The 144,179-nt window shown below is 39.9% G+C and overlaps 5 protein-coding genes across 21 annotated transcripts; all 5 read right to left on the bottom strand.

The window, feature by feature from the left end:
* Positions 1 to 12,803: 12,803 nt before the first annotated feature.
* Positions 12,804 to 18,823, bottom strand: LOC127372105 (ADP-ribosylation factor-like protein 8B). Its single transcript, XM_051415493.1, has 7 exons — positions 18,612 to 18,823; positions 17,069 to 17,149; positions 16,851 to 16,924; positions 16,481 to 16,574; positions 15,951 to 16,018; positions 14,832 to 14,902; positions 12,804 to 14,721 (listed from the first exon to the last, which is right to left on the bottom strand). The coding sequence occupies exons 1-7, from the start codon at positions 18,732 to 18,734 to the stop codon at positions 14,672 to 14,674; spliced, it is 561 nt and encodes a 186-aa protein (XP_051271453.1). The 5' UTR covers positions 18,735 to 18,823; the 3' UTR covers positions 12,804 to 14,671.
* Positions 18,824 to 23,572: 4,749 nt separating this feature from the next.
* On the bottom strand, positions 23,573 to 30,679 carry LOC127371364 (N-acylethanolamine-hydrolyzing acid amidase). Its single transcript, XM_051414147.1, has 12 exons — positions 30,634 to 30,679; positions 26,403 to 26,671; positions 25,817 to 25,981; positions 25,555 to 25,678; positions 25,277 to 25,367; positions 25,092 to 25,177; positions 24,836 to 25,008; positions 24,680 to 24,742; positions 24,482 to 24,548; positions 24,324 to 24,352; positions 23,921 to 23,990; positions 23,573 to 23,797 (listed from the first exon to the last, which is right to left on the bottom strand). Exons 1-12 carry the CDS (start codon positions 30,664 to 30,666, stop codon positions 23,780 to 23,782), a joined length of 1,188 nt encoding a protein of 395 aa, XP_051270107.1. The 5' UTR covers positions 30,667 to 30,679; the 3' UTR covers positions 23,573 to 23,779.
* A 1,952-nt stretch (positions 30,680 to 32,631) lies between these two features.
* Positions 32,632 to 36,319, bottom strand: bhlhe40 (basic helix-loop-helix family, member e40). The gene is made up of 5 exons (XM_051414146.1): positions 35,843 to 36,319; positions 35,642 to 35,705; positions 35,439 to 35,546; positions 34,935 to 35,058; positions 32,632 to 34,768 (listed from the first exon to the last, which is right to left on the bottom strand). The coding sequence occupies exons 1-5, from the start codon at positions 35,917 to 35,919 to the stop codon at positions 33,906 to 33,908; spliced, it is 1,236 nt and encodes a 411-aa protein (XP_051270106.1). The 5' UTR covers positions 35,920 to 36,319; the 3' UTR covers positions 32,632 to 33,905.
* Positions 36,320 to 39,000: 2,681 nt separating this feature from the next.
* On the bottom strand, positions 39,001 to 123,780 carry itpr1b (inositol 1,4,5-trisphosphate receptor, type 1b). 17 transcript variants are annotated; one of them, XM_051414096.1, is made up of 64 exons: positions 123,598 to 123,780; positions 122,267 to 122,380; positions 118,777 to 118,847; positions 110,094 to 110,209; positions 109,817 to 109,903; positions 107,996 to 108,154; positions 106,624 to 106,722; positions 106,372 to 106,455; positions 106,011 to 106,157; positions 105,646 to 105,750; positions 105,391 to 105,435; positions 105,254 to 105,283; positions 104,563 to 104,717; positions 100,770 to 100,869; positions 100,522 to 100,682; positions 100,213 to 100,354; positions 99,962 to 100,120; positions 99,702 to 99,874; positions 99,201 to 99,320; positions 98,926 to 99,117; positions 98,381 to 98,632; positions 98,144 to 98,285; positions 97,901 to 98,054; positions 97,283 to 97,476; positions 97,060 to 97,198; positions 96,675 to 96,729; positions 96,415 to 96,580; positions 96,107 to 96,274; positions 95,931 to 96,002; positions 95,708 to 95,845; positions 95,451 to 95,576; positions 95,083 to 95,283; positions 94,626 to 94,877; positions 93,057 to 93,182; positions 92,747 to 92,875; positions 92,600 to 92,617; positions 92,074 to 92,100; positions 91,599 to 91,719; positions 91,301 to 91,485; positions 88,744 to 88,892; positions 87,775 to 87,886; positions 85,825 to 85,860; positions 80,406 to 80,441; positions 79,327 to 79,374; positions 78,395 to 78,524; positions 76,213 to 76,397; positions 68,753 to 68,936; positions 68,153 to 68,415; positions 67,203 to 67,403; positions 65,703 to 65,813; positions 64,996 to 65,091; positions 64,789 to 64,923; positions 64,145 to 64,252; positions 63,355 to 63,586; positions 60,121 to 60,243; positions 53,285 to 53,460; positions 52,691 to 52,855; positions 52,172 to 52,361; positions 51,727 to 51,819; positions 50,515 to 50,663; positions 49,232 to 49,397; positions 48,167 to 48,327; positions 41,786 to 41,947; positions 39,001 to 40,353 (listed from the first exon to the last, which is right to left on the bottom strand). In XM_051414096.1, the coding sequence occupies exons 2-64, from the start codon at positions 122,356 to 122,358 to the stop codon at positions 40,267 to 40,269; spliced, it is 8,400 nt and encodes a 2,799-aa protein (XP_051270056.1). In that variant the 5' UTR covers positions 122,359 to 122,380; positions 123,598 to 123,780; the 3' UTR covers positions 39,001 to 40,266. The 17 variants fall into 17 exon arrangements, with proteins under 17 accessions (XP_051270056.1, XP_051270057.1, XP_051270062.1 ...); XM_051414097.1 differs by having other exon boundaries at positions 63,376 to 63,586; XM_051414102.1 differs by having other exon boundaries at positions 63,394 to 63,586.
* An 8,879-nt stretch (positions 123,781 to 132,659) lies between these two features.
* On the bottom strand, positions 132,660 to 137,631 carry setmar (SET domain and mariner transposase fusion gene). The gene is made up of 2 exons (XM_051414150.1): positions 137,486 to 137,631; positions 132,660 to 134,762 (listed from the first exon to the last, which is right to left on the bottom strand). Exons 1-2 carry the CDS (start codon positions 137,582 to 137,584, stop codon positions 133,965 to 133,967), a joined length of 897 nt encoding a protein of 298 aa, XP_051270110.1. The 5' UTR covers positions 137,585 to 137,631; the 3' UTR covers positions 132,660 to 133,964.
* Between the last annotated feature and the right edge of the window lie 6,548 nt (positions 137,632 to 144,179).

Here is a 144,179-nt window from a genome sequence, read left to right as displayed (position 1 = left end):
CCGGCTCCTTCTTCATTGATTGAAACAAGCTTTCGTCCTGCTGTCTTATTTCCCCAAGTCCAGTCTCTCCAACCATTTCTGTCACACCGCTTCCTCTTACCATGCTGCGAGTGAATGCCTTTAAACTCCCCTGATCACCAAATTTGCTTCACCTGGTGCACTCAGTCTGCTGCCTTCAGCTGGGAGACACACCTACACCTAAAGTACTCAGGCAGAGAGGTGCGCGGCCTGCAGCTCAACTTAACAGACACTTTGGTCCTGAATGAAATATTTCAACAACTATTGAACAAATTGTGGATGAATGAAATTTAGTATAGACATTCCTGCCCCCCTCAGGATGATTTGTAATTATTGCCTAGGACCATCGTCAATTCAACATTTTAATTGGTCCAGTACTTTGGTTTAAGGCCAATGGCCTTCACAACTAATGACATTCCCATCAACCTGCAGCTTTAAACGAGGTAAACATTTGACCTCTTAAACATCAGCATGTTAGCATTGTGAGCATGTAAGTATTGCAGACATTAGCACTGCTGTGCCTGTACAGCCTCACGTAACTGCTAGCAAGGCTGGAAGCTTTTTAATAATAGTAATAATAATAATACATTTTATTTATAAGCGCTTTTCTAAATACTCAAAGACACTTTACATAAAAACATAAAAGCAGCAAAACAACATCAAATAGTAAAACACTAAAAACACATCAGACTAAGCTAAACAATAAAATGTTTGTCTCGTTCTTATGTGAGTTACATTTTTCAAAAATGTATTTAACTATAACTGTATTTTAAGTAATGTGACAAGTGCAATTTTTTAAGGTACATTAATTCCGCATGTCTCATATCAATAAGACAGATATTAAAGGATTTTTTACTCCTTGCTTGGTTTACATTTGGTCTTGATTTCCCAGAGCTAATATGTCCTGTACACCCCAGGGCGGCCATGACACAGCAGCTTATTGAGAAACTAGCCAGTCTATCAAAATTATGAGCAATATCGACCCGCCGAAGAGAGATATCATACATCAACGGGTGTATTGCTTTTTCATAAGTTCAACAAATGTGTATTGTCTCCAAACAAATTCCATCATCTAACACAATACCAAGTTTCACAGAACCATCACCTTAACAATTACAAGGAACAAACCGGTACAATACAGCTATTGAGAATGGTTACATAAGCTGCAGGCTCATGGCCAAGCTGTCCACATCTGGTATCTTTTTACCTGCACAGTGATATTTAGAATCTGAAGGCCTTGGGTCATACAAAAAATAGGAAAGAAACAATGAAAAATGAGTTAACTTTAGAACCTTTCCTAAATATAGTATTTTTGTATAGAGGTCATGCAGGACTAATAGATGCCTTGTGTTCCTCACACAAATTTACGCAAGGTCAATCATTTCTTCCCCCAAGAGCCTTTGCTCTCGCTTCCCAAATATCCCTGGCCCCAACTCTAGAGGGAGAGGACATAAATCTCACCCCTTAAGAGATTACGCACTATTAAAGGCACATGATCCAGGTTGGATGGAAAGCAGAGCTGTGGATGGGGCTACAGGAAAGACTCCAGCTTGCCTGGAATGACTCTGGCTGACACACTGGCCCCATTCTGTGCCCCATTCTCAGCCCTACAAGCAGGTTTATTACTGGAGTCATGCCTGGATATTTGATTGCTGATGGGCAAAATCCAATCTAGTGTTGTAAATCAAATTTAAGGGAAGGGTCACAGTCTATCTATAAAAGTATGATAATGTAATGCCCGCTGTCTCACATAGTCAAACAGGACTGGACATGAGAAATATTTTTTGTATTTGTGTCCACACGTCACGTTAGATATATGATACATCATTGTGCCATGGGATAAAGCAGCAACTCAATGACAGATTAACACACCTGTGACAGTGACCATGAATACAGAATGAGTGGACGGATAGCTGGAAGGTTAAGGTAACAAATAGCCATCGATACATTAAAATAAAGCACTAAAGGTCTGTGTTCCTGATCTTGGAAATGAGGCTTACAGTGGTAAGGAAACACAGTTTACTAAAGACAAGTGGCTGAGTAAAACAGATCAACTTCCAGTCTGTTACACTGACACACACCAGGAGCAACATACTGCTTTATATTTAACATGTAAGAGCATCAGTAAAGCTGAGATTTAAACAGACTGTATTTTACCTGTGTAGTAGACCTGTGAGTGATCAACTCTTCATGGTGCATAGAGGATAAAGAATGGCCAAAAGCTTTGGCTTGAGCTGTACGTGCAGCTGTTGTGTTCACTCTTACTGGCTGACCTGTACAGTTATGATCCAGAGGAAAAAAATAGCTTTCTTTTAGCTTTTAGAGGCATTTGATGAATAGTCTTCACAATTATTGGGGAGTGTGCACTTGACACAATCTATAGCAGAAAAATAGCTTTGTTTTTGCAATTACACTTCACCAGCCACAACCACTCATACAACCTGCAGCCATTTGCACTCTCAACATGGAAGCCTCTTGGGGAAATTATTCTGAATACACTCTGATGAGCTGACATCTGGATGAAAAATGCTGAGTGGTCTTAACGAGTCTCTGTTGTCTCACTTTTGATGGTCACAATCAGCATTAATGCCAAGTACTGATGATTACTGGGCTGCTGTCCCCTAAGAGGAGAACACTATGAATGACAAAACTGTATGTTTAATTGTTTATTGTATCTGCACATGTCAAAAAAGACCAGTGCTCTGTCCAAAATCACTCTCTTGTTCATTCATTCACAACTCCTCATACAGTAGACAATCAACAATAAGTATCTAAAAAAAAAAGGAGAGTGAGATTTCAGACCCTTAACAATCATCATATGCACAACTGTAATTTCCACATCTTCAAAATAAATAAAATGCGTCAGCATTCAAAAATTGTCGGCACTAATACAAAATGGGGAGTGATTTTAGACACAGCCATGAATGTGTGCAGCTACCAGATTTCACAACAATCCAGCCAATAGACATTTCAAATAAAACCACAAATATCAACCTCATGATGGCACTAGAGGAAAAGTCAAGAGATTGTCAAAGTCATTCATCATCCAGAGACAATGACAGTCTATACAACATTTCATGGCAATCCATCTAATTGGTGTTGAGCTATTTCAGTCTGAATCAAAGTGGTGAGAAACTGATCAATTATGACTATGAAAACAATTTATATACATTTAATTTAATTACATGGCTATACCTGGTCTAGCTCTGGGAAATATGCAACAGAGAGAATAGATTTATTTATTTCATAGGTCCATTCTAAAAGTGTCCTATTTAGTTGATTGAGAGAGGAGTCAAAGGTGAGATTTGTGGATGATAATTTCTATCTGATCTTTCAACCTATGGGACCTCCTAAAAGCCACACTGATGTTAACCCTTAACCTTAATGATACTTAGACTAGATACAGACTGACACATACACACTCAAAATCACATGATTTCTGGGTTGATGATAACCACAGTACATGTCTAATGGTGTCTATGTAACCTTAAATAAAAAATAACTCTAATGGCGTGTGTATGTGGTTACTGAAAACACACACACTGTGGATCGCTCAGTTTCTGACAGTTGAACAAAAGCTGCTCTGTTTGAAGCAAAACATCACAATGTGCAAGAGGCCTCAGACTTTACTTGGCTTCTCCCCAAGCTCTCCAATGGCTCATCAAAGTGAGAATAAGGAAGGAACTCCGCTGTGGTTTCATGGCAGGCTCAAACATGGGCTCAGCCTTTGAGAAGATGTTTGAAAAATTGCCATCGTTTTCCTTTTTTTCCCATTCAGGGTTTTGTAGTGTGAACATTAGAGAAAGAGACATATCAGTGCTATTAAAAAGTGCTTGAAACTCATGTCTTTTGAGAAGACAAGGAAGATACGACATGAGTGGACATCTTGTGAAAATCACATTAGAGCCGTCTTTTATTCACACTCAAAGCCTATCTATATCTAAAAATAAGAATGTCCACGCCTCATCTGGAGTTAATACCACTTGGCAAAAGAGAGGCTCTTACAACAGGCTGCCTAACACCCAAGGGTGGAGCTGATGAATCTAGACAAGTTTGTTAATGTATCTGTCCCTGGGTGGGTGGGAGGCAGGCGTCAGGCCAGTGAAGCATGCAAGCAAGCCAAGGTCCCTGGATGGCAGCATGACAGACAGGAGGGGGGAATGGCTGGACGAGGTGCCTGGGAACCTTGCTCTAAGAGGATGACAGCTCTATAAGTCAGGCTCTGATAAAGCAGTCAGGAGTGACAATCTCTGGGCCCCAGCCAACGCAGCGTCCGTCCTGCTCAGATAAAGTCAGACAGGCCATCCATCAGTCCGGAGACAGAGAGCTGGACCCATGTTCTCCCGCCTCAATGGAAACGACTCAATGACCAGCCGCTGCTGGAATGCACAGAGCCTCTTGCTCTCGAGAGTCAGCGGTGGGAGGAACAAAGATAGCTGTGAACCCTCTCTGGAGGAATCATGCATAGAGATTAGTGGGAGTGTGTGACGCGTAGCCTGTTAAGAGGTAGAGGTGCTACGTCTCTGGGTGAAAGGGAGGAGACAGTGGTTGACAATAGCAGGGACACGATACGTCTCTCGCCAAGTGGACCACCATGGCTGCAGACAGCAGGCCAGCACTAGAGAACGTTCATACCATAATGAGAAAGCAATAAGCCATGGAAAACTGCAAATGTCACACAATACATTCCACATGTCAAGCCTTCGCAGAGGCAGACAAAGCCAGTGTCACGAGGAAATGAAAGAAAATACCATCTCCAAGTCTCTTTTAAAAAGAAGGTGTGGATACAACATGTAACACAATTTCACACAGAAGAAGAGATGCGATTTTAGATAAAAGCCACAGGATTGGATGCACACAAAAACAACTATTGCCAGGAATAAATGTGAATAAACAGTAAATGTAATTATTCAGTACAAACATCCTCACCTGGAAATGCCTCTTCACTACCTCCAGTATGGAAAACCTCTCTCTTTTTGCTCTGTCTGTACTCACACAGCTTTGTATCATGGTCTCAAGCCAGGAACTTGTCTGTGTATCACTCCAAAGAAAATATCACCAATTTCACATGAACAAACAATAATTTCCCTCTCCTGTTTACTCAGAATTAGCCTCTTGAAGTTGCAAGTGACAGGAGTGGAGCAAGAGGTGGGCATTAACTAAGGACACAGCTAAATGTGGTTGGATTTTGTTGAAATATATTATTAATATTTTCCAAGCATGAAATTAATTTGCATGCCTAAAGATTATTAAAATATACAAAAAGAAATGCATTTTGTGTTATTTGAGCCAGAGAGGAACCCTTCCAAGAAATGAGCTCATTGTTTGCCTCAGTGTGTACAGTGGCTGGTTAATGTTTCTGATAACTTATGGAACTGGAAGTGTGTGGCTGTTTAAATGTCATTGGGGCTGTTATTGAATAATGCTATTACACTGTTTTTGTACCAGTTTTAACATATTAAAATAATGGACATTTTAATATGTTAATCACTTCATAATCACAATACCACCACTCTCATGTCTGTCCGTTAAAACTTGTAAGCTAAATATGGAGCTACAGCTAGCAGCTGGTTAGCTTAGCTTATCATAAAGACTAGAAAGAGTATATAATCTGTATAAAAAGTGAAAAATGATAAGTTGTGGTTGAAATGTGGGGGTTGAGTGCAGAACTATTTCTCCGCCAGGTGCATTGGTTTCCTCACTCCTATCATTGTAAAACCCCATATTATCTTGTTTTATGCACTTTGGTTTTCCGTATGGAACCTGGATATAACTTTTTAGTGAGCTTCCATGGTGCAAGTAGGCACCTTTGGATAGAGTCAGACTAGCTTTTTCTAGTCTGAATGCTAATCGGTTGTAGCTTCAACAAATATCACAAAGGTATCCAGCTTCTCATCTACCTCCTGGCAAGACAGCGCCCAAAATGTCAAACTATTCCTTTAACAATGACATCAGGAGGTATCAACCAGTGTGAGAAGTTCTCTGTTAGAACTGACATCAAGACTTTTTATTGAGTCCCTGCCTTGGGTATCCTAGGACACCAGCTTATTGTTTGCCACCAACCTCTATGAAGAGTCACCTTCAGAGGGGACTGTGCTCATTGTAGCCTGGCACAATAACTTGGAGTCATACCCCACCAGAAATAGCAACTTGTCCTCATTTCGGAGTCAAATGCCAACAGCAAGGAAACAGCATTCCTTAAAACAATAGCATTCCAGTCCTGCTTCATCATGCTGCTTTACGGAAGGACTCTCGGCTCAAAGACATGCATATGCTGTGCTCAAATGTTGTTCTATAAGCAACCTTTAATCATGCCCCTCAGAAATGCTTTTAACTTGGCAGCAGAGTGAGTGTGAAGGACATGATAACTATGTCAAAGAATGTAATTCTTTCTGCAGCTGAGATTGCCATGCCTCATCTCCTTTCCTCTGTATCCAAACACTTTTCTTCATCAGATCGTGTTGAAACACTTCTTTAATTACACCATAACACATAGAGGTGGTTGGATTGGCAATCCTTCACACAAAACATGGCAATGGAATTAATGACTGGAAAGTTTGCTTTGGAAATGTCTCAACGACAACATGCTAAAGCAAAACTGCCACTTGGAAACCATTGCAGGCAAGTCAGTGAAATTGAAATGGACAATCCATTAAACTCACACAGAATACCGTGTGGAAAACATGAACTTGTGATAGGAAGGAAAAAGGACGTCATTCTGAAATTCAGTATCTAGTATGTATTAGTAAGACTTCACTGTCATACAGCACACTTCTCTGTGTTTCTCTCTGCGGGCTGCTTGTAGCTGAAAAGGGTGTATGTTCAGGCAGGTGGTTTAAAGTTGCCAAAGCGCTATTTTTCCTATTCCTGTGACTGAGGTAGCTTAGGCTACAGCTGTTTCTCATCTGCAAAACTTCAGTCTACTCACAATTTATAATGGAGCGCAAACCTACAGGGAAAACTGTTGCTTCTATATGTATGAGTAAAAGTAAATCATGTTGCTCAAGAGACAGTTCTGGGGATATTTCCCTTGTGTAATATAAAAAAATAAAAATGAATGAATTCAAACAAATGTAGTGAAGAGGATTAAGCCAGAAGAAGAGCAGCAGATCACACCCGGTCACTCAAAATGACATCACATAGGCCTACTGGAGGCCTCTTTACAAATCACTTGTCATCTGGAGCTATACTAACTCCATCATTACTGAGCATGCAATGTGATGCACAGAGAGGGTGAATGTATAATCACCTTGTGTCTGCTCTGACTCTGGGAAAGCTGCAGGAAGTGTCCTGGCAAGGGATCAGACCAAGGTAAAGGCTGTTCTTCCATCTGATTGGCCTTGTGTCTGCCAAGGCCAGCTACCTGCAGAGGAAAGGTTCTGCTAATATCAAAGGCAGGTTACTTGGTCTGAATCCAGCTGTCACCGGGTTTGCAGTCCATCTGGCCCGGGGGAACATCTGTCTCTCTCATTGAACTGAATCTAAAGTCTCATCAAGGCCTTGTTTAGAGGAGCAGGGGTGGTGGGAATGATGCTTAACTCTTTCTGACAGTCAGGCGTATCACTCTCTGTCGGACAAACAGTGCAAAACAGACCCTACACCTATAGGTTTAGTCATGCAATACCGAAACTGTACACTCCGAGAATGGCATTCAAAAGTGAGCCTTTAGGTTGCTACACTGTTGGCACAACATTATTTTGCCCTTATTGTTACTAATTTTTTCCCAACATTCCAGCCTGTAATGCACCATTTGTCCTGTCAGCCTCTCTATTCAAAGCTTACAGGGTTTTCAGCCATTGTCAATCTGAAGCCAGGGTGACTAGAGGATAAAGGACTTGCACGGCCCTGGCAAAGTCTTCTGAACACACTCATACCTGATGCTGCATGCAAACAAAGAGCAGCAGATTCCACAAGCCTCCAGCCAGGAAGGCTGCGAGCGCACAGTGAGGACATCCTTTGTAGGGATTTGGACAACATTTATCAGAAAAGACACATTTTAGTCACATGTTGTTTTTTTTCTCTTTTTGCAATTGTCTTGTGTAGTTTAGAGACCTCCCATGGTCCTGTATGTTAATGGATAATCCAGTCTAATTACATGAGTTTGAGGCTCAGTTTTAGGGAATAGTGACAGAGTTACAGTGATAAATCAAGTCACTTTACGCAACATAAGGAGTGGAAAACTTATATGAACAATACTGTCATGTTTCTGGATGCATGTAATCTGTGTAGTGGACAAAAAAGTCTTAGTTTATCCGACTCTACATTACATAATAGTGCAACATTTTGGGAAATACACTTATTTGCACTTTTGCTGATAGTTAGATGAGAAGATAACACATTATATCTCATTTGTTTATCTCAACCAGTGAAGATTCCACGGAATGATGTCGTTTATGCGCCAGCAGGTTTTGTTACCTCTAGACAGGGCCAGGATAGCTGTTCCCTCATATTCATAGTCTTTATGCTAAAGCTAAGCGAACCACCTCTTGGCTGTAGCTTCATACAGTACTTAAGTACTTAAGTGTGTTTCCCTGCGCTAATGATAAGAATTGTTTCTCTGGCCCTCTAGCTGTGGTTGGCATCCCAGTGGAAGAGAGATGGCAGGCAACGTCAGGGAATACAGATCGTATTAAACCTGCTCTACCCTGTATGTGGGGTGTGGTTAATGACCCATCTAATTTCCATCTGCATAGAGCAGGATAAAAAAATTCAAGATTGATATTTCGTATTCTTAATCACATGATGTTGGTGGAGCGAGGTTCGTGTGTAACTCTTGAGAGCAGAGGTGCAGAGGACACTATACCATAAGAAACGGACCAAACCACACCAAAGACAGTTCAGTTGTTCACAGCCCCTGCATTACTATTCACCCCACATACCAAGTATACTCCCTTGTTCAAAGAATTACACTCCCTACATCAACTTTTCATTAAATATACATAAATCCAACATGGTTTAATAAAGTGGACTACAGTGAATCTGCCTTAAAATGCAGACTGATAAATACTCAATCTATATGTAAATATGAGGTACATTGGGAAAAAAAAATCAAAATGTAGGAAAATGCATTAGCCGCCCTATTTGATCAGAGCCCCAGGAGCTGAAGTTACGCTTTTTAATGGAATCTGAGGAGGGGAGAGTGTCGGAGCCGAGGCAGGGAGGTGAGAGTATGAAAGCGTTCACAGGAGAGCTGGCTATCTGAGAGGACGCCGGATAACAGAACGGACCTGAAAGATTACTCACACTGAGTGGAAATGGAATTATTGCATTTGGAGGTCTCAGCAGCTTTTCTGCACTCCCACAATCACAAAAAAAGAAGAGAAAGTCATGGTTTACGTCAAATAAAAAGTAACTTTTCGTTTGACGCTCAACGTTTTTCTGTTGCAGCTCGCAGTCACTCAAACGGAAGCAATGCCTCCCGAAAACCTCAGTGTCCGAGTATAAAACATGAAACATGGTTAAGTTTGAGTATGTTTCAACCATTTTAGAATATTTTGTTTGATTAATTGATCAAAAAACCTACTAGCTTCACCAAATGTTTAACAGGTAAGTTAGCATCCCAAGATTTGCTTATTATTATATTAAAGTATTTGATCATAAAGGCTGGCTGAGGTTATCAATCGCTCCCTATTTATATTACACACAACTATTATTTGGCTGAAAGTGTGAGAACTATTTCCACTATACTGAGCATTCAAAAATTCCAGAATGAAACAAAAAAAGTAGTGTCCATCAAAGGAGTGTGATCCACTTTCTGCTGGCAATCACATAATGCAATGCTCTGCATTTTATAGATAAGAAAATAACGGCGACTCTACACCATGTAAACAAAAAGTGATTAGTAAGTGTCCAAACATTACAGTATATGGAGAGTAATGAAAGAGTGAACAAAGGGAGCAAACAACAGACCAACGCTGGCATCAACAATACCATGCACCTGGCAGGGCTACTAATTATCTGCTGACCCTCTAAGCAAGAGTTCAAATTGTTCCTTGTCTTAAACAGAAATCCACACATGTAAAGAAATATGCATCAATCCAATCAGATTGTTTAACTCTGTATCTGCACAAATGAATGTCAACAAATGGCCGGGGACAACCAGCTACATTGAGAAAAATATTTGTCTGTGGAGTCTTATTAAGATGGGCTATGACAGGGTGTGTGTGCGTGTAACCATCTGTCTTTTACAGGGTGTAGAGCAGTAAAGGATGGTGATATGTGCCATACAGCTCTGCATGAATCATGTGACATTCCACACATAGTGATTAGTGCCAAATTATGGTCCACATGGAGACCTGAATGAAGTGTTTGCAGATGCCTGCCGATGCCGGGGCTTCAGACCTGTAATCCCCGAACTACAGTTTAACAACTTTGGAACAACTTATTGACGTCTCATAAAACAGAGGCTTTAAGATCCCGGGACAAATTACCCCACAGTTAGCTCAGCTAAAGACAGTGGTGCTCTGATGTCATCGCTGTCATATGAACAAAGAAGACTTATTGGCAAATTTAATTATTGAAACGCTAAGCAAAACACATTGTAGAAAGAGTAACTCAACCCATGCTTCATTTGACATTCCACCAAGTCAGGTTATATCCGCTCTTTTTATTTCTCTGCTAAATGTTAGATTTAATATCTTGCTGTTTAAAACTCAAACCAATACAGGTGCTGTAAATCAGATCATGAAATGACCTTCACCTTTAGAGCCACACAAACGCAGCTTGGGGATTTAGTGAGATGCTCTGTAGATGCACTGTGAATGCTGTATATCATAAATATTAGGACTTTGAAGTCTAATTGCTGGAAGTGAACTAAATATTATTACAGGCCTGTCTGGAAGATACAGAAACAGTTTATAATGATGACACAGGGAAATGAGAAAGAAAATGGGGATGCTTCAACCTTGATATGGATACTACAGACGTTACTAATGCTTTCATGTGCATGCTAAATAAACCCAGATGCACACACACACACACGACCATATGCCAGAAGAAAGAAAACTCCAAGATGGTCTTTGATTGGACAGACATTGAACATTTTCTCACTGGTGACTGTCACAGATAACACAGAACCCTTCCCTTTTCCCAGTTTCACACTACATGTGTATTAGAAATGATTATGAGGCTGCACAAACTAGGTGTGATCTGTTTGCTTGTTACAGCACTGTCAGGCAATTGAGTGAAAGTAAAGCGCAGGCTTCCTACACTGAGTGTCGAGAGAGATTATCCAGGGCTGTTTGCTGGAAAGACAGAAGTGAACCAGTCAATGTAAGTGACAACAGCTTCAATCTGGAACCGTTTCTGTGCATTAGACAGCCAGGCATTTTATAGGCAGGAAGCTGAAAAGATGCTTGCCATGTCAAACAGTTATTTGATGTTGCTAAGATACAATATCAGTTCAGAGTAAGCTCAAACTTTGACATTATTTGCACCGCAGTGATTATGATACAGCAGGCTATCCATAGTGCTGTATAGATGCGTTCCAAATAATATCAGTATGTGCAGCCCTGCTGAATGTTGAGTTACATCCTCATAATTTAAGACATCAATCATGGTTTTACAGAGGATTTACTAAGCTCAGGGTTGTTGGAGTTAAGTGGAGTGAAAGCTATGAGGAAGTGACTCATGTCTGGAGGAATATTCCATAATTCAGTTTAGAGCAGCCCTTGTAATTTTTCTGATGAATGGTCATTCATAGGACTGGCCGACGAGTTTGGACACTTAAAAAATGCAGACAGCACTTGTGACAGGTGATAGGTGCAAAACATTGTTGTGTTACATACTGAGCCTATTGGTAATTAATAAAAACATTAACAGTATATCACGCCTTCAGGTCTTCTCCGTGACCTCCGCACATAAATCCTTGTGGCACATTTGTAACCACTACTTAATCCCCTGCGGTCATTGCGATTGTAAACCACACACACACGTATATAAAGTTCCCATACAGACACCACAGTCTCCACTGACCCATGGAATTCATCGGATAACACCTACATCTGTCCACACGTCCCAACTACTGCCCTGGCATACAATAAATGCCAGCAGCTGTTCATTAAACGCTGCGTTTAAGAAATGAGATTAATTAAGGTGTTCCTGCTTTAACAGCACAGGCCTGGTCTCCGACGGCTCTGTGCAGCTCCAGCTGTGAGAACACGGCTCGCTTTATGGCCCCCTAGTTTGTGACACACTCCCTGCGCTTGTCTTAACATTCTGCTTAGCAGAGTGTTACATTTCTATGCATAATAGCCATTTTTCTCCCAAGAAACACAGAGAGGTGCTAATCATCCATGATGGGATTTGTATGTAACAATAGCTGCTTAATGAAAAAAACAGAACCATATATTTTTACAAAGATAGGAACATTGTCTGCATATGGAAATGATTGAGGGAATTGTGGGTGCAGGTGGTTTCCCTGAACTCACTATGAAATCCTTTGTGGATGAAAGTGCTGTGAAGTTTCAAGACCTAGTGCGAAAATAGCAGAAAACTGAGCTGGAATAAGACATCCCACTCATGCACGTTCAGTGTAATTATAAATCTCTTGAAGATTGAGTTTGCCAGGCCTGCACGAAACCACAGCCCTACAGTCAGTGTATGAGAGCAAAAGCAGGTTCATGATGCACCAAAAGAAAACCTCTGGTAAAACTTGGATGTCTACATTCTGTAGAGAATTTAAAGCTCCCAGCCTTCACTGTTATCTTTCCAAGGTCCTCTGCTTCCACCTAGTGGTGACAAACTAAACTGACTGCTTTGCAAGGAATTTGGGACTCCACGCTTCCTTAAAAATAAAAACAATTTTATTAGCAATCACAGGGAAAGAATGCATGACATCTACAGGAGCATTTGTGGGAATAAAAATGCTAACTTCTTATTTACAAAGTCTGCAATTGAATGTGAATAAGTTCAGCACATGCACATACAAATTGCAAATAGGCTATATTATTACACGGGTTACAAAGCTTTCCCCAAATTACCCACACAGTCACCCAAATTTCACAGCCCCTCACTGCTGCTGTGGTCCCAACAATTGACATTTAGGATTACGACGATCACCAACAGACACAGAACAACATGAGATAACAGAGCGTGTGATGGATTTTTAGACATTACAGTGAAATGCAGAAACCATGTAGGCCTACATACAGTGTTGTAGCAGAAGGGATAAGTCATTCTGATCCAGCGACACACACAGAAAAAAACTTAAACTGAATCAATATGCACTGGCCAAGTAAGGGGCAGATTAATATACAGTGGTCAAACCTCATCATTGTCTGGTCGCTGAAAGGAGAAGACGTGTCAATCAATACGTCACTTTTAGAGGAAACAGTGTTGTCCTTGGACTGCTAAGGCTTCTACAAAAAGACATCAGGATTCAGACAAGGGTGTGGCACTGCATGGATGACATCAAGCGTCCAATGCTTTGAACTAATGGACTGGCTCCCGTTCTCCGCAAGCTCAGTCATCATGACTAACACTGGCTTTCTGTTATCCAACCCGGACAAAGTAGGGATTATGAAACAGATATGTGGGCACACCCATACGGTGATCAGACAATTTTTTTTAAAAATCCTTTAACAACCTGAGAACTGCAAGCAGAAGTTAGCCCACATTTCAAGCTACATAAAAGTCACAGGTGAAACAGCATTCAAATCACCCATCAACCAAAAGGAAAAAAAATATATATTGTAACAGTTTTCTCATTCACCTCGCATCCTCATCATCCATTACTTCATTCCTCATTTTTCATCTTTATTACAGTACTGTCTTTTCTCAGACATCATAATGTGTTTATGTGATTACAAAACATAAATTGAGATTGTCGAGGGGTGGTGTTAAGTGTAATCAAGGGATTTATGCTGTGTCTGTACCAAGTGTTTATTTATAATAGTGGGTTAGAAGTTGCATTGGGCAATAACTGTCTCATTGGGACACTCACTCAGCCAAAGGCACTTAAAACTCTGCTGACCTATCTTAAGATTTTGCCCTCAGACACAACAACCACTCAGTCTTACCTTCTATTCATCTTTAGGTTATGTGTAAACTTTGATTTAAGTCACTTAATAAAATAGATACTTCCATATGCCAGCAAATAAAATGCAGGCTACATTGCTAAGAGTTTATCAGGAATTGAAGGCATTAGCGCAAGCAAACATCATCGTTTGGCAAACAACTGTTTAAAAACTACAATCACAACCTCGTGACGTAAACATCGAATGTTGACAGGCAACAGAACGGATGTCGGATTACAGCAGCTCCATCCTAGTGTAGCCGAGGAACTGCACATTGCAACATCATTAGATTCTTGTGACGAAAGGAACAGAGGCCATTAATTAAAAAAAAAAGAAGGAAAATAAATGTACTCAGACACAGAGCATGTCCGCTATGATGGGCGATAAGGCATGATGGGTATGGACAATCCACCTTCAAGCACAGTACTGAAACAACTTTTCAAGACTCCAGATAGTTGGGGTGGCGGTAGTGCTGTACAGGGGCTACACATCTATGGTAGTGTACTGGGTGGTGCAGGTGGTGACGGTAGTGAGCAGAGAGCTGGATTACTTCACAGAGGCAGTGGAAGGGATGGCTGTCAAGGACCCATGACCATTAGGGGGCTGAGGCCAGAGCTGCGACTGGGGAGGCTTCACTTTCAGCTTCTCCGCGACTTTGAATGCTGGATGAGCCACTGCAGTGTGATATCTGCAGGGGTGAAAACATGAAGACATTTTAATGACCTCAGCACGCCCAAATACTATTATTAAACACTGGAACAGGATGTAGAATGATTTAAACTCTGATCGGCTCGTTACCTATATTGTCTTTCTCTTTGCAGGAGACAGAGTAGCAGCAGATCTCTCGGTCCTGAATGGCAGATAGATTCCTGAAGAAGTACGAATAAGAGTCTTGTGGTTAGGAGCATGTTTTTTGGCCAATCCAAGACTAATAATGATTATATAAAATATTAAATATGTGCCAGACTCATTGAAGTAACAGCTGTAGACTACTACAACTGGCACACAAGCTTCTACTCAATAAAATATTTGAATGATATATTAATCACCTTAAATTATTAATACGATATGAAAGAAAGCTTAATTGTTAGACCTATCGCTCTATTAGGAGTTATTAGAATTACAAAAACACTTGTGATTGTACGGTGGTGTTACACTGCGGAGGTTCTTCCCTCACTAAGGATCTTTGGATGAGTACATATACTTGCAGAGAGCACAGAAAACAGAAGTTAGTCACATTTTACAGTTACAGCATTTATCATTCTAACTGGCGGAAGTGAGAAGCTGCTACCTGAATGTTTTGTACAATGCTCTTTGCTAATAAAACAAAGAGTGGGAAGAAGATGAATTTGTTAGCATCTAAGCTTCCTCAGTGTCAGGACTCAAAGTAAGTTTTGCAGTACTAGCAAGCTGAAGTAGGCAAAACGTATCGGCCAGAGACAGATTCTTAGGATTGCTTCGGGACACCTCTACCTATCAGTAATTGCAGTATTCCTTGTGTGTCCAGTTGTATTTTAAGAACTTCCAAATTACAACTATTCCCCTGATACAGTCAATAATTCACATTCACTATATGGTCATTCACTCCTGTCATTACATGTGACTGTTGAACATCTCTAAAACTATGGGCATTAATATGCTGCTACCAACACTGCTGAGAAGGCTTTTCCCAATATTTATGAATTATTTAAGTATTTTAAATGTAACACCGGTGTAGGGATACCCATGTTCTCATCCTGTTGGCCATACAGTGGATCATTTGACGTACTGGAAATGTCTGATATCATAACTTTTGGATCACCACAGGGAAAGAGTCACATAATACTCCTGACATTGATTTATCATGCACTAGTTATGTTACTAATCTTGCACAACCGAATCATATATTCACAAGTACAGTATTCTTGAGTCCCTCACATTTTTTCAATGAGCTGTTTCTCATCAAGTGCGTTGGGTAGGTCTCGTTTGTTGCCCAGTACTAGAACCTGAAACGTGAGAAAAAGAGAAAAAGGGCTGATTAATATCCGGCGCAGCAATGTATCAGCATTATCGCACAGTGTGAACAGACAATTTAAAGGATGTCTCTTAACGATGTGCTTCACTCATCACAGAATCCTTACTGTTAGGACAAAATAACTGTCTGTGTGTTTGGTGTCGAGTCACAGCAGCTGGAAGTCTATCGATTTAGCACATCAAACCCTGTCAAATCAATTATGCTGTCAGCTTAGATATTGAAAACTCATTAAAGCATACTAGATAGGGTTCAAATGACCACTTAGTGCGATGTCATCAAGCCTGAGTCACCATTACCCATTAGCTGCAGTGATTGACTAATTATGACTGCATGTGTACTGAAGTCACTGGACCCTCAGAAATAAATGTGATGAATGTAGTTGAAGCTGTAATATCATGAGCTTTTGGGCCAAAGATCACAAGCGGCCTCTTACAGGAATTCCTTGTAGCTGTGGTTTGTCTAAAAGGTTGTGCAGTTCATTTCTGGAAGCTTCTATCTTCTCTCTGTCTGCTGCATCCACCATGTAACTGCAAGGGGAAAAAAGTACTACTTAGAGTTTGGTAGCACTAAAATACCTGTTTTACTAAACCAAAATGTAATCCTTTTGGAAAAATGTTAAAATATTTAAACATGACATGCTAACTATATATATTATATTATATAATTCTGTAATGACACATGTATATGGAGAAATACCAAGATACAAACATATTGAATAAACATTGTCTTTCATTTGAATGTATAATTTCAACCCTGTTTTCCAGGTTTCCAGCAACCTTACAGAGGTCACCAGCTGTACTTACACAATAGCATTGACCCCTCTACAGTAGCGCTCCCACATGCTTCTGAAGCGGGGCTGTCCACCTATGTCCCATATCTGAGGTGAGAAAGCACAATATAGAATAGTCATAAGCCAAACAACTCCAGTGAATACACAGATCCAGGCTGGCACTGGTCCAGTGTAACATTTCTATTTGAACAGTAAAAGCATCCAGCTGTATACTGTTGCTCATCAGCCTACCTTTATTGTCACATTGCCTTTAGTGACCTTTCGCATGTTGAAACCGACTGTGGGAATCATGTCTTCACTGAACTGGCCGGACTGTACAAGACAAATGCAAAAAGGTGGCATGCTGGTGAATACGTAATGTACTATTGTTAAAAAGACACACATCAAGAGAAATGATAAGCATTGAAATAGTATTACAAATGACATTCACTTAAAACATTGCTTTCATCTGATTCAGAACTAAGTCACATGAAAAGCCTGGTGGATGTGAATCATTTCTGTGCATGGGGTCAGAAAATGATTATATGATTAAAACCTAATTTGGGCTGCTTGAAGCCTCTAGCTGGATATTTGACTTTTCACTCCATGAATCATGTTAAGATGATGCAATCTACGCATCAGCACACATTAGCTTTCTGCAACCAACCAGTACTTTGTAACCAAACATTCCACGAGCTTAAAGTGCCGTACAAGCCAGTGTAAACTGCTTTAATAGGCATTATTAGTCTTACCCCCATAAGGACCATGATAAAATGATTCCAATGTGCTGTATAACTTTAATGATTGTGGCTCTGTGGCTCATATGCAGCCTGGGCCCAGTGTAACTGCCTGACAATGACTGTGTAAGGGAGAAGGCAGCTGCGTTCAAACCTAATTACAGATCACCAGGCATGACTACAACAGAGCCAAAGCAAAATGTGTATTCATGTGATGAATCCAGGAAAGGCCTACAAGACTGTGGCCTATGACTTGCTTTCTTAAGACTACAATGTAGTCTTTCACCTAGAAACACAGACAAGGCTGGACTACAGAATATAACCCAACCCATAAACCCATACCCAGCCTGTGGCAGGATAAACAAGCCAGTCCTAACAACAAAGAGGACAATTAGCATAAACCCTTTAAACGTTTGAATAACATTCACATTAACAGCTATATGATATGATGTAAGTGTCATAAATGTAGACCTAACAGCAGAGGGACATTTCTTCTGTAGGGAGCATAAACAGGAGCCGATGACAATACTGAACTCACACAACAGGTTATTAGAGACAAATACATGTGGCTCTATAAGCTGTAGTGGTAATCCCGCCGGCTGGCAGACCGCCTGTGGCCATGATGGATCCAGGCCTCATCGCTTCACTTCACTCAGGCTAGATAACGTACACAAGACAGACTGTTTACAAAGCTACCTTGTGGCCCCATGTTGTCAACATATCCTTGATGTTGACACACTGGCAGCTATTACAAAGCACTGACTGGTCCGTTCACATGACCGGTTTCATAAGGAAGCGCACAGTCATACCAACAACTTCGTCATTCTAGCTAGCCAAACAACAACTGAGTGAAACCGTAAGCAGCGTCGCTACCGCAGGATAGTGAGTTATGTGTACCAACACTATCTGCCATGCCGCCATGTGTCTGCATTCTTGTAACAATGACATGGCAATGCTGCAGCCCTTTAATTTAATTTATAACATATTCAAAGAAACCTTCGTCCACAACCTCTCCCAGGTAGTAGCCTGGGCCCACACTGACAGCTAACGTTACTCACTGCAATCACGTTGACGAATGTGGTTTTTCCAGAGTACTGAAGCCCCACCAATGTCAGCTCCATCTCTTCTTTCCAAAAGAGGGACCTGAACCAGTCCAAAAGCCTGTTTATGAGGGCCAGCATCTTGGATGACACAGTAGTCGCAGTCGCTGCAGCCGTCTGGATGTGAATTGGCTAACAGTTTACACAGGAAGTAGCTAGCTGCTTTGTCATATCATGTGATCCACTGACGGGCTCTGCGCGTGCCTGTCGAAAAGTACGTGAACCTCACGGGAGCGCGCACAATGAAAGTGGAGCCTGACTGTGAGAGAGTTTAATGTTAATGTTAAAAACCTTTACAAACACAATCATTTACCAACTTGGGATAAATGAAGTACCTATATCTATCTATCTATCTATCTATCTATCTATCTATCTATCTATCTATCTATCTATCTATCTATCTATCTATCATCTATCTATCTATCTATCTATCTATCTATCTATCTATCTATCTATCTATTCAATTCAATTCAATTCAATCTAAATTTCTATTTGTATAGCGCCAATTCATAACAGAAGTTATCTCAGGACACTTTTCAAATAGAGCAGGTCACGGTGCTAGTCTCCTATGTTTTAATAATTTCCTTTTATAGGAGCGATAGAGTCTAATGCTGATCGTAGTGAGCCTGTAGCACTATCGACAATCATCTATCTATCATCTATCTATCTATCTATCTATTTATCATCTATCTATCTATCTATCTATCTATTCAATTAAATTAAATTAAATTAAATTTTATTTGTATAGAGCCAATTCATAACAGAAGTTATCTCAGGACACTTTTCAAATAGAGCAGGTCTAGACCGAACTCTTTAACATTAATTACAGAGACCCAACAGTACCACCATGAGCAAGCACTCGGAGACAAGGGCAAGGAAAACTGCCTGTTAAAAGGCAGAAACCTAGGACAGATCCTTTGGCTCTAGGTGGGTGGTCGTCTGTCTCGACCAGTTGGGGTGAGAGAGAGAGGAGAGACAGACAGACAGACAGGTGCACAGCAACAACAGTACTGGCAATGGCAATCTAGCAGGACCATGGCAGGAGGCTCCACCAGGATCGACAAGAACCTGCGAGACGAGAAAGCACAAGAACTCCGGGGAAGAAGTGGAGTTAGTAACATGCATTAATGGAACATGAATGAGTGCAGAAAGAAAGGAAGGAGGAGCTCAGTGCACCATGGGAAATCCCCCGATAGTCTAGGCCTATAGCAGCATAACTAAGGGATGGTTCAGGACTCACCTGATCCAGCCCTAACTATAAGCTTTATCAAAGAGGAATGTCTTAAGCCTACTCTTAAATGTGGAGAGGGTGTCTGCCTCCCGAACCACAACTGGAAGCTGGTTCCACAGGAGAGGAGCTTGGTAACCGAAGGCTCTGGCTCCTGTTCTACTTTTAGAGACTATAGGAACCACAAGTAGCCCAGCATTCAGAGAACGTAGTGTTCTAGTGGGGTAATAGGATACTATGAGCTCTTTAAGATATGAAGGGGCCTGACCATGAAGAGCTTTATAGGTGAGGAGGAGGATTTTAAATTCTATTCTACATTTTACAGGGAGCCAATGCAGAGAAGCTAGTACAGGAGAGATGTGATCTCTTTTTCTAGTTCCTGTCAGTACTCGTGCTGCAGCGTTCTGAATTAATTGGAGCGTCTTAATGGACTTATTGGGGCAACCTGATAATAAAGAGTTGCAGTAATCCAGCCTTGAAGTAACAAATGCATGGATTAGTTTTTCTGCATCTGTCTGTGATAGTATGTGTCTAATTTTTCTAATATTACGTAAATGAAAGAAGGCAGTCCTAGAGGTCTGCTTTATGTGGGAGTTAAATGATCAATCCTGATCAAAGATAACTCCAAGATTCCTGACAGTGGTGCTAGAGGCCAAGTTAATGCCATCTAGAGTAACTATATCTTTAGACAGTGAGTCTCTAAGGTTTTTGGGGCCAATAACAAGAATTTTCGTTTTTTTCTTTAACAGTTTAACAGTTTAACATCAGAAAATTGCAGGTCATCCAGGATTTTATGTCCTTAAGACATGTTTGTAATTTAGATAATTGATTAATTTCATCTGGCTTGATTGATAGATATAACTGCGTATCATCTGCATAACAGTGAAAGTTAATGGAGTGATTCCTAATAATGTTGCCTAAAGGGAGCATATATAAAGTAAATAGTATTGGTCCAAGTACAGAACTTTGTGGAACTCCATGACTAACTGTAGTATTTATTGAAGATTCATCGTTAACATGTACAAACTGAGAACAATCTGATAAGTATGACTTAAACCAACTTAGTGCGGTTCCTTTAATGCCAATTTGATGCTCAAGTCTCCCAAAAGAATATTATGGTCAATGGTGTGAAATGCAGCACTAAGATATAATAATACAAGTACAGAGACAAGTCCACTGTCAGAAGCAATCAGAAGGTCATTATTAACTTTAACCAGAACTGTCTCTGTGCTGTGATGAACTCTAAATCCTGACTGAAAATCCTCAAATAAACTATTGTTATGTAGAAATTCACACGACTCTTTGGCGACTACTTTTTCCAGAATCTTAAAGAGGAAGGGGAGGTTAGAAATCGGTCTATAGTTGGCTAAAACCCCTGGGTCAAGAGTGGGCTTTTAAGAAAGGGTTAAATTACAGCTACTTTAAAGGACTGTGGTACATATCCTGATAATAAAGAAAGATTAATCATATCCAGTAAAGAAGTGCCAATTAAGGGAACAACTTCTTTAAGCAGCCTAGTTGGGATGGGGTCTAATAGACAGGTTGATGGCTTCGATGAAGAAATGATTGAAGTTAACTGATGAAGATCGATAGCAGAAAAACAGTCTAAATATATATCTAAGTTTACATTGGCAGAAGTCCCTGAACTTGAGAGCCCCTGATAACTGTTGATGGCAGTTGGTGATTAATTTTCTCTTAATAGTAATAATTTTATTATAGAAGAAGCTCATGAAGTCATTGCTACTTAAGTTTATGGGGATATGTGGCTCAATAGAGCTGTGACTCTCTGTCAGCCTGGCTACAGTGCTGAAGAGGAACCTAGGTTTATTCTTATTTTCTTCTATTAGTGCTGAGTAATAGACTCCTCTGGCATTACGGAGGGCCTTTCTATAAGTTTTAAGATTATCTTGCCAATTTGAGCGATATTCTGATAATTTGGAAGAGCGCCATTTCCTTTCAGATTCCCTAGCTATTTGGTTTAACTGGCAGGTTTGGTGGTTGTACCACGGTGCTAGTCTCCTATGTTTTAATAATTTCCTTTTTATAGGAGCGATAGAGTCTAATGCTGATCGTAGTGAGCCTGTAGCACTATCGACAATCATCTATCTATCTATCATCTATCTATCTATCTATCTATCTATCTATCTATCTATCTATCTATCTATCTATCTATCTATCTATCTATCTATCTATCTATCTATCTATCTATCTATCTATCTATCATCTATCTATCTATCTATCTATCTATCTATCTATCTATCTATCATCTATCTATCTATCTATCTATCTATCTATCTATCTATCTATCTATCTATCTATCTATCATCTATCTATCTATCTATCTATCTATCTGTCTATCTATCTATCATCTGTCTATCTTCAGTTGGCTAGACCCTGGAGTATCTCGCCTTTTTGTAAATATTGACTGTTTTATGTTTTCAAACAGGAAAATACGCGCTACTACTGGGCAAGAAAACAGCAATGTGTATTGTAACTGTATTAACAGCAACACGTTTGAAATGAATAACCATATAATCATTATAAACTGCCTATTACACAGCACCTGTCAAAACGAAGTAACAAACGCTTGGGAGAAATGGGAAAAACAACATTCCAGCACAATGATAAAAGATTTTTTTTCTAAATTAAAGTGCATTATATCGAATACAATACAATAAAAAATCTAAAATGCAAAAGAAGTACTACATCAATATGTAACTATTATGTACAATTAGACTTAGACTTAGACAGACTTTATTTGTCATTTGGATTTGCATCAAACTGAAATTACGTTGCAATGGCACATAGCACAGCAGGATTAAAGGGAGGCAGTATGTACAAAATGAATGCCGACCAGACTGAGATGCAGCTGGTCAGGATGCTCTCTATAGTTCCTCTGTAGAAGGTGGTGAGAATGGGAGCGGGTAGGTGCACTCTCCTCATCCGGCGCAGAAAGTGCATACGCTGCTGGGCCCTCTTTACAAGGGTGCCAGTGTGGTTTGACCAGGTCAGAGTCCATTATCTGTACCCCCAGGAACCTGGTCCTGCTGACGATTTCCACTGCTGAGTTGTTGATGATAAGAGGAGTGTGGCTGCGCTGGTTCTTCCTGAAGGCCACAATGATACTGCATGTACTGTATGTTTTTCATGAAGCCTGCTGAAGTTTGGAGGTCTTATTTGCTCAGGGATGAGACTGGATTTTGTCATTGAGAATGTGAGTTTTGTTTTAAGACGTACTTGACAAACAAAGGTTTAAGTGTTTAGATATGGTCTGACAGTTTTCCCAAAGACTTGATTGAATAAAATTGCAATATATCACAATATATTGAACAGTAGCCTCTGTATCGTGTTACGTACCACCATCACCAGATTCTTGCCAAAACACAGCACTATAATATGGTATAATTCAATACAATGGATAAGCAAATGTACATACATATACCATGGTATACTATACAAACAGTATACTGTTGCAGCCCTGCATTGTGTCAAGGTGAATTATCTTTATAGATGGCAATCTTGGTCAGAGGCCCATCTCTCAAAAAAAGCTGTTATTAGTTGCCACAAACAAAAGTCTAACTGGTTGGATTACAGGGATGAAACAGTTTATTCACAGACTCAGTTTACCCCATTCTGCGTTATTTTATCAGTGTCATTTCCATACTCCACAATGTCACTCCACTCAAGACGATCACAATCGTAACCAAATTTTTATTAAGCTTGACATTCATATTGCAGGTACATAAGGTGACAAAAATGTTCATAACAAATTTTCTTTCATTAGAGGCAGCACTGTCACCCTCAAAATGCTGGATTCCAATTCCCTTCCATACTCATTGATTCTACAATCGCCACATACTCAGACACACAGGGACACTTGTTGACTGTTCAATGCCGGTCAGTTCGGTCGGCAGCCCTTGAAAGAGATAAAGAGAGAAAAGTATGAGGAAGTGATGGTATCAGATTTTCAGGGACATATCACCACTTCCTTGCTTATTTTTCTAGTACAAACAGATATATGTATTTGAGGTGTAATTACCTGTGGCCTGACAAGTGTATTGTACTTCTCAGGGGTAGCTGCACTCATTGTTGTCGTGTAAACAGTAATTCTGGAGGATTATACAGTAGACAATAGATACTATCAAATCTCAAGCAAAACAACAACTTTATTAAAACAAGCTATGTAAAGTTTCCTTAAACATAGAAGTGTAAATAATAAGCCTGTAGGACTGTAAATCAGCTTTTGCTGTTCTATATGCTACTATGCTATGTGCTGACACACACACACACTCAAACAAAGCCCTATTGACATTATTGCTGAGATGGGGTAAAGGGAACGGAAACTGGTATGCACACAGCTGCCCCATCTCAGCAACATGGACAGTCATGTGATTCCTTGAAACGAAACTGAGAGAATATTGAATGGATAACGTTCTCCTTACCCATTACACACTGGATACAGCGACAAAACCTAGAATGCAAAGACTCTGTTACAAATCCATGCATTGTCTCTGACTTTCAAAATGTGCAGTATACAATGTCTCTCAGTATCAGGCATACTTTGGATCCCTGATATATTGATTTATTGATCCACACTTGCCTGATAAAGTGTCTCCATGTTGATGTGATCTTGGCCAGTAGCATTTAGTGCTTTGGCGGCTGCCTTTCTACAAAATGAACACATAATAACAGTGTAATATTAATGATAATAATAATAATAATAATAATAATATACAACAGTAACATAATAATACTAACTACAAAATTGTGAAATTGTTCATCATGTGAGATGACTCACTTTCGATGATCCCTGGCTGGGGGAGGGAGCCAGTGGTCATAGTTCGTCTCCACTCTGAACCATCTAAAACAGGAACACACAGTTTTGTGTTTGGCTTCAGTTGTGCAACACACACCTTGATACACAGTTTCTTCACGGATACTTCATTTTGCCTACCCTCCATTCACGGGATCCAGTGGCCAGATATCAGCGGGGCCCTTCCGGTCTCTGGTGATGACCACCCCTTCTCCTGCTCGCACCCCTCCCACAATATAATACACTCCAGTGATGATGGGGATTTTGGAAAGGCGCATCACTGCATCTTGAAAGTTCTCCGCTTCCTCTAGCGTCTGCATAAGTTGCATGTTATTAGTCAAAGTTTCATTTCCTCATACAGTAAACATCCTCTTTATACTAACTTATTTTTCCTCACCTCTCTGACCAGCCAGCTCACTGGGGACCTCCGATAGAGGAAAGCAGACACCCAATTCTTCCACCAGTTCCACCAGTGTTCACTGCCTGATGATCATAAACAAATAAATAAACAAGAAGCAATAAAATCTGACTATTGTAACATTTATGGGCAAACATAGCTTCTGAGAGGAAGTGTGGTCTTACCTCGCTGATCACCAGAGACAGTAAACTTCTTAGGACTCTGTCCTGTCCACAGGCCAACGTAGCCAGCAAATGAAGTTCCACGGTACGCCTCCTGAATGGTTGTGTCAGCAAACAACAACAGTTTTGTATCCTTGGCCACATTATCATTATGCAAGGACCTGTTAAAATCAACTGACTGAATGGCTATTCCCCATAAATGATTATCAGATATTTCTTGTGTTTTTAAATTTGAGGAGGTACATTATTTGGTTTTTATATGCTATGAATACATACTGTACCTCTCCGTTCTTGAGGAAAACTACGTTGACAGTCAGATTCGTCAGAACAGGATGTGGGTAATCAAGGTTCCTGCCGTGGTACACGTGCCCATTTTTGTCCTGAGCTACGATGCTAGTGCAAAATCTAGGAATGCATAAAGTTTGTTTGCACACATGAGATGGCTTTCACCTTAATCCTGCACACTTGTTAGACAGTCTGTGCCTCTGTATCGTGCACACGCTTGTACTATAAATGTGTACTTATGTTTAAAACCATACGTACGCAGAAACTTCATAGGCAAAGTTGAGTAGGATGACATCTGAAAGGCTTCCTCCCAAGTGTGAGGCCATGCCACGGATCTCCCCGGCGTAAGGCTGAGGAATGTACTTTTCCAAGGCCATCACAATAGGTGTAATTGCTTCATGCACCCATTTTGGAATTGTGGTGCTGACAAAAAACAAACAGAGATTAAGGAAACATGTGAATCACTGTAATCGCTGTCAGCACTACTACTGGAAGACAGACACAATAACACAGTGCTCATTAACCCAGAAGTTAGTTTACCTGCTGATTAAGATAACATTATGTAAGCAAGTAAGCTTTCACACTAGTTCACCCTGATAATGCAGCCTAATGGAAACTGAAACAGTGCAATCTGCGGGCTGTTTGTTACCACATAATGTTTATATTTCGATCCTGACAATCTGATTCTCAGTAGCCTATAATGAAAGACTCAACTATTAAACATGTTCTAGCTCCACTACTCATATGACAAATGGCTATCTTCTCCAACATAAAACTTTAAAACATGAATAATTCATTGTTATCATACCGTTATGGAAAAAGACTGGAAGTCTGGAAAACTTACTCAATGACCTCTGCACCGGCTTTGTTCAGGAAGTCTACATCAAACACTTTCAGTAGAGGAGCCCACCGCACTTCTGGATCTTCATCCAGGCTGATATTCACGGTGGGGGGAGCGAACTCTGCCCGGCACACCGCGAGTCCGAGGAGCAGCACCGCAGCCGGCCACATCATGACCCGTCCACTCCGAGACAGCCGTGGGCTGACACTGACTACAAACGGCGAAGCACCGCTGGCTGGCTGCAGCACGCAAAAACAGGAAGGAACCTCCGACTTTTCAGAGTAAAAGCTGGTCAATACAAAGATAGGTCTTCCGCAAACTAACAGTATTATTTAATATAATAATAATATTATTAGTATTAATGATAATAATAACAATAATAATAAAACGTGTATAATTACGTAATAATAACAACAAACAGAAAATACAGAATTATAACTACAGAACTATAATTTTACCCAAACTACGAAAAGTAAAAGTATGCATTATGCATAATGGACACTGTCAGTGTTATATTATCTGATCATTATAATTAATGCATATCCATATGAACAGTACTGTATTGTTGTAGATGGTCGACGTTAATTTAGTTTAATTTTGTCTGATCTATAACAAAACGGATGTCTAGTGGATGTAAAATCTTATTGTGAAAATGAACTCGTAAATATAGCTGTTACAGGACCGGTGTGTATCAGTGGCATCTAGCGGTGAAGTTGCAGATTACAGCTAATTGAACGCCACTCGTGTCTTGATTTGACGACCTGGGAATGGGAACGGTAGAGTAGAAGTGTGTAGGAGAAACTATGGTGGCGTGAAACTTTGAAAAAAACACAAAAGAACCAATCTACAGCCAGTGTTTGGTTTGTCCGCTCTGGGCTACTGTAGGAATATGGCTGTTCAACAAGGCGGACTCCATGGAAGGCGACCTGCGGCATCTGTTGATAAAAACAGCTCATTCTATGTTAATGTAACACAACAACTCCTTCATTTAGGTGATTATACACTAATGTAAACATATGGATGAATATTCTATTTCTCCCAATAGATCCTCCTAACTGTGACATACTGGAGCTTTACAAAAATGTACTACTGGAGAAAACAGTGTAATATTCACCTTAAAATGAGGTAGAATATCAGTATAAAGTGGAATGAAATTGAAATACTCAAGTAAAGTGCATGAAAAACCTAAAATGTTTATTTTACAATACTTGAGTAAATGTCACTTCCAACCATTAAATAATTACTACTACTACTACTACTACTACTAATAATAATAATAATAATAATAATAATAATAATAACAACAACAATAATAATAAGTATTGTCAAGTAAGTATCAAAGTATCATCAGTTTTTTTTTATCTTGTTTTTTTGCTTCACTTGAGGATGTATATGGGTAAGTGAATAAAAACAGTTTTTGGATGATTGTCAGTTAAGCCACAATGTTAGAGGAAGTAAATTTAGAGGAACCAGGGAAACTCAGGACAAAAGAGGAACAGTTGCCATGATTTCTCAGGTGAGGTCTCACTATTATATGGCATGATATGGGCTGTTTATTGATGGAGCAATGCAAAGGCAAATATGCTGCATTTGCGTTTCAATGTGTCACAACTGTACAGTTCAACTAAAATGAAGGACATGTCATTTAATAGGTTGGATTATGGTAGAAGGACAGATTAACATTAGATTAATTACGGCTATGTTTGCATTTTACTCCGTACTACTATTACTGTTATTGTAAGCTTTCTATATAGACAGTGGCCTGTAATTTGTAGAAAATACGCTTTTATTTTGAAAAGATTTGACCAGAAATCATATTATTGTTCTTGCCAGTGGAATGCAGTAAAGCCTGGCAACTCTAATCTCATCAAACAGTTTGAGTTTTTGTCTTCACTAAGTGAGCTTCATAGATCTTTGAACATACTGTTCTTCACAATTTCAGATAACAGAAAAATTTAAGGCAGCAGAGAAAACACATTTCTAGGCTGATGTGCTTTAATATTATGGCACTGCACTATCAACATAGCCTAACTGATTAACAACATTACAGAATGGGTGGCATCATTTTACAGTGTTGTTTCGGGACGCAATCTAAAAACTGCTTGACAACTTAATCATCTCTTCTTTGTAATTTGGCTTTATGGTCATTAGTCACATATTGCAACTGAACAAACACCGTGGCGTCTGTATTTGATGAGCTGGGAATGTGAACAGGCTGTGAAGTGGGTAGGAGAAACTACGATGGTGGCAAAAACACGAAAGGCCCTATCTAGAGCCAGTGTTTGGTTTGTCCCTTCTGGGCTACTGTGGTAGTTCAACATGGTGGACTCTATGGAAGGCGACCCACGACATCTGTTACTCAAAATGACTCATCCTAAGGTAACGAGAACGCAATTCCTATTTTTAGGTTATTATACGCTAATAAAAAAATGTCCCTATGAATATTATATTAAATTATTTCTGCCAATAGATCCTAAATGTTACACACTGGACCTTTAAACCCAATACAAAAAACACTACATATACAGAGTACAGGGGTCTTAGATTCTCACTCAGTCGAGAGTCAAATATTTAATGCTTTCAAAAAAAGAATAAAATCTTTATTTCTATGTAATCCAGGAATACATACATGTTCTAAGCTTTGTCAGTAAACGTTGCTCTATGATTTCTGTGTGTGGAAGGTAAAATTATAATCTCGAAGTTTTTGCCCCCTGTAATTGTGAGAGTAAGGGGTTGTATGTTGTTGTATTCAGCTTCCATAGTAGCACACAAAGGTAAGTAAGAGGATGATTTTGCATTAAGACTGCATAAGGCTGGTATAAACATGGATAAGTGACCATCATGCCTCTCTTGGAAGATTGCCCAGAGTGTACCTGCCCACCCCACCCTCCGAGGAACTGTGAACACCACCAGCAAACTGAATTAAACGCAGTTGAGCCCATTCTAGATAGTTATTTGTCTTAAATTTCCACAGGCTGTTGAGAGTGTATGTACAGTATATAACTGTACATTTGCCAGAAGCTCCTCTACATGATGCTATACGTTATGTTACTAAATAACGCCTTTTTGGCCAGGAGGACCTTACTGTTCAGCTGCTGCTCATCGAGGATGAAGATGATACACACACACACACACACACACACACACACACACACACACACACACACACAGCTGAAAGTGGGATGTCGCATGATGCTGAAAATAGTCATTTTGTCTTAAATTATATAGAATTGAAGAATTGAAAAGAATTCAAAAATGTTGATATTTTTCACTGTTCAAATGTGCTTGTCGATGGAAATAACTGATGCAGAGGAATACATTTGACGCTACTTGCCGCAATCATTTCATTCTTTTTCAAATCAATAAATTCCAGAAAAAAATCTGCCGGTAGCACAAGCTGTTGTTTTACATCATGTATGAAGTCACATTGCATGTAAACCTTTAACAAAAATACAGCAAGCTACTGTGAGCAAAAGGTCCCCATATATTTAGATAACAAAAAGTCATATGTAAAACCTATTTGCAATCAGTTTTATTTTTGGAAGCAGTTGACAAGCCATACATTTAATATGCTGAAAGTTTTGACTAAGCTTACATCAGTAACATATTGTTTATGTACAATTTGATATAGTTGTCAAGCGTCTGCCTCAGGTTCTTCTGATGGCTCTTGTCCTCAGCTACTCTTCTATATAGCTGGATGAATGCCTGTTTTTGGACCTTCTCTTTAAGGTCATACTTCTCTTTGATGAGACTTATGAGAAATTAGCCTCACAGCCATGACAATTCTCACTGGTGCATCATTCACAGTGCACACACTGTTCTCAGCAACAGTAACCATGGAGGCAATATCCATACACATAAGCTCCACAGTCTCAGCTGTTATGTCCTTTGTGACACCAAGTTTCAAAGTTAGACATTTATCAGCCAGTATCTCAATAACAAGGTCATTCTTTTCATGCTATCACATTTGTGTGGTTCTTGGAAGCCAGTCTTTATCTCTTCACTGCCTCTTTTACACTGGTGTCAGTGTTTTCTGCATTAGCCATCAGGGTTGCCACTTCAGGCAGTGAGGCTCCGGAGAGGTCACATCCGTCCTCGGTTCAATTATAAATTCCCTTCCAGTCAGTGAAGGATACATTCAGATAAGACTGTGAACTAATTGAGGACAGGAAACAAACAAGCTCAATAAAGGGATGATGGTTCCCACTCAAATGTTATGTATACTGAGACTCACCACTGTGACTTTGCATCCCGAGAAGCTATCCATGCTCTTCTGTGGATGTAGCTTCCTCATCCATTGGGACAGTTAACTTTGTGCTCCTGTGGGATTTTAAACCTACATGAACCTATTTCTAACCACTTGGTGGCAGCAGAAACAAGCAGTAAACCTTACATTGTCATGCTTTTACCATGCATACTGTAAAGTTGATAGAGTGACCTTGCTTGTGAACAGTTGTTTGTAATTTATACATCTGGCCGGTACGAGCAGCATTAGCATTCATTTGGAACTGTGTCTCTGTCCAGCTGCCAAAAGCAATTCCAATATTCATTCTGCTTTTAGCTCCAGTCTGGTTCCATCAACTCCTGAGGGAAATATCTGGCTCTTTAGCTACCAAATAGACCTTTTTTAGAAGCCATTTTGACATGAAGTACACACAGGTGTCACCGATGATACTAATTAAGGTTCCATTCCATTCAGGTCAGGGTGCTGCTATTGTGCATGTTGGCTCAATGCAAAGGCTCTGCGACACTAAATGGAACGGAACCTTAATTAGTGTCATTGGTAACACCTGTGTTTAACTATTACATGTTAAAATGGCTACTGTGGAAAAAGTCTATGCCCCACCATGTTAACCAGCTCTGCTGATGTTGTGTTTTTGCGGTTTAGTTCTGGGAGGGTTGCACACAGCAGGTTGGGACAAAACATTCCTGCTGTGGCTGGAAACGAGACCGGTGAGAGTAGTGAGAGTGAACCAAAACAATGAAGTTGCGGGCAGTAAAACCAAAACAATAAACTGAAAGAGGCTTCGATAATTCTCTGTGGGTCACTACTAGAAACTCCTTTCACATTCCATGGAGTCATTTTATGCATTGATAATACCCAAATATTGATTAGAGTGGAAAGTATTTATTACACAGGACAATGCAAAATGATGATATTTGATGAGGGGTTTTCACACTGACAGTTATATGCTTCTACTACATTGTTACTGACATATTCTGAGTTGGTGTTTTCTTTAAGGTGGTCTAATGAAAATTTAAACCTTGGTGTGAAAATGGTAGCCAATATGGTGTAAAGCACTAATTCCACAAGGTGGCGGTGGTACTGCATTCATGAGCACATCAGGACAGTCAACAGGCCTGAGGGGAGTAAATCTCAAAATGTGCTGCTGGATTATTTCACTGATCAGCAGACCAAATTACAAAATACTGTTGTGATTACAAGAAAAGAAAAGTGCCATTTCCACATTTCTCAGGGAGGCATGGTGGGTGGTAAGCAAATGACGGGTCTTTTTATTTTCAGTATCACTACATATATAGCAGTGTTACCACCCAGGAAACAGTCAGCAAGCAGCAGGAGGTTGGTGGAGACTGCTCTTCCATATTGTTAAATGTGAAAGTAAATCAAAGATATAGAAGTCCTTTCCCCCGCAACCTCAAATACCATTTCCATCTACTGTGGTGTTCTCAAGTTGCCAGACACATTTTGTTCTCCTACTCAGCACACTTTCAGTATTGTTACAGTGGCTGCCATACAGTATATACACCATATAAACTGTATGGAAGAGAAATGACTAAGTAAAATTCAGTGACTTTGTAGTGCGTCTCTGTTTTTAAAGAAAACCAAAAGGTTATCTCTAGTTTCTAAACTAATATTGTGGATTGCAGGACCAGTTTTTATTAGTGTATAATATTTAGTATAATATAGTGCATAAGCAAAATCTTGTCCATGATTATCCCAGTTGAGAGGAGCAAAAAGTTTCACTGTTAAAAAACAGTAAAATAAAGTTGTTGTTTTTATTTCTAAAATTCACTAACACCCCACTAATCATTCCTTTGAAAGACTTTATAATTTAATGTTTACAGCCTGTAATCTTAGACACGCTATTGATTTACACAGGCTCTGCTGCTCTATAGGTTATGTAAGTGTTATGTAAGTGTGTGTTGTTATGAGGAGCTGTCAGGTTGGCTGCCTACAACACGTTTAGGCCATCAGGCAGTGAAACACAAATTCCACGGGGGAGAAAAAGCTTTATTAATATTTTAATATATATCAATAATACTTTATATACAAAATATGTACAACAAACGACATTTTGTTACATTTCAAAATAAAAATCCCAAGTACCTTTTTCTATACAAAACTATTATTTTGTTTGAACTTTACATTCACCCTCTTTGCCACAGACACATTTAAAGAAAATACATTTAAACACCTGCCATCGCTGTGTCTGCATTAAATGAGCAAAGGCAACAGCATAAGCAAAGGTCAAGCCTTAACTCGACGGGGAATTTGTGGGCAAGATGCAAATCTGGTTGAGCACAGTGCTATATACTGTACACGTTCGCTTGGCATACAGCAAATGACTACCTCAACCTTCCTCTGGTAGCGATGCAGATACACTCAGTGGGTCACGTATCAAAAATAGAGATGTACGGTAGTATAAACAAAAATAATCACATGACGAGACTTCACAGGAACTCCATCTAGATGCACAAATAGGCATGAGTCAAAAAAAAAATCATAAAAGCACGTATGGCCACATCACTCTTCAGCAGACATGAGTGACACACCTCGTACAGTGACAACGCCCTGAATTCTTGGAACACTCGTGTTCAGTTCGCTCCCAGGTAATCGTAGGGTCAAAAGAGCAATGTCTTTTGTGACGTAACTGGTCAACATGAACCAGTCCTATTTTTTTTGGTAACATTCTAGTCTAAACAATAGTTTGTTGCAGTTACAGGCGCGACAAACACTGAAGGTAGATCCTCCAGTCACAGATCTACAGCGGGTAATAATAATTCAAGCAGCATCTACAAGGGGCTTTTGTCTTTACATTCATTACAGACTGGTGTGTGTGCAAAAAGTAGGTCCAAATAATTTTGGGGTGGGGGCCTATCTGTGCCTTACATTCTGGATTTTACTTCTGACATTCAACAATGAGCACGGTGAGGACGAAATTTGCTAAAAAAAAAAACAATCCGCCATCTTTCGTTCGCACTCATCGTTTCTAAACTGACCATCTTCACAGTGTTTCAGGTGATCTATGAGCCTTCACTGGGGCACTCGAGGTTGCCCAAAAAAAGTCCAGTTTCAGTGTGTGAGGAGCTGATGATAGACGGTGGAGGCCATTTGGGGCTCTTTGCTGGGGTCAATGTTCTGACGGGCCAAGCAGCGGCTGTGGTTTGAAGGGATACCAGCGCGTTTGTTTACCCTCTTTTCAGTGGGCCAACCATTCAACCCCATCAACATTCGGAGGGCAAGATTCCAACAGGAACGTCAGTTCAGTCTTTGGTTTCCAAGTTCAATGGAGGGGCCTGCTTTAAAGCTTTGTGACGAGCAGGGGAGTCCATGGAGTTCTGGTGGGGAACTGGAGACCCTGCCCGCGGGGACATCACCAGAGCTGAGGGGAGAGTCTCTGGGGCCAAGCTGGATGCAGAGCCGCTCATGCCTGGGTACATAACTGACATTCCCCCGGGGTACCAGCATTTCTCCAGCATGGGCAGATAGGCAGCCACTGGTGCAGCTGCAGGGGGGATGAGGTAGAAGGGGAGACAAAACGGGGGCTGGTTGGGGGAGAAGCTCATGTAGCTGCCAGGGCCTCCTGCCGTGTGACCAGAGAGAATCTCGTCCTCTGCCGAGTCAGACCTCCGCTTCTTGGCCTGAGGCTCATCGCCCTCCTGCTTGATGGCTCCAGCCGTCCTCTCAGACACGGCATGCTTGAGCTCCCCCTCTTTCGCGTGGCTCTCTGTCCACCGGGTTTTGGGGTCACGCTTGTCATGTTCTCCCCCGTAACCGCTGTCAGTGTCTGTGTCACTGCCGCTCTGCTCTCCCATGCCATGGGGGTTAGTCCTTTGAATGACGGGAACACAGTTCTTAGCTGGGCCCTCAAACGCCCTCTGGGGCTGTCCGGCAGGTTTCTTCAGTTTCTCTGAAGCTTGGGGGATGGACTCGTTTTGGTGTAGGCCGCTCCGATGGTGCAGGACTTCAGCTGCTACCTTTTGAATGTGGCTGATGACATGGGAAGGAGTAAGGTCCCTGCTGCTTTCTTGGCTGGCCACATAGTGGAGGACCTCTTTTGCGCACAGGTGAAAGCCGGAGCGGAACATCTCCTCACTGCTTTCTGCACTGTCACCTCCATGATCACCTGGTTAAGAAGAATCACAAGGTTAAAAATCATCTTCACCGCAAGGTTTACCTTAAAGTAGTTCCGTTAGATTCAGACAAATCCCAGAGCGCTCAGGCTGTTGATGCCTTACGGGAAACAACTTTTTGTACTTTGCGTCTACACGATATCACGGCATCAGACTTACTAATTTGCAGGTCCTTCTGTAGCGCTATGATTTTCTGCTGCTGCTGCTCCAGGAGGGTACTCAGGGCTTTCACATGCTTGAGAGTGAGTTCCAGCACCACAGCTTTCTCCAAATGACCCAGCGTCTAAAACAGGAAGACCTTCAATGAGCATGTTGATCTTTCTTATGTAACACATTCTGCAGCTGAACAGAGGACAAGCCTCGAACACCAGGGAAGTCATGCAATCCACGTACACACACCAAATTCTCTACAACAAATTAAAATCCCAAAAAACTTACTAGAATTTACACAAAAAAATTAATAAAATTACTAAATAAAATTTTAAAAATCTGTATTTATCCAACTTTACTCTTAAAATCCCAAACTTGTATTTTTCTTTTTTTTTTGAGACTCGAAAACTGAATCCAAAGGCTTGGAGCAAACAAAGTGCTCAGCAGAACCATGTGGCGTCTCAGATTCCCAGGCTGTTAGCAGACATGCCATATGTAGAAGATAATACTCACTGTAAGCTTAAGATGTTCTGGCAACAAATCCTTGAGCTGGGCGATGCATTCGTTGATTCTGTCACGTCGTTTCTTTTCGATCAGTCGGTGTGGCAACTTGTATGTCTCCTGGAGAGGATAGAAACGCTGTCAGTGAGATCCAGGCTGCTCGGTTTTAACTGATAAATGGAAAAATAATATTTTGCATTTTTGCTTGAATTTACCTTGCTCTCATCCACACGTTTCATGCTCCTCCTGGGTTTGTACATGTAAATGGGGAAATCCATCCTTTGGAGACAAGAGAAAATTAGTTAGTCTTTTGTTTGGTGGCAGGTTAGGGTTCAGAAGCCTATGAAGTGTTTTATATAGGCTAGCTGGTAGAATAAAATTATAATAATTTAAAAAAAAGAATGTATTTATCTTACCCTTGCATGTCAGCTATATCCAGTGATGCGTGTTTTGGCACACAGGGAGGTGGTTGCGCACTGGTAATCCTCTCCATGTCGCTTAGCTGTAAAACCCGAATAAATTACTTCAAAAAGCCTTCAAAACGTCCCAAATGCGTCTCTGCAGTCGCACTTCAAACCGAGAGAGAAATCGTACAAAAAAATGAAAAGAAAGGAAAAAAAAGTATCTCCTGTTATCCAGTGTGTGTGTGTGGCGTGTGCGTTCCCGCTTCGAGCTGGAGCTGAGCACGGCGCAGTTGTTGTCACCCAGAGGTCCGGACTCAGTAGTATGTCTAGGGAGGCTCCACGCACGGCTGAATGTGTGAGAGCTGGGTGGGTTTCTGACTACGTGTTAAATAAACCCTGTGACTGCAGGCACGTCTCTCGGCTAGAGACACAGACTCGACACCGTCACATGAGCCTCACGTGTTGGACGGCGCTTTCAACTCCTCACCCTCCCCGTACACACACACACACACACACACACACACACACCCTCCTCCTCCTCCTCCTCCTCCCCTCGCCCTGCTGCTAGAGTACAACCCCTTTCTGTAGTACTCCTCCACTGGGGCCGAGTCCCGTGTACCACCATGCTCCGGCTCTCGAGGCAAACCGTGTTTGCAGAGCCGACCGTGTTTACAAAGACAGGCGGAAAGTGGAGCAACAGTTCCCCCGCCAACAGTTATGAAGCGGCGGAATTTTATTGAGCGAATGTGGCAGCATTTAATATGACATTGTAACTGTAAAGAGCCGGAGACGTTGTGGTATATGGAGTTACGTGTGACAAACGCTGAAAACATTGTTGGCTCATTGGTCATTAGCTGGAGGCCTGTGTGCTTATTAACAGCAATTAAACACGAGAAGTCACAACACTGTGAATCCTGTGTCACATGCTCGGTCTCTGGGGTAATAATATGGGAATAGACACACTGTACACGATGTTTTATTATATTAACATTTACATTATTATTATGATACTACTACCACAGCTACTACTTAATAATAATAATAATAATACATGCTATAAACATTTAAAACTCAAAATAGTTTTGACACGTTTTCAATAATCTTTTATATATATATATATATATATATATATATATATATATATATATATATTCCATAGATTGAGTGCTTTAATACAGCCAATAGCATTCCCGATTTAATGATACCAGCAATTATAGCATGATAAAATGAGTCATCCGATCCTTAATAAACGGTGTTTGATCGCAGCCAACGGGGCAGTCATTCTGCAGCCTGGCATGTGACACGCGCTCAGTAGGGACACCGTGTAATTTCATACTGTACCCATTTGCTGCGCGGCACGTGCACCTGCAGCGGACTACACTGTAGCGGAGCGATTTGTTGTGTGTGTGTGTGTGTGTGTGTGTGTGTGTGTGTTTTCCACAGGCCTACCGGCTGCCGCGCTGATACTATGCCTGTACCGAGCGCGCTGTCACGTTGAGCTCCTCATGGCCGCGAGAGAAGCGGGGAGCGAATCCCTGTCGGTGACGTCACGTGCGGAGACAACAGAGAGTGGCCGACTGGTCGGTCGGTTCCACCCGCCGACGTCCCGAAGCAGCCAGACTATAGATAGAAACAGTGCCAGAGGAACGGCGGAAACCAGGGAGCGGGAAACAAGTCTCTGTCAACACTCGTTGTAAACGCAGATAACATCCTAGAGGAAAATGAAACTCTCTGCTTTTGTTGTTCTGTGGAAAGAAGCCATGGGAAAAATAAGCAGCAGTGGTCACACTGAGGGGTCTTGAATGTAACTCTTTTTTAACCTGAATCAGTGTCCGTCAGTCTCAGTGGCGGGAGAAGTATTTAAGTCATTAAAGGCAAGCTACTAAATAGTAATAGTAAGCCCTATCTACTTATATATAATGGCAATGGCCCTAGCACACTATAACAAGACTCCATTACAAGTAAAAGTTCTGCTTTTGGGAAAATGCATTAGCAACAAAATGGCGAAATATTTTAGATGCTTATATTTTTTGGTATGTAAAATCTTTATCTGACACATAACTTGAAATGAATAGTTGGTAAACAAATGTAGTGGAGAAAAAAGTAGAATAATTTCCCCTAAAATGTAGTGGAGTGGAAATATGAAGTAACATAAAATAGTAAAAGTACCTTAAAACTGCACCTAAGCACGGCAGTAAACATAGCTACTTTCCATTACCGCCCATATTCACCCATGTTAGCAATGCCCTGCAGCATGACAGTATTTCCCCAGCCCTGCAACAAAAATATAAATAGGGACAGTTAGCTCTATGGAATGGTCCCTATGTACTCATATGAAGAATGAATGGTGTTGGCCCATTGGTAATTCTGCTGAAGCTGAACTCTACATTTAAAGCTGCAGTAAGTTTGTAAAGGACATTATGGCACCATTATGAGCAGAGCCGATCTGATTCGGTGTTTTTTGATGTTTAAATGTATAATAAAATATAAATTTGAATTAAGTCACAGATTGTGAACTGATCTTCAGTGACACACAGATTAGCAGCGTAGGCCTACTATTATCAGTTGTCTTGAGTCAGTGTATGAAGAATCATTTATGAGGCCGATCAGCTCAACTGAAGACATGTAGAGCTTGATAAATACTTGGCATGCAGGGAATCTTTTAAGAAAGCCCCCTGATTAATGAGGATACATGCAGTTTTAGATCTACTCAATTACACACATTCCACACATAGTGCCGACATTTGCTGGTTTCAGACATGCAAGTTTCCAGTTAACAGAGGTAGTTTCTCTGAAAGCCAAATGAATCCGGGACATGGCCTAGTTTAATTTCTGTATTGGAAAAGACTGCACCTGATTTATGGAATATATTGTATATGTAATTAAGAGGTGGCATTTGTAGTTGTGACTAAAACAATCATGAGCGTTACGTGTACTGCTCTTCCCTTATGTGTTTTCATTTCTTATGTTCCTGTCAGTGATATCTACATGCTATAGGTCTTTATTTAATAATGTCTTATTAGCTACTGGACAGAAAATGCACCAGTACTAACCGAAAAGAGTTGATGGTTGAGGCAAACTCATTGTTGAACATTTTTAAACAATAATGGTTTACTTTATATTCCTAATCCTATAATATCACCTCAACAATAAAGAAACACAACATGAAGTAAAGGATAATTACATCAATTTTAATAAATAATTCTACTTTAATATACAAATTGACAGTGGTTTTGAGTTAATCTTAACATTCATGAGCAACAGTTTTCTTTTCTCATTTTCTATACAAAAGCAAAGATAAGCAACAAACTTTATATACATAAAGTAGTCCAAAAAAGAGAGATCATTCTAACAGTAGCATGAAAACCAACTAATACATTTTAGTGAACATGAACATAAAAGTTAGTGACTCTGCACATGCAGCAAACTTGTATAAGACTTTTAAATGAGGACCAAAACAGGCACAAATGGAACAAGTTTGCTGCAGAACAGGAAATTATGCTAATGATGATTCTTACAGTAACAGTTACACAACTCCTGAGCAAATTGTAATAGCATGAGTGATCCCAAATAAATTATACAGTACATATTTGGCCAACAAGTCAAACATTCTAAATGTCCTTTAGATCCAAATTAAATAAGAAAGCAAATTTATCATAAAATAAGTTAGCACTGAGAAATGACACCATTGGATTTACAGGTGAAAGAAAAACTATCCGTATATATTGCTCTCACACAATATACTATCTCTACTGAGTGCAGATGACACTCAATAAGTATGCACATTTTCAAGAAATAAAGTAAAATTGAGAAGGCCAGCTTATTAAATATTATCTCTATATTTGCGCAAGTAAAGACGACAAACTACTCCCTATTTTATCCAGTGGCAGTAAAGTACAAACAAAAACATTGGCCCACGCTTTTAAATAAGACATGGTTGATGGAACTTAAATCCACACACCAATGAGGTTGCATATTTAAGTTATTATATATTGCACAACATACAAAAATAAGACATTTAATACTGCTCATTATGCCAGAAGTATAAATAGAAAACATTAAAATAAAATAAAAAATGAAAAACAAATGGGACTAATACCTCCTGTCCAGTCAGCTATACATCATGTTTCAAGTTCAACCAGTAAAGGCCATGTGTTTAGAAAATCCAATTTATTTCTACATAGAAAACATTTGGCACCAATTCCAACTGGACTGAACAGAACGAGGTGGGTGAGTGTTACTGTTAGGAGTAACACGTGCGTGGGTTAGCTACACATCGCCTTATGACTACCTATGTTACAGTGTTTCCCTACGGTTATTAGTTACACTCACACTCAGTGCAGTATACATTATGTGCAACCTCTGAGTGAGGGCGGCACACTCCGTCCAGACACAAAGCTGATGCCGAGCTGCTTCGGGCCTGTGTCGGTTGAATCTTATGCAGGCTGCTGAGGGTTGACGTTCATGTGCTGAGGGTGTCCCAGCAGACCAATCCGCTGCTTCTGCTTCCTCTGTTCTGTCATCTGAAGAACACAAAAAAAAGACGATGATTTTTAAAGCTCTGTACCTTTGCCGAATATGCCGGCAGCCTGTCTGGTCTACTGTCTTCATTGATTCATTCTTTCGTGTCACTTTACAGAAACTAACAAATGCTGCACAAACTCTGCACACTGCTGAACTGAAACGGATGCTTTTGAAATCCTGCCGGCTCTGTCATCCACATTGCCGTGTCTTCTGACGAAAGCAGTGGAATACAAACTACTAATACTGAAACTCAGTCAAAGAAATCAGAGATCAGGCAAAGCACATGAGTCATAACACAGATGTTAACCTTTATACCAGAAGGAATAAGAATAGGTTTTCTGCTAAGAGTTCACTTTAAGTAACGTAAGGTATTGATTTTCACCACGACACTGAAACACAACAATATTAAAAGTGAGAAAACAGAGTGGTCTTGTAATGAGTGTTCGTGGAGAAATAGTTCTGTGAGGATGGGTGTGAGAGAAAAATATCATTAAAACATCTCAATGAGAGAGTTTAAACTCAGTTAGCAGTAGAATGCCGGACCTTTTTTACACTATCATTTTCTAAATAAGCCAATTTTCTTTGGAATGAAATACAGAAAACGCTTGTACCATCATTTTTTTGTGTTCTACTCTGAATGAATGCCAATTTCTTCCTGAAAAGAAGGAGAATTTAAATGTATGAACATGGCACTTTCACATTGTTTTTTAATAAAACAAGTCAAAACAGGCCTTGCGAATGTTGACTTTGGACTGAAATGTGACCGATGCCCCTGTGCCCTTCACAGCTTTTAGCAGCACAATAATCATTTCCCCCTGTCTGGGTCAAAATGTCTCTGTAACATTCACTTCCTCACAGATAGTTCTCATTTCAAGGGTAAAGGCATTTTTACAATTCTGTTTACTAGAATCCGTGGATTGCGGCAATTGTGCAATTCAAGCCTCATTTGCCTTTATACGCAAAATCAGCAGAAATGTCTTTCACAACTTAGCAGTTAGATCTCAGTGTTTATTTATTCCAAAAACAGTATAACTAACTAACTAATAATGAAAAGCCATTAAAAAAAAAATCACTTTTTTTAAAATAATTTTGTGTTATTCTAATTAGGGACCCAGGCTTTATGCAGTAAATAAATCAATAAATAGATAAATAAAAACTCTCAACAATCTTAGCCAACAGGTCAATAATTAAATCCATAGACACAGATCGTTGAGATGGGTGCCTCATGAGCTGTGTTGTGAACTATGACTCATCACCTTTTTTAGTAAGCTCTGCATCTAAAGGGCAATGAGCGGCAAACAAACAAACCTCGAGCAACGTGAGCTGTCCACATATTTAGAATAACTCACATGTTCATGTTTTCTCCATGATGAAATCGGAGAAATAAAAAGTTGTTGTTTCTGTCAGTATTTCAACTTCAGTTCAACCAACCTGCTCTTTGAGCTCCGTCAGCTGGCCTGACAGGTTAGACACCAGTTTCATGGTGGACTCCAGCTTCTCCTGCAGATTTCTGATCTCATTCTGCTCCCCATCTGCATCGCTGCTGACCAAGGACATGGCCCGCATCCGTGGGAACCAGTCCAAGTTGTGGTCCTGGTAAACAGAAATCTGAATGGTTATGGCCATCACATCAACACATCATTAAACTGTATTTTAAAATATCACAAAATATCTAAAATGTATCACATTCTTTATGGTACTGTCTTAAATCTGTTGTAAGCAGCTGGAAGTTTTGCCATTTTCAAAGAAGAGATTACTGTTTGTTCCACATTTAATTCCTCAAATAAGCTGATTTAACTTTTAAGTTGAAAATGCTTCACACATTACACAACAAATGGCATCAAGTGTGTACAACTGCCAGGCCCTACATGATTTGTGTTTTTCACCATAGGTCCTGTTTTGTCTCTGGCTGTGTGCAGTGATTTGAAGCTGACTCTAAAAGCGGAATCAAATTAATCATGAGGGACTTTCCATATTAGAATCACATGGGATAAGAGGGCATTCTTGAAATCACTCATAACAGGCAGTTCATTTATCGGTGACATATTTCCTTCACGTCTAGTCTTACCATACACACAACAAAAGTGGCAAACTTACAAAAATCTGTAGACGGAGAAACACACTTCCTCATTTGATGATATACACATCGCCTCACATGCGGCGCTGAGATAAACACACAGCTCTTGAATTCTCCTGCGAGTCGCAGGCAAGAGCTGTAATAAGCCGTTTCACCGTGCACTGAAATTAAGTATATGAGCCATAGTAGCTGGAACTGAGCTGGTGTGAGCTTTTTTAGTTGGAGCTGTTGCAGTTAATGTGTGATATTGTTTATTTTTAAGTGTGGGTTTGATTTTGTTTGTGAGAGAAGTTGCAGTATAAAGTCTGTCCTGGCATGAGTGAGACCTTTGACACTTGTGTCAGCAGCAACCAAGAAACATCAAGGTCAAACATGTTCATTTTATCAGACCTTTCAGAACTCTGACATAACTGTTGCAAATTCAGGATTTCAGGAGTTGTAGGTATTTCAAAAGCACAGTCTTTTAATACATTATTCAATTGTTTGAACCCCCAATGACAAATGTCTGACAAACCGTTGAGATGTTGAACTTGGCAAGCTGTGAGTACAAAAGTTTAAATGTGGCTGATGGTGTAAAGTGATGGGCCAGCAATATCAGATAAGAATGAAGAGGTAGTTTTACATCGTGGGAGGTGTGGGTTTATTCAAAAACATTTACTTACTACTTCAGAATTTTTATGTGTATGTTTTATGTACGATAAAATATCTAAGGAAAAACTAAGCTGTTTTGGGTGCTGTAAATTTTTTTCAGCATTTTATCAGCAATAGCCATTCGATGTGTTTACATTCACTAATTACACCTCTTTTAGTAGTTAGTAGTTCTCATTGTTTGTGGCCACCATTCCTGCACTGGATTCAAATTACCTTTGATCCCTTGTTCAAAGGATTCACAAGAAGCATGAATGCATAAATGTAATCCATCATTACATTGATATGTTGAACTGTTTACTGTATGAAGTTATGTAAACCCCACAGTTTTCACTGCAGCTCCTACACATTAAAGCATTCAACTGGCCAAACACAGCGAGGCTGATATCGTGACACAGTCAGAGGAAATGCAACGTATTTGTCATAGAGATTAGCATGAATTCAGAAGTGTTCAACAAGTGTTTTCTGCTGCCAGAACTCTGGGTCCTGTAGTATTAAACCGCACTTATTGATACCCCCAGTAACCACGTGTTTCACCAAATCAGTCAGGACTGAAATCTTAAGCATTATAACTTTAGGAAAAGTACTAGCATTTCTTTTTTTTAATATTTAAAAATAAAACTAACACTAACACTTTATTTGGAAAGTCCGCCAACAGGTTTGTAATATTGTAATATTGTAATAATACGGTTTCCCTTTGTTTAAAGATGTTACCAGATTATCTATACAGTATATGTGACAATTCATGAACATTCCCTAACTAATATGTTTTTTGTGCCTAAACCTTACCAATATCAGAAAACAGTTTTGGTTGTGAAACAGTTGAATTCTTAAATCTCAACAAATAAGCTGTTTAAATGTTACAAATACCCTATACTATAAACTACCTGTAGGCTGATTATACAAATCAAGTGTTACCTAAAGTAGTTATAAAGATATGTATTATGATATGGAAATATATACTTTTTATTGTAACTTTAATGCACTTTACTTGTACATGTATATACAAAAGTGGCATTGGACAAGAAACCCAGCTGCTACCTCAGGGGTCGTTGCGTTCAAACAGGGCCGAGGGCCACTCGGCTGCATTCTTTCACGCTTCTATCCTCCTCTGGCACTTGACCACCACATGCCATTGTTATTGTGCACGAACATAAACACGCATCCCACATACCCATGTCAATGTCATGTGCCCTCAATCAGCATAACCATAAGTCCTAATACAGCATGAATGAAAAGAGAGGATGCTGCGTAGCCACTGAGGTCACTGGCTAAAAACAGCGCAGTGCCGATGAACTAGTCTGGAAAAGTCCCTTGATTTCAGTGGTTGGTTTGGAGACGTAGAGGTGAGTAAGGTGGCCATCTGAACCACAAATGAGTCCTGGGTCAGACGACAGCCCGAGGGGAATCACACAACACTAAGATAATGAGCAGCACACACTCATTCTGAAAGGAGGGGACGTCTGCTGTGAGCAAGTTCCACTTCCGGAATGCAAAGAGACAGAGGCTGTGTTTACCTAGTTCACCCCCCCTCCCCCCTCCACATTTTTTTCTGCCACCAGTGTTTCCCACACTCAGTTCTACTCATATGCTGTCAAAAAAAAAAAAAAAAAAAATGAACTAAACATGACAGAGGTCATTTCCCCATTTTGGATTCTGCCAGCCACAAACACACGTGTGTTTGACGACTCTGTCACCAGCAGCCCGGCTCTCTTTCCATCCCCAGTGTTTACATATGAAAGTGCTTCCAGTAAACTGAGAAGAACAGCCCTAACTTAAGGCTCTGCATCACGCTGGTTCAATGGAAATGACGGAAGTACATTTTTCATTATTAAAACCGCGTGGCCATGACAGAGAAACAGGATGCTGTGTGGTTAAAACAGCAACAGAAAACGTCACAGTCATGCCACAAGCCACCTGATGAGCTGACAGCCCACTCAGTCAACAAATATGCAAATAAATGCCACACATTTATATCACACATCCACAGATATGGTTTAAGCATATTTTACTATACTTAGGTAATAACTGTTTTGAATCTTTGTGGCTACGGATGTTTCAAATCGACTCATGGAGCTTGGGCATCCTGCAATGCTGAACGCAGTAAGAATGAGGGCAATGAGTCTGAGCCAAGCATCATCTTTTTACACCTTAGATGTGACACTTCACTCAGAGTCCTCCACCATTGACGTCAGTCCTAGTCATTGTCAGAGTAGTCTGGCTTCTACACCCCCCCATTCTGTCCTGTTGCTTCTTCCACGTTACTGCACCATCAGATAGATTGAAACACGGTGGGAAACAGGCAGAACAGATTGAAGAAATTGGGCATACAAATCATGTCTCTGATGCTAGTCTTTAGTAAATAAGTAATAATAAGTTAGATATGAACTGCATAAAATATACCAGCAAAAATGTTAAAAGGGAATATAACCAAGAATTCAAAATTAATTATACCGAAATTATTTTTGGGGTATTTGGCTGTTTAATTTCTACATCTATGAACCTTTTTAGGATTTTATAATAATACTGTGTCAAATAACATGTAAATACATAGATGTTCAATAAGTGAAAAACAACCAAAACTAGGTCGCTTGAGATTTACAATGGAATTTTCTCACTACAGATCAAGCATACCGGTAAGCCAGAAGCATTGGTGCCGAAAGCAAACAAATCTGCACTGGAATTAAATTCTCTATTTTCCTCAGAGACTAGCCTAGCTATTAAGGAGGGTCTGCAAAATATAGAGGAAAAGGCGCCAGTTAGAGGACATAATGAATGACGCAAATTTTAGTTGACAAAATGTTGAAAAATTGGTCTGGTGTGCAATGGATACATTTTTATCATGAGAAAATGTGAAAATGAAAAATCACTATGCCTATAACAATTAATTTAAATTTGAATTTAATTAATTCCATATATTTTTTGTTACATGCGTCTCTGGAGGTACAGGTTGCCTACCCCTGAAATAGGGCAATAGAAACACAGCATATAACACAGTACCTAAACTTGAAAGTAAGTTAGACAAAGTTTATTGTCTGGTAACACAAACAGCACTGATTAACTTAGTCCCAAATGCTACTGCTTAATTAGTCTAGAAATGTGTCTTGATAGACAGCAAGATAGGTAAATAGAGCATTTTCATCCATCCATCACTGTGATGTGTTTTAATGTACCAAATGTTCTTTCATGGTACGAAGAAAACTTACATATGTACACTGCATGAACTTATTGCTTACTTTTGCATGTCGTCCCTCTCTCTCTCCGTGCATTTATTGTGTGTATCTCTACTCTCACCATTAAATAAAACCAAAAAGTAACCTTAAAAAAGTTGAATTAAATCAACAAAAACAAACAAAATTCCAAAAGTATTCCTTGCATGTAACATGACTTAAGGACATAACATAATCTCCACGAATGATGCAATAAATGTGATATATGAGGGAAGCTCTGTGAACACAGACATCTTTGTAGACAAGTCAGACAACAAGACATGGAGGCCGTGCATCAAAACACTCGCATGTAAAGCTGAGAGTCAATGTTAAGGATGACTGGGTCAGCTGATGGGTCATCGGGGTCTTTTTGCACTATGTGTGCCTTCTCTGCTCAGCCTCCCCCTTCAACCTGCACCCTTGACAAACTCATTTTGGCTCAGCGGGGTGCAAGGTTAATGGAAGAGAGGATGGGGGTTAATCCCGAATCAGGTGGTTCCTCACAAGACTGAGCATAGCAGATCAAGGCAGAAGGCAGCGAAGTGGGCTAAATGGCATCTAATGAGAAACCGTGTCAGAAACTGACGGCAGCACAAGTGCGTCAGGGAAGCAACCACTTCAGAAGAAGGGGCTTTCCTTTGGCAGTTAAAAATGCTTTCTAATTGCTCACAGGCTATGAGTATGATGCAACAATCAAAACAATCAAACAATCAATTTTCTTTCTGGTTTTCATTGCTCTAATAGCAAATTTCCAGTTAGTTTGAATCGATTTTGAGACATCAAGGCAGATTGGATGTGCGTGTGTGCATCGGAAGTGAGGCTCTTGTTTATTATGTGTAATGCTAAACACAAACACTTACACGTTGAGATTCGTATGAACATTTAGAAAATTTCTAAACGTTGCTGCAATTCACATTTGACTGCATTTTATTTTTCTTTATCAGTTATAATAAACGTATGATACACATATCACAATATATATCACAGTAGAATAAATATATGAAATGTAAGACAACAAATAGTTTTAAATGTTTGTGTTCAATAAACTTGTTCTAAATCTTATTTTTAAAAAGGAGATATTCTCACACTGCCGCTTAATAATCATGAGGCAATGTTCTGGTCTGCCTAAGTGCCTAACATGAGGTGATATGCAGGGTGAGACCTGTGTGTGTGTGTGTGTGTATATGTGTGTGTGTGTGTGTGTGTGTGTGTGTGTGTGTGTGTGTGTGTGTGTGTGTGTGTGTGTGTGTGTGTGTGTGTGTGTGTGTGTGTGTTTAGCAAGGCATGGCTGCTTTGGGGGATTAACACATTTTATGCCAATGGCAGACTCTGTCGGAAAGTTAATTCTCCATTCACAAAGCTGACTGATGTGATAATACTTTAGAAGGATTCAAGGTCATGGAGTCAGAGATTACATAATGCAGTCCTTATAATCGGGGGCAGAGGAGGTAAAAAAAGAAAATACTGCCCATCACCATTGCAGAGAAACAAAATAGCTGCAGTAATCAACTCTGTCCAACTCATGTAAACCTGCTCGCTGGAGTAACAGCGCCCATGATGTTTAGGAGTGAAGGTTAACCACAGTAAAGACCACAGCAGCAGCTGATATATAGTGTTGCACGATACTTCTGCATGTGCAGGCTCTGAGGCACATGAATTATTACCTGCAGTAGCGAACAAGGTTGGGGTGTAATTTGAAAGTAAGGGAGTTTGAAGAATTGAGGATTAGTTCACACAAAGTGTATCTTCCTATATTCCAAACTTGACTCTCTCTCAGTTTACCTAAAATAGGCTGTGTGCTGCAGATTTGATGAATTTAATGATTTTATGTCAGCAATTATAAAAAGCAAAATGCTTTATGCATGACAACATCCTTACCCTGATCATTTCGGCCACATAGCTCTCCGGGCCGGTGTACTCTGTTGAATCCTTGACCTTCACCAGGACGATGAAGAACAAGTAGTGCCACATGTTGTGCTCAACTTTGATGTGCTCTTCGAAGGTAACTGTCTTATTGTCAAACTTGTCTCTCTCCAAACCTAAAAATGAAAGCACACAACCCCATGTACAGAAGCACGCAAACACACACACACACACAAACAAACACATACACACACCAAATAAACAGTTCTCTCATTTCTTTGGAAGAGTGAAGAAATATACATTATGTGGCAAGATGACATAATCACTCTTGACCACTCGTGACCTAAATGATGACTGAAAAAACCAAGAGGAAATGGGGTCACAAGGGAATGGGCAGGCAAGATGTGAGAGGTGAGAGCTGCTAAAAATGTTCACATATTGTCACGCCAAACCCTGTAATCCATATACATTCTTCTATTGCATTTGCAACAGAGAAATGGTAGTAATAGTGTTGCCCAACAGAAAACAGAATGACCGTAACTGACCAATGGCTGTTCAGATGTAACACCGATAAGAGACTGTTTACTGTTGGATGGGGCCAGCGTGTGAGTGAGTGTACAGTCTAACATGGTCAAGACCCATATGGCAACAGGAAGAAACACTCCTCCTCCACAGCAGCACCTGCCATGACTAACCATTCATTCTGGGAAGAGGAGGCGTTTGGTTGTTTATACTACCAAGAAAAACAGCCCCCATTTTGCACAGAGCCCTGATGAGAAGCTGCAACACAGCAGTGGCACGCCCATACAAGAACAGGCTCAGAGCAGACCACTTGTTTTGATTACTCTTGATTTTTTCATCATCTGCATCACGCCTGCTGATCGGCAGTAGTCAAGTATTGACTGAAGCTTCGACTTGAATTGAACTGCTAGGCATTTCCGCTTTATTCAGTTCTAAGAAGGGAGTACGACTACTATGCAGTGATGATGGGAAAAAGACAGGAAACAATGTGTCTTTAACTGCTAAGTAGGCAGAATGGCTATGATGCAGAAAAAAATGCATCTTTGTTTATTTTCTCACCACAAATAAAACATGTTGTCTTCAATATTTCCTCTTTTTTCTGCTTCTCACTCCTCAGGTCGGCAAATGTATCGATGATGACACCAAAGATGAGGTTGAGGACAATGATGATGACCATGAAGAAGAAGAGCAGGTCGTAGATCACCCTGGCTGCGAACAGGGGCTCCTGTTGAAACAAAACAGGAGAAAACTCGTAAGAACAAGCTATATCAGATGGTGTCATACAGGGAATGAATATGGGCCCAGTTTAGAAATTCAATATAAAGTAGGTAGCAGAGAGTTGTGTATGTGCAAAACTGTACTTGACTCATTTGCAGATATACTGTTTACTACTTGACAACAGATTGGAATGCTGATGTCATTTTAGGCGAGCAGAGGGACATCCACTAAATAAATGTTAAGTTAGTAATATTAGTAATATTTATTTACTAGTAATTTATATATGGACATTATACAGACAATGTTCTGTTGAGTAATTTTGAAAACCGAGAACAGAATCTTAGAAACTATCCTAAGTCATTTGAGCTGTGAGATGTCAAGTTCAGTTCAGTCAAAGATGATGTCAAGTTTTATTTAAGATTGAGGGGTGTTGGTGGGGGTCGGGGTGGGGATGGGGGTGAGGGTGGGGGTGGGGGTTACTGGAGTGACTAATGGTGCCATCTTTGCATACACAGTACTATTCAGTTGTATATAAGCAGCTGTGCGTCAAACGCAACCTGACAACTGAAAACAGTACAGAGAATACACATGAATGTTAGGCAAACTGAGTTTTATATAAGTATGCATGAGTCATGCCCTCATTTTATGGGTCAAGCTGCAGGCCTAACACAGTCACAGTGTAGAAACTTGTCTTCATCCTGGATAAGTACTATTAATGCTTTTTCTGGCACGTTATGAAAGTCCCCAAAATATTCTATTTTTTGCTTATTGGGTCAAATATGTTATGTTCTTTTAGAGACAAGCTAGAGTTAATTAAATAAAATCATGGCCTCATTAAAACCTAAATTCCCTTATCAGTTTTATCCATCCGCTTTTAACCACTTTAATTTAATTCAACTTAATTGAATCTTTGTGTGTGTGGTAGATTGTGCAAGCATGTTTGATGCGTCATATATTTTGTTATCAAGAGTGGTAAAATGTCCAAGTTTACTATAATCCAATAGACTGTAGACAGTGATTTTTATTTCACTTTGGAAATTCAGTAATACAGTTTTTTACACTTGTAATCTAAAACTGACTTGGGTGTGACTTTTTCCCTGTTGTCGCGTTCCTGTGCTCTGTACCTCTTTGGATGGCTTCCGTAGGACGTCTCCCACACCTCCTCCACTCCTGAGGCCGTGACTCAATACTGTGACAATGCACATGAGCAAGGAGTCACACGCTCGCTCCTTGTCCTCAATCACCACTGCTGACGGCTGGACAGCAAGCGAAGCTATGGAGATACACCAATACGGTCATTTCTTGTACAGCCTGAAAGCAAAACTTTGTGCTCCCTGTCAACTGCATTGCTTCTGCCAGTCAACAAGGCCTTTAAACCTAATTCCATAAAGGAGAGACGCCAATAAAGGCTACACCAAAAATAGAAAACCTTAAGACACCAACAGACACTATGCATTTGAACCCTAATTTCATGCTTTATTACATACTTCTTATTGGTTTATTGAATTGGCCACATCAGGGCTCTGAAAGGACATAACAAGACTGGGAATTTTCTCAACTATCCAGACAAAAACAAGTCACCAGACTACCATCATTAGCCAGCCTACGATGGATAAGGAAGCCGAGTCCAGGTCAGGCCCCAGGCTGTTTGAGGACATGGTTGGCGGATCAATTTTAAGGTGGTGCACATGTTCATATTTGATTGGAGGCTTTTCCCACCAAGGTCAGTAGGTTTGCATGAACTTGTTGCTTGAAGTGAAAAGCTCTCTGTGCCATCACTGAGTGGACCCATCGACCTGCTTGTACCTGATGGTATTTAATCCTTGACCTTTCAACCCTGGGCCCCTACATCAGGTCTTAGGCTCCGTCCCCTGAGATGCACAATGAGTCTAAACCCCAAGTGTTTCACCCAGCTCCTTAAAGCCCCTAGTTGACCCAACCAGATTTAATCGGCTCAGTGGGACGAATCTCCTCTGGCTTTTATAGATGTGTGCAAGGACACAGGGACCTACTCATTCATACAAGGCTGCACTTACACAGACAGACCGACATAAGCACAAAGTCACACACAAATGAGAGACATGCATGCACAAACATGTGGATTCGAACTTAAAAGAACCCTTCGACCCTTGTGCATTCAAACCTAAAAGAACCCTTTGACCCTGTGGCCCACCCTAGTCTCACACACACACACACACACACACACACACACACACACACACACACACACACACACACACACACACACACACACACACACACACACACACACACACACACACACACACACACACACACACACACACACACACACACACAGACTTTTGTCAACCTACCATCCATCACAGCCTCTGCTGAACAGTTCTCCCCATTTTCTTTCTGGCACACTCCACCAGAGAAGAACTCTCCCACCATACTGGCTCCATGCTCTGTTCAAGAACACAAGACAATTTTAATAATTATTTTTTCACAATGAATTTTAATGGTGACATCCTTTATATATACAGATTGTTGGTGATGCTAAAAGCAAGGTAAGCACAGTCAAAAGTAAATGCATGTACATTAATTTGGACACTACACGTGGTTTCCCAGACACCCAGTGTGTGCGTGTGCGTGTGCGTGTGTGTGTGTGTGTATGTATGTATGTATGTATGTGTGTGTGTGTTTGTGCTGCAGAAAAACATTCCATGTTTCAGTCTGTTGACTGTCTGGGTCAGGGAGGGCAAGTTATTTATGTCCGTGCCGGGAGGGGAATGAGAAGAAATCTGTATTTCAACGTACCTAGTGTTTTGTTGGGTATCCTGTCGACAGCCAAAATGAAATCGTCTTTGAAGAAGATATAGCCCACAATGGAGAAGAGGTAGACGAGGATAAGAGCCAGCACAGCTGTCAGAACAATGGAGCGGCCATTGCGGGTCACACTCTTTATCACGTTCAGCAACGTCTCTTCTCGGTACACCAGATCAAAGAGCTGGAAAGAGGAAGGAGTTTGGTGTGTGTATAGTATTTGTGTGGAAAATGTGCAAGAAAAAGACAGAACTGAGTATAAATGTGAGCATGTGGGCTAATAAAGGCCACAGTGGACAAAGGACATATGTACTGCTTGGATCATTGCCTTTTATTTAAATCTCCTTGCCAACAGCTCATGGTTAAATGATGTCGTTAGGGAATATGTGCAACTTTATGACCAATCAAATGGCATCAAATCACACTTTTATCTCATGTTTCTCTGTGTTACACTTTCCTTGCCCATATATGGTTGTGTATATGAATAAGATTATATGTTTTGTGTGTCCTTACAAGCAAGCTGTAAAAGAAGACATGGACGAAGACCCCCAGGCTGCAGATAATCAGGTAGAGAAGGTGGTACAGGAACTCCACATCCATGATCATGGCTTTGTAGCCACGTGTGAAGGTTCCACGGTTCCCAACGAAGCTCATTAGGAAGATGACCTTATTACATAACTGAAGAACAATAGACAACACAGAGACAACATGACAGCAGCCATGGATTATTTGTATTAGTATAAGTATCTTTGGGTAGAATTTTCAAATGCTTATTAACACCTAACAGCTATGACTGACATTTCTATTAGCAGTTGTAATGTCACCTCAGCTGTTAACCAGTGTGTCTACACAAGCACTTGAATATGAAATCTGGCTGAATGCATTATGTTACGCTACTGGGAGATGCTGTGTTCCTGCACTATGTACATGCAAGTCCTGTATCAAAAATGTATGTTTAGTTAATGTTTTGCATGTGACTGCGCCTTCATTCAAGGCAAATTCCAGTCAACCATCTACTGGGCAATAAAGCCTATCAAAATCTGAAACTGCATGTGAGATCTGTACCCGCTGCTCATCGCCTTTCTGAACACATAGATCCACACTTACATTGAAACCCCCCAGCAGGAGCAATGTGGGCTCCAGGCCTACAGAGAAGATCAGGCGCAGGATTGTGGAAGCGATAAGTGCCCGGATGCCGTGAGGCTGAGGCAAGACGATGACTATAGCCAGAGAAACCAGCATGGCCATCCACAGCAGGGCAGACAGATGGGGCTCCAGGGTACCTGAGGATGAAGGAGGCCACATTAGGGAGAGGAGTGTAAGCCTTTCTATCCATCCATTACACGTTATCATGAAGTAAAATGAAGAAACTGAAGCAGACTTATCTACCATTTGTGAATAATATTTTATTGATTGGCTCCATGTGTTATCAGTACAAAGATATCCTAGTGGTTTCATTCATATACCTAACAGTTTTTGAATTGTATATTACATGCAGAGCTCTGTGCCTGTGTGTGTGTATGAGTTAGTTTGTAACTGACTGTAGGTCAGCAAAGCAGTATCATGATCTCACCAGGTTCTTCCTCAGTGCCAGATCCTGACCAGCATGTCATGAAAAGGCTGCATCACATTTTTTAAATGTTAATCTAATTCCTCAGTCAGGTTTTCTATTCACAAAGGGACCAAGAAAACGTCTCCCTCATCCACCCTTACCCCCTCCCTCCCCAGCCCCCCTTCTGGGGCCTCCTTCTTCTCGCCTCTCTATGTACAGATCACATGACAGGTACTCGTTACATAACCTCCGGTTGGCTAAAAATACACTTGGCTCCAGCTAAATTCATCAGGGATGGTCCTGGGTACTGCATCGTAACAGGCCGCCCGGGCGCTTGGACTTGGCAGCCAACCCAGACAGAGCAGCTTGTACGTCACACACCTACAGTCTCAGACCATTCATCTCTCTTACTTGCTTACTCTGCAGCAATTAGAAGATAGGCAGACTGACCTTTACACTAAACCACTTACACTTCACCAAAGTAAATTCTACACACAGCCTGATGCTTGGTACAGGATGAAAATTTGAAATGATTTTACTTTACAAACTGCTTTTATGTCTGTTTGAGCTATAGCTCTGATGTCTGCCTCTACTTGCATGGTCTTATTTGAGCAGCGTCTGTGACAGGGTGGAGGCTCTGGCACTTTGACTACTGTTTATCAAGGCTCACCTGATCCCATACAGACACCCATCCGACTTGAACAGAAGGTGTACAGCCTGAACTTATTTTACCTAACTTTGTTTAGGACTTCAACTCATCTGGACACTACTGGGAAAAGTTCCCTACCACAGTTTCTCTTCCAACAAACCACCATCAATTGATGGTCATGTGAGTGAGGAGTGTAGCTGATACAATAATGTTTAAAAAGGATTTTATGGTGTTTAAGTTGTCTATGGAATATGTGAATTAACCATGTCTTCAAAGCAAAGAAGTGCCTCAATGTCAAGCTTGCAGTAAATGCTTATCATGGCCAAGGAAGTTCACTGGAGTAGTTTGGTTCATTTAAGGTTTACAAGCAGTCGGCTTGAATATTAAACGAGACATGTCTGAGGTCATATGAATCCAGGACACAGTGTGTATGTGTGTGAATGTATGCATCCGTGTAGACATTAAATATTCCCCACTGGGCAACTTAACTGTGGCTCAGATATTTTTTTCACTTGATAACTGGCCTCAGGTTGAAGCTAAAATTGGCATGTCCTGGAATGAACTGCTAAGCTCTCAGAAGACCTTTGACACTGAAAACCACATGGGGTTTCTAGAGCTAAGCTAACAACCTCTTTTTTTGTCTCTTCTATACTGTTGTGAGGAAGTTCAAACAAAAGGGACCTCGCCGTTTGACCCCAGACAGAACAATTGAAAGTTTATGTGAATCACAATGTGTGTCTTCTCTCTGCTACTCTGCACTGGAACAATGCAGGCCTTAACGGCTGCGGCTTTTCACATCCCCACAAATACTGCCCTCAAGGAGAACTGAGAAAAAAAGAGAAAAGAATAACAGACAACCAAACAAACAGAAAATTGAAACTGCGTGTAAAAACATGCTTAGGTCTGTCACTCATTCCTTTGATTTGTGAAAGACCTCCTGTCATGCAGGAATTAGTAAAACCAGATTTTCCAAACCATAAATCTTTATATATAGTCCACATGACATAACCTGACAGACCAGTGGTTAATACAACGTGGGGAACGAGGACAAATAGGTAAATCACACAAAGGAAATTAATTACGAGTTTTTTTTCGTAGCTCTTTGTTATTGATACATATCCTCCATTTGAGATTACATTGACTAAAATGAGTCAGGGCTTGCAAACTATTGAAAATGTTTTTTGCTTAAAAATGTATGATACAATCATGAATCAATATATTGATATTCAAAAAAAAACCCACATACACATAATATATACATATACATATATATACACAATATATATATATATATATATATATATACACAAAAAAAAAAAAAAAAAAAAAAAAAAAAAAAAAAATATATATGTATATATACACATATATATACACACACACACACACACACACACATATATATACACACATATATACATATACACACATACATATACATATATACACACATACACACACACACACACACATATATATATACATACATACATATATATACACACACACATAACACAGTGGGAACGCACGGAAAGTATTCAGACCCCTTTAAATTTTTTCACTCTGTTTCATTGCAGCCATTTGCTAAAATCACAAAAAGTTCATTTTATTTCTCATTAAAGTACACTCAGCACCCCATCTTGACAGAAAAAAAACAGAAATGTAGAATTTTTTGCAAATTTATTAAAAAAAAAAACCTGAAATATCACATGGTCATAAGTATTCAGACCCTTTGCTCAGTATTGAGTAGAAGCACCCTTTTGAGCTACTACAGCCATGAGTCTTCTTGGGAATGATGCAACAGGTTTTTCACACCTGGATTTGGGGATCCTCTGCCATTCTTCCTTGCAGATCCTCTCCAGTTCTGTCAGGTTGGATGGTGAACGTTGGTGGACAGCCATTTTCAGATCTCTCCAGAGATGCTCAATTGGGTTTAGGTCAGGGCTCTGGCTGGGCCAGTCAAGAATGGTCACAGAGTTGTTCCGAAGCCACTCCTTTGTTATTTTAGCTGTGTGCTTAGGGTTATTGTCTTGTTGGAAGGTGAACCTTCGGCCCAGTCTGAGGTCCTGAGCACTCTGGAAGAGGTTTTCTTCCAGGATATCTCTGTACTTGGCCGCATTCATCTTTCCTTCAATTGCAACCAGTCGTCCTGTCCCTGCAGCTGAAAAACACCACCATAGCATGATGCTGCCACCACCATGTTTCACTGTTGGGATTGTATTGGGCAGGTGATGAGCAGTGCCTGGTTTTCTCCACACATACCGCTTAGAATTAACGCCAAAAAGTTCAATCTTGGTCTCATCAGACCAGAGAATCTTCTTTCTCATAGTCTGGGAGTCCTTCATGTGTTTTTTGGCAAACTCTATGCGGGCTTTCATATTTCTTGCACTGAGGAGAGGCTTCCGTCGGGCCACTCTGCCATAAAGCCCCGACTGGTGCAGGGCTGCAGTGATAGTTGACTTTGTGGAACTTTCTCCCATCTCCCTACTGCATCTCTGGAGCTCAGCCACAGTGATCTTTGGGTTCTTCTTTACCTCTCTCACCAAGGCTCTTCTCCCACGATTGCTCAGTTTGGCTGGACGGCCAGGTCTAGGAAGAGTTCTGGTCGTCCCAAACTTCTTCCATTTAAGGATTATGGAGGCCACTGTGCTCTTAGGAACCTTGAGTGCTGCAGAAATTCTTTCGTAACCTTGGTCAGATCTGTGCCTTGCAACAATTCTGTCTCTGAGCTCCTTGGGCAGTTCCTTCGACCTCATAATTCTTATTTGCTCTGACATGCACTGTGAGCTGTAAGGTCTTATATAGACAGGTGTGTGCCTTTCCTAATCAAGTCCAATCAGTTTAATTAAACACAGCTGGACTCCAATGAAGGAGCAGAACCATCTCAAGGAGGATCAGAAGAAATGGACAGCATGTGAGTTAAATATGAGTGTCACAGCAAAGGGTCTGAATACTTATGACCATGTGATATTTCAGTTTTTCTTTTTCTTTTTTAATAAACTTGCAAAAATTTCTACATTTCTGTTTTTTTCTGTCAAGATGGGGTGCTGAGTGTACATTAATGAGAAATAAAATGAACTTTTTTGATTTTAGCAAATGGCTGCAATGAAACAAAGAGTGAAAAATTTAAAGGGGTCTGAATACTTTCCGTACCCACTGTACATACATACATACATACATACATACATACACACATACACACACACACACACACACACACACACACACACACACACACACACACACACACACACACACACACACACACACACACACACACACACACACACAGATTTGATGTACTCTAGGTTTTCTCAGAGTAGTATTTTTAGTTATGTAAGTCATGTAGTCTGATACTGCGCACACATCATGTGGGACAGATGGTAGAAGATTTCCATGATTTCAACTTACAGGCTCATCAACTCAAGACGGCTGTATCAGAAATGTATTGAAAATATAGTGCTAAATCCATTCAATTTGCTCTCAAGTACTTACTACCGAACGATGGATTTTGGCCGATGAGTTGGGTTTCCAGGCACTTTCTTATTATCAAGTGCTAATTTGGATATATCCAAGCTTTTCCCAGTCATAACTATGACTTAAACGTTGACGGCATTTACAAGTCTGAAAGTGGTCATTTTAAAATGCCATTTAAATGCTTGTAAAATGACACTGACCTATCCTTCTCCTGTGCCAATACATTAAGAAACTTTAAATTTGAATTTGTGACATGATCTACAGCAGCTTTGACACATTAATTAAAGGATGCAATGTTGTGGACTACAGTCAGTAGATCTGACATCTGACATTTTGCTGTATTAGGTTTTTTTTATCTGCTTCTTATCAGGTAAGTGTCACTTTAAATGGTATCTCAAACTCTGGAATTATGGGGAGACCACAGTATCAAGTCTGTATACACACAAACACACACAGACACACACCTAATTACCTGAAGTGATACATTTGGAAAAGAAGACTACTCAAACCAAGACTAGTGTGAGAATAAGACTAGAAATCTGATAACACAAAGTCATCTGTCAAGCTCAGGAAAGGCACAGTATCAATAAACAGGTCAGGACCGAACTGAGAACAAATCCATCTTGGTCTTTTGTGACATCATGGTATGTAAAGATCCAAATCTTCAGCTAGGATTACATTCTCATCACACCCCCACTTGTGGTGAAACTCACTTTGGTTAGGGAGGTGTGAGGCTACACCCAAACCACAAGCACGAGAGTACAGAGTGTTCTATAAAGTCCTTTACACACTAAATACTAATAAAGCATCTTTCCATACGTGATCTGGTCAAATGCCAACTGCTATAAATACATGAATGTTGGGATGTGAGTGCTCAAGCCACATCAGGAGCTATTCAATGAACTGTGTGTCCAGTGGGAAAGCAAATGTTCTCCTGACTGAATTTCTGAAGTCACTTCTTCAACTGAAAAAGCTTGTGTTATCCATGATTACTTGGAATTTTCAGTTGTTTTTTGTTTTTTTTTTTCAAAGATGGCTTACAGCTGATCTGAACTCTGATCTTATCTTGTTGTCAGAGCAGAGTTCTTAAAAGGTCCAATGTGTAACATTTAGGATGATCTATTGGCAGAAATTTCATATAATAGTCGTACATGTTTTCATTAGTGTATAATCACCTGAATATGGTAATCATTGTGTTTTCGTAACCTACACACTTCAAAGCCCGTTCTCATTCCCTGATTGTCAAATATAGATGCAGGATGGCTACATCCCACTAAAAAACAATTTAGCATTGCGTTCTTGTAACATTGTTGGAGAGTCAGAAACAACAATATTGTCTTTTTTATTAGATACATTCTTCTTTCTTGTCAAAACCTGTCACCTATATTACCATAATGCAACTCGGCTGCCAACAGTTCGGTCAGATATTCTGATGTGTTGTGCTAGTAGCGGCTAAAATAGCCCTGAGCCACTAGAGAACAGAGATGAGGAGCGGGCTGAAGAAGTTTGGTAAACTAATTTCTTTCTAACTCCACAACTACATTTTTTTCCTTTTCAAACTTCATCACAAAAGGATTTATACAAATATATATTATACATATTTCACATATGCAGTAGTACTCCCCGTGACCAGTAAACAGACAGACTTACAGAGAAGTGTAAGATAGATGGAGTTTCTGCTCATTTTCACACCTGGCATTTACTATGGTAAGTGGGTGTGTCTGTCAATTTGTTGGTTTCAGAAACTTTAAAAAAGTGTCACACAATGCCCCTTCCTCTCTAAATATCAGAAAGAAGCTTTTCACTGTTTTCGGACGAATCCGAAACAAACTTTAAACAGTTCAAATAACTTAACTCCACTGTTGGGGTAGTCGAGGACAACCTTCTCCTATACACCCCAAACAACAGGATGTTTCCTTTTAAACTGGCAACAAAGAGTTGCACATGGAGGGTGTAATGGGACCCTAAAATAAAGATGTTAACAAGTGATGGTCCATTTTTCTTTCCTGTTCATCTTTGCCATACAGGTTTCTAGTCAAGCACAATATGTACTATATGTCTCCTGCTGCAACCCTGGCTTTGCCCGAGCAGTTGTGTCTGTGCCACTCACTCCCATTTCCTGTGTTGTATTAGTCATGCTCATTGTGTTAACCACAGTGCATACACACAAAAACACAAGATCATAATCAGCGCCCCAATAAAAAAATCTGTTGATCTATGTTAAAGGAATAAAGGGAAGAGAAAGAGACATGACTTTAGCACACTAACCTCCACGGACACCCTCCAGAGGGTAGAAGAAGGCCACAAGCAGGTTCATGAGTACAGCCAGGTTGAAAGAGATGCTGCTCCAGAATGACATGTTCCTGGAGCACCAGTACAGGATGGGCTGAGCTGGAGGACAGTGTATTGAAGCAAATGAACACAGGTCATTGTACTGCAGAGAGAAAACTGCAGCATCCAAACAATAACATAAATGCAATACACCAAGCACAATTTATCTAATTACATTACAGAACACTAGTTCCTACTAACAGTAAAATACACAATGACTGATTGGTGTTTCACACCAAGGAAGAGCAAAATTCATCAAATTTGGGCCATTAATCTTATTTCCAATTAATTGTAACCAAAGCTAAGACAAAGATGGGGATGATTTCCTATGTAATGTAGATACCCAATGTTGATTAATTTTCTTAGTGTGGAATAAATTATCTTAGTGGCAAACATCAGTAATTCTCCTCCACAGCAAAATAACATTTTTGCCGTGTTATATTAACTAGACTTGAATTTAGTTTAATCACTCCAAAGTTGAGTGGGAAGTCACTTTGGTGATTTGAGAAATGTACTCAGTTTGGGGTGAAACACATTAATCAAACAGAATCAGAAGGGGTCTGTGTGGTATTAAGTGCCATCATAAGCACCACAACTGCAAGCAAAGGATTCACTCTGAAGGGTAAAATCAGGCCAAACGTAAAGTACATTAAATTAATTGTCATACTCATTTCACATACACTACATGATTTCCTACTTGTAGGAAATAAAAAAAAACAACTTGAATGCATACACTGCTCCGCAAACAGACAGACACACACACACACACACACACACACACAAAACTCAGACCTCGGTCAGGAGATCAGTATCATGGCCAGCTCTATTTTGAGCCCGGCTGCTCATCAGAAAAGAAGAACTGCAGGCAGGGACTTTTAGCTACAGAAGTCATGATATTCATGACGAGTGGTTAGCACCAGGGGAACAATACGGCCTCCAGTTGTGCTGATTCATTCAGATATGAGAGAGGTGGTTGTCGTCACGTGTTACCACATTATAGTCAAACCATCTTCCCTCAGGCCTGACAATGGACAGGCTACAACATGCTCCTAAACCAGTCACTTCACTGCAGTAGCTGACAGAATCAGCCAGGGTGTCAACAGAGACCTGCCCTGCTGAAAGGGAAACTCTAAGTAGTGTTCAAGTCTGCACGACTATGGTATTTAGATTAGTGAAACACAAATGTTTAAAATCAAGAGGATTCCTCTTGAAATGTTCACACATTTCTTCTGGAACGTTCCTGATATCCCACCTGCTGATGCAGGAGTTGTTCTGCATCCACTACCCTGCCTTGATGTTTCTCAGTAAGGTTATGCCATATCAGAAGTAAAGAATGTGTGACTGAGCATTACCTCAAATTGGCAGGTAGATGAAGCGGGTTGACCCATTAATCCTATTAAGATGGGACGGACTTGGAGCATCCTGCTAACTCAGTTGGCTAAGATGTAACATGTAAGAACAACATCCTGTGTGTGAATCCAGCTAAGGATTTTTATCACATATCACATCCATTTTTCTGCCATCTTTCCGGTCCCTGTTTACTTACTTTTGGTTAGAATATGTACTAAAAGGTAACTTATTAAATTAAAGACTCAGGACAGGCTTCACACTGTATCCATAGCTCTTTCCTCCCAGACAAAACAACACTCCACACTTGATGGACCTTTCAAACACCAACTGATCAGTTGTTTACACTGGCAAGTTCACTGTTTTAGCTCTACTGTAAACTCACTATTCTTGGTAGCACAATATTAAAAAGAAGGGATGATGTAAAGGTTAATACTCTGTGACCGCCCGCTTCCTGAGTTAAATCTTGCCAGAAAAAAAATATTTTCCCTTAGCCTCTCCATTTTATGATTCTAGAAAGACAAAAGGAAACACAGTAATCTCTGAAATATACAGACAAACAGAATACTAGAACTGTGCGTAAATTCCAAAGTAAAGGCATTTTTGCAAATGGGCTTTCAATGTGGAATAGTTTGTGTTCTGACCACAACGTGTTAATCATTCACTACATCACACTCACAGAGCTTACAGCACTCTCTCCTGCCAGGAAAACAACAACTTACATCTTTATAGAACATATCTTGTTATTCCATCTTGTTGAATTAACTTATACAATATGGTAACTTAAATGAGCTGATAAGTTGCTTATCAAGGTTTACATGCTCTCCGCTTCCATCCATCCAGGGTTAAGAGTTAAGGGAGCAGGGTGCAACCTCCTTTCACACATGGAATTATCAGGGTGGTCTTTGGTTACAATTTGCCATGGTGTAGAAAAAGAATATGGCCTGTTTTCAGATGTATGACCATTACGGATAGATTAGATTTTTTTTTTCTACTTGCCAAGGAAAACACCAAAAGTGGCAGGGCTGTCCCACAATCCTACAAGTTATATTATTATTATTTAAATATGTTTAAAGTTTAATTTTTGTGAATCAAACCAGTGATGCACAAACAGTTTATAGTTACTTAAGAAACACAAGACATACAAGTCAAGTTTTGTCTCTTTCAATGCTATTGTGCTCACCTGCTGAGAAAAAACCAGAGAGTTTTGTGGTTGGCACAACTGAAACTTTAAGACCTGTCTGAGGGTCTAACATCCGTGTGTTTTTCTTTGTGTTGTCATATTTGGAGTTCCTGGAGTGCCAAGAATTGTGTGGCTGTGGTTGCACTCATTGCTCTCAGTGTGTTTTTTTTAAATCACACCTATCCATGGTGCTTTCAGTGTTGCAAATATGTTAGAGTCTACAGAAATACCTTCAGAAGGAGTGCAATGGTTTATTTTTCCTGCCATACCATTTTTAATAATGACGTCAATTGTAACACTAGAAAATAGATTGAGAAGGCTTTCTTTGGTGGCTGAGGTCTTTTTGTCCTTTACTGTGCTGCATGTTACAGCTTTTGATCCCAACAGAGGTATAGGGGAAGAGTTTGGGAAATTGCCAGAATGGTGTGCATGAGGAATTTCATTTCCAGATTCTGCTCACACATAATGCCAACATGTTGAATTGACCTAAGATTCATGATTTATATGTGTGAAAGAGGCTTTAGTATCTGTTTCCCTTTTTAGTAGGGGTAGGGGGGGGGTCCTCAGGGGCCTGGAGGGATGCAAGAAGACAGCGTGTAAACCAGGAACTAAGAGATAAAGAGTTGAGTAGGAAGACGCACAGGGAACGGTGTTTGTGTTACCAGTAGCCTCTTGAGTACCTCGCAGCTTCTTCTGCCAGTTCATCTCATTGAAGAGGTCTTCAGAGCGCAGGAAGAAATCATTGATCTTGCTGCCTTGCTCATCCCGCTCTGTGGTGTAGTAGACACGCAACTTGGACTCTTGCGTGAGAAACTCGCAGATGTTGGGCACAGGAAAGACTATCTGCTCCATGGTGCGATCCAACCGTACAATCTGGACACAACCAAAAAAGCAGCCACCTATCACACACTCTCTGTCACTGTGGTGGGCAAATAAATCTTGAGCCTAGACTGTCTTCTTTAAAGCCAGGTGTTTATAGATCATTCTGTCTGTCCAGTCTGACTGGTTTGACTGGTTATTGTCACTGTACTTTGCAATGCAAATAAGAAGGTTGTTTTGTTTACAAAAGTGTTTGGTAAAACTGAACCAACAACTTCAGTTCAGAGCACTGTTAACAACCAGCATTCCTTCTTTTCATTAGTCTCATAAGTGTGCAGAGGTGCTTTGCCGTTCTGCCAAGGCATACGATGAAACTCAAAAGCAAGCCAAGAAAAACACCATCACATGCCTCAAGGAAATTGTGATGCCAAAACATGTCGCAATCCTCTGCAGCTGACACAGACGTCTTACAATAGGTGCCAGATAGTGGCCATAAAACAGAGAAACTGTGGGAAAGTTTCAAAGTAAAACTTTAAAGTTAAAAATAAAATAGAAAAAATGACAGTAGCAGAACCAAAACAGTCTGGTTTCGACATGGATCTAACAACTGACCTCAATCTGGGCTGTGTGTTTGGCATAGAACTCCAGGGCCTCGTCACCCTCTCCATATGTCCCCCCTGGCTTCAACATAGCCTGCAGTTCCTTGTTGTGACGGGCTAACTGAAATAACAACAAACCATCAAATCAATGACAAACAAATCAATGACAAATATTCATTACAATGATTGTTTCTATTATTATCAGAAAGGTTAAATGTGTACACATGTTAACTTAGCATGTGCTGTAATACTGAGCCAACATTGCTGGTATTTACCAGCTGGGTACAGCACATGCTATTTATTCTTTCTTTGAATGCAAGATGTTCTGTTCATTCAACCACAAGGCTGCAGGGTGTGCATTGACCGTGGGCGTTTCATAACTATAATTGTTGTCGTTAAACTAAATCATGGTTTGAACAGACACTCTGCTATTGAGCAGCGCTCAGCCTGAGGGCTGAAAAGGAGGAGATGAATGTAGAATGGCAGATATCACATGTCATTAGCAGCAAGGACAAAATCACACAGACGTACAGTAACAATAAGGCCATTGAAAACCTGCCGGCTGTGTACTATATTATGTGGCCATGCATGTGCTGCAGCATTTACTTGTGGGTGCATTTGTCTCCATGATGATTTTACAGATAGTTGGTGGCTTACTTGATGTGCCAAGATGTAGATATTATGACCAACATTGCGTGGAGACGCAGAGTGCTCCTCCTCTCCGTCCTCACCCTCCTGCGGCTCCTCAACCTCTATCTCACCCTGCATGTAGGCCTTCTTGATCACTTCCACCTGCAAAAATATAGACTGTCAAAATAACATCCAATTCACATCGTGTGATGGTTTGTGTGGTATCATACGCACCAGCTCTTTAGGCCTCATGTTGTACAGTATCCTTTCAGCGTTCTCGCTGTCATGGCGACTCTCCATAATTGCAAGAAGAAGCTTTGAGGCGTTATTCTACGAAAAGATGAGAGTACAGATAAAAGAAAACAAACTAAAAAAAACACCTGGTGTTTCCCAATTGTAAATCTTCTTACTTTGCCATGTGTCATTATTTTGTAATTTGTGATAGAGCACTTTATAATGAGGTGTAGTAATCACATATTTTGGCATGGTGAAATTGAGCCAACACTGTTTCAAAATTTTCTACAGTCAGTGGTATTTCCTGTAGTGATTTGATAATCTCAAGAGAGGTGTGTCTTAACTTCAGCAAGCCAAGTAATTAATAACACAGGGGTGTGACTGTTATTACATCTGTTGCTACATTGCATTATGATTATTTATTTTGTTTTAGAGCTACTGTTAGTGATGTAATTCATACAGTAACTCTGCAATTCAGTGATTCATCTCTCCCTTATAACGTCACGTCTGATGTTTATGTTTTAAAACTTTCACAAATTTTAATTCAAATCTCTAGTGCTATTACCAGAAATATCTACGTGTGACATCATGTCTAGATGAGAATGGGTTTCCAAAGGAATTAGAAAAGTTACATGTTATGTAACACTAAAAGTGTTCTGAAGTGTTGTTTCCACTTCAAAACCACCAAACTAACAATAATGACTCACTTTGAGTTCCAGCACCAGGTCCATCCTCTTCTTGCCAAGTGGGTTGATGTCGTTTAGGATGAGAGCGATGATGATGTCAATACCATTGCATTCATGAGTGGCAATGCAGTTCTGTGGAACAAACGAAATGAAAGTAAATGTAAAAAATAGATTGTAAAATGAAAGTAAATGTAAAATATAGTCTGGACCAAGACAGTTACCAATTTTAACCAGTAGCAGCATTGTTTTTGAAAAAGGAATCGCGATTGACAGGATTTTTATTTGAACAAGAATTTAATACAGTATTTAATGTTTTCTGATGCTGCTGGAGTTTTGTTGACATCCTCTGTAAACAAAGCAGTGCAGCAGACCAGTATGTTCAGTCTAGAGGCCAAACTCTTCAAGCCACGCATGCGTCATCAAAGTCCCAAATTCTGCACAACGAATCTGAGAAAGATTGGATCTTCATTTTAAGAAGACATTGCAATAATCTAAATTGCGTAATACGATATCTAATTAAGCATTGAATGGAAAAACATGCCTTCAAGAATTGTCCTTTCAACAGTCAAGGATTCAAAAAGGCCTTATGTTAGTCAGTTATCATACAAATCTCAAATTGGTCCGTGGACAGCATACATAGATAAGCTGATTTTAAGAAGTTGTTTAACAGTAGATAAAATGTGATTGGTTTACAGCAACCTTGATCAAGCTGACTTATGAACTTCCGAGACAGCATTACAGATTTGAATATTATCTGTCAAACAATTGAATATTTAATAAACAGGCCCTTTTGGGTTCCCCATATTGTTCAAGTTCCCTTCAGTTACCAATCCCACAGTCACGTGCTGATTGAGGTGGGTCACATTTCATAACTATTTGCAAGGTTAGGAGTAAATATCTTGACACTATCAAACAAAGACACTTAATACCACACAAACAAAAATAATTCTAGCAGTTGTCCCTCCCTTTTGTGTCTCAGTAAATATGAACAAAGAGCTTTGTTTAGTCTGGCAGTCCTAGCACTGTTTGAGGGAACTGAAATCAGTTCAAACAGCAACTGCATTTAGCCAGTTGCTTGTTTAGTCATGCCAGTTTCACACTTGCCATGAAATGACCCGACAGCGGCTCGAACAGAGGATGCCACCATCATGTGAGAAGACCAAGCAATGCTAATCCATACCCAAGAACAAACACGGGCACGCTGCCCAGAGTAGGCTGGTGTCACACTGTTGGAGAAAGACAAGCGACTGCATAGCTTCATTGCAGCAGCTGAGTGCTGAGCATGAAAATACTATTTTCTCAGGACTAATTACAGCACTACCCACACAAAACCACCAGTATGATTGCTAAAATGAAGATAATTTAAGTGTTCGAAAAAAACTAATTTTAACGTCCAAATAAAAGAAGCTCTATACAGTTACGTAAATGACAACGCAGACGAACAGCAGACTAAACATACAATTGAAAGTACATCTTTAGTGTGAGCTTGGACACTCATGTTTCTGTGTGTACGTGCATCACCTGGTTCTCATGACAGGGGCCTTGGCAATACTCTGTCAGGCTCTCCACAGTCTGGTTGATGAGTCCCACGTTCTTCTCATTGATGTAGAGTCCCAGCAGCCCCAGTCCCCCGGTGGTGCTGCCACAGATACAGTCCAGGAACTGAAGCGTCTCACACACAAGATTATAGTTGTTCTTGTTATTCTGGTTGCGCAGAAAGTTCTGGAGATGGATGGAGATAAAATATACACTTAAATGCATGTGCTGTTTTTTGGACTCATGTTATTCCTATGGTTTTGGGAAGTGTAATATACCTTTGTCATCAAGATAGTGTCTCAATTAAAACTACAAATAAGAAAGCCAAAATTGTCAGACTTGATGTTGAGCAAAGGCTGGACAAGCAGATTTGTCGTGGTCTCAGGGTCTGGTGGAAACACTCCTTTAACCTTCTACTCAGAAAATACGTTTTTCAACTTTTCGTTTCTTTCTTTTTAAGCATGTAAGCCTATACAGCAGCCAGACAATTACTGCATGTCTTTGGAAGGAACACAAACATCTCAATGAATTGATCATCTGTGCTGCATGGCGAGCAGTAAATCAATATCTTGCACCCACGCTGGGTCAGGCTAGACGAGAGTGATTCAGCACCAAGCCAGCTATCATTTAATGAAGGCCTGCCCTGGTTTGGGGTGAACAGTGCAAGAAGAAAGTCTTCTGTCCGGGCTGCTGGAGCTAGCCATTACTAAACAACAACACACTCCTCATAGTGAAACCAGACCAAGACATACCACATATGGAAACAGCTGCATCAGGAAGTTCTGCAAATGGTGCCTATTTTCTACATGGTTTCGTTTCTGTATAACTGAGAGGGGTGATAGAAATTCAGAACACAGGTCAGGAAATGTTAGCACATCATGGGCCGGGTCGAGTTAACAAAAGCACTACTGCGATAACTTGCTGTAATGGCTGACCTGCAGATCTCTGTTGTGGTTCTCACAAAGCAGCTGCATGAGGCGCAAGATGGGCTGCATGATGGTGATGATGACGCTCATCTCGCCTTCCTCCTGGCCCTTATCAGCGGTTGGGACGGGAGAGCCATCAGCGGCCGCTTGGTGTTCTTCGGCTTCAGCCTCGCGGCGGTAGGTCGTGAAGGCCTTCTTGGTGACAACGGAGGCTTCTACCAGCTGCTCCTTCACTTCCTCGGTCACCACGGCCACCACGGGCACATCTTTGACTAACCACAGGTAGAGGAGAGTTGAGTCAAACACAGAGCATTGGAGATAAGACACAGTGTTATAAAGAATGTTCATTTGACAAGTCACGTATCCATGTACCGATTTGTATCATGTACATGCTTAGTCTTTTTTTGTGAAATACTATCATGTTAAAAAAATAAAAAAAATAAACTAAAAAAAATGATGATTTTGATTTTTAGAGACTGGGTATTCAAACAGACCAAATTCCATGTACACACAGGTCAACAGAGGTTTATTTTGCCAGTTTGATGGTCTTATTCCCTTAAAAATCTGATTGAATATTTCCTGTTTGTGACCTAACTCCTGACCCCTCACCTTTCTTGCGTGCTGGTGTGTCTTTGTCTGGTGGCTCTTCATCCTTCTTCTTGCTGCCCAGGTCACTTGTATTGACTGTCACGGTGGCTTTGATCTCCTGTTGGGCCAGCTTCATGCGCTCATAAAACACCTTGAAGAATTTTTCTGACTTGTTGTCCCCTGTTAAACGTTGGAAGAATGACCGCTGGAGAGAAATAAGAAAGAGTCATTCATTTTAGTTGGCTGCTCCAGATGGAGATGTTTACACACCACTTTCTGCACTCTTACTTTATTTATGAACTAATGTTATGCCAAGGTGTCAAGGTGGTTGACTTTCATCATCAACATGTTACCAGTGATGTTCTATTCAAAATTCACCTTGATCAGAGAAGGAGGTTTACAAGGTCGGAGGACATTTTTTATTTAGTAAGATCTTGCCGCCACTTCTTATCATTGTCTGTGTTACATTTTTGACACGAGAGAGGCAGAGGTTCTGTTAGGAGCAGTTACATAAGCCTTCTCTCACAGTGCCAGAAAAGGATGCTGCAAGGCCTCACCATGCTCACCTGATTTTACACCATCTGTTCTCTGCTCCCTGGGCATAACACGGTTCTGGCATCCTGTGGACTATGCTGGGTGTTAACGCTTACAAACAGGCAAGCAACAGCAAAAAGATTTTGGGATTTACATGCAGCACACGCAAAGACACAGCTAGACACCCTGCTGAGGACACACTACTGTACATGCACCCACTTTCCAAGTATGCTTGTGCATACACACAAACAAAGGCATTCCAACACAACACATTCACACATACAGTTGTAGAGACATGTTCACAGAATTGGCCTCACTTGCAATAAAAAACGCATTTGTGTGACTGCACTTGACCTCAAATGTCTGCTTTTATAAGCTTTTCAGGTATGCAACAGTAAAAGTTTGATCCAGCATGAGTAATAGGTTTGCAAAGTCAAGTTGAGGAAGGAAATGTTCTGCTCATAGCTGAACCACACAAAGGGCTATCTTGTTTAAAAGCCTTGTATGCACGGAGCCGTTGTTTTTCTGCAACAGGCTCATATGTTCTGTCCCATTTTCCTCTCGACAATCCCTCCTTACATAAGACCTGTAATCAGCTGAGTGGTTACAGTGAGGGCACACAGCGCCTCAGCTCTAACACTGTTACATCAGCCCACGGAGGGCGAGCATTGGAGAGAGGGAGAGAGGAAAACCCTGCCCTACTTTTTCAGTGCCAGAACGGCACGGAGTGAGCGTGTGGTGTGAGAGAGAGGAGGGAGGGTCCCAAAGTGCGTTTGATGCAAGCAGGAGTTATCACATACATAGATTCTGGGGCAGTTCTGAAAGCCCATTACACAAGACTCTTTCCAGGTTTAACTCAACTCAGTTAAGTTTCGAAACAACATGCAAGTGCAGTGCACAGCACTAGAGTGACGTATGAAACTTATTTAGTGAGAATCTCACTCTAATCATCACCTGACTCAAGTCCCAAGGGATGCAGAACACTTAATGCATTAAGCAAATCTGAGTTGTTTTCATCCTGTCTTTTATGCAACAGTTTCCTCTTGCTTGTTTTTCAAGCTGTTAACATCATGTTGTTGACAAGATAGGGCCATTCATTGATAGTGATCTGATTAAAAGTCAGCAGAAGACTTATGTAAGCAGGCCGATTTCTCCAGACAACAGCTCCAGGATAGCAGCTTTATAAGGTTACCATATTAAACAGACCTCATGACTACAGGCATAAAAACCTCTTCCCTGATACAACACTTGCCTGATATATATACACCAGAGGCAAAAGCAGTCAGTTAGACTAGAGGTGGGTATCAAACTTCAGTTAGGTACCAATCAAAGAGCAAACACAAAACGCTGGAATAAAATGCTTGCTCTCCTCTTCACCCATTCTTTGACCACATAGTTTCTTTGATCACTCTCTTGTCAATTTCAGTCTGTAATACATTTAGGAGTTTTGCATTACCTTTTAAACCTTTTAGTTGTAGTTTTACTTCTTTTATTAAATGTAAAAAAAATAATTTATATGTCTATGCTGAATAATAGGTATTGTATCAGCACCAGTACAAAATAATGTAAATGTTAGCCGGCTCTATGGTTGTCAAAAATCAGCTTTTGGCCTATACATGAATCAAGAGAACATGGTTTATTAGGGATTTTACTCAGTTGGCTGAATAATTTCCTAAAACATATTTTGATCCAAGGCCTGAATCGTGTAAATTAATAAATACTTATAAATATATATAAATAATTACTTAGTCAATGACTAAGAGATACAGATCCAGGGAGATTTTCCATGCTGTACTTCAGCAGCCAACTGCCACATTGTTGCTTTTGTGTTTGTTTAAAATATGATTGCACTGTTTAGCAGAGCTGACGAGAGATCACGAAGCATTCAATGATGCACTATTGTACATACGGAAACAGGTTCAGATAATAACTTTGATAACAAACATTTTGAATAATGTGTACAACATTTAGCCTCCACTTGAATGCTGAGTCATTCTTTAAAGAAAATGGTCAGTCAGCCAGTAAGCCTTAGCTTTTCCCCCTGAGGCAGTTTAACCCTTTATGTGTCCCACTACAGAGCCATTAAGCCCCCTGAGAGCTCTGTTGATCCTGCGGCTGTCATTCATCTTCAGCACAGCAGGTTTAGGTCTGCTCATAATTCACCATCCTATTTGAAGGCTTCAACATGGTGGCACAGCGGGGCCTCCTTTCTGATTATTCTGCGCTTCCACTTCTCTCTCCATTCACTGTCAGCTGCCACCCCGGCTCTTGGCATCAACACGGGCCAGTTATGTAAGGCCTGTTTATACCACCAGCTCTCTCTTTCTTTTTATCCGTCTCCCGCCTTTCTAGTCTGACACCTTGGTGAGTGACAAAGCCATCTCTGTGCTTATTGGAGGGCTTCAGTGGCGTATTCTGCCACACCCAGTTGGTAACCACGGAGATCTGCTCTTTGACGCTACAACAAGGTTGACAAATAGGAGGTTTAAATTAAAGAAAGAAATACGCATGAGTGTGTGTTCTCAAGATTCTGTACAGGCAAAAAGTCAAACAAAGTCTAGAATGTGTCCAGTGACTTCACCAACCACAACAAAATCGCACTGATCTGACTAAAAAGCAGAGGGTTGAATTAAACATCTATAAACAGGGTTTTAAAAGGAGAATCCCTGCCCACTCTGTAGTTAGATTAGAGTTGGTATGTTGATGACACTCATGCCTGGAAACTCACTTTGCAGAATCTTTTTAAAGCTTTCCAAGAGGTAGCTGTAAAGGAAACTTGAACCAAGGAAGGGGGGGGGGTTAATCATGTTTGGAAGGGGATGAGGGCAGCGGCGTGCCACAACAAGCCTATTGACTAAGAGTGGTGGCACCTGTTTGCTCCTGTGACAGTTAAAGATCTGAGGTCAGGAAGACAGCGTTGAGTAGATGGATAGTGGGCTGGGAGGAGCAGAGCTTCTACACTTCTTCTCTTACATAACACACAAACACACACACACACACACACACACACTCTCTCTCTCAAAGGGCTGTTTTTGGTGTGAGCTTTCTAGCCTCTAAGTATATCCAGGCGTGCGTGTGTGTGCATGTGCTAATGGGGTGTACAGATGAGTATGCAAGAGTGTAGTTTTATGCTATGATACAGTACGTGTGCTACATGTCTGCTTAAGTTACACCAGTAGTGTCAGAGTATTTGCTGCTCATCACTGAATAACAAGCTGTAAGGTGTGAGCATACGTGTCAGACAACATGTTATCTTGTCCATGACGATCTACGTAGGCCCAAATTATTTATGGAAAGTTATGTAGGCCAATAATTAATGTTTGACATATGTGTGCGCAGTTTGCCATTTATTGCCAGATTTCTTCAAAACCAAAATGTTGGTGCCATTTGTGGGTTTTTTCGTCTGTCAGCATAATTACAGGGAAAACTTCTAGCCCAATTTTCATCAAACTTGGTGCAATGGTGTAGCATGGGCCAGGGAAGAACCCATTAAGTTTTAGAGTAGATATGAATCACGGGGCAGGGCAAAGGGCAAAATTAACTGAATTTGTTGCATACCGTTGTAATGAAAGTGAATGGTGTGCCATGACTAAACACACAAAAGAACACTACAGCGATCTCAAAAATCACTGTAGAAACAAATGCAGTAAACAATCAGGGATGTTATATTTACAGATTTTCAGACCTGCACAAACTCTGCACAGTTAAAGTAAACTTTGTGCAGATTTACACTCTTAGTGCCCTTGTAGTTACTTTATGCATTTCAAGTGAAGACATATAATTCTCAGTTAGACTAAGCGCAAAGAGCAAATTGCAGGTAGGAGGGGTTGATTTCCACTGGTGATAGCTGTACACTTTTAAACAGTCCTTGAGTTATGACGTGTTAAGGGATCCACCAAAGAATCATTTTCAGTGTATTGGCTGATGGCCAGATAAGGAATAACAAAGAAAAAATGTTAGAAGCCTATAGTTAAAGCAAGTATTGAGATTGCATCAAAAACATTTCTTGTTCACACAAAATTGTGTATTAATGAGATGCTTCAGTGACATCAACAAATCTTTTTACTGTGAAAGTTATGATATATCTGCAGGGATAGAGAGGCTCTCGTGATTAGAGTCCTAGGGGAGATTTCCAACTTCTGAGACTCACTTTTTGGCCTGTACTTGCATAAACTGTATTTAACCCAGCAGGTATAACTGTGAACATTACTGTTTACGAAATTTAGGGCATTGCACGTGTAAATAGACAAACAAGTGCAATTTGTTGTTGTTTCAGTACAATAAGTAAATGTGTGAAGCCAGCAGATAAACGTCTCTGTGGTATCAAGTGTGTTACTTTTACACATCATGTAGTGAGCAAGCCAGAAAAAGGCTGGTAGGATTGTGTCCCAACCCATTTCTTTTTGTATTCACTAACACACTTACCCTGTCACTCAGGGCTGCCATATCAAGTCCAGCTAGTACCAAGCTCTGGCCCTTGGATGAATTCATTCTGAAGTCAACTAAGAGCTCTCCATTTCTCTACTTGGTTTTTCCCAGAAATTTTGTTGGCTAGGCTACGACCCTGGATTACCTCAAAAACAAACAAACAGACTGCTTGGAGAAATCTGTGGGCATGTTTTTGTCCTGCTTTTCATTTAGACAACAAGAACCCTTCTGTCCTGAAAAGGGGGCAGGCAACCCATCGTTATGTAAGACAGGGAAATGTGGTGCATCTGCTGATATGTTGTAAATTCACTCTGGACCATGCATGATCCTTCAACAAAGCCCACTTGTCCCTGTACCATGGCAAATAAGGAGAAAAACACCTAACTTAAAATTCAGAAACAAGATGCTTCTTTATAATTGTGTCTTCTCCTTGTTAAAGGCAATAAAGTGCTCTGCTTATAAAGTTCACTTTGAGGTTATTTTCAATCAGCAAATGTAAAGTGGGAAAACTACCCTGTCCTAGTAGGAGTCAGAGACATTTACACTGAATTCTGCATCATTTATGCAAATAACTTTACTCTATTTCCCTACATAGCACTGACTGTAAATAATTGGTCTAATTCACATCCTAAGCACTCTCTGATATTCTAATGTGTAAAACATTTATATTCAAAACTCTGACTCAAACAAGACAAAGAACTTTGCAAACATTTACAATGGCCTCGGGTGCACACCAAAAAAGTTCCACCCCCCGCTTAAAATGCTTACCACAGACTACTTTCAGCAGTGGACACCTTAAAAAAGGTCAAACAGTGCATGACATGACGGCTAAATCAGATGAGTTGATCTATTCTAAGAGAAGCTGTAGGGAGTGGCTTTTCCTCAGGTAGCACCAGGGGGAATCTACTGGATCTCCTCTGAGGCCCCCAAAGGGTGGTGCCTTCTACTTCCCTCTTTCCTTCAGCAAAGCATGACCCAGTTGAGAGTCCGGTTGGAATGTTAGGAGGCCTAGGGCTCTTCACCCAGGCAAAGAGGCAGGCAGCAGCTTATGTAACAGGAGTCATTTGAGTGCCTTTGTGTACCCTCTGGGAAGTCAGGCCTTGTCAGGTAACGACTAGGGGTGTGGAGGGGGTTGATTCATTGAAGAACTGCAATTATTAGCTTCTATGATTCTGAATTGATTCACAATGCTTTTTTTGTACGTTGTTAAAACGTTATGTTGAAGAAAACACTTTCAAACCACAAAAGGAAAGCATTAATAACCTTATAATTAGCTCTGAGAGATGAAAGATTATTGTGTGAATGCCAGTAATTAAAAACAAATGAGAACGACTAACTCCCACTGCAGCACTTTATAACACTCCCAACCAACTCTGGTCGGGTAAAGAAAACTTCATCCACTGTCTGTTTCATTTCAAAAGACATGTACAGTGTTTTGGATAACAATGGTACTAACATTGCAGCAGAGTGGCTGTTGCCTGCTACTGGAGGCATACCATTAAAAACAGTGTTCATAATACAGTGGAGAACTGTGACACCAAGAATTGGAATATAATCGATCACAAGATTGCCAAAGATTCCCACCCCCAGTAATAACACTATGCAAATATGAGCCTATTATGCAACAGGCCTGTTCATGCAAGAGAACACACAAGCACAAACACACAAACCACAAAACCAGAATAGACTGATATATGGCTTACAAGTAACGTGTACTCACAAACTTGGTCACAAATACATGCATACACATATTCTAGTTCATGCATTGAGACACACACACACACACACACACACACACACACACACACACACACACACACACACACACACACACACACACACACACACACACACACACACACACACAGACACTTACGCACACAGCCACACAGACACACAGACACACAGACACACACACACGCCACCCTGCAAAGCTGAAATAATGCAGTTGCAAACAGCAGCCCTCTCTTTACTCTCAACCTGAGCAAGCCTTAGCAACCCCTGGCTGGCTGTGGGGAGGTGATGACGTGTTTGGCTGCACAGCTTTGACCTATCCCAGCAGACTACTGTTTCCCTTACTTTCTGACTTCCCTTTCTCCTCTCCTCCACTTTCTCTTTTTTCCACAACTCCAAACGTCAACAAGTTCAAACATGTCAGGATGCTCTCTGCACCCAACTGTTACGTCTACATTTAGATGTTAAAATGTGCCCAGGCTGCCACACTGACAACTTATTATCTTTTTGTTTTTCCATTTGAAGTCATCCTTTGTCATTATTTTCAACTGACCGAGCAGAGCTCCAGGGCAATAACTTAAATTCTTCACATCACAGCTATGAACCTGTGAGATACCATCTCCTTGTTGAGATTCTGCTCATGCCTCTATGAAGGGAATACTTTTAGTAGTCCCAGTTAATTGCTGCGTAGACGTGTGAGTGTTGGACCTCATTAAACTTCACACCCACCCTCCTCTGCACTGTTTGTGGTCTGTACTCTTGAACCCAGTAACCCCCCCCCTTACCTGGATAACTGTGTTTCCACCTTCCAGCAGTGCAATGGCCAACAGAATGCTCTCCTGGAAGATCCTGTCACTGGTAGCATTCATGATGAGGTCAATGACCAGATCAGAAGCCCCTTCTTTGTCCAGGTGGCACTGGACCTCCGCCAAACTCAGGTCCCCTCGACCTCCGACACCAGAGCTGACAACTAAGGTCACAAGTGAAAATAAATATCATCTACATTCATACTGATGTATTCAGATTCCAGACAGGTTATGTGTGTAATGTTATAATTTAATTAATTAATTTAGTTAATTAAATGTATTTAAAATTAAATTTAAGGGTTTATGGCGTTCATGCAGATGCTTTATGGAGTTTGATAGATGCCTTTATTCAGAACAGAATACACTATATTCATATTTAACTTATGTTGCTATAATATGAATTAATTAAAGTAGTGCTATTGTTCATTATAGCCTACCAATAAAATACCTACATGTTATAGAGTACAAAATTTCAAAGCTAACCTAGCTGAAAAAGACGGGGATTAATGCATTAATGTACCTCAATCAACCAATTTGAGTTTTTTTCTGGGCAGGATTAAGAATGGGAACATCATTTTCTGAAACTAGCTAGCTAAATTCAGGAAAAAGAGTGACAGAAAGTGATACGGGATAGATGCAGCTGTACAACTTGTGTCCACAAACAGACATAACAACTCTAAAAAACAGCATATTTAATTTATCAGTGTAAATACCATTAAGTTAGCCACTCCTAGCAACCATGACCGCAGCTTCAGTGTCAACTGAAAATGACGTCAGAGACAGATAGTCATTCATGACTAATTATCAGGCTAGATTTTAGACAGTATAGGGGAAAACAAATCTAATGAGCGGTGTAAGGAATTACAGCTTCAACTTTTGAATTATATTTTGAACAATTCTAACTTTCATCAGGCGTTAATAGTATGCCATTTGATAAAAGGAGTTTATGATACAAGGAATGAGCCACAAGTGTCTTATCCATTCAGCCATAGCGCACAAATAACATCAGATGTGTCTGTAATTCATGGAGGCACTTTAACTCCTATTGCTGCTGCTGGCTACCACAGCCAACCAGGGAAGCAGTGGTGAGATAACAGCACCCATCAGAGCCATCTCTGGCTGGGCGAGCCACTGAATCAACAACACATCCCATTCTAGACGAAGCTTGGCTCTCTGGTCGCTTGGCAACAACACGGTCCACAGTATGCTCGGTAGCAGAGCCGAGGTCCAAGGGCTTAAAGGAGTACAAGGCCATGGCTGTGAATAAGATCAAATTTTTTTTTTCTCCGCTCTAAAGCATTAGAGATGAACGATGAGTCATAGCTGTGATGAAAGACACGGAGTGACTTGCTGGAATGAATAAATGTCAGTTATGAACATCTATTACATTTGTGAATGTCAGTCTTGATTGAGCAAAGATTGAGAGACGGACAGATGGAGAGGCCGCTTTAACTGTTTTTTTTCTTTTATGGCCTTCACATATGCACAAAAGGCATACTGCAGCGTGGTCCAGGAGGGCGATGTCGACACACATTAAAGCCATTGTGTTAACCACTACTGTGGAAATAATCAGTGATGCCTGACACTATGACTATTCATTGTAATCTGTGTAACTAATTTCCTAAACATTTCCTAAATGAGAGGAAATTCCACATAACCTGTAAACAGTTTTTAAGAATTTTAACTTCTGACCAAACGTTTACCCAGAACCAGTTAAATAAATAACTCTCAAACTACATTTTGACTAAGTTAAATTGAATTTATCTTTAAATGTTTTTTTGTGTACTCTTTCTTTAAGCAGATTCCACATTACTTACATCCTAGAGAATATTCTCTTGGACATTAAGGGATGCTGAAAAATTCCAAAGCTTTATGAAACATGTTAAGATTGTTTCCTGCCTGGTGTAACCATATGATTGAACAAATTAGGGATAGGTGTTATTTCTCTCTTTTTAGTTCCTATTATGTTTGAATGGCATGACATATTACAGCTGGCAGCTATGAACTAAACTATTTTAGTTTGATTAAAATGTTTTGTGCTGCGTGTCGAGCTTGTTGCATCACCAGCCCAGTTTCTCAATGTAAATCATTTAAAAAACATCTTATCTTATCAATGTAGTATAACTATGTAGACACACAGATGCTGTATTGTTATACACACCTGTAGGAGATTTTCCCTGCGCTCCAGGAGTGAGTGGGCCGTTGCTGAAGGTTGTGAGGCTATCTCTCCTCTGGCCAGGTTTGACGTTTCCATAATATCGATTGACCAAGATCTGCCGCAGAGCTTCACCCTATCAGTGAAATGGATGTTAGAAGATGAAGTCCAATTAAAGTCACAGAAATGGAGGTGGAACCCAAACTCAGTGTTACTGTGTGGCAATACAAGACAGAAAATGAACACAAAATTACACGTAATCACACTAATAGTTTGAAGTCACATTTCAAAAAAGCCCATATAAAGCTGTGAAAAGTTACATGGTTACATGGATAGGTTAAAATAATGAAGCATCCAAATTCAAATTTTTTAATTCCTGATCACCCACCTCCCCTGAAGAGTACATTTGCTCCACTTGAGAGCCTTGTTCTTTGTTTTTCACCCCCTATTTTGGCCCTTTTAGAGCTACTCAGGGCAATTACATAAAAAGCCTTACAATTACTGCAGTTGTATTAAAATTGTGTGTAAATAAAAATAAAATGATTTAAATACAAAAATACACAAAAAAGAAAAGATTAGAATGTCATAGCCCTGAAGGCTAATCCTAATAAGACATCCACTTTCAACACACAGCATCTTCTCATTTGACCTTTGCCCTCTGACCTCAGTCAGTGATGTTCAAAGGTGACACTGTGCCCTCAACATATGCTGACATTCAGTGTTTCCCCATATTGGTTTGGTGTAAATCAATGCAGCGCAGTCACCTGATCCCTCTGGGCCAAACATGTCACCGCCCATCAAAGAAGAGATGAACAACCAAACTTAATGTCTCACATGTTACATATTATGTGAGTGCCATGCTGTGGAAGCAGCGCGACTGTAACGTCCATAAGATGCCGGCTGGGACCAGACCACAGCAAAGCACTCTTAGTACCTACCCTCGTTTGATCCTCCAGTTGCTTCTGTGGTTGGTTGGGATCAAGCTCCTTAAAGGTGAGGTGAGTAAGCAGAAAGCAATAAAATAAGAAAAAAATAAAATAAAAATAAAAAGGTCGGAAAGGAAATTTGGAAAAGAAATTAGAAAACAAAATAGGGTGTTAATACAGTGCAAATTAGTTAATTTATTAGCATGCAGGAAATTGGGTGCAAATTAGATCATGCAGTTAAGAGGGAAGTGGTTGTGTCGGGGTAGATGTGAGGTCAAGTCAAAGTCATGCAAGGCTTCATGCAAGGAGAAACTGATATTCACTCTAAAACACAATTTACTTACATAGAGTTTATTATTCAGAAAGTTATTTTCATAGCTTATTTTAAATATCAAAAATCTTCGTCATCTTATAAAAACTCTGAGGAGTTATATGCCGGCTCTTGACCAACCAGTGTATGAAATTTCAAACACTGTAGTCTGGCATGTAGTGACACCCTCATTACTTTACCGTCACATTGGCAAAAGGGCAAAAATTATTTACATAAGAGAATGACAAACTGTCGTAGGGGGAGAAACACAAGCTATGAAAATGAGGGGGAAAAAATTAAGAAAAAAAAGCTCTGTCCAGGTTACATAATGGAGCCGTGAGCTACTGACACACACTGTAAGCACCAATCTGGCATGGAAAAACACCTCACCCCACCCCCACCCCGCTTAAAGAAGATCAGGAAATTGGACTTTGCTCAAAAACCAAGAGGTGGAAAGAAAGATGAAGGAAAGGCCGGAGGGAGGGCAGAAGGGAGAAAAGGGGGAAGAACGGATGAGTGGACAAGTGGGAGGCAGCGCACAATAACGCTGATATGTAGCGTAACTCAAGTTCCACAGAGTGAGCATTATGCATGAGTGGGCCCTCAAAAGAGGAAATACAACATGGGCATGGGTGGTAACTCTTTTCTATTCAGATAAAGAGATGTTTAGGACTGAACACAAATGTAGAGGATGGAGTTAGTATATAAATATGACAGATGATCTTTGATCAGCAGTGACCCATATTAGCGGGCAGTGGGGCAATATGGGTCTTAAACACACCTCAGCAGGGACTTCAGGCTCGGGTGGAGGTGCCAGCTGATTGGAAATAAAAGGATGATGTTAGTCAAAGTTTGAAGATGTTGAATTAGTTAGGTTGCTTCTGCCACCAAAGAATAGCATCCTCCCTTGAAAGTGTAACCAACAAACTTGTCGCCTTTAAAGGCTGATATTTGCTGATGCATCCATCTGTATCTGGCTTTCTACTGATCACTAAGATTGGCAGTCACATGCTCAGCTTCACATCATAATTGTGCGTGACTTAAAGAGCCAGGGGCAGAGAGAATACGAACCAAAAATCTGTTGCTTACGGTATGTAGGAAATGATTCCATTTCAGCGTTTCTCGTGTTATGCGTTTGCACTAGCATTATGGGACAGCAAAGATGATAAGCAGCACTAACCTATTGCAGAAAGAAATCAGAAACTGTGTACAAATAAATAAAAACAATTGCCCTGCCTTAATCACACTATAGATCTTTGACTAAAATTCTATACTGTGGTGTGTTTAGTATTCTGTGGTTCACGGTTTACCTCCTGCTGTAAAGTGTAGCAGCCTATTCCCCTACGTGACAAAAAATACTTTCTTACTCATGTGAGTACCAGTATGTACATTCATCTGCGTGTGCATATTGGCTGCTATATGAAGGCCATGTGAGAATTTTTTGTAATCCAGCTGATTTTTGGTAGAATAATATTATGTAACAATAAAAAAGAAATTCCCTTATCATCAAATGTCAATTCCCATGTCAAAATAAAAATAAATTTGGTGAATGCCTACAGAGCATAGATGCATTCAAATTCTGGTTGCTTATGAAAGTAAACTACTCATTTTAATGACAAAGCTATAAAAATACCTACAGTATATACATGCACACACACCACACAGCGAATCGGCAGAACTAAATAACAAACAAGCAGCCTAACATGACCATATGTCTTTCTCTGCAACCCAGTCATGGTGGTTTATGCTGATTAATTATGCAACTGGACAGGAATTTCCCTATAACAAGCCCCCTTTTACGTCATCACATCGATTTCCACAGAAAAATGGTGATGCAACATGCACGCACCTGAAGCTTTATTCAACATCCATTGCTAACGTTGTCAAATCCAGTTTGAATTTTGGTATGTAAAAAAAATACATTAGTTCCACTTATTATGCTTCTTATAATCTGTGATACAATATCCATAGACGTGATGCAAGACAAACAAACTCAAAGAGAATCAAGACATTTGTGGAAACATAGGAAGTTCAGATCGTATGATCTTACTGAAAAAAATATGTATATTCCTCCGGGGATGTTGCACATTTCTAGAGGGGCTACCAGTAGACGTACTGTCCCCCCCCCCCCTTTTTTTTACATTAACATAATTAAGAGCCTGAACCCATATCCCAAAAACTCCCTGACACAGTGAGCACTGCTTTACCTCAACTCACTGGGAAGTCATAAAGGAAACTGGCTGTTCATAATTAAAGAAAATAAGTCATCAGAATAAAGGGCAGAAGAACGTTGTGTATAGCATTCTGCTGACAATAGAAAACTATCCTGTAACAGAGCCAGACCTTAAATAATTAACAGGTGTTATGTTAGCTGAAGGGCACACTCACCAACCAAAGTAAATCCCTAACTTTCCCATGCCCCCCCCAATCTACCCTGTGCTTCCTACATTGAGGTGCACCACTGCTACTGTCTCCTGGAGGACATCTCTGCTGCACTTTTATTGCCAATTACCACTGAAGGTCACACATCAGTGGAGAGTTTAAAATTCCAAGAAAACAGAGGGAAAAAAAGGAGATAAAATTGCTGGCTCTTATGTAACTGCTTCCTGAGAGCTGGCTGGAGCCCAAGAATCGTGCAGCATTAAGTTAAGGAAACTGGGACAGTGCTGTGTGTTGCTGAGGAACGTCTGCAGCTCCCCCTGTTGACCAAGACAAAAACAACAGGCCAGACTCTCCTGACTTCACCCGCAGGAGCAGGCAGGAGTATAAACCAAGACAAACAGAGTTTATCTGAGGTAGTTTGGCAGAGTTGGGAGTGGCAGACAGTGGAGAAGAAAAAAGCATGATGGACAAAGTGAAAGTGAAGTGAAACAATAATATTTGTGGAAGTACTGGTAGGGATGTGGTCAGAAAAACGCAGATGAGGGGGCAAAAAAAAGAGGACATGGTAATCTAGGTATCTCTAGCAAAAAAAAAAAAAAAATAATTGGTCAGGATAATGAGGAGATTGTGGTGGCCTGGAATAAATACAGACGGAGAGCTTGAGAAACTCATATACACAAGACCACCACACTAGCATAGAAATAGTCCCTTATATAACCTTGTATGTAGGGGTTACGTGTTCAGCACCATTCTTGGCAAACCGTGTTACATCACCAGAATAAGACGGAAACATCGTCTCCATCTGACCCGCTTTGACCTCCCACAGTCTAACAAGCGAATAGGTTCACATGCACGTGAAGGAAACACAAACACATGCAGTGAATGATATGATCAGGCCTGACAATGAGGGTGGCAGGCTAGTCAAGTCTTGTTTTCCCCTGGCTCGCATTTTGTCACGTTTCTATTTCTGGAAGAGTGAGATAACCTCTGCTAATGGGTAAACCGTCACTCTGCTTTATCCTGCTCTCTCATCACCCTCCCTGGATATATACACACACGCACAAAATCCAGCCACAGACTAGGCTTGCAAAAACTAGAAGTATGATGGGGTCTGTCAAATACTAGTGAAACTGACAGCTGCGCTCATTCCAAGAGACCTTTGGGTGGGAGCTGGGGTGTGTTATGGTAGGTCAGAGAGCAGCAGCGGGCTAAACGCTGGGGTTACATAACAGCTATCATGGCAGTTTACGTTGCTGCTGTCGAGAGGAAGTTGGGGTTTTTGGCCTGCCTGTCTGCCATCTGTATGACATCCACACACATGCTGCCAGCAGTCAGGACCCTGAATGCTGGTGTTAATGGGCGTGTGCATGAATGATTGACATACAGCATGTGCTGCGGGGGTGAGGCAGTATGTGTACATTCTTAAGATGCATATGGGAGGAGCTGATGGAACAAAGGGCTGGTCTGAGAACAGCCCTGTTTTTGTGGAAGCTGGGGATTTCCATTGCTACATTACCGAGTGGTGAGTATAGGGAGGGTGGGATGGAGGGAAAATAAGACAGAGAGACATAACAGAGAGACTGAGAGCATGTTTCTTCCTGGCAACTCTGGAAAGGCCCTTTCCGACAATTTCTCCATTCCCCCAACTATAATCATTGTTCACTTCCCTTTCACTCCCCACACTCCTGATTAAGTGACTAGTCGCCCTGTTCTTCATTTTTCAGTGTTATTTCCCGCTGGCATGGACTCTCCTGCTCTGACAGAGTGTACTCACAGCTCACAAATGGATTGATTTCAAGAAAAGCTACCAAGTAGGCTGTAAACATTAATATGTATTGTGCCAACCAAAGATAGTAAAACAATCCCAACACAAGGTCCACTTAGTAGTTTTTCTCTGGAGCTTTCAACCACATTGCACAGCCCTCATCAGGAGATGAATCTGAAATGAGCTCAGTAGCTGCTCTGATTTTATCCATAGCATCTTGAGGACTCCTGACAAAAAGCTAGTAAGTGGACCTTGATATGAGACTGTTTTGTGAAACTATAGTAACCAAGGTAGAGGATGAATTTGATGCCTAATTTCAATCTAACATTGACGAGATGCTACAGATGAATTCATTACAGCTGATGAGCTTACACGTCAACTCTATCTGCTAATGAAGACCTTGTGACATGGTCTTGCGTTTGATTCTACCACTCACAGGCAGCCAGTGAGGAGAGAAAAGGATAGGGATATCATGTTCCTGTCTTCTAGAAATGGTCAACAGACCCGTGGCTACCTTGAGTAAGTTAAAGGGGAGTGGACTGACTTCTGGTTTGAATAAAGAAAACTTTTAAACAAAATATATTAACAGCTTATCTAAATGCCTCTCAAACAACTCCACCACAAACTACAATTAGATTTGTGTAGGATATGCCACATTGCGTGATGTTAGTCACCAGTTCCACTGTAGTCACACCCACAATTCCTCTGACCGCTAATTATGAAAAACAGAAATGAGAAACCTGTTTTATCCACCTCCTTAAGGCCACCACAGGTCATGACCACTAAATTATTTTTGCAACGCACACTCATGACATGCACGCTGCCACACACAGTCCCACCCTCTGTGTTATGAACTATCTGTTAGATGGAGTATCCCCAGCTATATATACACCACACCTGCTCTTGCAATCGTGGCAAAGGGCTCAGATGGTAAACTATGCTCTCTCACCACCATCCATCATACGGTGGCTGTGTGGAATGTAGATTGAGTGACCAGAAAAATAGAAACAAGAAACATCTCATTGATGTAATGCAATGTAACACAATGACCCTAATAAATACCACCTTACCAGGTTCAGTTTTTATAGACACTACTAAACTGCGTGACCGACAGGGCTGTTGCTGGTTTAGCAACCTAGAATGAGGTGATAATTCTAGGCTCATACTGGTATTTTTAGACTCAAATATAGAGAAATAAAATAAATAATAATTGTAATAGAAGAGAAATAATGATTCAGTATTCAGAATTTTATTCCTAGCTCCTAGGCTTTGAAACAGCAAATAAACCATCATGTTGGGAAAAATTATAAAATACAACTGATCAGTTGAATGAATAAATTTGTTTTTTATAATAATCATCATCAAGATGATTGACTCAAGAATAAGAACAGGGTCAATTGTGAAAAATAGATGGTGTGCTTGTAATAAACCTCCCAAAAAGGGACAGGAGTATGATGTTTAAAGAGAAAAGATTCTAACTGGTTGCCACAAAATATGTGACACTGTTAAAGAAAAAACCCAAAGAAAATCACCCTCTGTCCCTCCACGGAAATTCCAGGGCCTAAAAGTCCCACACAATTTGTGATGAGCAATCTTAGCTGCATATATGTGCTGTTAAGCTGTAGGACTGATCTGTTACAAACAGACTTTCAAATAAAGCTCTTAAATGGATAAACAATAGTACCTAAAAGTTGATAAAATGCGGTAATGTTGTATGCCTGCACTCTCCCGAATGTATTCAGTAAATTATTATTCTCCTAAAACGTATTTCTTCCTTAAACAGTGCACTGCAAGACAGTAAGTACACAACCATATACGGGCACAACAGACAAGCATGTTGCATAATGTGAGCTAGACATTCTAGCAGTATGCTACATTTTAACATGGAGGCTAGGAGCAACTCTTACAGGCACAAAACAGGGAGGGATGGACTATGCTATTGGTGTCACAGATGAGAATGTGATGCTAGAAAGTCTTTGCAGCACAAGCATGTCTATGTTGTTAGTGGGAGACATATCGAATGTACATCACAATAGTAATTAAAATGATCAACCTCAGCCACATCCATTTCATCATCAAAGGCAATCAGCTGCAAGAGAAAAAGTATAGGGGGCAGAGTTAGTAGAGCTAGATTAGTGAGTCACAGTAAAGCTGGATCACAAGTGTGCAAATGTAAAGCTTGTCTCAAAGACACACGCAGCATGTCAAGGTAGTGAAAACAGTGAGAGGATTGCATGTTAAAGCTCAAAACCAAAACACACTTGGCAATACAATGATTAATAACTGTAAAAACACCCTCCCACCTCGTTTTATTGTTTTACAATACTGAAATCACATACTGATATTAAGCTTGCTTGACAATGATTGAAAGATTTAAAAGAAAGAAGAAAAAGAAAGATTTAAATAATGAAAGACTAGTAGTTTCAAGTATTTAGCACCTTTAAGTCAATTTAAGTAGAGGCATATAAGATGACATGTCTGTTAAAACATATTCTATTCATATATGTCTTCCGGAAAATACTAGCTAAAACAGACTAGCTGAGGTCCTCTGTGAGGTTTCTCAGCAGTGGCTTTCTCTTTCCCATAAAGCTACAACAACAAAAGTTGTCGTATACAGGGCCTCCCCATCTTGGCCATGAAAGCATGTAAATCCTAACGTTTACATTATATTTGTTACACTGGAACACAAACAAGTCACAAGCAAATCCCACGTTTCACCTCCACCAACTGCCTCAACAGTTATCTAATAGAGCAACAAGCTCTGCCTTGTATGTCCTATGATACATTAAACACAGTTGTTGCCTTTGTCAAACATATTCCTCATGAACGATATTTCAATTGGTTCTCCTCCAACCTTTACATCCTGATGACAGTAGTCATGTGGTGTTATGCTATACACCAACATAAAAGAAATGGATTAAGGATAATAATAATAATAATAATAATAATAATAATAATAATAATAATAATAAATGTTTTAATATATATGTTATATATTGTTGTAATATGTTTTAGCTCTGAATACGTCAACGTTGAATTTTGTTTGAATTGGTCATTATTGCTTGTAAAAGATGACAGGTATGTTGTATTTCTGCTGCTGTTCTGTATTCATGCACATTTAATAAAAGTATGGTCTGTGTGCTGAGGGGTGTCTCATAAATGATGGCTCATCTATTCTATCCTATTATTATCCTGTCCATTTTTACTATAGTGGTCTCTTTCTTTCCTCCCTTTTGTCTTTTACTGCCACCAGTTTTTGGTTGTGTCTGCATCCTATTGCACATGCATGAGGTACAAATAGAACAGGGGCTCATAAAAACATGCTCTATTGTGCCACTTATGGTCAGAAATTCGACCAGAAACTAAAACATACAGCCAGCCATTGCATCAAAAGTAATGCCCTCAGTTTCATGTATCAACATCTACATTCCTGTTATGGGTTGACTGTGAAGACAAACAGTACTGCTATTGTTGTTGAACAAGCTGACAGAGTTGAAGCTAAAAATTAAAGATTAGTACAAGAGGTCATTAGTAGCCAGTAAGATCATTAGTAGCCAATGGATGTTGTGTCAAATGGTGAAGTGAGAAAGTCAAAGCATGCATGTATCATTTATCACTTGGACTTACTGTTTGATAATGTACTTTGGGAAGAAAGCCATATATTTTTATTTTTAAATATGTACCTGTGTTTTCCAAACATAAAACTGGACATGACACCAAGTATCCATAAACTGTCCTGGCTGCAGTGATTTAAAATAAAAGACTATGACATTTGTATAGATTTTTTTCTCTTCAGTGTGCTATACAGGCTACAGAGTCAACCGAGCAGAGCTCAGTCTCTTCTTTTATTTTACCGTTTTTTTTATCTTATACCCTCCAGTAAGTTTGGCCCAATGGGCCAGGGACACTGTAACCCCGAGATGTCATTAAAGTGTTTCATATGTGGGTAAAATCTTACGACAACAAGTAAATGATGAGAAGCAGGAACACCAGAGGTACGTACCTTCTCCCCATAGCCCCGGTCTTTTGTCATCATTTCCCTCAGTGTCTGCAGTACTTTGATGCACAGACGCTCCTCATTCTCCTCCAGCAGCTGCTTGGTATGTTTGATCAGTCTGGTCAGGAGATGAGAAAGAAAAGTGAGGACATACAAATCGATTGATGAAAGCCGCAGTTCTCCAACCGCCAAACTCCAAATACACCTCAATTCCTGTAGGAATCACAACATATTATTTTGGCTGTTTGCCATTATACAGTGATCTTTCTTTAGCCCCAAACAATAGATTTGGAGGATAAGGGCCTGCCAGCACATTTAAATGTCTAATCACTGCAACAACAGCAGTTCTGTGTCCTGCCACGTTCCTTCTAATCCAATCTGAGCACTTATCAGCCACAAAAAAAACATATTAGTGTCCACAATTGAAATGTCAGTTCCTGACTGTATATATGTTTAAGAATATATTATATTTAATGCATACTTACTATTACTACTAAGAATTTTCCGAAGCATCTCACTTTCTTACCCATTTTTCCTAGATTTGTTTTCTCTACGTCACAAAAAACTGATTTATGGTTGATAGGATATCTAATATATCCATTACAGTGTTTTTAAATTGGTACACTTAACATTAGTACACTAATACAAGAAGCTCAACATCCATCTAAGTTGCCAAGTTAAACCTAAAGAACAAACAAAAGCTAACACAAGTATGGGCACTGGTTGCCCCAGTTGAGCCTTGCAGTGAGCACTTTGGCTGTCCTATCCCTAACTTGTGGGATAAAATTCTACCAGTGGGCCAAATTCTAACCTTGTAACCATGTATATTCTAAACTACACAATACAAAGAATGCCATTTTTCTACAGCTATACTGAAATTACAACATAAACTGTATGTAAACAAATTTTAAAAAAGTATGTTATCTAAGCCTAGGTCAAACAAAGACATTTTAGTGGTTGGAGATTCATACTTACTTTGATATGAATCCTCCACTTTCACATTTCTTGCGAGCTTCCGTGTTCTCAGGAAAGAGCAGCTCTGGACGATGCAGGACATCCACCAGCACCGAGAGCTCAGCCTGGACCAGCGGCCTCAGACGATCCTCCAGTGCTGACACTATGTCCTGCAGAGCACAGTGACATACAACCAGAGCTTAGACTGACCAGAAACTGTAGACTTACTAAAAAAGACTAAAGCATGTTGACACACCTAATGAAACCACAATTTGAATATTAGTGTTGAACTTTTTATTTAAAATATAAATAAACCAACTTATTATCACATCCCTGCATACACTGCAACACTTTTTGACTTACTGACTGTTGACATAACAGCCTTAATAATACAGCTTTTATATGATGATTTATGACACAATATCAATGTATAACAAGGGAAACTTCTGAAAAGTGACAAAGAAATCAAAAGCAAATTTTTCTTAGGAAAAATGAAGGATATACATTATTGTACGTTTTCATACAGTACAAATGAACTATTTATTATAGTAGTTATCATTTCTGAAAGTATATCGTATCACTAAGAGATTCAGATTGGCTAGTGTGTTGATAATAGTACTGCGTGTGCTGTCTAGTAAGTGGTAGAACAAAAGTGCTATTAGGAGGTGTGAGAAACATAATGACAATAATGTGTTGAATCATACTCTCCTGTCTGGGAATAGGTTGGTGAATAAGCAAAAACAATCTTGGGAAACTCTATAACACTATTATGAGTAGGTTGGTCTCGGAATTGGAATTTTTTATTTTCATTAAAAAAAAAAGGCATTACACAGGACCTGCGTTTCCTGTGTAAGTAGAGATAACAGCAGAACTGGATAAGTCAGTATTCACTGGAAGTCTGAAAAAATGTCTGAGTCATGTGTTACAAGAAAATAGGGTGTAACAGCTTTTTTCCCGTAATGTTTGAAACCGCTTCTGCAGCACTCTTGCCGTATTACCAACAATTTATACCATTGGTGGGGGGACTCTTAATAGGCCCATTGTCTCACACACACACCACTTTTTTTTTTTATACCTATGCAAAGTACAGTCAAGATGCAAACGCAGACTGGGCTTATTCTAATTATTGTTGACTTTTTCTGCTACTTGTACTTAAATTGCACCAATCACTGGTATTCAAGGGATATACCATATAAAATATATCTATATACTATGTCAAGCAGAAACCTCCTGTGCTGAAGATTGAAGCCAACAGACAAGTGCCAAAAACTGCAGCTCCTTGAATGGCCACTTGAACCTGGCTCCAAAAGTGAGTTTATTTCTATAAACCCTGACGTTAAAATGCTGAACTTCACAGCAGAAATAAACATGATTACAGCCTGGTACAAAAAACGGTTTCAGTTTCTAATCCTAACTCTAATTTCCCTCTTTGTGACTACACTGGGGGTGCATTTATATACATATATAACTAACCCATTAAAATTATATCAAGGCTCAAAGTTAGGTATAATTAAGCGTGTGATCGCTTTGGCCACCTCAACTACACCGATGCTCCACATCTTTGCACATTTGTGGATTATACCCAGATGCTGGCGGATGATGGTGACAGCCATCAAATGCATAAAACAATTCACAGTCAACTGTCTGTTCAAGGACAAAGGCCGGAGCCAATGAAAGAATAAATATTTTTAAAAAACTGAAATTTGCACCTGTGGGTCAGTGTGGCTTTATGTGAGATTGTATGTTTTCTGTTGAATAGAATAGAATATCTCAAATACCATGCATAATCAGTACAATAAGATGAATGCTGATGAATATGGCGTTTCATTATAAACTCAACCTGACTTCTTACTTTCTTGTAATACATTCAGACCGGGGACAATGCAGATATTTAGGTGCGAGAATTATTTCACAAGAACAGACAGGTTGCAATTATAGGACACTCTTTATTTTACGAAATATTATTAATTTTATTTATTTTGTGCATTTTAGAAAAATGTGACGAATTGAAATCATTTGTATAAACATAGGGCTACTACTTGGTCATGTATCTAATCAATACAGACAAAAAAAACAAAGTTACATGTGCATGCTGTATAGTAGGCAGTTTAATACTTTAGAATAAAAAAGTACTTGTACCTTCTTTAATCCAATCAAGCTCCTCTCTGCCCAACTGACTATGGCACAAATGACCATATTACCACTACTGAAAGAACCTGATGTCTTGTACCACTCTGCCATCAAATGTTGTCAATAATGTATTTTATAAAAGGCACTACTACTTCCTGTTACCCTTCATAAACTGGGCTGGCAGAGGGAAAAAATACATTTCAACAACAGCAATTTTTACAGTTGCAGTTGCCTCTCAACCAGTTACATTATTTTACTAATTAACCACTTTTACTTTTTGCCCACTGTATTATTTTTGTTTCTGTTTTGAATTGATAATCATCATCCCCTGCTTGAGTAATCGCTGGTAGATGAGATGTTTGGTTAAATTATCAAATACATTAAAATGAACTGAGAAAAAAAACAATTATTTGAATTACAGTAAAAAACAGTATGTCTTGCTACTGACCTGTAACCTCTCAATGATGTTTCTGTAGTCTTTAGAGGTAGTCAGGCCGGAGTCTCGTCTGGAAGTGTTCTTAGCAGATAGTCTCCAGCTGAGGATGCTCTTCTGCACAACATTATTGGACTTGACAAACAAGTTGTTCACCTGACTGTCCAAGTCCACTGGGATGGCAATGGCTCTGCTCTTAGCTGGGTAGAGGTAAGAATGTAGATATTTCCGTTTAATGCTTTCAATGTTTGCCACAGTGCCCTTTCTAATATAATATCAGAGACTGGAGGTTGGTTTCAGCCCAGTATCTTACCCACGTCTGAGAGTACTTTAATGCAAGCCTCCACTGAGGCCTTCTGAACAGGGTTAAGCCAGTTACAGTGGTATACCCTGAACACTCCCTGAAGCAGTTGTACAAATACTGGCTGACGAGTCTGTAAGACAGCAAGAGAGCAGATGATAAGAAAAAACACAATGAGAAATACAACATACTGTGTAGAATAGATGGAGAATAAAAACTGTGATTGACAATTTAATAATCAACAAAGTAAGTGTGTTCCCTGACAAGGTTAAACTTTTACACAATTTCTGCAGGAGATGTCAATGTGAGTATTCTATAGCACCTAGGGTGGAGGGGTCTACAGCTTTGGGTCCTGTAGGCCAGCTGTTTATGATCATGTGCAGTCCCAACACATCACACCAAACCAGTGCTTAATAGAGAGTACAGTCGATTTCTCTCAGAAAGAACAATCTTTTAGCAGACCACAGCCCTAGAGTACAATAAATACCTCAGTTATCTTTCCGAGAATGATGGCCTGTTGCAAGAGAAAGAGGGTCGTGATGTCATCATGTATTGGTAAACCTCAGCAAGCAGAATTCTCAGAATGTGAAAAGGCTTACAAAGAAGAAAATTAACTGTTTCTAATGGGGTCAATTTGGAACAAAACAACTCCACATAAAAGGAAAACAGGGTGTCAAGTGGGCAACTGTATGCAAGACTATATCACAAAGTTACCGCACAAGGGGGATTTATAAAGGGTATTGGTCATGGCTCACTGGGAAAGTTGTGGGCGACAAGACACTGCTACACCAAGGTCTAAGAAATAGAGTGACCACGTTGCATGAGTACATCATCTGCACCATGTCCTAGTAAAACCTTGTGCAACACACCCACAGATCTGGGAACAACAGAGTCTGTGTGCTGACTAAGCTATAAATATGTGAACACTCACACAGATACCTCTTTACATTCAGTCTGTCGACAAGCACCAAGGGTTGGGAAAGAAATATGTGGGGGGAGTGACCATTACTTACATACATATGGTGTGCCATCTATGCAAAGGGAGGAATGATATTTTATAGTGTGTATTAGTGTATATATGTGTATATAGACCTTTAATCACAATTGCAAGACTGCTTGTAATATGCATTTCAAAAGCAATACTCCATAGTCCAGATTACCTGCAGGCTTGTGCTCTGGTCAGAGAAAGGAGAGCTAAAGAAACATGTGACAATGCTCATGACTGTCTCAGTTACATAACGCTCCAGCGTGGTATCCGCATGCTTCCTGTCACTGGTGTTGTTGCACACCTAGGCAAGGACAGAAAACATATTAACATGACGCACAGCCACTGGATCACACTTCCTGCATGTGTGCGACAGGTGAGACACTGCATGCGGTATTGCCATAATCGGCCAAATCCATGATATAATACAGAGCACGACAGCACAGTCAGCCTCACTTTGAGATGTCAAATTCATTGTAACTTACTCGACAAATGTCCACCAGGAAGTTCTCAAACAGCTTCCACATATGGTTGGAGGTATAAATCTCCTTCATCTCTACCTCTGTGTCGACATAGCAGTGGTTCAGGAAGTTGATATAGGCAATCTTCACCTATTACAATAAAAACAAACATGATAAGGCACATGTATTAGGGGTGGATCCACTGACAGAAACTAGCTCTCAAACACAGACTATAAACATGTTCGCCACATACAGCATGTTTGCAGGCTGGTTAGTTCCTCAGAATGTTAATAACAGGGTCACAACCTATAAAACTGCAAGACACACATACTGTGTCATTGTACATATCATCATCTTTATTTATTGCTATCTGGAACACCTGCCCAGTTTAGGAAGGACCCCAATATGTCTTAAGAACTGTTTGAATTTAGGTGCATCCATTTAACAAGGTGCTGGGAATGTTTATTATCAGGTTTGGTTCATGCTAACTCAACAGCATCACGCAATACATGTAGACTTGTTTGGCTGCACATTCATGCACATGTAGCTTTTGCTTCACCTGAAAAGTGTACCGTCAGTAAACTGAAACTTTGTTTAGTGAAGATCAAACTGTTCATCAGTCTTGTAGTTTGTCATGATTTTTTACATTGAAATGTAGAAGGACTAGGGATGTCATGATACAAAAAAATGTAGTAGCCGATAACACTACCTGTGAAATTTCACAATTCTAAATACCAATTCAATACCAAGGTAAAAACCAAAACAACAAATCCCACTTCACCTTCAGTTCTCTTTACACACACACACACACACACACACACACACACACACACACACACACACACACACACACACACACACACACACACACACACACACACACACACACACACACACACACACACACACACACACACACACACACACACACACACACACACACACACACACACACACACACACACACACACACTTGGGGGTTTTCCTCATCTTGACCTCCATAGTTTCCCTAAACGGCCATCTCTTAATTACATTTTGCAATGTGGAAACTGCAAGCTCACAATGCTTTGCTATCTTCTTGTAGCCTTCTCCTGTATTGTGCACATCAATAATTTTCAATTTCAGAGTCTTACATTGTGGCTTAGAGGAATCCATGGCTGGTCTGTGTTCCCACAAGGTTTGAAGAGTCAGAGTATTTGTAAGGGGTTGAAATTGGCACGAGCTGACGTTTCCTAATGACAATTGTTGACATGCCTCAGGCCTAACAAGCTGATGAAGGTCAGAGACATTGTAAAAAGAATCTGAGACTGCAGAACTCTTAGGATGCCCAAACTTTTGCAAATGCCACAATGATGTTTTTATTTTTATAATTTTTGTTCATTTTACAAAATAAAATGAAACAATGCATGAATGTTTGCTGAATATTGTTATATTAATCAATATTGTCAAGGGGTTGTCTCATTTAGTTTAAAAAGCACAAAAAAACAAAGTCTCCTTACTTCCAATTATTATCAGTTTGTTTCCTTGCATAAAGACTACTAATACTAAAAACACACATTTCAGCTGAAAATAAATAAAATGCATTATTCATACCTCAGGGATACAGTCTTCATGGGTGACGACCCGTACGATATCATCCAGGGGCAGCAAGGAGTTACACTTGATTTCAGTGTAGACGTTCTTGCCCTCGGTGCAGACAGCCAGCAGTTCCACCAGGTGGATGTGGTACATGAGAGGGCTGTTTTCATCCATGCGGTCCCGCTCTGAACGCATCATCTGGACTAGGGTCTGGAAGGAGGCACGATCGTTGTAGAACACCAGGACGTCCTCGCCCGAGTTCACTAGCTGAGTTGTGGAGAGTACAGTTTTATTACTAAAAAGGTAATTGTTCTGTGACTTAACATTTTATATTACCATTAGTGTCACAACTGTTTTTATTGATATTAGCAACATCTCTGTGTTTCTGCTTCATTTTGAGTTACTACTCTATAGTAGGTATTAGCAGCAGTACTTTTTTTTCCCCTTTTGGTATAAAGATCATAGAACTGACCTCAGCCATAACAATGTCCTGACACTTCTTGATGAACTTGTTCTCGGCCTTCACAATGGTCTGCAGGAACTTGAGATACTGGACATGTCGACCATGAGTCTCAGTACAGTGAACAAAGTGCTGAACCACTCGCTCGTTGATCTCACTGCACAGCTGGAAGTTATTCATGAAGATGTGCTGCATGGTGACTGCCTCTAGGATCTGAGAGAGTTGGAAAAAGAGTGGTCAAAAAGGACAGTCTGGGAAAATTAATATTGATGTGTGAATTCCAGATTTGTTTTATCATAAGATAGCATTCTGGAAAGTGAACTGTATCAACTGTAGAAACCAATCTGTAGGAGTAGACCTGAGATGCCTGTACTACTCACCCCTGGGTTGAGAAATAAGTTGATATGCTTGTGGAGAAGAGCCTGATTCGGCTGGTTCCCTGCACAGAAATTCTGCAGGAACTCATGAGCCAGTTTCATTATCTCCTGCATTCGGACGTCCTCGCCCTAATGCAGATAACAGAGTCAGACTTCCTTTTGATTTACATCACATTAATGGGAAACTGAAAATGTGTAAAAGATATGCAGAGCTTCAAAGCTTCCTAATTATTTTACAATATTCCGTTGCAGTGTTGCACCTTCTCATAGGGGATCTGTAGGAGCTCCAGCACTACGCTGTGAGCTCCCATGTTCCTCAAAAGCCTCTGCTGCTGTTTCTTACTCTTCTTCCCTGAGCATCCCTCCTGAACACACAGCTTACTGAGCCGCAGCAGGATCTGAACACACACAGCAGGAGGATTTTAATCACAGGCAACAAGTTACAAACATTAAAATACAAGATTAAAATACAAATGAACAAACCTCTTTTACAACTCTGTAATTGTAACTGCTTGTGGTTTCTGTCTTCTTCTTGTCTGAACCAGGTGAGTCTCCCTGTAAAACAAGAAGCAGGGTCTTATAGCATTGCTAGAGGCTTTCAATGGACCTTCCTTCTTCATCAGTTCAACTAATGTTTTATGTTTTTCATGTTCTCTGACCTTCTTTTTGTTGTCAGACTCTGAAGGTCCATCTCCATCCATTCCATCTTCTCCTTGCCTCTTATAAACCCACAGTTCAGACTTCTCCACAATAGAACGCAGCTGATCCAGATCTGACTTGATTTGCTTGTAGTTATCCACATCCTGACTGGTCACCAGCAGCTGGACCTATTTAATTTGCATTAACTTAAACTTAATCTTAGAAATCATTACATTTCTCACTTGTCACTTGTGTACTAAGGAGTGCTAGCCTAGATATGTCCATGGTCAGATATTAAAATTAAGTATTAAAGAAAGGAAAACCCTACTTGTTTGAAGGCCATGAGGACCTCCTGCCTCTGACTGAAGTGTCTGAAGAGCAGGTGAAGTGCCCCAGACACGAGAGGAGGGTAATCATGCATGGTCAGGTGCAGCAGGACTCTTAGGAAGGTACGACCACCGTGGTCATCTAGGTCTAGTGGAGTGTTCTCCTCACTAAAAAGGTAATTGGAACAGAAATTACACAAACTTCATCTTGCTTGATCCAGCTTCAGATTAGCTCAGGAAAGACTAGCAAGCTATGAATTACCTTCCTCCGAAAATCCCCTCTGCCTGTTCTTCAATGTTTTCAAAGTCAAGGTTTCCTAAAGTTATTAAAATGTCAAAAGAATGAAATTTCAACATTTACATGAAAAATGTTTAATAATGATAAAACTTGACCTATTAATAAGACATTTTGACTTGTTATAGCAGGAAAAGCAAAGGTGAAACAAAAAACGATGACTCAGTTCCATCCAGTGTCCCAGTAACAGTATGTCAGTGAGCCAGCATGCACAAATACCAGGACCCTGGAAGTAGCTCACCTACATGTAATACACACATTATTTGTTATTAATCACACCTTTACTTTTCCTGCTATGACAAGCCACAATGTTTGCTGTAAAAAAGGTATATTAAATAAAGTGGCATCATACCTGGCATCTGACCTGTGACATTATTGGTTCCGTTCTGACTGGCAGTGTTTTCCGCTTGCGGGTTGTTCTCATCAAACTCACGTTTGAAAATACAAAGCAGGCAGGAGATCCTGTAGTCTAGCCGTACATTCAAAATGAACTAAAGGAAAAGACAAAAATGTTACAACACAAATACAAAAAAAGTGTTTGCCATTGAGGAGGAACCAGTTTCCTGATGTCCTACCTGTAGAATCTCAATGACCTTCAGCTTCGTGTCCATGACCATGATGTCTTCTCTCTCTGGTTCAGTCTGTGTTTTAACCACATCTCCCTCTGGCTGATGAGTTGGTGTGGTGGGCAACAAGCCACCTCCTCGCAGCACTACCTGGGTCATCAACTCACCAACTCCATGAATTGACTTCATCACATTACTGCCAGCTACAGTACATGCAGAGACAGAGAAATAATAACTTGTTTTTACTCTGAAAAGGCCCCAGTCAGTTAATTAACCATTAATAGTTTGTAAGATAATTAAAAAGTAAAATGTATTAAAAAGACAATTTGACTGACTTACAAAACTTTACAAGTCATAGTTAACATATCAGTGGTATCTCTGTCTCAAATTCTGTTTCTGGTCATTTTGTTCTTTAATACACATATATAGTTGTGATTGTGCCTATCTTTAAATTACTTGCACCGTATCTGTAAGAGCAGCTCAAGACTAAGGAAAAGAAAGTGACAGCTAAAATTACTTCTGACAATCTTAACTCTCTATGGTGATACAGCATCCAAGAAAGAAAAGGAAAACAATCTTCACTGATGTACAGTAAAGTGAGTTAAGCCTCAGGAGCTTGATGTTTACCTTTGTTTTCCTCTCCCTTCTCCATCTTGTTGATAGGGTAAATGGTGCTGACATGGACACAGTCTAAAATGTTCAGTAAGATCTTTGTCAGGCGCAGAAGGTCACTAAAGTTGTAGAAACCAAAGTATATGAGGTTCCTTGCCAGGTTCACTACCTAGGGAAAAGAAAATTCAAAACAAAGATTTATATTTTAACTAAACCAAAGTGACTTTGTCTGTTCATACCAACACAAAGAAGCATTACCTCAAAAGTAAGCTTGTTTTTCTCCTTGTCGGAGAAAGGAATGTTCTGTGACACCACCTCTCTCAGGTAGTTCTCCACAAAATCCATCGTGAGGCAGAACCGCTCTTTGATCTCATCTCTGGTGGTACCATCGTTGTCATAGCTGGATAAGTAAAGAAGAATTACATCTGAGAGATGCTGTCACATTGTTGGAATGGTAACACAAATCAATTCAATATATTCGTAAGACAAACTCACTCGTCAATAGCAATCTTAGAAGGAATCTCAGACCAAAGTCGGGCATATTTGACAGGTGTGACCTGCTCCTGGGGGTCACGGTCTACATGCATGTGCAGCATCAGGCGGCAGAAAGACGCCCGCAAGTCAAAGGGCAGGTCTTCATCAGACATACAGCGCAAGATCAAATCTACATCCAGCTGACCAGAGATTTTGTTGATGGCCAGGTACTGACGGTCCAGACACATCCGGGCAAAGAGGTTTAGCTGGCACCTGTGAGGAAATATTAAGCGAGTTTGGAGATGTGTCGTTTTTTATCAGAATTAAGTTGTTGTCATATTCAATATCCCTGAACATTACTTTGTGCATGTGTGGGGTTATTATTTTTCAAAAAATGTCTTGCAGTTAAATATCTACAAATAAACACAGAAATTCATAGTTTGGTCAAGTTTTTCATGAACAATATTTCAAAATGTATAACTGCCCGTTTCAACCAGACATGTGACTATTCAGGATTTTACAACAGTGCATATGCTTTCATATGTGTATAATCAAACACATCTGACCTGTAGTAACTGACCACGTCCTGGTCCTCCTTCTGGCCCTCCTTTGCATCCTGGGCCAACTCCCGGATGCTCTTACTCCGGATCTCCTTACAATTGTCTTTCCAAAACAGCCAGACCTCCTCTTCATCCTCTGCCTCCACTGGACTCTCTCCATTTGATGCTGTCTCAATCTCAAACCTAGACAGGACCAATCTGGAGAGCAGCATGAACATCATTTCTAAATGCCTGTTTTATTTTTTGAAAAGAAAATCGAATAAGGAAAATGAGATGCTAACTTAGTTTCGATGAGGATATCAGCATTGGTAGGGTCCAGTACTGCATTGCAGATGAGCTCCTGCGTCACAGGGATGGACTTGTGCATGGACACGCAGAGATCTGAGAGGTAGTCCAAAAACCTGGGTACAGATGATAATACATTACATTTTTCATAGGTCCGAGGGAATATATATATGAAAATATACAAATACATATGCCCTGTTTTTCTCCCACTCTCTGTGAGTGACTCCTTTGTCCAAACATCTGGATCAACCTGAGTCACATATTAGTAACAGCACCTGACAGGACTTTAACATGACACAAGCACACTCCAACTGTCAGCAAATTACCTGCAGAGCCAAAGTCATGCACAAGCACTTCCACTCATATTCCTCTGCTCACACTTGAATACTTTTACATACATTTACATTCCTTAGCAGCTGTTATACAAACAAATCTGACCTAAACTGTCCACAGCCGCTTCCTCTATGCCAGTTCATGCTATGTTTATGATGCCTCACCTCGGCTCCCGGTTCTTCCTCACTAGAGTGACAAATGTGTCTATCTCAGCAGCAGTGATATGTTTCTCCAGCAGCTTCCGGTTGTTGTGGAGCAGAGCTGTTATCGTGTCTTCCGCCAGCACATCATATCCTATCTGCTTCTGCATGAAGCGGAATTGCTTGGCTATGTATTCCTGTGAAGAGAAGGAAAGGAGGGATGATTACTGCAAAGGAAAGGCCTTGGTGTCAGGAGTCAGAGTTGAGCTGTTGTGTCCACCTACCTGGTTCTTCCTGTAATCCTGCTGGGAATGGCGTAACACTCTGTAGCAAAGCCTGCAAATATGTCTGAAAGGAGCGTGGCGCTGGTCTCCAAGCTCCTCCAGTCGCAGCATGGGGCCATCACCACTGTCTGTAAAAGGGGCTTGGAGAAGTTTGAAAATCTGAAATGGAAATGGAGAGTTTTGACACCCAGAAATGTAGTTGATCATGAACTTTAAATCAGTGCAATAACAATCTGATTTTTAAGACCAACCTGCTTCAAGATATTCTGCTCTCTCATGAGTTTTTGTCTTTCTCTGTTAGGTTTGTTAACCATTATCTCCAAAACATCCTGACCACTGTTGGGGATGTCCACCACAAAGAAAACCAGATCTTCCAGGAGCTTGGTCACAAACCTGAAGAGTGTACAAGTAAAAATGTAAACAGTAAAAAATTAAAGACAACTTTAAAAGAAGCAGCTACTTCATTGAAATATATACAAATATATACATAATAACACCATATACATGACACATAATGATGTAGTATTTAAAGTCTGCAGCTGATATCTGTCCCCACATACCTTCTTTCATTTTGTGTAATGGTGCCCTTTTCAAGCTTGCCAGCGATGGACGCCAGCACTTTACTCGCATCATTGGCAAAGTCCAAATCACGTACTTCTGCTGGTGGCACTGGTACAATGGCAAAAGCTTCCTTGTCCTCTTTTACTGCTGATGTTCCAATCTGGAAAAAACAATCAATTGTTTTTAGTATATCTGTTGAGAAAACCTTAGCTGTGCTATATATCTTAACCTAGCCATCACTACTCACCCGTAACATAACAGGTTTCTCCTCCTCTTTGTCAATGGGGTTGTTGGTGCTGTGAACCCACGTGTTGGTGCACAAGTGTCTTAGCCTCACATAGGAGCTCCTGGAAAGTTAGAGGAAATTGTTTGAGATGATAAGAAAATAAATAAAGCTACAGGGCACAGGAAAAGGTATCATAGTGCTTCAAAAATCTGACCATGTTTGATCCCTGCAACAACCTGAATGGCCATCAGCAGCCATTAGTCATATCAAAGTGTCAATTTGAGGGTGAACCTGCTTTTGGAATTTAGCTTGGCCTTCAGTAAGACACTGATTTTTCAGTTTTTCTTATCAGAGCATTGTTTCAGCACCATTTACGCCAGTGTTTGTAAGGAACTAATCCCAAGACGAATATAAGGAGGTTTAACAGGCTCATTAAGAAGGCTACCTCACTTGTAGAGTTAACATTGGATTTTCTTGAGGGAACTGTGTGTAAGATATTGAAGAAATGTAGGTGAAATCTTTTCATTTTAGATACACTTTGAGCTTTCCTCCAGAGCCACCCTTATTCCAAAACATAAACCTCGTACACAAGACACTGTATCTCACAGTCTAATGGAACAATTGCCAACAAATTTGATGGGCACATTCATACTCCTTGGGGGAATGCAACCTTTTCATTTTATTGATCCCATGGCCTTTTCTGTAGCACCATATTCAGAGTAAATTAATTAATCATACCCTCTTTCTCTCCCTCATCATGTTTGTGTCTGTGTTTCTGTGACCCATCTAATAAAGACAAAATGGTAAGAAAACAAAATCTCTCCAATATCCAATCAGCACCTTTAAACAATGCGACTGTTAAAGCTCTATTGAGATGTTAATATTTTGTTTAGGTTCATTAAACTAGCTGCTGGCCTTCACACAGCAAAACCAACATTACAGATGTCTGTGTATCTGGTGCACCTGTTTGTGCGTGTGTGTGTGGGTGTCTCTCAAAGGTCAGTAGCTACAAGCCTTGACAGGATTGACTGTATTTATAGAGTACCCCAAAGACATACAGTAAGAGCAATGACATGACCTGATGATCGTCTACAAATCACTCTGTGGCTCCGAGCCCACATACATCTCTGATATGCCTGTGCCATATGAACCTCCTAGAACCCTAAGGATATCTGGGAATTGCCTACTGGTTGTCCCAAGACTCAGAGCAAAACATGGTGAAGCAGCATTCTGTTATGCAACACAGACCTGGAATAACCTCCTAGTTGATATTAGACTAGACCCTACACCGACTAGTTTTAAGACAAAGCTAAAAACCTATTTTAACTGCCTACTCTACCAGCCAAAAACTTGTCTGCTTAGTTTGGGTCGTAAACAGCTTTAATTTAATTTTTATTGCTTGAATTTGTTTTGAATTAAATCAAATTGTGCATCTAAATGTGATAATATTGAATGTGTTCCTTTATGTTTTTATTCCCGCTTGATTAAAGCTGCAGTAGTTTACTTATTTATTGATTTTTATATTTTGTATCACTTGCCTGTACACTTTTTTAAATTGGAAATCTTTTGTCTTTGCTGTACTTTTTATTACCCTGTAAAGCGCACTGAATTACCCTGATGTAATAAATGTGCTATACAAATAAAGTTGTCTTGCTATGCCTTAATTTCTACTTGTCTCCACCTAGTGATTTAAACAGACTTACTAGTAACCAACTCCTAAAGCTTTACTTGATACTTGCTGTGATGTGACTAGAACATGATGAATGTCCCATTTACATAGTTGAGGGGGGCAGAATATTATAACAGTCCAGCACTCCACCACCATTGTCTATGGCCTCATAAATAATGATACAATGATCATAAATCAGCACCTCTCTGAAACAGTGCCAACAACAATGATTAAAGAGAAAAATTATGAGCAATATAAAGATTGGATTTTTGCATTAGAGAGGTGCACCTAATAAAGAAATAAGTTGGTGTATATACAGTATATCCTTGCAACTCAGAAGTAACAAGTGAGCAAGATACGTAAACAAACTTCCATGGTAGGGAAGAGACTGTTTACCGTGTGTAGCATTGCATATTATCCAGTAGTGACCTGTACAGTATAATCTATCCTCCATTAAGCACTAAACCTTTACACATAGTAAAGTCTGAGCCAACTACGTCTTTCACACCTGCTGCACGTGTGTGAGACTGCGGGTGTGACTGTGTGTCTGTAGCTTGTCAGGCCTTCAGAACAGACAGCAGAAGGTAGTCATAATCTTGGCAGGCATTACATAAACGCCTACTAAAGCTAACAGGCTTACCTTTGTGTACCGGTTTTCCCAGGCATTAATTAGTCCCCTGGCTAAAGTTTGAGGGACACAGTTATTTCAGGTAGGAATGGGAGGCGCTAGCAGCAGCAGGAACGCACCTGACGGTGTGACACAATGAAGGCTTTGACACAAGGTGGACCGCTTCTGTTTTTATCTGATGTGTAGTGAGGACAAACGTGCTATTGTAATTCTATGCATTCCCGCTCACACAATACTGTCAACAAGAATAAAGGAACCGACAGTCTTATTACAGATGTACAGTCAGCCTAAGAACAGTCAATAGCAAATACCAAAGAAACTACATTTTTTTTATTGCAACATCAAACATAAAATTCAGTTTGAATGATTTCAACTAACCTGGTGGGTAAAGAGCAGATGTATTATTTGCGTTGAGTGTTTACACAACATCTCGCTTGTGGTCGTGTCAGACAAGTACATGTGTCCTACAAGGCATTTTTAAATTTAGTTTGTTCTCCCTTTTGTGCCTACAACCCATGCCTATTCTCAGCCTGATTACAATGGTTTCCTATTTTATATCATGGTGGGACCTTTCTTGCTCTCATACTACCTAAAAAGATTACCAGTACACCAACATTCACACTCACAAAGGCATCAATGATTGCTTTACAAATAAGAGAAAGCACAAGACAATCAAGACTCCACTTTGATGGCATGATGATAACTTAGCAAAAATACACAATACTAAATTGACTATACACTGGGGAAGTCTGCATAGAAGCCAAAAATCTACTCCAAGAAAAGCCACAGAAGTAATTCACTTCTGATGCCTGAAAAATAAATAAAATACTTCATAGATACTGTATGACCAAACAGAAAATTAGGCAACAATCTTATTTGAATGTCAAGTCGATAAGTGACCAGAATAAACAGCTGGTAACCCAGACATAACAGACCACACATTACAAATGGGTCCTTGACCATAGTTGCAAAACCAAACAAACCCTTGTTACCTCAGAAACTGCCTCCCTAATGTTCCAAATTCCCCTTCAGCCCTACATGAGTCAAATGTGTACTACAGCCATTGTTTGATTTGTTGTAGTCTTGACATCATTGTGGTCTTTTTGCTTTGATAATGTGGTGTTGAGATATTGAGATATAGTCATTCCACCCATTTCCCTTCATATTTTCCAATATCCCTGATGATGTTGTTTCCATTAAACGCAAGAAATGTTTCCCCCGTGAGGGGACATTATCACTGTCTCTGATATTTTAGTTTTACGTCTTCTTCACTTCTTAGCAGTCGTGGGCATGTTTGTACAATGCCTTTCACATTTTTACATATACAGACCAACATTGTTTTCACTCTGTAGTTGTAATTAGAGGAGTGAAGATTATCACATATGGTATGTATCCTTAGATGTCCTTAAGTCATGTTCTACCTCTGTGATATCTGGATGTTATGTACATTTCAAATGAATATAAGCACTCCTGAAGAAGTAATGATGCTTGGTGTGTGGGTATAGTGTGTATTATACCTGGGTACCATGGAGTCCCCGCCTCTCAGAGTAGTAGGGTCCAACTCAAAGATAGAGGAGATGTCCATGCCATCGGGAACAGGCACCAAAGTGTACATGATCTTCTCCTGTGGAGCTCGCAGACGACCTCGTAATGCTTCATTATCTGCATCCAGCTAGAGCAAGACAACATGCAGTGAAAGCACTGGCTACAAACTGCAGTGGAGTTCACAAAATATGTAAAGACCACTGACAAAATATGCAGTCCTCAGCCATGATGAAACCAAGAAGTATGCATGTCTTCACTTTAACCTACTAGTCACCACTGAAGCTGATTTCACAAATTAGCTCCACTCTTCACTGAAGTAGTGCAAAAAAATCATCATTACAAATCTGTTGGGCCTTGTTGGCACATAGTTATGAACAACAGGTACACAGGTACCCCTGTTAAGTATGGTTTGTACAACACTGCCACCTAATGGTGATTTTCAGTGAGATCGGCTAAGATGATGGCATGGTGACACCCTGTGGTCATCTACTGCTACTAAAATGAAGGCACATACAACCTAGATGAAAAAAGGTATTGATAATTAAGGGTGCCGAAAGAGAAATTGGACAACAAAGCAGCAAAGGCAGTGTGTGACGTATGTGCAGACATGACAATGATTTTGTGCTAGGTCGCTGCAGCCAAGTAAAGATTATATGACAGTACCTGGAAATTAAAGGGTGTAAAGTCCACCACCTAGAGCAGAAAGCAAAGATCCAGCACAGAATTGAACAGATTAGATCAATAGCTGTGGGGCAACGTGACGTTGCTAAGCACTCAAAGGAGAAGAGATCAAGTCTTACCGAGGACCGCTGCTCTGCACTTTCCTCTTCAAAGTCTGGATTCACCTGGGAAACGCACCCGCATGTCACATATCCTCCTCCACATCATTCATTTCAAACTGTGTTCACTGCACTGGGAATCCTATTTATCATTATTATTCAGTCACTATGTCTCTAGACAAGGTAATGCTACTATGTCAGATACATATGTATGAAAGGCAATGGGTACAGAATTATAACTGTGTAAGATAAAAAGGTAAGGAAGTTGACACACACCTCACCCATCTCAGCAGCCAAATAACACCCTGTGGCCAAGTGTTTAAACCTGAACAGGCTGTTCCAGTAGCCTGCACCTCCCCTACATGGGTCATGGTGGACCACCTGGCAATGGGAAAGGATATGGAAACAAAGGCATAATTAAGTCTTGTGTCAAATTGGCTGCATTATTTGTGTTATATGAGTATGATTACTTCTGTTGCACTGAAGCAATATAAACAATGTTAAGCTTTCTCTCTTCCATGGGTAGGGCACTGTCATTATCATTAACCAAATTACTAAATGCCTAGTCTTAAAGGCACAATGACAGACAAACACCAAAAAGTGAATTAGCTAATTTTATCTGTAGAACATGTTGTGCTAACCTCCACTTCCCACAGTGCTTTGCTGCTGGTGGCAGAAGTGGCAGACTGCCGGCCGGTTGTTCTAAGAAAAACATACTGCTTCTTCCTGTGGTCGTCACAAGTGAGGAACTTCTCCTGCTCTGCATGGAACAACCGTACTACATCACCCTGCGATGACATACACACACAAACACACACAATGCACAGAATGACTGAATGAGAATAAGTCAGTATTTTATTGTAGTATGTATTCTCTTGCTGTTCTCATATATTGTGTTTTAAAAGTTTGTTTTTACCATGATTTATATTAACATGTCAGCAAATGAAGGTGCTTTCACAAGTGTATTTGTGACAACTGATTACTATAAGTGAGGGTACCTACCCCTTTGAGTATTGTTTCCTTGTTGTCACTCCATTTCATAAACAGAACAACTTTCCAACTTGTGTTACAATTTACAGAATTAACCTGAAAGGCAGAGGAAAAAAGGTTCAAACATGTAATTATATAAAGAATTTGTATTCCTATTATACAATGCAAGCCTTTGAACGTTTCAACGTTTCATATTCCACCTTAATGAAGCAAATGTAGAATGTATCTTATGTGTCTTATTTACTGTACAGCGTGTTCATGTACCTCATTGCATCCTGGGTTGTCAACCAGCTGGTGGCTGCTGGCATGTAGAGGTTGTCCTGCATTCACAGGATTAAGGACCACTTTATCTCCAATCACCACCTGCAGCAGCAATATAAATACACAGATTACCGCTTTCAACTAAGTATTTAGTTAAGTTAAATTAAATAAAAGTAATCTGTCACTCAGAAAGTAATAGAGAAGTACAATATCAACTAAAATGTAAGTGCCTTTTTCAATTAACATATTTAAATACAGGCTCATTGAGTGAAGGGCAATACAAATCTTGAGACAAGATGAATACTGCTGCTCTGGAGGCCACTGTGTGAGAATGAGCACTCCATTTAAATTCCAAGTATGTCACATCCCAAGATATTAGCCATCATTCTTCAACACTGCAATTCCCTTTCCTCACAAGGTTAACACGTAGGTTACACTCAATCATGCTAGCCTCCAGATAAGCACTAGGGGGAGTCGTGAACCATAACGTGTGTGAAAGAACTGGATAAGACAAAGAATCACTGAGGCGTAGCCCTGACCCTGAGCATCACTCACCAACCACAAAGGAATGTGTACTGTAGGCATAAGCAGCAAGCACCAATAAACAACTTTTGGTCAGTAACTTATTTGTGTTTGCTCATACCACTGTGGATTGTGAGTGAACACATTTTAAGATCAACTCTTAGTTGACCTCCAGCCCAGCCCTGCACATTGCCTGTCCTCATTCCCCAAGGGGATTAATAAAGTGTACCTTAAATAGCAAATTAGCCATCTTAACTCAGAAGACCAACAAAGGTTCATGCGTCTAAAGCACGATATCTTGCATACTTTCCTACATATGCAGTTGTAGTCCTGTAAACAGACCTCTGAAACAATGGACTACAAGGTATTAAATAAGCAACCTGCAAGTGAACCACTACGATGCTAAATCATTAAGGCCTTTCCAAAACTAAAAAAATGGTATGAATGGATAAATGATAACCAATCATGTTTGCAGTGGTTAACGCGTCTGAAAATTGTCAGTTGTGTCCCAAGCAAACTATAGAACTTGTTGATGTGATATATCTTATCCTTAAACCAAAAACAACTAACTAACACAGACTTTTAAAGACAGATAACCATCAGTTTGTTGGCAGTTCCTCATGCTTGGAAAACTGAGCAGAACTGAACAAAATGAAGGACAATGTGCAGCCTAAACTGATGCTTAGATCGTGCTAATTGTCTTCTGTCGTTAATTCATTCTGTCTTATAAAAACAAGCTAAATGTGAGGCTGTGTGACTTCTGTTTTCAAACCCTGTGAAAAGACTAAAAATACATCCTTAATTTCTCCTACTGAGCATAATTAACTTGAATCCCACACCCCGCTCTACCCACACTGTCTCCCAGGGATCGCAGCTTGTAGAAGGGCTGGATGTAGAACCAGGATCCCTCATTTCCCGCTGAGTCCAGAGTTACTCTCATGGCATTTTTCTCCAACAATGCAGGTAGGCGCTTGTTCACTGTCAGGTATTTATTGCTTTTCAAGTGTAGCAACTGTTGGCAGAAGAAACAGTGTTACATAGTTCAAATAGATATAGCTTCAATCAATGACATAATGCGGACAGTAGTTGGAACAAAGATGGAAGTATATGGAGTGGCACAGCGGGACCCAAGGGAACACTTCACTGAAAATATGCATCCCCGGAATGGCTTGGTGTCTTTATTTCTTCTCAAAATTATTTAGGTACTTGAAATCTCTTATCGTTAAATGCTTCTCATGACCTCTGTTGGTTCACCCATTTAATCAACAGTTCCCAGACCTGTACTAAAATAATCTAGCACCAACTAGACTGGAATCATTTAAGCTCTGCATATTTTTGGGGCCCACAGCCAACTTAACTAAATGCTCAACTTAATCCTACAACGTGATATATGGTGAGCCAGTGAGTTTGCAGAGTAGACCCAATGACACTTTAATACAGACTTATGCACTTGGCATTATGCATCAGATAGTAGAACATTATATGTAACAAAGTTAGACCACCATTGCAAGTAGGGGATGCAAGAAAATATCAAAAATCATTGTATTACGATATCATATTTTGCTTGTGATATTATATTAATTCTCAAAAACACTGTATTGATTTTTTATGTTTAAACCACCAACCGCTAGATAACATTGTTGTAAACTTATTTTTTATTTTATGTTGTGGTGTGTTCTAAAATGAGATCTTTTTAAAAGCAGCAATAAGGAGCGTTCATGTTGTGCTGATTCTGGCATCCTGTGGATAAACGCAGTAGTGTTTCTACCACCTTGTTTTATTGATTACAATTTTCTCGCTGATGGTCTCATATGCGTATGTAGGTCATATTGAGGCATTAGTAGTAATCGAGACTCTTCCATAAAAAGCTAAAAACTCTTTGTAGTAGGTTTAAATCTTAATATATTGAATTGTAACACCTGTATCGTGATACATATCCTATTAGTGAGGGGCAGTATGATTTGATTGATTATTATTGACCACACAAAATTATAAAAAATAAATATGAAGGAATCAGAATGCAGGAAACCAGCAGAATGTAAAACATTTTAAAACAACGCAGTAAAAACAGAACTTAGAAATAAAAAACATGCCAGAAACTCTAACATCTATGCCTTTTTAAAACAAAATGTTTTCAAATAGTTGTGTTAACACTATGGATTGACATACAAAGTATTTTAAGTATTAAAATTATATATTTCTCAAACAAATGAGTTACAGCCATGTTTCAGCTGTGCATTGGTTTGGCAGTATATGAGAAATGCATATCACATGGATATATCGGTTCACGTGATATATCGCCAATATTACCATATCATATCACCAGATTTGTGTCAATGCTCAGCCTTACTTGCAAGGACATTTTCAAAATCTAAGTTTAAAATAATTTCCTATGGCAAACCAGGAACCAACTGGTGCTCACTTTATTATTAGAATAACAGTTCAATACAGCTAAGACTCCCTTGACCATTCTGGGTTTCAGATGATCTCATACCTGTGTGCAAACTATTCCTGGGCAATGAGCAAAGCAAGATAAGACAGAAACTTTATAGCACACCATTGGGTGGTGGCAATTATTTAAAACTCATCACAGTCAATGCTATCATGCACTGTCAAACATGGTGCTGCAGTTCTATTAACCAAAGCACCTTATCTCATAGGTTCCTGAACACACCTGAATGACATTTCCATACTGGATGATGGTTCCCAGCAGCTTGCGATTTTCAGAGTCATTCTGCTTCTTCTCCAGGTCAGCAGCATGCTAAAACACAGAGCAGGAAGCAGAGATGCTCAAGAATACAAAACAAAAAAAATACTATATCTGAAAAGAATTATGCTACATACTCATTTCACATCAATACAAGAATGTAGCTTTATGTCACCAGTACACTAATCAATTATTTTCACCATGGCAAAAGTCAAAGAGTAGACAAATTAGGGTGGACACATACATGGAGTTTGTTGAGGAGGACTGTGTCAGTGGTGCTGTTGCCTCCAGGTTTTGCCGCCTTCCAGAACTGTTTCTGTGCTGAGTATCTGTTCATAGGACACAGTCTGAAAAGGCAGTCTGAGGAAAGAAGGCGAGAGGGAAAGGGAAAGAGCCAAACCTCATCATTTAGTATTAGATTTTCTCAGCAAAAATAGACACCAAAATCCTCAACATAACTCAACATAAACAAATCCAAATGTTTGCTGTAACCTCTTCTTTTACTTTTGCTAGAGAGTAAAAACTTCCACTTGTACACAAGAAACATTAAAATTGAATGGAAATACTGCATTGAAATTTCTGGGGTGCATTTATACTCCACACGGGATGAAGCTTTTTCATTTTTAAACCTCTGTGAGCTCTCCTCTTGTCCTTCCTTTAGGCCAAAACAACCCACTAACTAATTTTGTGGAATATATTATGATTATTATTATATTGATGTAAAAATAGGCCATGAAATGGTATAGATCTGCTGGTGTGGCCATCAAGGAGCATCAAGGCTATGTTACTAACCGAGCAGAGCAGCAGACTGCTCTTTGGGTGGGGGGCCGAAGAGAACACCAACAAGCAGATTCTGACCATGGAGGGATATGAAGGGCAATTCATGCTGAAGCTCATTTCTATTTCTACAAACAAATAATTTTGCACATGTGTTTAATAATTAATTTCATATTATTTATTTATAAATATATGGATATTTCTCCTAATCAATAATTCAATATGTCTTTATAATTGACCAAATATTGTTCATACCAAATACATTAAGAAATTATATTCTCGTTGATGACGTTTGGCATCTCAACAACAAACAACATTTTGTGGACTAACCGGGACAGCTACTGGGTCACATTATGTGCACTATTGATGCTTTCAGACATCCCACCCACATTCAGTCCAAACTACTTGCCAAAACTTCACACCTCATCTCTCACATACACATTTTAACAATGGAGACTTATTTATAACAAGACATTTATTTTTCCTTGCTCAGCTGAGCAACAACAATAATATACTGTTTCAAACTAAAAATATCTGCCAAAAAGACTGAAATATGCAAAAAATGTCCTTGTTGTATAGCTTTGCACTCTATTTAAACTGGAAGGAAACAATGTAGGGAACAGCACTATGATCACTTTAGAATATGAATATGCCAAAATGTTTCAGTAATTAGTTGTCATTGTCTTCATGCACATGGTATACCTGTATGCTAACCAAAACAGGGGACCTGATCAAGGAATCAAGGAAATGTATTCATCATTGTACAACACAAGGCTGTATAACGAAATAAAGTTTGTAGTTCCTTCATGCTAAATACATAGAAAAAGATACATAAAATAGAATAGGATAAAATAAAAATAACATATAGTTATTTATATAGATATATGTATACACCCAGGAAACAATTCTGTACTGCATCTTTTGAATTTGCGTCTGGCTGAATGTAAACAGCAGCAACAAGACAGTGATGATAATATGGTTTCATCTTCACATAAAAAGAAACAGTGTCCATCTACTTTGACTGCGTTTGAGCACCAGGCAGATACAAATAGGGTAAAACTATCCATCAACACAAGAATCTCCAGAGATTAACCATTATGGGGCATGGGAAGGAGGAGAGGAGGCCAAGGACCAATGAAGAAAATGGGGCACTAGGAGAACATCTGTCTGCCAGGGATGAGCAATTGGGGTTATGGAGAAAGAAAATAAACTGTGAAGAATGTGGATTTCAGGCAGGGAGGTGTAAGGCAGAGGGTAACTTCTAAAAGATGAGATAATAATAAAGCTTAATTCATGTTTGTTAAATTAAGTTTTTACTAAAAACAAAAACACATGATGCAACACAGAGAAGTTAAATATTAAGACACTGAACTCACTAATAAGAAAAGAACTTGATGCTGTTATGCTTAAATTTTAATTTGATACTACCGTGCAACACTGAAAAATGCAGTTCTGTCTTTATTTTTGCTATTAATTTAAATATTTGAACCTTGGTTTAAACTGCTGAGAAACAAAGAGGTACGATCCAATCTTCTTCTGACAACAAACTCTGCAGCCAATAGACACACCGGGTACACGTTTAACTAAACACACCAGCTAGCAGGTAGTTAAGATCTGTGACTGAAATCCAAATCACACTCGCATCCCTCAAATACCGAGTGTGAAATTTATGCTCTAAATATAGGGACGATATGGTGAAGGACAATGATATTCTTGCAGCACAGTGGTTGTGACACAAATTATAAACAAACCTCCTCCTTCGTCTCGGAGGAACTTCATTGTAGAATGTTAAGGTTTGACAATACAAGGACATATCTTGCCCAGTTCTATTTTTTCGGTTAACGCAACCCCAGGCATCCCACTAACAAACGACACAAGCATACGACTTAAACCTACACAAACAAACACATATTAATAAAAATAAATAAATACCAAAATGGCTGTATATGGAAGTTACAATCAGATAAATAAGTACATAAATAAATGAAATAGATAGTTGCAGTAAAACGTTAATAGTTAGAAGCAGTTACTCAAAGACAACAGTCTCCGGGTTTCTAAAAAATAGATAGAGGATGGAAAAGCATAGAACTTATTGAATGACTTTTGAGTAGAGAGTTTTAAAGTTTGTGGTTTGCTCCTTCACAGTGAACAAAGACAGTGGCCATCTCATCTGAATCACAGCAGTTACAATGGATTTCAACAGGAAACAAAAGGTGAAAACATCCTAATTTCTTCACCATAATCCAATTTTATTCTGTATAACTATATGCATGTTTAAAATAATAATATTTTCACAAAATGATGACCAAATATGCTGCTTCTATGTTAATCCTCATGCATGACTGTTTTTAAGCTCCCGAGAGGGCACGTGGGTAGGCTGGCTTATGTCAGTCTCTAGTTGTTGACTGTTATAGTTCACTAACCCCGGCAGCTAACTGTAACAGTAACTTCCTCTATACAACAAAACACTAACATTGTGCTATCAAGCTTCTGCTCTGCCATGATCAGTTTTGTTTTAAGAGAATGACACTAGCCATTTATTAGCAGTAATGTGTACCACAATTGACGGGTCACTGGTCTTGTCTGGGTCCCCTTAGTTTCCTCATCAGTTTATTATAAGAATATGTGCCTGCATGACTAGCTACTGCTTAGGGTAAATTGTGTTTTTTGCGTGTGTTTTGTAGTTTAGATAAACTGTCCTTGTAAATATAGCTACAATCATTTTAGTCTTTAACATAGATCCATTATTACGTGATCTATTATACGTAATCAGCTCCAGATCAAGGTGATGTATAAAGCTGTAGCGTGTGTTCAAGGCTACATTTGTTTTAAGCCTTCCTTGTATGCAATGTTATCTCTTGCAAACCTGATCTACCAAATTTTATCAACAATAAAATACAGAGAAAAAAACTCACGTGAGTCTTTTAATTTACATCCTCAAGACTCATTTGTGTGTTTTGTTTTAGCCTTATTACAAAAGGAACATTTACCGATGTTATTTGGATTTTAGGAGCATTCCTTGGATATGTATACAACACATTCATAATATGTGTGTCATTTAGGGGTTTTACCACAGTTTGCGACAATGGCCTGCCTGTTTACGCTCTGTGTGTTGTAAACAAACCACCTTGCCAGTTGTTTGCAAGGCTGGAGTAGAGATGCAGGCGCAAAAGAAAAGCCCACATTTCTGGTCAGAAGGAGAATCACACGCACTTTTAAATATTATGAAAGCCTTGGATATCAACAAGTTTTTGAAAATGAGCAAATATCACAATGCCGAACTACTGAGAAGCAGGTTGAGTGAATGAAAGAGGGAGGCTGTGTTCACATGGTCAAACAAGTTTCGCCACTGGTGGAAAACTTTGAAAAAAACTCTCTTCTGATGCAAATAGGAAAAATGACTTGAGCAGATCCAGCTGTTCCACTTTTACCACAGGAGCAACAAGTTTGAAAAAGAGGGGAAGGGAAGGAAAAGGAGAGAGGGGAAAGGAGGGAAATTCCTCTGTAGGACACACGGTACGTCATTTACATGTTAATCGAAGTATGCTGAGATTTAAAGTATTATTTTTTTAACCTTTATACATCTATTTTGATAGAAAGACAGCTGGAGATAGACAGGAAAGGGGGGCAGAGAGAGAGGGGATGACATGCAGCAAAGGGCTGCAGGTTGGACTCAAACCCGGGCCGCTGTGCATATGGGTCGCCAGCTCATCCAACTGAGCTAACCGGGTGCCCTGAAGTATGCAGAGTTGCATTTAAATGAGACTATTAGGGGCATGTTTATTTTCATTAGCCATCTAAACAGCTTAGTAGAAATACTGTCTTCGGAAAAAGGGCAAAAACCAGAATGTTTTGTGCATGTAAACGCAGTCATGTGTTTTACTAGAAACAATATCGTGGTTATTCTGGAAAGTTCAAAGAACATGCCATCAGCCATTAGAACAACTAGAACACTCATAGACAGCCCTCCCTGCAATGCTTAGAGAAAACAGTACATACAAAGTCTGACACACAATCAGGATGCATCACGTAGCACAAGTTAAATGTACATCCTAGGTAAACATAGTATCTCAATAACTGTATGACCTTTAACAATTTCTGGATGATGTAACACTTGTGACAACATGAAGCTAGAGTCTCCTGCATACACAGACTCCCTTGATCTCACAAAGTCTGGAAGTGAGGACTGGCCAAGATGCCCTCACGACCAAGGTCTCAAACTCAATTTGGTCCTGACGAAGATGTATGTACACATTCACATAAACACACTTAATGTCATATATAAGCCACTCAGATCATAGAGAAAGTAAGGTTTAAAATGCTGTGTTACAGCTCACCGCGATAGACTATTTAAATAGCTTAGGTGTGCTATAAATAATCACAGGGACGTTGGGATTTAGTCCCGGTACACTTTGCTTCTGTTTAACACTGGCCTTAAGAAGAGAGGTGATACTGAAACCTGTGGTACAGTCCACATATCCTCACAATACCTCTACATTTTTTAAACACTGACTTAATTCAGTACATTTCTAAATGTGCCATAATAATAATGTAAAAACTATGTTCTTAAAAGTTTTTTTCCCAAAATAATAATAATAATAATAATAGTAATAATAATAATAATAAGAACAGTGCATCCTTTTTTATTTATATGTAGTTGCATATCTGACAAAGTCTACTTGTGTGACTAGGCAGGGTTACTCTACCATTACTGCTGTTGTGCTGTGTTGAACCAGAGCTTTGAATATGATTTGAATAGTGCAGTTAGAAACAGACAAGTGATGCTGTCTCTTTGCATGCTGAAATGGAAAGGCAGGGCCTTGTTTAAATCCATAACACACCTATCACCCATAACCAACAACCTATTGGCAAGCCTCTGAACACAGTGAGTAATAGCTTGCACTTGTGCCTTTAGTCATCAGTCATGGTGGAGAATATATGATATGGTCATCCTGAGCATTTATTAGCAACACTTCTGGAACCTGAATTGTCAAACAAATATTGATTTAGGAGAGGGGGAACTTTGTATAATGAACTGGTAAAATCAGCTGTTTTCAAAGCAATATGAGGAAAATAACCGAGGTTTATGAGGCCGAATCACTGTGGTGCATCAGTCCATGTCCATAGCATAAATCAACTTTCATAATTATTTGAATTACAACTAACATGCCCCTTTCTCAGTGGTTAAGATGAGAATGTCATGGTTATTTGTGGATTAAACACACAAATAGTATCTCATTAAGAACAATCCACTCATGTCGATCAAGATTATAATTTTAGGCATGATCAGAGATGCCTCCGCTAAGTGGATATGAAAATTACACCCTTGCATGAAACCTGATCTGACCTACCTTTGCAGCAGAGTGTGCAATGGTGACTCAGTTACTTCAAAAAGGAAGAGAAAGATTTTGTTTTTGTTCATTTCATCTACCCCGCACTGCTCCACAGTGTCATACTTTCATTTTGTTTATGATTTTAATTTGTTGGCTTAGTAAATATAGGCTACTCTGTGATTAAATGTTATGCGAGAGCTATTCTGTGAATTAGATCAACAATTTGACTGTACAAAGAAATGCTTCTTACTTTAAAAAGGAGTAATTCACAACAAAGATTGTTGAAAACAATTTAATGGTCATGCATTGATCAAGCTCCATCAGGTCACACTATGCTGTTTAAACATCAAGGATGTCTTTTTGTTTGGCAGCCATGTTAGAGTTATAGTCTCAGTTCTAGGAAAAATCCATGTGGAATAATCCCACTTCCGATGAACCACCATACCCTGCACCTGCTGTGAACAAACGAGCAGTGCCTAATCACTTGAACCGCAAAATCATATGAACAGGGCACACCCTGACAGACCAATCAATGGACCAACTGCCTCATTACAAACACTGTCCAGATAAACAGCGAGTGAGCACAAAGACAGAAACACTTGTGAGATGTAATGTAACATGCAGTACAGTCAGTACTGTGGTACGCTTTGAGCCTGTACTTTGTTGTGCTTTTGTACCATTTACTTTTTAACAATATGCTGAAATCCAATAAAAACACTATAATAATACTACTGGATTGTACATGGAAATAGGTCAGGGGTACAATTGTTTAAATGGTAAGGGAAACTGAAACAAATCAACAACTGCACAAAAAAAAAAAAAGCTACTGTATTTTTAGCCGTGTAGCTGCTGGCTAAACTGTGCAGATGTTCACACTGTCAGGTTAGCGCCTGTTATAAGATGTTTAGATGTAATGGCAGGTTCCCGTCATGGGCCTGATGCTTAACTCCTATTGGCAATCTGCCTGAAAGAAATCCATTCTCCAGAAGTAAACAAGAAAAACACTAGATGCAGATACATTCTAGATACGAGTCTAGCAAGTATTCAATGTAGAATTTACTGCTTCCTGGTTGGGAAGTTCACCGTTGGTCATAAAATAAGCTAGGATAGGTAATGTATTTCAAAGACATCAATAAATCAAATGCACTGAAAAAATGTAAAAAAAAAAAAAAAAAAAAAAGTGGTATCCGTAGCAGTCTCAGGCCTGTAATAGGCCCAGCCAATCATCTCACTTGGACAAATATAAATGACAGACCTACCTGCCTACCACCACACACTCTGCCCCAGCCATATATACCATATACATATATATCCACTGATATAAACCAACTATGTTAGAAAGCACACTGTCAAAAATGACTTGTCCTCAAAGTCTCTCTTTTTTGGCATTCTTAAGTCAAATAGCCACTAGGTTTGCTAGTATTACCTGATTTATCAGTTATAGATTGCTTCATACTCTGATTCAGCAATTCATTTCAGATTGTGACCAAAATGAGCCCATGATACATGATATCAGACAAGCAGATTTATTTACAAATCTATGTTGCGGTAAAGGGATTTAAGAAAATATAGTCCTCTAGTCAGTGAGTCTCTGTGTGCATTATCCTCTTCCTGCTTATCATCAGTCGGGGATGAAAGACAGAGCACCAATTATGACAATGACAGGGGCATGTTAAATAAGATCCTGCAAGGCATCCCATGTATAGAAAAGGTCAATTGAATTTAATCAATTTAGAGAGAGTACACTGTTCTAAGTAGATGGAAATGGCATTGGCAACTGTGTCATTTCACTCTCCATAATTCATTAAAGACCTCCTTCGGAAACCTGCCAAAACATCTAGAAAGCCAAATTGATACACTCAGTGGCTACACATTAACTACACCTGTCTTGTGTAAAACAGACAGCAGTTGGTTGTGTGATGGTGTGCCAAATATTTTCTTAGGCCCTTTCTCCCTAAGTGAGTCTATCTGAATGCAAAGCACTCACTGACAATGTAGCAGTCCACGTGATCGGGGCTATTAGTCAACTCAGTCCATTTTTTCAAAAAGATACGTACACCTAGATTATATCCCAGTATAACCCTTACGTACATGCTTTAACGTAAAGCACCTTTTGGTAGAAGGGGATGGTCACAGCATGAATGCATGGTATAAAATCAGTAGGCACTATTGAACCAACACCAGCATGAGACTACAAGAGCAGAAAAAATCCTCAAAGAATTCCAGCTGTTCTTACCCAGCACGACCACCTACTCTACAATTACTTTTTTAGTAAAGATCTAACAGCATGAAGAACCGATATTAGGAGAGAATTATGCATTTATTTATACTCCTGCAACACAAACAATGTCCCAAACGACTTAACAGAGAATCATCTAACCAACCCTTAAGGAATGCAATCCTCTGCAATATGTGCTGCCAAACAAAAAAAAAAAGAAAAAAGATACACAACTGAACACTGAAAAGACTGGCACAAGCCAGTGCCAATCCTATCTACTTGTATCTAAGTCTGTCTTATCTTGTATCTTCCTACAGCATTGATTTAATTCAACCTTTATTTAGCCAGAACATCACTGAGATTAAAAATATGATTTTTAAAGTGTCTTGGTTGCAATAGGCAGCAATGGCCACAACTGATGGGAATTCATTGAATAGATACTTGATAGAGGGTTTTTGTAAATGTACCATGAAACCGTTGGATAACTTTGTAGAAGCATTGCTAATGTGAAACATTTTTCTCTACATCACTTCTGATTTACTATCCTTGCCCTAGACATCAAGACATCATTATGTAAGTAAATGATTTTGAGGACTTACCTCTGAATTTCTTGGGTGGGTTGTTGAGGTCGCCTGTGTCTGGTTGTACCACACAGCGGTCATCGACAAGCCTGGGGACACAGTCATCATTATGATGGGTCAATCAGATAAGACACATGCAACTTCAGTAGACTTTAAATCTCAATGCACCCTGTAACAACTTTCATCTTCCATACATGCTAATGTTGAGGGTAATAATATAGCTAATAGAAATCAACACACAATTTGAAATATTTTGCCAATTCATTCAGCTTGTATACCCAAAATCAACAGTTCTCCAAAATATTATAAAATCATTGACTTTTTAGTAAAAAATTGTAAGTAAGGTGTTTCTATCATGTTTTTCTCAAGTCATTTTGTTTACAACAACGTATCAAGTTATAGATTAATTTCTAGACAGGCTAGTGACACGATCGGAAGACATTACGTTTACGGTTCTGAGATTGCAGACAAACAAAACTGTAGATAAACCGCTACACACCATTACAATGACAACTATATCCCAGAGACAGTACACATTGGTCACTAAGACTTTTTCACAACATACAACAGGAGAATCACAGGTGTATTTACTGTAATAACATGTGTGAATGCCCACTAACTGGCCTAGTTTCCCGGACACTTAAGTTACCCCACGAATCAGGTGTTTTATGAGTGGGTCCCTGCTTTGGACATGCACGTGCACGTGGGTCACACAATACACAGACCTGTCAACAGTGTTAGAGCATTCCACTGATCTACACGTGGCAGTAACACGACAAGATACGCAGCAACGTGCCAGCAAAGGCAGTGCAGAAGAAGAAGACTGATAACTAGTAAACATGGATGTAAACAATGCTGGAGTTTTGGTGAGTAACACTATTTAATTTTTGTTTACAGGAAAACTCCACAGGGAACCTTTAAATGGAACAGCGCCATAATTAAGATCATTAGTAACACCTGTGCTTTTCCTGCTGTGTCAAGTCTCAATCTCTACAGAGAAAAAGGCCTTCTGGACACAGAAACTGCTTGATTCAGTCAGACGTGTCAGCTCATTCATGACGCCTGAATGGCAGGATAAAGACATATTTTATTGTACTGACAACAAACCTTACACTGAAGCTTAATATTTTCCAGTACCTGAGTTCAAAGCGTTGGTCTTATATAAGGCAGTCTATCCCTCTGAAAGAGTGTAATCCACAACACTAAAAAAGGCCATGCTAACATAGCTTTCTGAAGTTTCAAATGAATGGAGCAAGGGGAATAGGTTTCCTCCGCATTCCTGCCTGAAATTAATATTTTGAGTTTGATGAAAAGAAATACATGGTGTAACATAAGCTGTCAAACAAAGACTGAGAGGATAAGGCTATAGATTTCTCAACTAGGTTGTGATAGATTGTACCATCGTTGTACCTGTAAACAACAGGGGAACCAGGACCTTCTTCAAGAATGCAACAACAGCGCTACCTTATCATTTTTGTCTTGCAATTTCCCCATACAATATACAATTAATGTATTACTTTTTTGAACCTGATAGCAACATGATACCCATGTATTCTGGGGAAACCCCTGGGGATACTATCATAGTAGATCAGCACAAACACAACACTTTAGTAGGATGCGCTAGCTGGTCCAGTCAGTTATATCTTTTTATAGCTCATGCAGTATGCACTGCACCGCAGGAGCACTGTCATATTGAAGGAAGAAAGCACATGGTGTGAGAATCTCCTCTATAGGAATATAGAGCCATAGCCTTCACTGATGCACTGTTGGGCGAAGGTCCAAAAAGAACAGGAGTTTCAAGGGTCATCAGTATCCAAGGTCAAGAAGAAACCTCCTCTTGCATCCGGCATATAGCTTAGCTACATCCCAGTCTTACAGCATCAAGGGTAACATCCTCCCTGAGCCAGCAGTGGTCCAGGTGGTTGCAGATGTCTCTCAGGGGTCACATTCAGTACGCTGACAGCAAAAGCAACACCTAATACAATAATGCTATTTATAGTTACGTCCGCTACACTTGTTTCTTTAACAGGAGCATTCACATCAGTAGTGGGGGGGGTGATTACTAGGCATAACAATACGAGATGTGAAATTTGACAAATGAGCTGTGTCATGGTGGTAGTCTTCAAAGCTGTGCACACATTTGTTGCCATGGTGGGTGACGCACAACACTAAACTGTGAGAGAGGCATGGTTTCGGAGAGCTGGCAAGGAGGAGGGCTCGGCCTGGGATTGTGGAGAGTGGCAAATAGAATAGTAACATGACAAGGGGAGGAAGACTGCAGCACTTAAAAAAGGAGGAGAGGACAACACAGATGCTCATTTTCACCGTGTGAAGAAAAACAAACACCTCTGTGGTGAAAAACAGCAGGGGAAAAGAGGAAGACGGGCTGGATGCAAGAAAATATAGTCTGGAAAATGGAGCCTGACATGCTGCATGTTATGCTGGACAGGGACACTGACATCCATGACTGACTGACTGCATCTTCTTTTAGCCTTCTGTTATTTCAGTGACTGCCACTAGAAGATTTGCCCATAATGAGCTGCACTTTTAACTCGTTGCCTACAATTAGGGAGGAGGGAAGACGTCAAGTACTTAAATAAATGGTGCTCAGCATGGAGCAGGAAGAGACAGGATAATTTGAGCTCAGAGTACTAACTGAGCACAGAATATCAAGAAAATCAAAGGAAAGCGATGACTACTGCAGGAACCACCACTTCTCAGATAAGACTACCTTATCCTTTAGAACATTTACAACACTTGGCAGACACTGTTATGAAGAGTGACTCGGTATATTGCTCCATATTAATAGATAAGACGAAACCATCAGATTAAGGGACAATAGACATTTGACTGATCTTTGAATTTATTAGCTGACCACAACTGCAAGAGATACATAATGTACATGTGGAAGTCATTAACTTTGAAGTTGAAAAAACAAGCTTCATTTGGTTCTCCTGTATAGGTTTCTGTCAAAAAAAAGTAAAGTTTCTATTATTGAGCGTAAAATAAATACTTGTGTTTAAAGATAGAAAGGTATTCTGCAATCCTTCATTTCCCTCTCTGGTTTAACTATTAATTCAAGCCCAACTCAGCCTGTGCATACCTCAACTAAAACTGGTATCCTTTGTTTCACTGAAATCAGATCACGTTTCATTCTCCACAAAATGTGGAAGAACAAATGGATAATCCTTATACTGACACTTCTGTATTTGATTTTGTATAAATTATTTACAACCACCCATTATACGAATCCATCCATGATACTACCACATCAACTCAGCACAGCCATCTCTCTGCTTCAAAAGCAGCAACCATGCAGACCATTACACAAGTTCCGAGTTTATTTTGTAGCCTGCACTGTGTTATAGTTGTGTGTTCTGCACAGTGGGACAATATTGTCTGAAGCTTATCCATCCAGCGAGCTCACCCGGAATCCTGCAGCATGAGGTAGTGGGGAAGTGGAGATAGTGAAAGGGCCTTGAAAACCCAGATAAATAAGCAGACTTACCCTAAAGTGCTGATAAATCCACTGGTGGAGCCCTCTGCATAAAGGGAACAAATGTCCCCAATATGGAGGAAACTGGACATCTTGTCCGACATGCTTCCTCCGGGTCGACTTCACCTGCAAAAGATTGACACCAAAGGTCTTTAAAGCAGTCACTAGATATTGCCGAGCTCAATCAAATCACACAGAGAAGCATTATTAAATATTTCACTCAAATACTAAATCAACAGACGATAGACTAATTTGTTATTCATGTAAGTAATTTATTAAGTAAAAATACTAAACATCTGCCTGTTACTTGCTGCATGCACCCATAGGTTGCCAATACCCGATTAAAAAACAGCAGCAGTTATTAGATGATCCTTCATTAGTTTTATGACACTGACTTTGCTACTGCTGGAGTTCAGTTGGGTTTAGACCTTCTGATTCTTTAAGCCCATCCTCTGAGCACCACCTACTGCAAGATTATGATTAACAACTGTGAAGCAATGACCTAAAATTAATATTATTTACTTTGGTATAAACATTTAACAGACATAAGTCTAATGAATCAATGTTTGTTCATATGTGTAAAACATCTCCATATAATCATTAAAAATGAAACCATGAAAACGTACAGACAAGAAGACCAAATATTCTGTGTCTGTGCTATTGTTAGCTGTGTGAAACCAATGCATGTACTTCTTCAATTTAGGTCAGCACTCTTTAGTCTGCTTCCAGGTTCAGAGAATATTAGCCTGTGTGAAAACACCCTACACTACAACATTGTTACAGTGGCCATAGTGGTCTTTTGCTGTTGACAAGGGTGCTGCTCTCGTTAAAACCCCCAAAACTCAACGTATTCTTTAATAACTAAACTTTGATATATACTCACAGTATGCAGCACTGTACCATCAAACATAAATGTCTTAGAATGGGCAAAGCACAACATATCAAATGTTTCATGAAATATACGTTTATTTCCAAAATATGAATTTGTGCGTATGAAGCTGAAGGTCATATTTACCCAGTTTGAGATGTCCCACACCAGTCCTGTGACACATACTCAACATGAAGTTTGTATTTTGTTCTGTATAGCCTAGTGCCACCATTTGTAGAGTAATTTGAATGTTTTGTGACACATTTGAACGATTTTAATGTTTTGTGCGATGCCAAATGAGACACAAAGATATCTGCTAGCTAAATTAAATGTTGCCTCATTTTATTTTATCGCACGAGCTGCAGCTCAACAACAAATGAGCGCGTGGGCTACTTCCTTGACAGGGATGCTTACAGCCCAGTGACAAAATGAACAATGCCCTAGCTGGAAAACTACAGATAGATAAGGACTTTACCTGGCAGAGATGAAAGAAGGCGTCAAAGATAGAGAGGGAAAGAAATGTGCGAAGAAGTGGGTCAGCACAGGATAATTTCCACAGCGCTATCCTCGGTTAAGTCCATGGTAGTGAAACTCCAGGTAAGAGCAAGCTGAGCGGCGTTATCTCTGACAGCTGAATGCGTCCTCGGCAACAATCCGCTTCTTACCTCCTCCACATGTCACAGAGGGAACGCCCCTTTTGTTATACTGCAGCGGAGCTCTCTGGGTAATGTGGTTCTTTAGGCATTTAAACTGCTATTACCTACAGTGCTCATAATAAGTAACTGATACAAGTCAAAGACTCATTGCTGTCTTGATAGAAACAGTCAAATTGTTTTTTTTTTAACAAAATAATTACAAAACAAAATAATAAAACACGTAATATTAAGTGTTTTTATTAATCATAGTGGCGTGGCTCTAGCGATGAATGATAAACTGATAAAAACCGATAAAGCTCAACAGCTATTGGATGGATTGGCATGAAATTGTGTACAGACATTCATGGCCCGCAGAGGATGAGTCCAAATGACTTTGGTGATCCCCTGACTTTACCTCTAGCGCCACCAGCAGGACAAAGATTTTCACAAATATCTGAACTACTCCTAGATTGATTGATTGATTTATTGATCAGCCTCCGCAGTACTTTGCTAATTTGTGAATTCTAGCATAAGATGGTGTGATGAACACACAAACTAAGATGGTGAACAAGATAAACTTTGTACACGCTAAACATCATATGTCAACACTGTCATGTGACCATGTTAGCATGTTCATCTAAGCATTTAGCCCAAAGCATCACTGTGCCTTACAGACTCACAGAGCTGGTGTGGATGGAGACTCTTTGAATGTCAAACAACTCCTTCAGATGTGTCATATGTTGTGGACTGTAGCGAACATGTCTCTGAATGAACAAATCCATGTGACTGGAGGTTTTTGTCAATGTCTACATTATTTCATGTATATAATGTCAAAAACAGAAGCACGCATACTGCCTTACAAAGAGGGGGCCATGCTGTGCATGTCAAAGTGTGAAAGGACATGAGATAAAGACAGCAGTTGTGTGTGTGGTCTCCTGTCAGAAACACTGATTTGGCCACTGGCAGTTACATTTCTAGGTTTGTGGAGAGGCTAGTTGAGTCCATATTTGTTGCTTTCTCTCTTTCTTTCTTTTTTAAAAAGAGGCTATTGTTGAACATTGCAGGATCTATGCACCATACTAGTACAGATAGCATCCTGTGTTTTGGCCATCAACCACTAGGTTTCCACATTTGTAAAGTAAGTTAGAAAACCTTAGTATAATAACTTTGAGTGATCTGGTTTATTTGCAGTTGACCCATTAAAACCACAGTGTGACATTCTCAGCTACAGGAATTGGAACAGACTCTTGTACTGAAATATTCAGAAGCATTGTCCGCTATTGAACTCACACATAACTTGAATAAAATAAAGTGTGGCAGACCATCCTCACAAAAATCCTATTAATTCTTCCAAAACAGTGAAGAGGCTCACTTCCGTAGATGGTAACGTCTGAAAATGTATAAAAGCTTGATTATTCGTTATTATTCCTAATTGCAATATGAATGGGAGAAAGGAGACACCGGAAGAGAAAGAGCACTTTCATCCCTAAAATGGGCTCAGTAGCATTAACCAAACCTATTTATGAGCTGTTAATTTGGTCTCTTAGCTACAGAATCTAGAGGGATAATAGGAGTGGAGTAAGTGGGGGTACACAAGTGTGCATTACCATAAAAGTGCTTCTCTTCTTTTTCTGCATTCCACATCTGCTTTTCACTGGGCACAGTGAAGTCTTTAAGATGTAAATGGTTACAAATCTCCATGCTGTAGATTATTCTGAGGCCAAAAAAAAAAACCCTTCTGTACTGTAATTCATGTTTCAATGTGCTGTATTCCTAGGTTGAGATAGAATCCAGCTTTGGTATGATGCATCAGAAAAAAGTACATTAATATGCATGTAATGCCACTTTCTGTACTGCCAGGCACTCTGGCCTCTTACTGGTTATGATTGCATAACATTATCAAATAACATCACAAATGATATCAGAAGTACTTTCAAAACCACTTGTGCAAAAACAGACTATGCTACTCCCTTTGTTGAATCAGAATCAATGTGAAAGGAAGGATGAAGGATAAGTGCTTTGTTCTGAACATCGTTTGATACAAGCATATGTCTCCAAATGCAATGATGTCAAATTCATGACATCACACACTGTATCTAAGAGACCAACCTTTATTACACAAAAAATATTTCCAGGCTTTCGTTGAGTACAGATCACTGAGTACTCAGTTGTCATGGATACAGTGTACAGACGACTGGCTACCATTCTACCACAGAGGAAAAAAATGGGTTGTACTGTATATAAAACTGGACACGACTGCTGTTGTGTTTGTGAATCGCAGCAATTCTGATGTCAGACATGATTTGACGTGTAGCTCGGTAAACACAATTCTTTCTTTATTCTCTAGGTGTTCTGGACAGTGTTTTATTACAGTACCCTGCCTTAACTTGAAGAGCTCGTCTGCTGCCAGAGGGCTTTCCCCCCACATATGATGCACGGCTGCAACAGCCAACAACCATTGATATAGATAAACAGGAATGTGATGTGCGTGGAGACAGGTTGCTTTCCAACATACTGTAAGGGTCATGAACAAATGAACAAGAGCACAAGTTTGGTGGGAGGGAGAGGTGATTCATCCTGACTGCTAGTCTGACTTGTAGCTGATTTAGAGACATGGGCCAGTTAATCCTTAACAAATTAATGAACACAGCATCTGCATGCTTGGAATGCACCAGAGACAGACAAAATGCAGCGACCATCTGTGTGGGTGCACAGATTGTGAGATTCGTCATTGTGCATGTGTTTGAGTGAGTATTCTCATGTGCAGATTCAGGCCTTCCCCTGAGCAGCGATGTGTGGGCACAATGGTTGGTACTTTTCTTGTCGGAGGCTCCGATAGTCCTCTGTGTGGGCAAACTAATCCTTGCATTCATCAGAAATGTCAGAGTAGAGGTAAATATATTGGGAACAAAGACTCTCTTGTGTTTTCATTATTCTTCATTATTTCTTGATTTCATACAGAGATTATTAAGTTCCAAAGTCGAGTCGTGTCAAAAGGAGAGATGGAGGGCTCTGTAACCCTGTAACTCTATAAACAATGTGGTGGCCTCTAACTGCAGTTCTGGATCTGGGACAGTGAACCACTGAAGACATGATGCCGCTGGGAGCAAAACCATAGATAATGGCTTATTAGCAATTTCAAGCTAAATGTAGAATAGAACTTCTTTTATCCAGCAGCAATCTTATATCCACACTTGTATATTCTGTACAGATTTGTTCCATTTGACAATTTAACCTCCATTACCGGAGCTTTGACAACTGGAACAATGAGTCAAGGCTTTCTCAGGATCAGTGTGTAACATGCCCAACCATAGGACAGGACTTTTTGGTGTTAGTGCAAGTGTGGCACAAAAACACACTTTAACATTACTGACTGAGCACAGGACCTTCCAGCGTAGTGGGAAAAGAAAGTTGTCCAAACAACAGTCTATTATCCGGCACTACTCTGTCTGCCACTCTTTTTGAGCCTGTAACAGGGACGCAATGTCATTAATAATCTTGTTAATGACATCACATCCCTGGAGAGTTGAGTCTGTTGCACAGTCAAAGCTTAAGAGGTTTACCATACCTCAGTTTGCACAGATCACACGTCGGACGACATAGAAGACATGGGCAGATAAGTTGTCCCATTAGTTATCTGATCTTCCCAAGAAACCCTGCACAAAACCAGGTTTCTTAAAGAACCTTTTTCTTTTGCACTTCTATTGCAGATCACACAGCCAACCATTAAGCAAGAAGTGAGAAGGTAGAACATACAGCTGAACCGTCAGGTGTGAGATAAGGTTACTGCGATGACGCTTTGTGTTCCTCTTTTTACAGCCTTTTTACTGATATTCATGCTGATGCCCCCCCCATTAAAAGACAGATCTCAACTCCTATCTTGCCTGCAAAACAACACAGGTATTGGTACTGCACCCTAGTATAAGGTAGAGATCTACCTCACTAAAAATAAAAGATAATTATGCTGGTATAATGGCCTGCATATTCCCAGTGGAAATAATCTGATTAGACCAGCTGCAGAGATATTCTAATTAGGCCTTGTGATTTTTTGCCATAACTTGTTACCAATGTAGGAAAAATATGTTTCACATTCTGTGCTGCATCTTGGATTCAATTAGACCAAGTATGCCAATCTGCATGAGAGTGTGTATTAGTCATAATAGTATTACATTTTGTGTGCATGTCTTACAACAGGCGGTGTATGGAAAACAGAATTCACATTCAGCTACATTCAGCGATGTTCAGCTACATTCAGCTGGTCCCCTCTTCATAAACGCTGTGCACAGAAAGGAGAAACACTTCAACACATCCCCTTGGTTACGGCATAATCATTATGCCAGACCATACACATATGCCAGGGTAAATTATCTGCCAGGTGTTTTATTTGGGGAGACAGATACGTGTACAGTTTTTGCACACTGTTGCTACTTCAAAACTGTAATCCTGCTGAAGGAGAACAATAGCCAAGGAGGCAGTAGTCTGAACTCACCAGAACATGTTCCATAAGCTGCTTTAACTGCAGGTAATCCATTGGGATCGGTTAGGTTGGGGGACTCCTCGCATCACTTTCGCTACACTTTATAACCAATCTGGTTACCTAAATCAGTCGGTGTGCATAAGTAATATATTGTTCATAATATACCCATAAAAAGGCATAGATACTTGAGCATCGATCTGACTTAGATCCACACATATGAGAATAATCACATTACCGTTGATTTATTACCATTAATGGTTAAACAATGGCATATAATACAATGAAATGTAGCACCTTGCTTGTTATAACAATAACTCATATATATATATAACAATAATATAGTTCACACTTCCAGAATGAACACAAAGCCTGTGCTGGATGTTGTAAAGGTGAGGCAGGACCGGTAATGGGATTGTCACAGCTTATCTTGCACAGAAACACTTGGGATTGACTATTTGTCCGTGAGCTGTTGCACAAGGTTTAGACATCCTCTAGTGTAATAGCTCACACATAATTAGCCTGACATGTATAGTATCGGTGTCTTCCTCAATTACAACACCATGGTCCAAGAAGTGCATGAACATGCCCCACTGAGCATGTTGACTCAGTGGGATCATTTGAGGTGGATTATTGCACAAGACTGTTATTGTGGTGGGACATAATGACAGTGATTAAATCAAGGCAAATCTTGGGGATCTATGATGAAACTTGCATAACTAGACAATAATACCTCATATTTATTCTTACCTTTTGTTTACATTTTAAAAATACTGCGTCTAAATTCCACTCAGCCAGCTCCAAAACTGCTTAATTAAGAACTTGGGTGCTGTAAACAAAGTGTAGGCGTTGTTAACATACGTTTAGGTCTGATCAGTGATGAGAGCAGCTGTGGAGGCGGGTGCCTCTTGGGCTCCAGAACTTCCTGCTGAGCCTGCTGCAGGTGTCCTCAGCCAAATTTAACATAACATCTGTGATGGGAGGAGCCAGTTTTAAAAACCCCATTGACATCCCCTTCCTCCAACACTGACGTGAAGCTGCAAAATACAACCTGCTCTGTGTTGCACTATATCGCAACAGGACAGAGTAAAAAAAAAGAAGGAAAAAATCATAGTGTGTCGGTGGGTGAAGAGTCAAGTTTCTAAAAAAAAGCTTTTGAAATTCTGCTTTGAAGAACAATCAGCTCACTTGTTTTGACAGTTTACTTTGATGGTGAAGCATTTTCTGGCTACTGAACATCTTATTAATCTAGGTTCAAAGGCTGATTCAATATATTCTGTTTAATCTGATGATATCTAGTCAATACAGTCATGTTATTACACAGATAAATGTACAGAATCATGTGGTTCAAAGGAACTGATTTGATACATTCATTATTTATGCCAGAAGATAACATTAATAATGTTCATTTATGAGTTCTGCTATAAGCTAATAAAGCTCTTAATATAATTTATATTTCATATACAGTCTCAAATAAAATCCTTTAAAAAATGTTGCTACTGCTAATGCTGTACCAATATTTACTCCTATCAGCCGACATCATAAAAAAGTAGAGAGAGAAAGGTTTCAAATAGGACTCTGAAATGCCTTTGCCAGCTGAGGCCAAGCAAATAGCTGCTGGTCTTTGTTTTTTTTTCTTTTCTTGATTTGGCTGCAGGATTCAAGGGAAGGACATCTGCTCCCTCATAAGAGAGGTGCTCCAGTTTTGAACAAATGGACTGCCAGTTGTAATTTCTCCACTGCTCCCTCACCCTAAAATAGTGTCTGACTCCTTTATCAATGTGATGCATGGTTCGCATAAGTAACAGGTGTATATGTATCTTTTGTCCTTTCATGATACACTTGGCAAGATATTTAGGTTAAAGTCTCATTAGGCTAAATGGGGCTCTGGGGCAGCAACAAGGGGATCCCGTATTCAGAACACACCTTAGTTACAAGAATCAAAATCTGTTCTTAAAGCGAGACTTTGTAACCTTCGCTGCAATTCCCGTTTATTTTCTTGAGCCATTTGCTTTAAATAGCTTTAAAGAAAATACATTTGTTTGCTTTCTCAGGAGAGCTTGATGAGAAGATCAATACCACTGTCATGTCTGGGCAGTAAATATGTAGCTGGAGCAATACGCATGAAAGACTGGAAACAGCCTGGCTTTTCAAAGGTAACAAAATCCTGGCCATTCTCACTGCCAAGAAATAGTCCAGCAATAGTCCAGCACAAAACAAAGACAAATTTCATTCTCACACTTTTCGTAAGGATTAAACAAACAATATTTAAGGAGTCGATTAGTGATCATTAGGCAAACTAACTGAGAGCAAGTAGAATGAGACCATTACTATCTGTCGCTTGCTAAAATACAGTGTCACATTATAACACGGATAACAGTCGTAGAGTCTCTTAACTGATTAATTAATTTCAGTTACATAGCAATAACTCTATCTAACGTTTGCTAACATTAGCTAAGGTTAGCCACCACAAGGTGCTTAGCTAGGGAGTTCAACTATTATCACTATTTGTTAAATTTCATCTTTTAGAAGTTACATAATCTCACTTTAAAGGACCAGTGTGTAGGATTTAGTGATATCTAGCGGTGAAGTTACAGATTGCAACCAACTGAAACCCCTTGACTCATCTAAGCATATAGGAGAAACTACGCTGGCCAAGAATCTTGCAAAAAAAATGCAAAAGGCCAGTCTTTTGTTTGTTTGTTCTGGGCTACTGAATAAACACGATGGTCCGGTCCCTCTGTAGATAAAAATGACTTATTCTAAGGCAACGAAAACACAATGATTTTTATTTCCAATTGAATATACACTTATGAAAACATACCTGTGAATATTATATTCCATTTTTGCCAATAGATGCTCCTAAATGTTTCACACTGGACCTTTAAGTGAGGTTTGCAGCTACTAGAAGTAATAATACTTGAACATAGAATTGAATTACATAATTATGACAGATCCCTAGCTGAAATGACCAAAGTGCCACGAAATCTGTAAAAGGAAGGATCAGTGGTCAATTTGGTATCAAACATCATATTACAGCATTTTTGACTTGTGCTCTAATTTTTCAAACATTTTGCTGCATTAAGTCGAAGCCACCACTATGAAAAGCTTACCTCAGAAATCATTCAAACAATGAGGACATTTAGTCTTCTAAAAAAAGATTTATTTTCTGAAATGTAAGACGTCGCCACTCTCAAAATGCCATAAAAAAATGACTATAGAGCATCTTTGACATGTTATTTTGTTGAGGGGGTTTGGTGGGGAAGTTTTACCTCATGTGATTAACTGGTGGTTGCTAGGTGACCATTCTGGAAAGGAGCCATTCATTTGCAACCCAGCTCTTCAAGTCAGCATTTGAGAGCAGCTTTCGTGCACCTCCGAACCAAGTACTGCTGTCCAAATCACCTCCTGTACACACAGACGGTTGCCATAGTGATTCCAGGGACATCTGACTCAAAAATGACATGAGTCATGCATTTGAAGAGAGTCTTTTTCTTATACTCGTAGTAGATTTGTTGAAAGGACTGTGGAATCTGGTTCATCATAAAGGCACAACAAAGAGGGGCACAATTTGAAAAGATTATGGGCTGCTTCCTGTCCTCAAATAAATGTTGAATTTATTGGTAGGGGAGCTAAAATACCAGACCACTGCACACACGGTTTAGCTGATGGTGGAGAGAGAAACCTTGACCCAGAAGTCTCTATACATTTTTTGGTTAGAGAAATGCCTGGGTATTTTACTCTCTGCATAATGTGTCCTACTTTTCTCCAAGGCCACAGCTAACATAGAGTCACAATCCTCCACATGGAAGTACAGTATTTCTGAAAATACACTGTATCTTAGAATCTGTTATAAAAATTAAATTTTTTCTCCAAATTGAGGATGCATCATACACCCTGCAGATGTCAATAAATGTATACTACTGCTGTATGTGTCACTCTTCTGCAAAAAGTATAAAGGGATAGTTCATTTTGGCAAATACATTAATCTGCTGTATTGCCCGGAGTTAGATGAGAAGATTGATACAACTGATGTACATTTGAAGCTATCGCTAGCAGATTGTTAGCATAGCTTAGCATAAAGACTGAAAACAGGGGGGAAAACAGTTATCCTGACTCTGACTGAAGGCAACAAAATCCACCTACCAGCACCTCTAAAGCTCATTTTAGTTGTCTCGTTTGTTTAATACAAAGTGTAAAAACAACATGTTTCCATCAAAATGTATATAATGTTTAAACAAAATTTCGAGTAAATCTGCAAATAAAATTTTAAAAAGCATATGAATGCTTGTTTCTATCCAATACCGTTATGCAATTATTAGGAGCTGGTCCACTGAGATAAGCAGTAGGTGGCACCAATCCTCCAGAGAGAAAAGGAGAAAAAAATGGGGGAAAAAAAAGGTAAAAATCATCTAGAGCGAGCATAAAAATGTTTAAGATTAGTTTTTAATTCCTGTGTGTAGATCAGATCAGGCACAAAGCAAACAGCCCAATTTGAACAGAAAGAAATATCAGGTAACCCTCACAGAGGAGAAAATATAGGTCAAAACAACAACATCCTGCACCATTTGCCTCTCCACGGGGTGACACAGAAACCAATCAACTTGACAGCGGTCTCTGATCGGCAGAGGGCTTCCATCTCCCCCCCCACCATTTAGTCTCTGTCAGCCCCAGTGTGGCTGGACCACTGGTCCCATTTCTGGATGAAACACGGTCTCCATCCTAATTAACCCAGATGTGGATATTAATAAGATGAAAGCAGGTCTAGACTAGAAACGGGGCAGATTGAACGGAGGTCCTGATTTCAGAATGGTCACACTGAAGTGGGACACCTTCGCCCCTCCTCTGACAGGGGAATAAAGTCTGTTTCTATATAAAAAAATACCCCCTGGCCCTTTTTAATTGCTCCCACTCTCCAGAGGTTTGAGTGCGATGAGAAGCTGAGAATATCTACAACGGGAGGCTGGATCACATGAAGACAGAAAAGAAATGTCAGGTTGATGGGAACATATGACAGCTATTACTTTGAGAATTTTGATGTTTTGTTTTTGACTGACATGACATCTTATTGCGAGAAGCTTCAGCATCCATAAGGGCATAAAGATAAATTCTGTAGCCTATGTGGCTATTAAAAGAAACCCACTGAACAACATCCATCTCATCCCTGTCGGTGGAAATGATGCTGCTGCTCCTTTCAGATTCATCTGTCGTGTGAGAAATGGGACTTATGTGGCAAGACAAGATTACAGCTGCAAGACTGTAAATCTGGTGGGAACAAGCATCATGATGAAATGGATTGTACAAGTGAAATAAAGGACAGGAATGTCAACAAGTTTACTCTCCCAGAAAAAAACCTTGTTTTTTTTTTCTGTCTTCAGCTTTAGTTTTCATTGCATCATCTTACACTGAGCGGGAGACAGTTGCAGATCAGGAGACACTGGGGGGGAGGGCGAACAGGAAACAATGACGGGCATAGACATGACTCATCCAGCTGATTATCTTTATGGAGCCACCAACATGTTGCATTGTCTTGTTTTAATGAGTGGCTGAGTTAACCAAGATTTCACAGAAACCGAAAATAGACCAAGATGCAAACTAAATAAACAATGTTTCACATAAAATTTGGAGAAAATGCACCAGGCTTGACAAAAATCTTTTCTCCATCATTCAGAAACAAGTCCATCTCTTCACATGAAAACAAACATGATATGAAGTGTCAGTGTCAGACTAATTTCAGTACAGAACAGATAAATCTAGTGGAAGGAACCGAACACAGCAGTTGGCACCACAGTGGCACTCTTTCCTCTGGAGTCCATCTGTCCTACTGGCCTGTATGGCAGCGTCACTCTGAGTGGACAGCAGCTCTACAGGAGGTTGGTTACTGTACCCTCCTGAGTAGTCAAACGTCAGCTCTTCTTGCGCATCGATGTTCCGTCCAGCAAACAGCGCCAGTTTAGGAACCACCGAGTGCACACGGACTGGCTGCATGAACAGGTTTGGCTGGCAGCAGTGGTTGAGAAAGCGGCCTACGTTTCCCACCACGGCAGGGTCCACAAACGTCTCAGTGATTGAGCCTGTGCCTGCGTGCTCCCTCACGGCAATAATGTAGTTGTTTTCCTCGGATTTCTGTGCAAGCTGTCTGCGCCTGGCCTCCTCAAAGCTGATCACCTCTCCTGCATACTCGCACACAAACGTCCCGTGTGGGATTGCCTCCAGTGTCCGTACTCCCCAGCCCCTGTTCTTGGTGCTGTAAACCTCCAACCTGATTCTCAGTCCTCTCTGCACCACCCGGTTAGAGCAGGCGTCGCTGCAGGTGCAAAGGGCGTTGCACTCAAACGAAGGCGAGCAGTAAGCGCAGTCTGGTCTGCTAAGGTTCAGCAGTGTGCCGGTGCTGCCGTATGCCTGCCCATGTGTCTGCAGGCAGGAGCAGCTCTCAGGAAAGCAGGAGTGGGAAAGGCAGGAACATCCAGGAAGGGTGACTTCACTGGGGTCAACAGTGCATCCTGGTCCCTGAATATTATCTGGGGAATACTGGAGGATGAAACAAAGAGCAATCAAAGTTTACCAAATAAGAAATAAACCAGAAAGACGTTTAAAAAGCAAATAAGGCCAATATGCCCATAATTCCTGGAAATTTTCAATTTACAGCTGAAACAATTAATTAGTGTTTTAACAGAAATTTGGATTTTAATTTTTTTTCCAGCAGGAATGCCAAACACACACAGTCTCCAGCTTCTCAGTTGTGACGCTTTCCTGCCTGTCTCTGTCTTATGGGAACATAAACTGAACATTTGGGTTTTTGACCGTTGATCAGACAAAACAAGACATTTGAAGACGCCACCTTGAGCTTTACGATATCGTGGCAGGCATTTTATAGACTGAAAGTTTAATTAGGAAACTAATCTGCAGATAAATAGTAATTTCAGCCTTAAATCTAATCAATTTATTTAAATTTATGGGAAGCAAGCACAGTTCTTAATGCTTTGCAACTGCCAGCTTGAAACCAATTAACCTAATTCAACAACCACATTATCACATACAACTATAGTTTCACCGCATTCAGCAATGATTTGTCTTTTTTCCAACTGGCTGCACTGTAATACAGTAAGAAAGGTCTCTCAGAGCATCATGAGCAAGGAGTGCTATCTAGGACACGTCCTGTGGTTCTAGAGAGGCTATTTTTTGATTCCCTGTACTGTAGTCAGAGGATGTGGCTGTGGCCTGCGATGATTTGCTGCCATCTGCGGGTATAACAATGCATTTCACTTGATAGAGTTGATAACCACCAGGTTTTGATTAATTCATGCCACAGCTAGGTTTTCTGTACAAAGGATGAGTAGGACTTAAAATAAATTATTTATAGTTATAAATTAACCATAAATAAATCGATATTTATCAGGATATTGTTTCCCATTACGCAGTGTCGCGTGTGGTGGTGCTATGTAATGAAAATGAAAAAGCACATACTAACTATTGACTCTTACACCAGTGTGTTTTCTTAATCTTTGAGCTTCTACATAATAGCAGCATCACAATATCACCACAGTTCTTATTCTTATTAAGGGGAGAGAGAGTGGATGACGTGCAGCAAAGGGCCACAGGTTGGAGTCAAACCCATGGCCGCTGCTGCAAGGACTCAGCCTTGGTACATGGGGCACCAACTCTACCAGGTGAGCTGTGATTTGCATATTGCACTTGGCCATGTTGCTATTTTCGCCGCGCAAGAAGAGCTGACGTTTGACTACTCAGGAGGGTACAGTAACCAACCTCCTGTAGAGCTGCTGTCCACTCAGAGTGACGCTGCCATACAGGCCAGTAGGACAGATGGACTCCAGGGGAAAGAGTGCCACTGTGGTGCCAACTGCTGTGTTCGGTTCCTTCCACTAGATTTATCTGTTCTCTACTGAAATAGTCTGACACTTCATATCATGTTTGTTTTTATGTGAAGAGATCTACTTGTTTCTGAATGATGGAGAAAAGATTTTTGTCAAGCCTGGTGCATTTTCTCCAAACTTATGTGAAACATTGGCTATTTAGTGTGTATGTCAGTGGTTCTCAAACTGTGTGGTGGGCCCCATGGTGGGCCATATGGAGTCAAACTATGTTAACTATAAAAATTGATGAGTGAATGAACTTATTTTGGCTTCTGACGGGGTCACGCCAGAAAGTGTGAGAACTACGGATTTTTGTTTAAAAAACGACTGTCAGTCGAATTATCATTGTAGTATTTTATAAAGGATCGGTAATGGTTGAGCTGCAGTGTCTCTTTACATCAACATGTCAGATGTAAAGGGGAATGACACATACAGCAGCAGCTTTAAAGAACAGCTCTTTGGATGCATCTACTGTACGTCCATCTGTTCCCACAGGACGGGAAGAGAGTGCAGAGAGAGAGTCTACAGGTGTAGGAACATATTAAAAAATATCGTATCGCGATATTTTGTTTTGTGATATTGTATCGACTGTAAAAACCACTGTATCAACTTTTGTGTTCAAACCTCCAACCGCTGATATCAGTGTTATAAACATAAGCTGAGATCTGTGATATTGGATGTTACAGCGACTGTGATAAATACAAACACAGATCCCTCTGTTCTGCTTGCATACAGAGGTAACTCAGATTATACGCATATGGTGGTGTGCTTTATACTAGCAGCTGTCAGTTTTCCTAAAATTAGATTTTTTTTCACAATATCTCGCCTTGTATACAGTATTGCAATATATCACAATATATTGAATTTTAACCCTTGTATCCTATCGCCAGATTCCTGCCAATACACAGCCCTACAAGAGTCCCGATTTATTCTCACTGGAAGTCACTTTTGATTGGTGGACTTATTATGTGCTGTCATTCATAATTGATAGGCAGGTTTATTCTCTTGCTTGTAGCAGATATGGAAGGAGGTCACACTGCTACACACCAGTAGGCCTTTTTTTTTTTTTTTTTTAAAGCATTGACACAGTAAGAAAAACTAATGTGTAAATGATCAACTGAATGATGGCTCAATTCCCTTTAGCTGATATACTTTCTAGGTGCTGGTACAGTGCGTGCTGGCTCACTGTCACAGCTGACTTCCATACAGAGCCATCGTTAATGCTATTAATAACACCGTTGTTTCCTCCACTATGACGGGTCTGTTTGAAGAGAAAATAACGTCTTGATGTAAGTTAGTTTGTAACTTTCTGTGTGTACGTTACTGCAACATTTACTCTCAACTCTTCTTCTACGGTGAGAGTATGCGACTTAACGTTACCTGAAATTCAGGAAATGTCTTTCCACCTGAACTCCCGTCGATCAAAACAGGAACATCTTCGAGGCCGTTGCTCAGATCCACATCCCTGTCCACATTCATATCCGAAGTTTCCACTGAAGCAGCGGGGAAACACACTCCAACCTACAGGCTGCAACTTCCGGTAGTAGAAACGCGGGCGCGCTCCCCCTAGTGGCGTATGTCTGTTATTACACCACTGTAATTATTAACCGCGTGGTATGACCATCTGGTCGAACTCGCTACAAAGTGGACAGGAGCTCATTAAGGACAAATACAAAACAGCATGGGATAATTGTTTCATCTGAAGTACTGTGAGGGTGGGAGCATTACTTACCTACAAAACAGTCTCACAGTCTCACAGCTATTTACTCCGTTTATTTATAGGCTGTCCCATTTGTACAACAGTGTTTTTATTTTTTATTTCTTTGCTTCTTTTATTTCCTTGCTAAATTGTGTCCTCACATCTCCAGTCGTTCATCATCAGCATCCCTAAGCACAAGTAGTTTTACAGTAATGGATTCAGACTACTGCAGTAATGTCATAAGGCCTGCAGGTGGCAGGGTTCGCCAATGTATTCCTCTTTTCAATCCAAAGCTGACCATCTGCATGAGCAAGAGAAATAAATGCTTAAACAACAGAAGGAATCAGTTTCAACAAGCCAAAATCGTGATATTGTATTTAAAATGGTTTAAAATATGTTCTACCTATCCTAAGTCTTTAATGATGAAGTCCTCTTTTACACTATCTTTTACTCTCGTTGATGAAAGATGAGGCAAAATAAAGTTTTTCAGTAGATACAAGAGTTGTGTAGAGTTTCCGAGCCTAACCTTCCTATGGTGTTACAGTGTTGTCCCTCTGAATTGATATGCAGTGGTTTATTCTCTGGTGGCTATCTGAGGCAGATGGGGGGAGGTCACATTGTCAGCTGGCATTTCCACGCTGCACACAAGTGACCAAGGATTTTCCTTTGAGATTCAGCCTTCATCTTTGTCCTTGGGCAGAATTAGAGCTGTCACTTGTTAGCCCTGCATCTAGGTTTCAGAGATTGCATACTCAATCACAAGCTGAGATGTTACAAGTGAATGGTACAAGAATGTGACAATAAACTGATTGACAGTTTGATGGATTTGACAACAACAGAGGTTAGTGCTGGAAAGAATCTGTGCTTCCTGACTCAACTGTTGTGTTGGGCTCCACAATCGGCGCTTCCAAGATGAAATTGCTTTACAAAATACATGACAGACATTTACAGGCCAGTTCACTGTTGCTAATCAGTTGGGAATTGTGTCCTGTGTGATGCCACAAATTTTTTTTTTTTTTTTTGGCATCACACAAGACACAGGACAGTTGTATAATTTAATATATGCATGTCATGTGTGTTTTCTGTGTCACTGTCCAATCACTCAAAAAAGCCATGCAAATCGAATTAAATAAGACTAAAAGTCAATAACCACGTCAGCAGCTCTGTGAGGCTGTACTTTGGCACAGCAGTGCTTTGAGCTAAATGCTAACATTAGCATACCATCACGCTTCCAGTGACAATGTTCACATGCTGATTCGTAGGTGTAATGTTTGACATGTTCACTATCTTAATTTTGTGTGTTAGCGTGCAAACATTTGCTAATTAGCACTAACACACTAAGGATGTGCATCTCCATCACTAAGGCTGATGTGACACACATCTCGATGCACTGCAAGTCTGCAAGCAATCTGATACAATACAGATATATCTGAAGTAACTACCAATGTGATATGATACAATTCAATCCGTTTGTGATGCAGTGCAATTTGACACAACTTGGTTCAACACAATGCAATACAATCCAAACAAAGGGGATATTATGCTATGCAATTCAATATGGTTCATATAGTTTGATTTTATATCTTTGGTTCTACTAAAGCAGCTTGAGAACCATTTTATTGTTTATCTATAAATTATTGGTCACATTTCTAAATAATAAAGGTGTAAGACCTGTACTAATAATTATATATAAATAAACTGGATTTTACCCATGCTAAGATGTTATCTGAGTTCATCTGGAACTCATCTTGTATCCAATGCATGCTTTTTTAATCTTGAACTTTCATGCTGGTACACCGATGCAAACCAGTGAATCTTACCATCCTGGATCATAAAGTATTGGCCCAATTCAGATTTTGACCTCATGTTGGTGCTAGATAAAAGGTAAGGGGATCACCAAAGAAATTACAATTCAACCTGAGGACATGATTTTATGGCAATCCATCCAATACATGTCAAGATATTTCACTTAACCTCACAAATGTTCAGATATTTCACACCCAGGATAAGTTTAAACTTTGACCAGCTGGTGGTGCTAGAGAGAAAATCAGCATATCAATGAAAGGCTACAAGATTTCATGGCAACGGTTGCTGAGACCAAAGTGATGGACCTCACAACTGACAGACCGACACTGCAGTCCCTAGAGCCATGCTGCTAGCATGTCTAAAAATAACACAGCTTGAAGGGGGGATGCCTGTCAAGGTTAAAGGAAAGATGTATTAGACACTAGGCCATACTTAAAATTGCGAACTGTAAATACAGAGAAATGTACACTGATCAGCCATAACTTTATGATCACCTGGGCACCCTGGTGGTCATAATGTTCTGCAGCCCCAGACCAACAAACTGCGATGAACTGTGTGTTCTGACTCCTTTCTATCAGAACCAGCATTAACTTTTTCAGCAGTTTGAGCTACAGTAGCTTGTCTGTTGGATCGGACCGCACGGGCCAGCCTTCACTCTCCACATACATCGATGAGCCTTAGCCACCTATGACCCCTGTCTCTTTCTTCCTTGGACCACTTTTGATAGATACTGACCTCTGCAGACCGGGAACACCCCACAAGAGCTGCAGGTCTGGAGATGCTCTGACCCAGTCGTCTAGCCATCATGATTTCACCCTTGTCAAAGTCCCTCAAATCCTCACACTGCCCATGTTTCCTGCTTCTAACACATCGACATATACACATAATTTTTGGTTTGTCCCATAACTGAATAATTTATGCTCATTTGTTGGATGAACATAAATGTTATGCCTTTCCTGGAATACATAATATGACTTGACATTATGCTTCTCATTGTGTTATCTAACAACAGGATGAAACAGCTTCGTATGCTCCAGATGAAGCAGATTGTTGGGGGTCTTACATTGGTGCCGTTGTCAGGGATCCTTTGGCTTTAATGAGAACTCACACACGCATACACACGCACACACTAACACAAAGGAGCTGAACTTTGAGGCTGGACTACAATTGGTTGGAGAGTTAATGAACCAAAGGCATGATAGAGCCTGTTCTCTGGGGAGATCATCAACAACAGTCCAGCACTCCCTCTGCTACCGTGCTGATTGACTTGGCCTTAAATTGGCTGCGATGCTTCTCCCAGCTTGTGAGGAAAGCTGCGCCGTGGCCTAGTGGATGCACTCTTGTCTGGTCTGACAGGGGAGAACAAAGGAAATTTCAAAGGTTTCCTTCATCTGCCTTTGTCAGCTCAAGTAGGCATGATTATGATGAGTTGACCCCAGAGGTTTCAAATGGGGCTTTTTCTGCCTGCTCCACTGAGTTTATCAAAGGCCATCAAAAGCAGTCAGACAACAGGGAAGCAGAGATTCTCCGATTAGTTCCAGAGAGGGCCAGAAAAGTCAGACATTGTCTTTTAAATATCACAGTGAAAAACATAAGAGAGAGGGAGATTCACTGACAACATTGAGTAAATGTATTATATATATTGTTAATTAATGAATTGTTTTGAAAAAAAGAAGTACAAAATATATTGTAATGTATTAAATATGTAATATGAAATATGTGATTATTGTGAATTGCTTTGGTTTTTGTTCACGCTAATAAAGCTCTTTGAATTGAAAAAGAGACAGAAGGAAAGAAAGAAAGAAAGAAAGAAAGAAAGAAAGAAAGAAAGAAAGAAAGAAAGAAAGAAAGAAAGAAAGAAAGATTCAAGCACAATAACAAAGAAAAAAATGTTTACTGCATTCAAACTTTCGGGTGAAAACACGGTTCACAGGAGGATGACTTGAGCCTGCATTTGCACACCCTGCAGCAGTCATCCCATGAGACTCCTGGGGGCCTTCCTCTGCTGCCAGGCAACTACAGTGACAGTGTGATTCACTCACATGACAAGATTTTGCAAAGCAATTAAGCAAGGAGTCAAGGGGGTTCATCAGCCTCCTGCGGCAAGCAACATATTTAGCTCCTCACTCTGAGTTTGAAGAATGAACAAAGTTTGATAAAAATGTAGTTTAAAGTTAGTCATCACTGTACACAGCTAAACAACATCTGTACGTCTTTATTAAAACTTTTTTCTTTTCTACAAAAGCTGCCCTACGGGTAAAAAACACAGCAGAAAACGGGAGCTACAGTGCAAGCAAGCCTCTTCAGTTTTTTTATTTTCATAAATGTATTTTTTGAGGGGTTTTATTTGATGGCCTTTAATGGATAGTGACAGCTGAAGAGTGACAGGGAAGGGAGAGAGAGAGAGAGAGAGAGAGAGAGAGAGAGAGAGAGAGAGAGAGAGAGAGAGAGAGAGAGAGAGAGAGATAAAGGGGGGATGTCACGCAGCAGGGCCACAGGTTGGAGCCGAACTCATGGAACCCGCTGCAGCAAGCACTCAGCTTTAGTAAAGGTGTCACCAGTTCTACCGGAGTTATGTGGGTGCCCCAGTTCCTTTAGTTTTTAGTTCAGGAATGCTTTAAGAGGGTAGTTACTTTGTAGTTATAATTATTGCTTTATGTTTTTAAAACAATAGAAATCTTACTTTCTCAAAGTGTTTTCTTGGATTTGCAAGGTTTCGTTACAAAAACCTTCCCATACAGTTAAAAATGTTACTGTAAGTTAAATGTTGTTTTTGGTTCTTTCCGATGTTAATAAAGGGAAATGAAAGTTATGAAAACAATGTCAAACATTCAACTCAACAATTAGTTTTCCAACAACATTTTTTCACAATAATTAAATAGCAGATTGAACAAATTCTGAAATTCTGCAGATATATCTGTAAAAACATCAGCTAATTAATTAATTAATTAATCAACCATTACTTGTTTGAAAGTTGCCTTCAGAAAGCAAGAGAGCCGTGTAACCTAGTGGTCAGGCAGCAGTTGAAATTGGACCAGTGGTGCAGTAGCAATAACAACTCACTGTCTGAAAGCCTCTTTTGTACTAAGATTGATGTGAATTTTTCTACAATTTATGATGACGGCAGAATATAACAAGCTTGTCTAGAGTGGGCACGACAACTATTGAATGACTTTTGGTTCCCTAATTCAAAATGTTTGATGACTTCATAAGGACCCCAGTGTGTGTATTAACATCTTGCTTAGCTCAGAGACTAAAGCTGCAGTAACTGTGGGTGATACAAACACACAGATGTAGAACAGTCACATGTTAGTGACAGGAATGTCTACAATCAGCACTGCTGACATTAAGTAATAATTAGCCTATTCTGCACAGAACACTTTAGGTCTTAAACTTGAAGGAAATGCATTTGGTCAACAGTTTAGATAACAGACATTTCACATTGTAATATACCCTTACTGTTTACATTTTTAGCTATATTTCTAAAAAAAAAAAAATCTTTGTTGATCTGGATGGTGACTGTTTTTCTCTTCTTGCTCAGTACAGATAGTATAGCCTATTGGACACAAAGCTCAGTCCATCAATTTATGAAAATATTTTAGTTATGACACTGTGACATTGTAAAAAATACCATTAACTTTTGTGACTCTTTCAATCTGCAAAACCCTTTTAACATTTATGGTTCTATTAATAAATATAAGACAAGATTATAAAGGTCACAGATACGTTCACACTATATAATAATAAGTGTAGGAAGAGAAAGTGATACATATTGGCATAGTTAAATCTGCCATATGGGGACTTCAAACATTTGCACTTTACTTTACAAACAGATTTTCTTGTTGTTGATACATCCATGTCAGATGTTTCTATACTTTTATACTTGGTCCTGAGAGAAACAATCACTCATTCACTCATAAACTATATTGGTAATAGGTGAAAATGTTAACAAATCAACTTACATTGACTTAACTTAAATACCATGATAAAAATAAATGTTACAATATAGTGAGAACATGAATTAAAATGAATATATATAACACCTTACAGAATAGTGAAAAATGAAACACATTGCTAATAATACTGTGGTGACAGCTGTGATGATAAGAAAGCACACTGATTATTTGCTTGAGATAGCAATTATCTCCCATCAAGCCCTCATTTTCTGTAGGAAATCTGTAAATGGATTCTTACAAATCTATCCAGTTATTTCTCATGTTCATAAGCATCCAAAGAAAATAACATTTCTGGCTTAAAATGATATTTATTTGGATTAATTAAGATTTAGAATATACTGTGCAGCAGGATTCATATCAGATGACTAGCATAAAATGACAAACAAGATTACAAATGCTCAGAACTTCATGTGTTTCCTTTCACTCTCAGAAGAATAACATGCAGTAAACAGGTTTTACAATGAGTAAAAGAGAATAACAGCAATGTATAATCCCTAGAGATCAATGCACAGCATTCACAAATCAAGTCAGCCAGGCGTGTTCCCTGTAAAGATGTTGTATCTCTGAAGAGGCTCCATTCTTCCAATCCAATCAATATCCTTTGTCTGTTTCC

Source organism: Dicentrarchus labrax, unplaced genomic scaffold (genome assembly GCF_905237075.1).
Source record: "Dicentrarchus labrax unplaced genomic scaffold, dlabrax2021, whole genome shotgun sequence".
Classification (NCBI taxonomy): Eukaryota; Metazoa; Chordata; class Actinopteri; family Moronidae; genus Dicentrarchus; species Dicentrarchus labrax.
Note: the sequence above shows the minus strand (reverse complement) of the source record. Positions and strands in the feature narration are given on the sequence as shown.

What these genes read in the sequence shown, in the direction of transcription:
- itpr1b (XM_051414096.1), bottom strand. Translation starts at nt 122,358, where the DNA reads ATGTCGGACAAGATGTCCAGTTTCCTCCATATTGGGGACATTTGTTCC. An exon ending in GTGGAAACACAGTTATCCAG is followed by an intron (nt 68,937 to 76,212) that starts GTAAGGGGGGGG and finishes ATTTCTCTCCAG; the next exon opens with CGGTCATTCTTCCAACGTTT. An exon ending in AACACACAGCCCAGATTGAG is followed by an intron (nt 63,587 to 64,144) that starts GTCAGTTGTTAG and finishes GGTTGTGTCCAG; the next exon opens with ATTGTACGGTTGGATCGCAC.
- setmar (XM_051414150.1), bottom strand. Translation starts at nt 137,584, where the DNA reads ATGAATGTGGACAGGGATGTGGATCTGAGCAACGGCCTCGAAGATGTT. An exon ending in AGACATTTCCTGAATTTCAG is followed by an intron (nt 134,763 to 137,485) that starts GTAACGTTAAGT and finishes TTCATCCTCCAG; the next exon opens with TATTCCCCAGATAATATTCA.
- bhlhe40 (XM_051414146.1), bottom strand. Translation starts at nt 35,919, where the DNA reads ATGGAGAGGATTACCAGTGCGCAACCACCTCCCTGTGTGCCAAAACAC. An exon ending in GATATAGCTGACATGCAAGG is followed by an intron (nt 35,706 to 35,842) that starts GTAAGATAAATA and finishes TTGTCTCCAAAG; the next exon opens with GATGGATTTCCCCATTTACA. An exon ending in ACAGAAGGACCTGCAAATTA is followed by an intron (nt 34,769 to 34,934) that starts GTAAGTCTGATG and finishes CTTCTTAACCAG; the next exon opens with GTGATCATGGAGGTGACAGT.
- LOC127372105 (XM_051415493.1), bottom strand. Translation starts at nt 18,734, where the DNA reads ATGCTGGCCCTCATAAACAGGCTTTTGGACTGGTTCAGGTCCCTCTTT. An exon ending in AAACAGCTCATTGAAAAAAT is followed by an intron (nt 14,903 to 15,950) that starts GTGAGGGACTCA and finishes GTACTTCTTCAG; the next exon opens with GAATCTATCTGCCATTCAGG. An exon ending in CAAAGAGAAAGACAATATAG is followed by an intron (nt 14,722 to 14,831) that starts GTAACGAGCCGA and finishes TCACCCCTGCAG; the next exon opens with ATATCACACTGCAGTGGCTC.
- LOC127371364 (XM_051414147.1), bottom strand. Translation starts at nt 30,666, where the DNA reads ATGGATAGCTTCTCGGGATGCAAAGTCACAGTG. An exon ending in TTTGCCTATGAAGTTTCTGC is followed by an intron (nt 25,679 to 25,816) that starts GTACGTATGGTT and finishes ATGCATTCCTAG; the next exon opens with ATTTTGCACTAGCATCGTAG. An exon ending in CCAGCCAGGGATCATCGAAA is followed by an intron (nt 24,549 to 24,679) that starts GTGAGTCATCTC and finishes TTCATTTTGTAG; the next exon opens with AAAGGCAGCCGCCAAAGCAC.